Below are 144179 nucleotides of genomic sequence, written 5' to 3' on the forward strand. Positions count from 1 at the left end.
GGGAAGATACGGACAAACTGACAGAATTGGCGTATATACAGTATGTGCCAATTCTGGGTCACCTGTTTTTTAGGCTGGGAAGGGATTAATAATCATGGACCCGCCCAACCTGATAACAGGCCGTGGGGTCTGCTTTACATTTGCCGGTCATCAAAAATGGAGTGGACCCAATGTTTGTTGGTTTTTTTTGTAATTATTTGGTTAATAGCTGTAAAATCTATCTTTGTACATCTTTAAACACACAAAAAAACCCCTCAATTTCAGTGTTGTGCCTTTTTTTTTCTGGTACGTGTCACACAGAACACATACCTACAGTGCTGGCCAAAAGTATTGGCACCCCTGCAATTCTGTCAGATAATTCTCAGTTTCTTCTTGAAAATGATTACAATCACAAATTCTTTGGTATTATTATCTTCATTTATTTTGCTTGCAATGAAAAAACACAAAAGAGAATGAAACAAAAATCAAATCATTGATCATTTCACACAAAACTCCAAAAATGGGCCAGACAAAAGTATTGGCACCCTTAGCCCAATACTTGGTTGCACAACCTTTAGCCAAAATAACTGCGAACAATCGCTTCCGGTAACCATCAGTTTCTTACAATGCTCTGCAGGAATTTTAGACCATTCGTCTTTGGCAAATTGCTCCAGGTCCCTAAGATTTGAAGGGTGCCTTCTCCAAACTGCCATTTTGAGATCTCTCCACAGGTGTTCTATGGGATTCAGGTCTGGACTCATTGCTGGCCACTTTAGTAGTCCCCAGTGCTTTCTCTAAAACAATTTTCTAGTGCTTTTTGAAGTGTGTTGAAGACCCAGCTTTCTTACACTAGGCCCTACATTATGCTGCAAAATTTGTTGGTAGTCTTCAGACTTCATAATGCCATGCACACGGTCAAGCATTCCAGTGCCAGAGGCAGCAAAGCAACCCCAAAACATCAGGGAACCTCCGCCATGTTTGACTGTAGGGACTGTGTTCTTTTCTTTGAATGCCTCATTTTTATTTTTTTTTTCCCCTGTAAACTCTGTTGATGGCTTTTCCCAAAAAGCTCTACTTTTGTCTCATCTGACCAGAGAACATTCTTCCAAAACATTTTAGGCTTTCTCGGGTAAGTTTTGGCAAACTCCAGCCTGGCTTTTTTATGTCTCGGGGTAAGCAGTGGGGTCTTCCTGGATATCCTACCATACAGTCCCTTTTCATTCAGATGCCGACGGATAGTACGGGTTGACACTGTTGTACCCTCGGACTGTAGGGCAGCTTGAACTTGTTTGGATGTTAGTCGAGGTTCTATTTCCACCATCCGCACAATCTTGCGTTGAAATCTCTCGTCAATTTTTCTCTTTTTTTTTTTTTTGTTTTTTTCTTTTCCTTCCACATCTAGGGAGGTTAGCCACAGTGCCATGGGCTTTAAACTTCTTGATGACACTGCGCACCGTAGGCACAGGAACTTTCAGGTCTTTGAAGATTGACTTGTGGCCTTGAGATTGCTCATGCTTCCTCACAATTTGGATTTTCAAGTCCTCAGACAGTTCTTTGATCTTCTTTCTTTTCTCCATGCTCAATGTGGTACACACAAGGACACAGGACAGAGGTTGAGTCAACTTTAATCCATGTCAACTGGCTGCAAGTGTGATTTAGTTATTGCCACAGGTCAGTTACAGGTGCTGTTAATTACACGAATTAGAGAAGCATCACATGATTTTTCAAACAGTGCCAATACTTTTGTCCACCCCCTTTTTTTGTTTGGTGTGGAATTATATCCAATTTGGCTTTATGACAATTTTTTAATACCAAAGAATTTGTGATAATACTCAGTTTCTTCTTGAAAATGATCGCAATCTGACAGAATTGCAGGGGTGCCAATACTTTTGGCCAGCACTGTATATATGAATAGTCAACACAGAATACGCCACTCATGCATTTTTTTTAAGACATGGGAGAATTCCGTAGAGTAAGCATCAGCGCTTAAATCTATATGAAAGTATGTACTAGTCCTTCTTGTATGGCTATGTGCCCACGTTGCGTATTTGCATGCAGTTACGCTGCGTATTGCACTGCAGCGTAACTGTGCAGGGGACGTAGGAGGCATGCAATCTATGAAGATTGTGCATAATCCATGCATGCTGCCAAATCGCTGCGTTCTAAAAAGCAACATGTCACTTCTTTTGTGCGCTTTTCATGTGGTCTCCATTCTGTCTATAGGGAGAGGCAGCATCCAGAGCGCACAAATTCTGCAGTCACCAAAGTTTCAGAACGGAGCTTTTCAGCTGCGCTCTGAAGCGGACATGCAATGACTTTTACGCTGCGGTGCAGAGCGCACACACGTGGGCACATAGTCTAAGACTTAATTTTAAAAATTTGCTTGGGCGATTTGAAGACAATAAGCAACTAACCCAGCACTCTCAAGGCAGTCTGGATGGTGCAGAGTGAGCAGGTAAAACAGCGGAAGAAAAGTTCTCTGGTCCACAGGGTCTGGCCTATGGTGCTCAAAATGTTACTTGTTGGGGCATTACTCTAAGTAAAATGAAAAACATGATGTTCATAATGTCTCCAAAGATCTAATTTGTCCTAATATTAGGAGCTATGAAGCTAGTTAAAAAGGTCTAGAATTAAATGGAAATGATCTTATAAAGATCCTGGTGGTAATGTATACAGTGCTTTAAGCGGCTTTTTTCTTTCTTTCTTTGAAGAATTTAACGACTCCTCAAACTGTTCGGAATTTAAGAATAAAAAAACCCCCACTAATATTTAGAAGTTTAGTGTAAATACAGTGCCTTTCAACCTTTTCCCACATTTCAGCTTTCAAACAAAAGAAAAAAATGTAACGTTCTGGTGAAGAATCAACAAGTGGGACACAATTGTGAAGTTGAACGAAATTTATTGCTTATTTTAAACTTTTATAAAAAATAAACTGAAAATTAGGGCGTGCAATATGATTCGGCCCCTTTAAGTTAATACCTTATAGCGCCACCTTTTGCTGCGATTACAGCTGCAGTCGCTTGGGGTATGTCTCTATCAGTTTTGCACATCAAGAGACTGAAATGGTCTCCAGGCCAACAGGTGTAGATGTTCTATGGTCTGATGCACCACTGGTCCCTGGTGTAGAAGATTTTCCTTCAAGGGCAGAAAAATGGGTCCCTCTATGGACAACCTTTTCAGCTGAGAGAACCAGCTTCGTTTGGGCCAAATGGGGGCTAACATTACTTGACTCCCATCCCCCTGAGCAATTCATATTCCATTTTTGACACTGCATCCACTGCCATGAGATTGTCACGTGGGTTCAAGGAAAATAATCTGTTTTCCTGTTCGTCTTTGAGGCAAACTGGTCCACTTGTAGTAGGCCCCATTTTCTGAACATTTCCTGAAATGCGTCTTTAAGCTCCCACTCCGATGGATCTATCTTTTGCCTGCTGAGGTAATCTGCCACTGTGCTCCCTGTTCCCTTTAAGTGAACTGCTGTGATGGCTAGAATCAATCTTTCTGCCCAACGAAAAATCATCTTGGCTAGACCTTGCAGTGTGGGATGCCTCGACCCTCCTTAGTGGCAGATGAAGGACATTGCTGTGACGTTGTCTGAGTATCCTAACGAGGCAGTCCTCAAACAGTTCCTGGTTCTCTCTGAGGACTTTCCAAATGGCATTCAATTCCCTGAAGTTTGAGGACCTGTTCTGCACTTTTTCTGGCCAAGACCCCTGGAAGTATCTGGATCCCATGTGAGCACCCCAACCTGACTAAAGGGGGCTTTACACGCTGCGACATCGCTAACGATATATCGTCGGGGTCACTGTTTGTGACGCACATCCGGCGTCGTTAGCGACATCGCAGCATGTAACACCTCTGAGCGACCTAAAATTATTGCAAAAGAGGTAAAAATCGTTGGTATTGGAGAGGTCACTCCAAAACCAAAAATCGTTGACAGGTGAGTAGCGAGGTTGTTTGTCGTTCCTACAGCAGCACATATCGATATGTGTGACACCGCAGGAACGAGGAAACTCACCGTATCTGTGTCCCGCCGGCAATGAGGAAGGAAAGAGGTGGGCGGGATCTTCCGCCTGCTCATCTCCGCCCCTCCTGCTATTGGGCGGCGGCTTAGTGACGTCACTATGACGTCAAACGCACCTCCCCTTTGACGGAGGGATTGTTCAGCAGTCACAGTGACGTCGCTGAACAGGTATGTGCGTGTGACGCTGCCGTAGCGATAATGTTCGCTACGGCAGCGATCACCACATATCGCACACACGACGGGGGTGGGTGTTATCGCGCACGATATCGCTAGCGATGTCGCAGCGTGTAAAGCAGCCTTAACTTGTGTCGGTAGTAAGAGTGACACAAGGCAAGCACTCCCAATGGACTTGAACATGTCTGAAGAACTTCCAGGTCTAACACAGTAAGGATTTCCTGAGGGGTTGAGGTAGAGAGATCTTGCTGCTCAAAAACGAACGGAAATCCATTGTAGCCGACAGGACCAAACTCTGGAGGTCTCTGAAATGAAGCTGGCGCCATCTGATGCTGGAGATGCAAGATATCATTAAGCCTAGGATGCTCATGGCCTCCCTGCTCGTGCTCTTCTGTCTTCCTCTGAAGACACAGACCCTGCTTCTGATGGTTACGGCTTTCTTTTCCGGCAGAAAGGACAATCTTGCCTCAGAGTCCAGTAGGACTTATAAGAAGATCTTCCTGGTGTCTGGATGGAAGTCAGATTTCTGGTTGTTTATCACTCAACCCAGGGACTGAAGACTCTTCAAGGTAAAGTCTAGGTTGTAGTTAATTCCTGCTAAGTCTGCTGCCAACAGAAGGTCTTCCAGATAATACCCTATCGTCACATTTTTTCTTCTGAGAGGATACTGTCTCTGCCATTAGCTTCATAAATGCCCGACAAGCAGGACAGACCGAAGGGGAGGAACTGGAAGTGAAACCTCTGAAATTTTTGACAGGAAAATGGATGGCTATATGATAGTATGCCTCCTTTAAACCTATGGTTGCAATGACCACGTTCTTGTTCAGCAGAGGGATCATGGATTTTATGAAATCCCTTTGTATCTTACCCACTGGTTCAGTGGTTTTAAATTTATAACACGGTAGGAAATTCCCCTGACTGCTTCCTTATAGAGAAGAGGGTGGAATAATGGCCTTTGCCCTGCTGTGTCAACGGGACAGGGACGTGATTTTATCAATTTTCCACATCCATTCAAAGTCTGGGGTAGGTGTCTGGGAATCGGGGTTTTGTTATAACAAACCTCTAGTGAGGGTCTGTGGGAGAACTATTTTGAGGCCTTCTGCTCCTATCTAATACCCATGGATTGGAGGATATCTGCCACCATCCACCAAGTAAGCTTCAAACTCTCACCTATGCTTTTGGCATCATTGCCACTCTGGTCCTCTCTTTGAATCAAAATAGGGATTCCTATTCTTCCCCCCTTTTCGGTAGCGCCATCTACTCTTCTTCCCCCTTACACTCTAGACCTTTATATGGACAAAATCTACAGGAGGGCAGGGATATTTCCTCTGAGGGACCTTTTTTGTTCTGACGCCTTCTCTAGGATATCATCCAAAACAGGACCAAACACCCGAAGGCTTGAGAAGGGAATGGAGCAGAGCTTGTTCTTTGAGACACTAGCTCCTGACACGGCTTTGAGCCATACGAGTCTGAAAGATTAGTGCACTTGTGGTTAAAAAAAAAAAAACCCTGCACCAATAACTGCATGTGTTTTTACTGCAGATTGGTCCCTGCGTTGTTTTTTTTTTTACCATTATCTATGGCAAAAACCGCAGGTACCTGCAGAAAAGAAGTGACATGCACGTTTTTCTCAAGAAATTCTGCAGAAAGAATGTTCTTGAGAAAACAAAAAAAAGTGCACACAGCTATTTTTTTCCATAGGTTTTGCTGGGGAATGGCTGCAGAAAGGTTACCACCATTTTCTAAAGAAATTACTGCAGCAAAAACACCCCCCAAAAAAACGCAGGTAAAAAACAGTGTGAAGGGCGTTGTTTCTTGCTCAGAATCTTACAGATTCCGCAGAAGCGGCTGCCATGAACCCTGTAGCCATCTTCAAAAGGGAAAGGAAATCCAGGATGGTTTCTCTTTGAACTTTACCACTAATCTGGCTCTCTAGCTCTAACCATATAATCATAGATCTAGCTACTGATGTGGCCGCTATATTTGCTCTAATTATGGCCGCCGTAGATTCCCATGCATTTTTCAGGCCTCCATCTGCCTTCCTGTCCATAGGCAAAACAAGAATGCCGCGGAGACACCATCACGTTTCTCAACGCTGGCAGGAAACTAGCCAGGACTTTCACCGGGAAGGAACAACCACGGGAAGGGCAGCCTCCAGTCAAGGAGACGGCCTATGCCAAACATGGTATCCATCCACAGACAGCTGTTTTGGGGTATTTGCCCCTCATCAGTGTGGAGTAGGAAACTGTGGCTAGTGGGAGCAATGCCTAGTAGAAGATTACATAAGCAAGGATGGTTGACCTCTGGAAAATCAACATCCAACACCAGACGGACACCATCACGCGATTCTCCATGGTTGTTCCTTCCCGCTGAAAGACCTGGCTAGTTTCCTGCCAGCGTTGAGAAACATGTGATTGTGTCAGCGCGGCATTCTTGTTTTGCATATTTTCCCAGGGGGCTTGTTCTAGTGTCACAGCGTTGAGAAACACGTGATTGTGTCTCCACGGTGTTGGATGTTGATTTTCACGAGGTCAACCATCCTTACCTATGTATTCCTGTCCATAGGCCAGACGAGTCCTGAAAGGGCATCTATGTCTTCCGAGCCACAGGGTCAAATCAATCTCTAGAACATCCTCCCATGTTTTCATGTCATCATGTTCAAAAGGGGGAGGAGATGTGCTCTAAAGTCACCCATTTTCTCTCTGCATCTTCACACTCCTCCAGAATCATGGCTCATACGTGTCTGTTCACCGGGAAGACTGTCTTTGGGACCTGAGTCACCACAAACATTTCATCTTCAATTGATTGGGATTTTTCGGTCTCCTCCACGTTCATGGCCTTTCAGACCGCTCTCAGGAGCTTGTTTGTTGTCCGACGACACGAGGTATCTCTTGCTTTCCTCTGGTGATTCTTTCAGGACTTCATCCTTGCATTTAGACTCCGAATCAATGGACTGGTCATCCTCTTCAGAGGATTCTTCCCTCTCTCATCTCTGCACATTGCAGGGAATGGCCTTTGATTCTTGGGGAGGGATTACACTAGAGATCGTGGCTTGTACCTCCTCCCTAATGGACTGCATATTGGTCAGGAAGGAGAACTGCTCCTCCAGCACTATTTGTGCTACACAGGGGGTCGCAGGCTTTTTTTTTTTTTTTTTTTTTTTTTAGACATGCCTCTGGTACTTTTCCGCTGCACACCATGCATCTTGATTTCCCTGACATCTTCTTAGGGATGGTGCCGGACCCTGTCGAGGAACCTCTACCCTAAGGAAAACGTACAAGGAGCTCAGACATAGCCTCACTTTGGGAGGGCTGCTTACAAGCCACTGGCACTCACATGGACCTGGGGCAAATAGCTTCCTCCATCTGCACTCCGTTCATCAGGGATCACTGCACCTAAGCATGCACAAGAATACTGACAACTGCTTCCTCCACCTCACAGGTTCATATTACCTGTCCTTGGGGATGCCTGGTCCAGATCCTGCCCTTCTGAACACACGCCACTCTGGTGCGTCCTCATGACCCGGAAACAGAGGTTCAGCACCAGGTCCTCTGCGCATGCTTCGCAGTGAGTTACAGGGTGGAACACACGACCAGAAATATCATGCGGTCCGATGGCAGGACGCTGAGAGCCCTTCTGCAGAGGGAAGCTGCAAGCACCAGGAGCCTCCACTGCCCTACTGGCAGGACTGAGAGACCTCTCCTCGAGAGGAGTTGGCTCTAGGCCACTTAACAGGCAGGAAGGAGAGCAAAGGCCCCAGCTCTGAGGTTTGGGTGGGAGGGGCTTTAAACCTCGTGTGTTTTTTCTGTCCCTACAGAGGGTCAGAGGCCAACTCCTGTGGGGCTGTCATGAGGGTGACCTGGAAAGCAGCATCATTATCTGCTGGCTTGTGTCAAGATCATAAACTTCACTCAGATATCATAGAAAAGCTGTTTAATTGAAACTGTGTGGCATCAAAATTATCAGCACCACAAAAGAATATGACCACTAAATGCAATATGTCCAATCACATTTTAATTTATCAACCCTGCTCTGCAATGAAATACTTATATTAATAATGCAGCACAAGTCATCTTAACCTCACAGCCTGGAGAGAGTTACAGCAGCATGATCAATGAAGCAAGAAACAAAACTGTCAATAAATATCAGGTTTTATGACGATACCATGCAAGAACTGTAACAGCATGGCAGCTCCTGCAATAAGAAAACATCAAAAACAGATTTTTTTTTAATAGACTGGATAAGGAAACTTAAGTGCTATTCATTTGAGTGTGACACATTGTTATGGTTAATCATTCTGAGAATGATCAGTCTGTAAGTGGCAACGAAAAGTTTGGGTTAAAAGTGCTTCTACTTCTGGAGTTCTTTCATGCGATTGAGCGCGCTGCCAGCCTGGAACCACTCAATCTGTGTCTCATTGAACGTGTGGTTCAGCACAATAGTTTCCTGGCTACCGTTCTGATGTGTGATGATACATTTTACAGGCTGTAATATATAAAAAGAAAACACAAAAACAGATCAATCATTTTATTTTTATAGTGCTAAAATATTCCACATCACTTTACAATTCAGTAGAGATGAGTGAACCTGACAAATTATAAAAATTTTAGAATTAAGATAGTGAATGAAATCCAAGTGTTTATTAACCTCTTTTCTACCATGTGATGCAATATATTTGTTACTTGGTGCAGGTGTATGGACTTAGTGCGCTATAGACACCAAGTGGGGTTACAGCTGGCACCTGACGGCAGCAAGCTGTACTAGCTTTGATTGTTGTCACTTACATGCAACTATCAATCTATAGAAATATATAGTGCAAGAGTTTGCAGTTTCAGGCTGTGTCCACGTTGCCTTTTACCCGCTTTTTCAACTGCAGCGTTTAATGCCGAAATGAATGTGTTCTGCTTTTCAAGCAAAGTCTATGGGAATTTGGGTTTCCTGTGCCCACTATGCAGTTCAAACTGCAGCCTTTTTGTGGCAGAAATTTGGACAAAAACTCAGCTTTGCAGTGCAAAACCCAAATGGCAAAAACAATTGACATGTCAATTGTTTTTGCCATTTGCGTTTTGAACTGCAAAGCAGAGTTTTTGCCCAAATTTCTGCCAGAAAAGGGAATTTTGTTTACTTACCGTAAATTCCTTTTCTTCTAGCTCCTATTGGGAGACCCAGACAATTGGGTGTATAGCTTCTGCCTCCGGAGGCCACACAAAGTATTACACTTAAAAGTGTAAAGCCCCTCCCCTTCTGCCTATACACCCTCCCGTGCATCACGGGCTCCTCAGTTTTGGTGCAAAAGCAAGAAGGAGGAAAACTTGGTTTAAAATAAATTCAATCCGAAGAAATTTCGGAGAACTGAAACCAACATGAACAACATGTGTACACAAAGAACAACAGCCCGAAGGGAACAGGGGCGGGTGCTGGGTCTCCCAATTGGAGCTAGAAGAAAAGGAATTTACGGTAAGTAAACAAAATTCCCTTCTTCTTTGTCGCTCCATTGGGAGACCCAGACAATTGGGACGTCCAAAAGCAGTCCCTGGGTGGGTAAAATAAAACCTCGTAATAGAGCCGTAAAACGGCCCCTTCCTACAGGTGGGCAACCGCCGCCTGAAGGACTCGCCTACCTAGGGTGGCATCTGCCGAAGCATAGGTATGCACCTGATAGTGTTTCGTGAAAGTGTGCAGGCTCGACCAGGTAGCTGCCTGACACACCTGCTGAGCCGTAGCCTGGTGCCGCAAAGCCCAGGACGCACCCACGGCTCTGGTAGAATGGGCCTTCAGCCCTGAAGGAACCGGAAGCCCAGAGGATCGGTAAGCATCAAGAATTGGTTCCTTGATCCACCGAGCCAGGGTTGATTTGGAAGCCTGTGACCCTTTACGCTGGCCAGCGATAAGGTCAAAGAGTGCATCCGAGCGGCGCAGGGGCGCCGTACGAGAAATGTAGAGTCTGAGTGCTCTCACCAGATCTAACAAGTGCAAATCCCTTTCACATTGGTGAACTGGATGAGGACAAAGAAGGGAATTTTGTTACTTACCGTAAATTCCTTTTCTTCTAGCTCTTATTGGGAGACCCAGACGATTGGGGTATAGCTACTGCCCTCTGGAGGCCACACAAAGCACTACATTAAAAGTGCAAGGCCCCTCCCCCTCTGGCTATACCCCCCCGTGGTATCACGGGTTCTCCAGTTTTAGTGCCAAAGCAAGAAGGAGGAAGCCAATAACTGGTTTAAACAAATTAACTCCGAATAACATCGGAGAACTGAAAAACCGTTCAACATGAACAACATGTGTACCCGCAAACAACAAAAAAACATCCCGAAGGACAACAGGGCGGGTGCTGGGTCTCCCAATAAGAGCTAGAAGAAAAGGAATTTACGGTAAGTAACAAAATTCCCTTCTTCTTCAGCGCTCTATTGGGAGACCCAGACGATTGGGACGTCCAAAAGCTGTCCCTGGGTGGGTAAATAAATACCTCATGTTAGAGCTGCAAAACAGCCCTCCCCTACGGGGGTGTCACTGCCGCCTGCAGGACTCTTCTACCTAAGCTGGCATCCGCCGAAGCATAGGTATGCACCTGATAATGCTTGGTGAAAGTGTGCAGACTGGACCAGGTAGCTGCCTGGCACACCTGTTGAGCCGAAGCCTGGTGACGTAATGCCCAGGACGCACCCACGGCTCTGGTGGAGTGGGCTTTTAGCCCTGAAGGAACCGGAAGCCCAGCAGAACGGTAGGCCTCTAGAATTGGTTCTTTGATCCATCGAGCCAGGGTGGCTTTAGAAGCCTGCAACCCCTTGCGCGGACCAGCGACAAGGACGAAAAGTGCATCGGCACGGCGTATGGGCGCCGTGCGGGAAATGTAGATTCTGAGTGCTCTCACCAGATCTAGCAAACGTAAGGCCTTTTCATACCGGTGAACCGGATGAGGGCAAAAAGAAGGCAAGGAAATATCCTGATTAAGATGAAAAGAGGATACGACCTTAGGGAGAAACTCCGGAATGGGGCGCAGCACTACCTTGTCCTGGTGGAACACCAGGAAGGGAGCCTTAGATGACAGAGCTGCCAGCTCAGACACTCGCCGAAGCGATGTGATTGCAACAAGAAACGCCACTTTCTGCGACAGCCGAGAAAAGGAAACTTCCTTCAGAGGCTCGAAGGGCGGCTTCTGGAGAGCAACCAGTACCCTGTTCAGATCCCATGGATCTAACGGTCGCTTGTACGGGGGCACAATATGACAGACCCCCTGCAGGAACGTGCGCACCTTAGGAAGACGTGCTAGACGCTTCTGAAAAAACACGGATAGTGCCGAAACTTGCCCTTTAAGGGAACTGAGCGACAAGCCCTTTTCTAACCCCGATTGCAGGAAGGAAAGAAACTTGGGCAATGCAAATGGCCAGGGAGACACTCCCTGAGCAGAGCACCAGGACAAGAAAATCTTCCACGTTCTGTGGTAGATCTTAGCCGAATTCGACTTTCTAGCTTGTCTCATTGTGGCAATGACTCCCTGAGATAATCCAGCAGATGCTAGGATCCAGGACTCAATGGCCACACAGTCAGGTTCAGGGCCGCAGAATTCTGATGGAAAAACGGCCCTTGGGACAGTAAGTCTGGTCGGTCTGGCAGTGACCACGGTCGACCGATCGTGAGATGCCACAGATCCGGATACCACGACCTCCTCGGCCAGTCTGGAGCGACGAGTATGACGCGGCTGCACTCGGATCTGATCTTGCGTAGCACTCTGGGCAAGAGCGCCAGAGGCGGAAACACGTATGGGAGCTGAAACTGCGACCAATCTTGAACCAAGGCGTCTGCCGCCAGAGCTCTTTGATCGCGCGACCTCGCCATGAATGCCGGGACCTTGTTGTTGTGCCGGGATGCCATTAGGTCGACGTCCGGCACTCCCCAGCGGCGACAGATTTCCTGAAACACGTCCGGGTGAAGGGACCATTCCCCTGCGTCCATGCCCTGGCGACTGAGGAAGTCTGCTTCCCAGTTTTCTACGCCTGGGATGTGAACCGCGGATATGGTGGATGCTCTGTCCTCCACCCACATTAGAATGCGCCGGACTTCTTGGAAGGCTTGCCGACTGCGCGTCCCTCCTTGGTGGTTGATGTATGCCACCGCTGTGGAGTTGTCCGATTGGATTCGGATCTGCTTTCCTTCCAGCCACTGTTGGAAGGCCAGTAGAGCAAGATACACTGCTCTGATCTCCAGAACATTGATCTGAAGGGTGGACTCCTGCGGAGTCCACGTCCCCTGAGCCCTGTGGTGGAGAAATACTGCTCCCCACCCTGACAGACTCGCATCTGTCGTGACTACTGCCCAGGATGGGGGCAGGAAGGATCTTCCCTGAGACAATGATGTGGGAAGGAGCCACCATTGTAGAGAGTCTTTGGCCGTCTGGGAAAGCGAGACTTTCCTGTCCAGGGACGTTGACTTCCCGTCCCATTGGCGGAGAATGTCCCATTGAAGTGGGCGCAGATGAAACTGCGCAAAGGGAACTGCTTCCATGGCTGCCACCATCTTCCCTAGGAAATGCATGAGGCGCCGCAAGGGATGCAACTGGCCCTGCAGGAGAGATTGCACCCCTGTCTGTAGTGACCGCTGCTTGTCCAGCGGAAGCTTCACTATCGCTGCTAGAGTATGAAACTCCATGCCAAGATACGTTAGTGACTGAGTCGGTGATAGAATCGACTTTGGAAAGTTGATGATCCATCCGAAAGACTGTAGAGTCTCCAGCGTAGCATTCAGACTGAGTTGGCATGCCTCCTGAGAGGGAGCTTTGACCAATAAGTCGTCTAGGTAAGGAATCACCGAGTGACCCTGAGAGTGCAAGACTGCTACCACCGCCGCCATGACCTTGGTGAAGACCCGTGGGGCTGTCGCCAGACCAAATGGAAGAGCTACGAACTGAAAATGGTCGTCTCCTATCACAAAACGTAGAAAACGTTGATGTTCTGTAGCAATTGGCACGTGGAGATAAGCATTCTTGATGTCTTTTGAGGCAAGGAAGTCTCCTCTGGACATTGAGGCAATGACAGAGCGGAAGGTTTCCATCCGGAACCTCCTGGCGTGCACATGTTTGTTGAGCCGTTTTAGGTCCAGAACAGGACGGAACGAGCCGTCCTTTTTTGGAACCACAAAGAGATTGGAGTAAAACCCTTGCCCTTGTTCCTGAGGAGGGACTGGGATAACCACTCCTTCCGCTTTTAGGGAATCCACCGCCTGCAGCAGAGCATCTGCTCGGTCTGGCCGTGGGGCGGTTCTGAAGAACCGAGCTGGAGGACGAGAATTGAACTCGATTCTGTACCCGCGAGACAAAATGTCCGTCACCCACCGGTCTTTGACCTGTGACATCCAAATGCCGGAAAAGCGGGAGAGCCTGCCCCCGACCGGCGATGCGGAGGGGGGGGGCTGGAAGTCATGAGGTAGCCGCTTTGGAAGCGGTACCTCCATTTGCTTTCTTGGGGCGTGTGTGAGTCCGCCACGAATCTGAGTTTCTTTGCGTCCTCTGAGTCCCTTTGGACGAGGTAAATGGTGTCTTGCCCGAACCTCGAAAGGACTGAAACCTCTGCTGCCACTTTTTCTGCTGAGGTTTGGGTGTTCTGGGTTGTGGTAAAGAGGAGTCTTTACCCTTGGACTGTTTAATGATGTCAGCCAATGGCTCGCCAAACAGTCTCTCTCTAGACAAAGGCAAACTGGTTAAACATTTTTTGGAACCAGCATCTGCCTTCCAGTCCTTTAACCACAAGGCTCTGCGCAAAACAACCGAATTGGCGGACGCCATTGAGGTGCGACTGGTAGATTCTAGGACCGCATTGATAGCGTAAGACGCAAACGCCGACATCTGCGTGGTAAGGTGCGCCACTTGCGGCACTGCTGGATGCATGATAGCATCCACTTTTGCTAAGCCAGCTGAAATAGCCTGGAGTGCCCATACGGCTGCGAATGCCGGAGCAAACGACGCGCCTATAGCTTCATAGACAGATTTTAACCAAAGGTCCATCTGTCTGTCATTGGCATCTTTAAGTGAAGCGCCATCCTCCACTGCAACTATGGATCTAGCTGCAAGTTTGGAAATCGGGGGGTCTACCTTTGGACACTGTGTCCAGCGCTTGACCACCTCAGGGGGGAAAGGGAAACGCGTATCTTTAGATCGTTTAGAGAAACGCCTTTCTGGGTGAGCGTCGTGCTTCTGGATTGATTCTCTGAAGTCAGAGTGATCTAACAAAGCACTCAATTTACGCTTGGGATAAAGGAAACGAAACTTTTCCTGCTCCGCAGCCGCCTCTTCTGCTGAAGGGGCTGGGGGAGAAATATCCAACAGCCTATTGATGGCTGAGATAAGGTCGTCTACCATGGCATCCCCATCCGGGGTATCCAGGTTGAGAGGGGTTCCAGGAGTGGATTCCTGATCACTCTCATCAGACACATCACAGGGAGACTGATTGCGCTGAGACCCTGAGCAGTGTGAAGACGTCGAGGGTCTTTCCCAGCGAGCTCGCTTAGGGTGGCTGGGGCCATCATCTGAGTCATAATCCTCGGCCTGTGAAGCCGGGGACCCCCTTGTGGGCTGGATACATTCCAAGTAAGGGGGACCTGAGGACAGAGGCCTCGCCGTGCCCAGAGACTGAGCCCCATGCATAGATTGCAAGGTCTCAAGGATTTTTGCCATAGATACAGACATATCATCTGCAAAAACTGCAAAGTCCGTCCCTGTCACCGGGGCAGAACTTACAAGCGTCTCAGCCTGGGTCGCTACCTCTCCTGACTCCAGCTGGCGAAGCAGCACCGGGTCGGAGCATTGCACACAATGGGGGTCATCAGAGCCTGCTGGTAGATTAGCCCCACATGCAGCACACGCAGTATACACAGCCCTTTTTGCCTTGGCCGCCTTGCGTTTTGAGGATGACATGTTGCTGCTTCCACAGAGCGATCTGGGATATGCAGCCAGAAGCGCACCTCACAGTGCAAGAAATACAATATCTATATAACTGTATCCAGTACACTGATACACAGTGAGGCACTAGAGGGACCAGCACAGAAAAATCGCTTACCGCCCGCTTAAAAAGCGGGTGTGTGGTCGCCAGATAGCCCCTAGTCCAGGTCTCCCAGAGCCTTGCGTCCTTCCTCCAGCCAGGCATGCATGTAATGGCTGCCGGCGTCTCGAGAGAGGAAGGGGGGCGGGCCCTGGGCGTTCCTGGCCAAGAGCGGGAAGCCTGCTTCCCTCTGTGCATAGTGTGAGGGCTGGAGCATGTAAATCAGGCTCCAGCCCTCGTCGCTGCTTGCGAACAGCGTCTCTCCCCTACCCTGAATGACAGGGTGGGGGCGGGAACGAAACGGAGCTGCCGGCGTCCTAGGCCCAAAAAGCCGGGGACTAAAGTTATAACCGCCGCCGCCGTAAAAGCGCGGACGGCGGATCCCCGGCGCACCACAAGTCACAGCAGCGCCGCCCGGTCCAGAGGGGGTCGGCGCTGCGTTCCCAAACACAAACAATCCCCCAGTAATCTGTAGGGACACCAACTCCACGTTGCGGTCCCCGGCGCACTATAACACCCAGCCAGCCCGGAGTGTGTCTGTGCCTGCCGGGGACACAGAGTACCTGTAAGATGCAGGGCCCTGTCCCTGATCGTACTCCTGCTCCGAATCCATCAGGTTCTAATGGGTCTGTGGATGGAGCCCGGCATCAGAGCTGAGAGGCCGGCAGGATCCCACTTCCACAGAGCCCTACCAGGGGATGTGGAAGGAAAACAGCATGTCAGGCTCCAGCCCTGTACCAGCAATAGGTACCTCAACCTTACAACACCATCCAGGGGTGAGAAGGGAGCATGCTGGGAACACTATATGTGTCCTCTTTTCTTCCATCCGAAACAGTCAGCAGCTACTGCTGACTAAAATCTGTGGAGCTATGCATGGAATGTCTGACCTCCTTCGCACACAAAGCTAAAACTGGAGAACCCGTGATACCACGGGGGGGTATAGCCAGAGGGGGAGGGGCCTTGCACTTTTAATGTAGTGCTTTGTGTGGCCTCCAGAGGGCAGTAGCTATACCCCAATCGTCTGGGTCTCCCAATAGAGCGCTGAAGAAAAGAGGGTAAGGAGATATCCTGATTGAGATGAAAGGGGGATACCACCTTAGGGAGAAATTCCGGAACCGGACGCAGAACCACCTTGTCCTGGTGAAACACCAGGAAAGGGGCTTTGCATGACAGCGCTGCCAGCTCAGACACTCTCCGAAGTGATGTGACTGCTACTAGGAAGACCACTTTCTGCGAAAGGCGTGAGAGAGAAATATCCTTCATTGGCTCGAAAGGTGGCTTCTGAAGAGCCATCAGCACCCTGTTCAGATCCCAGGGTTCTAACGGCCGCTTGTAAGGAGGGACTATGTGACAAACCCCCTGCAGGAACGTGCGTACCTGTGGAAGTCTGGCTAGGCGCTTCTGAAAAAACACAGAGAGCGCAGAGACTTGTCCCTTAAGGGAGCCGAGCGACAAACCTTTTTCCAATCCGGATTGAAGGAAGGAAAGAAAAGTGGGCAAGGCAAATGGCCAGGGAGAAAACCCCTGATCAGAGCACCAAGATAAGAATATCCTCCACGTCCTGTGGTAGATCTTGGCGGACGTTGGTTTCCTAGCCTGTCTCATAGTGGCAATGACCTCTTGAGATAACCCTGAAGACGCTAGGATCCAGGACTCAATGGCCACACAGTCAGGTTGAGGGCCGCAGAATTCAGATGGAAAAACGGCCCTTGAGACAGCAAGTCTGGTCGGTCTGGTAGTGCCCACGGTTGGCCCACCGTGAGATGCCACAGATCCGGGTACCACGACCTCCTCGGCCAGTCTGGAGCGACGAGGATGGCGCGGCGGCAGTCGGACTTGATCTTGCGTAACACTCTGGGCAACAGTGCCAGAGGGGGAAACACATAAGGGAGTTGAAACTGCGACCAATCCTGAACTAAGGCGTCTGCCGCCAGAGCTCTGTGATCTTGAGACCGTGCCATGAATGTCGCACACAATGAGGGTCGGTGGAACCCGCCGGTAGTATAGCCGCACATGAGGTACAGGTTGCAAAGTAAGCCTGTGCTTTGGCACCCTTGCTTTTTGCGGACGACATGCTGTTGTCTCCTCTGAGTACAATCCAGGAGGGTATATAGTCAAAAATCAACAGTGCGACCGTCCAGTGTAAATGTATAGCATATAAGCATATGTATATATATACGTATATATATATATGTATATATATATATATGTATATATATATATATGTATATATATATATATGTATATATATATATATGTATATATATATATATGTATATATATATATATGTATATATATATATATGTATATATATATATATATGTATATATATATATATATGTATATATATATATATATATATATATATATATATATATATATATATATATATATATATATATATATATATATATATATATATATATATATATATATATATATATATATATATATATATGTATATATATATATATGTATATATATATATATATATATATATATATATATATATATATGTATATATATATATATGTATATATATATATATGTATATATATATATATGTATATATATATATATATATATATATATATATATATATATATATATATATATATATATATATATATATATATATATATATATATATATATATATATATATATATATATATATATATATATATATATATATATATATATATATATATATATATATATATATATATATATATATATATATATATATATATATATATATATATATATATATATATATATATATATATATATATATATATATATATATATATATATATATATATATATATATATATATATACACACTTCGGCACTCAGTGGGGCCAGCACCTCAGGTGCTGCTTACCAGCCGCTCAAAGCGGTTGTGTGATCACCAGATTCCCTGCCTGGGCCTCCCAGAGCCGTGTTGTCTCTCCTCTCCAGCATCAGAAGTGCTGACAGGAATGGCTGCCGGCGTTCTGTGGGGAGGAGGGGGCCGTGGGCGTGCCCTAGAAAGTGCGGGAATCTGGTGCCCCACGGTGCTCAGTGAGGGGGGAGGAGGATACAAAGTATGCTCCAGCCCTCAGCGCTGACGTCCTGTGCAGCGTCCCGCCCTTACCCTGACTGGCAGGCCTGGGGGCGGGAATATGCGATACTAGGCCGCAAAAGCCGGGGACTAAAGTTATAAGCGCGGCCGGCAAATAAGCGCGGTCGGCGCGGTAGTCCCCGGCGCACTAACACACCCAGCAGCGCTGCAGTGTGTAATGGCACAAGCGCTCCATGCGCGGTCCCCAAGGGGACACAGAGTACCTCACAGTAGCAGGGCCTTGTCCCCGACGATACCCGGCTCCTGTCCAGCAGATTCCCCAGGGGCTGCGGAGGGAGCACGGTCCCAGTGCCTGGAGACAGATTAGGATCCCACTTCACCCAGAGCCCTTAAGGGATGGGGAAGGAAAACAGCATGTGGCTCCTGCCTATGTACCCGCAATGGGTACCTCAACCTTAAACACCGCCGACCAGAGTGGGGTGAGAAGGGAGCATGCTGGGGGCCCTGTTATGGGCCCTCTTTTCTTCCATCCGACCTAGTCAGCAGCTGCTGCTGACTAAGATGTGGAGCTATGCGTGGATGTCAGCCTCCTTCGCACAAAGCATAAAAACTGAGGAGCCCGTGATGCACGGGAGGGTGTATAGGCAGAGGGGAGGGGTTACACTTTTTGAAGTGTAATACTTAGTGTGGCCTCCGGAGGCAGAAGCTATACACCCAATTGTCTGGGTCTCCCAATGGAGCGACAAAGAAATTCCCTTCTTTGTCGCTCCATTGGGAGACCCAGACAATTGGGACGTCCAAAAGCAGTCCCTGGATGGGTAAAAGAATACCCCAATAAAAAGAGCCGACAACGGCTCCCTCTTACAGGTGGGCAACCGCCACCTGAAGGACTCGCCTACCTAGGCTGGCATCTGCCGAAGCATAAGCATGCACCTGATAGTGTTTCGTGAAGGTGTGCAGACTCGACCAGGTAGCCGCCTGACACACCTGCTGAGCCGTAGCCTGGTGCCGCAATGCCCAGGATACACCCACGACTCTGGTAGAATGGGCTTTCAGCCCTGCAGGAATCGGAAGCCCAGAAGAACGGTAGGCTTCAAGAATCGGTTCCTTGATCCACCGAGCCAAGGTTGACTTGGAAGCCTGCGACCCCTTACGCTGGCCAGCGATAAGGACAAAGAGCGCATCAGAACGGCGCAGGGGCGCCGTGCGAGAAATGTAGAGCCGGAGTGCTCTCACTAGATCTAACAAATGCAACTCCTTTTCACATTGGTGAACTGGATGAGGATAAAAAGAAGGTAAGGAGATATCCTGATTGAGATGAAAAGGGGATACCACCTTAGGGAGAAATTCCGGGACCGGACGCAGAACCACCTTATCCTGGTGAAAAACCAGGAAGGGGGCTTTGCATGACAGCGCTGCCAACTCCGACACTCTACGGAGCGATGTGACTGCCACTAGAAAGACCACCTTCTGCGAAAGGCGTGAAAGGGAGACATCCCGCAGTGGCTCGAAAGGTGGTTTCTGAAGAGCCTTTAGCACTCTGTTAAGATCCCATGGTTCCAGCGGCCTCTTGTAAGGTGGGACTATGTGGCAAACTCCCTGCAGGAACGTGCGGACCTGCGGAAGCCTGGCTAGACGCTTTTGAAAAAATACGGATAGCGCCGATACTTGTCCCTTGAGAGAGCCGAGAGACAACCCCTTGTCCATTCCGGATTGAAGGAAAGAAAGAAAAGTGGGTAAGGCAAACGGCCAGGGGGTAAAACCCTGATCAGAGCACCAGGATAAGAAGATCCTCCAAGTCCTATGATAGATCTTGGCGGACGTTGGTTTCCTGGCCTGTCTCATAGTGGCAATGACATCTTGAGATAAGCCTGAGGACGCTAGGAGCCAGGACTCCATGGCCACACAGTCAGGTTGAGGGCCGCAGAATTCAGATGGAAAAATGGCCCTTGAGACAGCAAGTCTGGTCGGTCTGGGAGTGCCCACGGTTGACCCACCGTGAGGTGCCACAGATCCAGGTACCACGACCTCCTCGGCCAGTCTGGAGCGACGAGGATGGCGCGGCGGCAGTCGGACTTGATCTTGCGTAACACTCTGGGCAGCATTGCCAGAGGAGGAAATACATAAGGCAGTCGAAACTGCGACCAATCCTGAACTAATGCGTCCGCCGCCAGAGCTCTGTGATCTGAAGGGAGGACTCTGTCGGAGTCCAGGTTCCCTGAGCCCTGTGGTGGAGCAAAAACCGCTCCCCACCCTGACAGACTCGCGTCCGTCGTGACCACAGCCCAGGATGGGGGCAGGAAGGATTTTCCCTTCGACAGAGAAGTGGGAAGAAGCCACCACTGAAGAGAGGTTTAGGCTGCCAGAGAAAGGGAGACGTTCCTGTCTAGGGACGTCGACCTCCTGTCCCATTTGCGGAGAATGTCCCATTGGAGTGGACGCAGATGAAACTGCGCGAAGGGGACTGCCTCCATCGCTGCCACCATCTTCCCCAGGAAGTGCATGAGGCGCCTCAAGGGGTGTGACTGGGCCCGAAGGAGAGAGTGCACCCCAGCTTGCAGCGAACGCTGTTTGTCCAGCGGAAGCTTGACTATCGCTGAGAGAGTATGAAACTCCATCCCGAGGTAAGTCAGTGATTGGGCCGGAGTCAATTTTGACTTTGGGAAATTGATGATCCACCCGAACCTCTGGAGAGTCTCCAGAGCTACGGCCAGGCTGTGTTGACATGCCACCCGGGAGGGTGCCTTGACCAGGAGATCGTCTAAGTAAGGGATCACCGAGTGGCCCTGAGAGTGCAGGACTGCCACAACGGATGCCATGACCTTGGTGAAGACCCGTGGGTCTGTCGCCAGGCCGAAAGGCAGTGCCACAAACTGAAGGTGTTCGTCCCGAATGGCGAAACGCAGGAAGCGTTGATGCTCTGGTGCGATCGGCACATGGAGAAAGGCATCCCTGATGTCGATTGATGCTAGGAAGTCTCCTTGTGACATCGAAGCGATGACAGAGCGGAGGGATTCCATGCGAAACCGTCTGGTTCTCACATGTCTGTTGAGCAATTTTAGGTCCAAAACGGGACGGAATGATCCGTCCTTGTTTGGCACCACGAACAGGTTGGAGTAAAAACCGCGACCACGTTCCTGAAGGGGAACGGGGATCACAACTCCTTCTGTCTTCAGAGTGTTCACCGCCTGAGCAAGTGCATCGGCTCGCTCGGGGGGGGGGGCGGAGATGTTCTGAAGAAACGAGTCGGAGGACGAGAGCAAAACTCTATCCTGTAACCGTGAGACAGAATGTCTCTCACCCATCGGTCTTGGACATGTGGCCACCAGGCGTCGCCAAAGCGGGAGAGCCTGCCACCGACCGAGGATGCGGTTTGTGGAGGCTGAAAGTCATGAGGAGGCCGCCTTGGAGACGGTGCCTCCGGCGGTCTTTGGAGGACGTGACTTAGACCGCCATGCATAAGAGTTCCTCTGGCTCTTCTGTGGCCTGTTGGACGAGGATGATTGGGATCTGGCTGAGGTCCGAAAGGACCGAAACCTCGCCCGAATTTTCCGTTGTTGAGGTCTTTTTGGCTTGGATTGGGGTAAGGACGAGTCCTTTCCCTTAGATTGCTTAATAATTTCATCCAATTGCTCGCCAAACAATCGGTCGCCCGAAAAAGGCAAACCGGTCAAGAACTTCTTGGAAGCAGAGTCTGCCTTCCATTCGCGTAGCCACATGGCCCTGCGGACTGCCACCGAATTGGCGGATGCTACCGCTGTACGGCTAGCAGAGTCCAGGACGGCGTTCATGGCGTAGGACGAAAAAGCCGACGCCTGAGAAGTCAAGGACGCTACTTGCGGAGCAGAGGTACGTGTGACCGTATTAATCTCAGACAGACAAGCTGAGATAGCTTGGAGTGCCCACACGGCTGCAAAGGCCGGGGCAAAAGACGCGCCTGTGGCTTCAAAGATGGATTTCATCAGGAGCTCTATCTGCCTGTCAGTGGCATCCTTGAGCGATGAACCGTCAGCCACTGCTACTACGGATCTAGCCGCCAGTCTAGAGACTGGAGGATCCACCTTGGGACATTGAGCCCAACCATTGACTACGTCAGAGGGGGAAGGGGTAACGTGTGTCATTAAGGCGCTTAGAAAAGCGCTTGTCCGGAAAAGCTCTGTGCTTCTGGACAGCATCTCTGAAGTTAGAGTGATCGAAAAAAGCACTCCGTGTACGTTTGGGAAACCTAAACTGGTGTTTCTCCTGATGTGAAGCAGACTCCTCCACAGGTAGAGGCGGGGGAAATAGATCTAGCACCTGGTTGATTGACGCTATAAGGTCATTTACTATGGCGTCCCCTTCAGGTGTATCAAGATTGAGAGCAACGTCAGGGTCAGAGCCCTGGGCTGCGACCTCTGCCTCATCCTCCAGAGAGTCCTCAAGCTGAGACCCCGAACAGCGTGATGAAGTCGGGGAAGATTCCCAGCGAGCCCGCTTAGCCGGTCTGGGACTGCGGTCCGTGCCGGAGTCCTCCACGTGATACCTAGGGGCCACCCCAGGAGCATGCTGCGGCGCAGACCGAGATGGGCCTGGGGGCGATGACCCCGCAGTGCCCGGGGCCTGTGTAAGGGCCGGTCTGGACTGTAAGGCTTCTAGTATCTTAGCAGACCATTTGTCCATAGACTGAGCCATGGATTGTGAAAGTGACTCAGAGTTTCTCAGCTAAAACTGCAAACTCTGTCCCTGCCGCCTGGACAGGGGAGGCCGGCGGTTCTACCTGGGCCGAGGGTCCCACCCGTGCCCGAGGCTCCGGCTGAGCGACTGCCACAGGGCCCGAGCATTGCTCACAGTGAGGGTAGGTGGAACCTGCAGGTAGCATAGCTGCACAAGAGGTACAGGTTGCAAAATAACCCTGTGTCTTGGTACCCTTGCTCCTTGTGACCGACATGCTGTTCTCTCCTAGGAGAGTAATCACTGAGGGTATATAGCCAAGGGCTAAACACTGCGGCCGAACCTAGAAAATGTATACAAATATAATATACAGTTCGGCACCCTAGGGGGACCAGCACCGGGTGACCGGTGTGGCTTACCAACCGCTCAGAGCGGTGTGTGTCCACCAGATTCCCTGCCTTGGGTCTCCCAGAGCTGCAGCCAGAAGTCCTCCACCGGCAGAATGTGTTTAAAACATGGCTGCCGGCGTTCTAAGGGGAGGAGGGAGCCGTGGGCGTGATCAATAAAGTGCGGGAATCTGGTGCCCCAGAGTGATGAGTGAGGGGGGGGGGGGGGAGGAGGACACTAAAGTATGCTCCAGCCCTCACAGTCGCCGTCAGGCCGACCGTCCCGCCCTTACCCCTGACTGGCAGGCCCGGGGGCGGGAGTTTAATGCACTAGGCCGCAAAAGCCGGGGACTAAATTTAATACCGCGGCCGGCAAGCAGGCGCGGTCGGCGCGGTAGTCCCGGTCGTCACACAAAAACAGCAGCCGCTGCAGCGTCTGAGACCAAGTGCTCCATGCACCGTCCCCAAGGGGACACAGAGTACCTTTATGATGCAGGGCCTGTCCCTGATGATACTCAGTCTCCTGTCCGTCAGAATCCCACAGGGGCTGCGGAGGGAGCCCGGTCCCAGTGCCTGGATGACCGGTTAGGATCCCACTTCTCCCAGAGCCTCTAAGGGATGGGGAAGGAAAACGGCATGTGGCTCCAGCCTTTGTACCCGCAATGGGTACCTCAACCTTAGCAGCACCGCCGACTTAGTGGGGTGAGAAGGGAGCATGCCGGGGGCCCTGGGGCCCTCTTTTCTTCCATCCGATATAATCAGCAGCTGCTGCTGACTAAAATGTGGAGCTTGAGTGAATGTGTGCCTCCTTCAACACAAAGCACAAAACTGAGGAGCCCGTGATGCACGGGAGGGTGTATAGGCAGAGGGGAGGGGTTACACTTTTTAAAGTGTAATACTTTGTGTGGCCTCCGGAGGCAGAAGCTATACACCCAATTGTCTGGGTCTCCCAATGGAGCGACAAAGAAAGGCTGCAGTTGGAACAGCATAGTGGGCAAAAGAAACCCAAATTCCCATAGACTTTGCTTGAAAAGCAGAACACATTCATTTTGGCATTAAACGCTGCAGTTGAAAAAGCAGCAAAAAAGCAGGTAAAAAGCAACGTGGACACATAGCCTCAAGCCCACAAGTGATCGTGAGAATTTCCCCCCCTTTTAATTAACAACTCTTTGTCAGTCTACTTAAAAAAAAAAAAAATAGAAATCTATAACTAGGTTATAAAAAGGTTCTTGGAAAGGGAGGAGAAAACAAAAGTGTAAAACAGCTACAGGAGCGGATTATAACAGGACGGTGCCAGCAAATGTTAATGGATTAATTACCTTTCCAGGTGCCAAGTCCTTCAGCCCTGCTAGTGTGATCTTGTCCTCAGGGTGAATTTTATCATAATCAGCTGGGTCAGAGAAAGTAAGAGGCAGGAGTCCTTGCTTTTTAAGGTTGGTTTCTGAAATGCAGTTCTAGGATTAGTGTACCGTTAAACAACAAAAAAAAAACCCGCAACACTCATCCACGCACTAACTGGACTCCATATTTACCATGAATTCGTGCAAAGCTCTTAGTAATTATGGCTCTTCCTCCCAAATGCCTTGGTTCTAGGGCTGCATGCTCTCTACTAGATCCTTCTCCATAGTTTTCATCACCGATCACAACCCATTTAATTCCATGTGCCTGAAAAAGGGAAGAAAAAAAAATAAAGAAAAACATATTTATAGACTAGACTAAACTCAAGTTATAAGCACCAAGCTATAATGAACGCAATACCTGTGAATACCGAGGCGCCCCAGTATACACAGGTATTGCGTTCATTATATCTTGGTGCTTGTAACTTGAGTTTAGTATTGTTGAGAATTACTCTGACAGATTGCATCACAGGAGAGGATATTTAATAGTACTACCACTGTATGGTTTTTGTAGCCTGATCACTATCGTTCGTATACAACTACAGGACTTTCTGTACTTTATGGATAACATTGATCAATTGATTGCACTACATGACATTGTATTCAATAGCAGTATTACCACCTTTTGGGTCCCTGCAGCCAGTCAAGTGTAGTTCAATACTTATTACGTGGTTTCCACATTGTCTGAGGGATCTGCACAACTATAATTTTTAATTGAACCATGTTGTCAAATTTTGATTATATCCATGTATCGTGAGATTACGTTATCTTACACTGTAAGGGCTTATGTGATCTCATTTGTGATAATATAATCACCATTTGATATATTTTAGGTTTTGGCATTTTAACCTGTATTTTATATATGAAATAAAGGTTTGGGTTTTTTTTTTTTAATTTATAGCCTTTAGTAACAATTCTTGTAGGAGCTGCTGTATTTTCCAGATAAAAACGCACCTTTTCCCCCCCAAAACTGGGGGGGGGGGGGGGGGTTGCATCTTATTTGGATATGTTTAACAGAGGCGGCAGAGCGGGATCACAGGAGGCAGGGTTGGCGATACTGAGGGCTCAGGAGGGGGTGTCACTGCAGTAGAGTGGCTCAAGAGGGCCACAGGACAGAGGGTGTTGCGGCAGTGGGCGTCATTGATCTGCCGGCAGGCTGCAGGCTACATTGAACTGCGGCGGACCCCATTGAACTGCCAGCAGTGTGCAATGGACTTGAAGAAAATGGCCGTGAAAGCTATTCTGCGCACGCGCCACTTCCGCGGCCATTTTATTGAAGTCCATTGTGTCAATCATTGGCAGTTCAATGGAGCCCGTCGGCAGATAAAATGGTGGCCGCTGCATCGCCAACCCTCCTGAGCCACGACATCCCCTCCTCCGAGCCTGCAGCATAGCCAACCCTACCTCCTGTGACCCTCCTGAGCCGCTTACCACCGCTCCCCCCCCCCCCCCCGGTGAGATTATAAGACACACTAGGATTAAAAGACGGACTCTCATTTTAACATTGGAAATTTTTTCCTATTTTCCTCCTCTAAATTTGGGGGGAGTTTTATAATTCAGTGCGTCTTATAAAACGAAAAATACGGTATATCACTTGTGCCATATAGATTAGTTTGCTATCTGAGCAGCAAACATCAAGGGCATGGACTCAACTATTTCATTAGCAAAAAAAAAAAAAAAAGGCTCTACAATATTACAATATGTGTTCTACATACAATAGCTAGAAACTTTGTTTTGTTGGGAAGGGGGGGGGTTGGGGGAGAGAATATGTGCGAGTGACTTTTTTGTCCCACATTTTATCTGGAACTACGAAAACATTACCTTGTAGTAGCGAGCAGTGTCAGGAATTGGTCCATATTCCTGAGTTACAGTATTTTTCACACTATTTGCCTTGTTATTCTCTATGTTGATGGCACCGATCAGTAAGTTATTAGAAATGTTGTCCAAGTGACCTCTAAATTTCAACCAGGGTCCAGCTGCAGAAATATGATCTGTTGTACACTTGCCTTTTACCTGCCACAAAAAAAAAAAAAAAAATTACAGTTGCTAACTTTAAATTAAAAACTTTACAAAAAGTTAACCAAAACACAAGCAAATGTTTTTTTTTCCTTTTACAAAATTGTACTGCATTGAGGAACATAATTTACTGTTTGCAGGAGGGGGTTAGTACTGAAATTTTTTTGTCTGATACAAGTCAATGCTGCATATTGTTACAATAGTCTAATATATTGTTACGCTCAGTGATTCTGGACCCAAGACTCATCCAACAGAACTTCAAAAGGGTTTTTACAGTACTGGACTATTCAATGCAGGACAAAAAAAATTAAAATATACCCTCCCCCTGCTGCGGTGCCATTTCTAAAACCTAGGCAAAGGGGTCCCAAAAGAGCGATGCGACTTGTGTTATGTGCAGGCCACAATGAGCGGCTCTTCAGCCTTTACTATTTCATGGTGGACTCTTTCCTGACAGAACAATGATGGGCTGTAGCCATAAAGTGGCCGCACATTGACTGCAGCTAGCATGTAAAACGTCATATCACTCTCCAGGCAAAATCAGTGCCGCAGGAGGAGAGTGCAATTGTTCTTATTGTAATTAAGGTCTGAAATTGAATTGACTAATGTAATTTAGTGGACAACCCCTCTAAGACAAGGTATATGAAAGAAAGTAACCACTATACTAACCCCATACATGTGCCCATTATGAAAAAGGTGGTGCGGGGCGGGGGGGGGGGGGGGGGTTACCTCATTAACATGATTTACCTTTATAAGAATCTGCATGTTTTCATGATCTTTTCTGTCCCACTTATCAAAAGGCTCAAGAAGTTGCAATCGCTGGCTTGTGCTGCTCACATCTACACGCTCACCACTTCCATCTTTCGGTGGGTACTGGTAGGTGTCCTGACCTGGATCAAAACTCTATAGTACAAAAAAACAGATTTAGTGAAAAATATCTTTCATGCAGCATATTATCTGAGAGAAAAGGACCAAATATGCGAGTCCACTAAATAAATTAGGTATAACTATAGACCTGTAAAACCGAGAACAAATCAAATATACTCAAGTGAAAGTGAATGGTATTTAACCCCTTTCACGCGAGAGCCGGTTTTTGCCTTTGTGACCAGGCCATTTTTCTTCATTTCTAACCAGTGTCAATTTGACAGGTTATAACTTTGGAAGTCTTCAATGGATCCCAGTGATTCCGTGTCTCGATCCCCTCCTGACTGCTGACCATTGAAACATGTTGGCTCTACACAAAGCCCGGAAGAAGTCGACATATTTACCTTTGGCGGTCCTGAAGCGGTTAAGAGTAATTACTGTTCTTATACTTTGTAGTGAGGCAATTATTTATTTCAGGCCAAAATTGGCTTTTGGCCACTAGGAAAGGGGGTTAAAACAGCAAGTAAAGAAAGATTTGCTGTAGGGCAAAGTTTTAAGAATGTAAGATATGCTCAAAAGGGAAATTTCACTATAGCCCACATAATGGCCGTTAATCTTCAGTACTTAGTGAAGCAAATAATACTCACAGATTTTGGAAGCTCATCTGCGTCTGGTGCTTCCAGTTTGAATTTCTTTCCATCAGCGCCCGTGAGAAAGTCTTTTTCTGGGTCAAACTTTAGGGTTCCCGCAATTGACAAAGCTGTGACTATCTAAATGAAAAATTATCCCAAACTTTTAAATTCATTGACATTTAGAGTTCAGCCGTAATGTCAAGTAACTTCTCAGAATAAACAGGTGAAAGATTCAGCATACAGGCAAGATGTGGCATTATTACTTATCTGCACAATCTTACAACACACACTGACAGTGCGCTCTCTTGCTGGCTCAATACTTGTGATCAGAGCCGGTGAGTGCACTGTCACTGAACATTGCCTAGGGATCAGAATCTATTGAGCACGTTGGAGTTGACAGACAGTAGATCAAAGACTTGACCAGCCCCTGAATTGGGAGTCACTGATGACACCTCATTTCAGGGAGAGGACAGATGGTTCCCCCCCCCCCCCAAAATCACTTTTCATTTGAGTAGCACAGCATGCACTGGGATTCTCAAACTTCACATAGAATAGTGACAGAGCAGTAGGGATTTTGTTAAAGTATCGGAAAACATTAAATAGGCATTTAGGATTACAATTTTAGTGTCAAACTACCCCTTTAAAAAAAAGGTATGTGCCAACGTAGCAGATCTGTGTACAGATTTTCATCACACAAAACTGCATGTTTTAGTAGGAAAAACAAAAAAACGACTCCCTCCCACCCCATCACGCTTTTGCGGACTTCTCTAATGCGTATTTTTGTTTGTTTTTTTTCCCACACACGTCATGGCAATCACATGAGTTTAGGTGCTGTACCTCTGAGATCGTTGCTGTGTTGGGTTGCCGGGACCCGGCTCTCATTGCCAGAAGCTGGCACTCTGCATACTAATCCCCTAAATGCTGCGATCAATCGTCCGGATTCTCAGACTTTGCTGGGATATGTTCTTCCTTGCAGTATTAATTAAAACACTAACACTTCTCACTACTTAACTAAGTGCACTAACATTAAAGCGGGGGCTACATGCAGACAGCAAGTCTCAAATCATCTGACCAAGCACACTAGTGCAAACGAGCGCCAAAAAAAACAAACCAAAACAAAAACATTAAAACTATATGGGGGCAAAGCGGCTCGTGGCTTGCAAGATTTTTGGCATTGCAGTAATTCAAGGTCACAATGCCAAATTAAATAACGTGTCACTGCATTTACACTGGAGAAAATCAAGACCGCCATTCTGGTAATTGATAGGAGTCCCAATGGCTGGACCCACAGCAATTGTACATCCCTCTCCTGTCCCCCACACGCCATCAGGGTGGATTGATTTAAATCACGCCGATTTAAATCATGATTTAAATCACGATTTAAATCAAAAGATTTTTTTCTATTTAAATCGGATCGATTTAAATCATGATTTTAATCATGATTTAAATCACTGATTTAAATCAAAAGGTTTTTTTTTAATATAAATCACGATTAAAATGAGAAGCGAGAGCAGTGTGCATGTGCGCCCATAGTTACACGGACGAAACTAGGGGCAACGATCTAACGCCAGGGTGAGGGGGGGACCCCAAAGTAAGTAAAAATCTTTTCTTTTTCGCTCCTAATTGGGAGACCCAGACAGTGGGTGTATAGCTACTGCCTCTGGAGGCCGCACAAAGAACTACACTTAAAAGTGTAAGGCCCTCCCCTTCTGGCTATACACCCTCCCGTAGGAGTACGGATTCCTCAGTTTTAGCTTTGTGCGCAGGAGGTCAGACACGCACGCATAGCTCCATTGTTTTTAGTCAGCAGCAGCTGCTGACTATGTCGGATGGAAGAAAAGAGGGCCCATACAGGGCTCCCAGCATGCTCCCTTCTCACCCCACTGTATGTCGGAGGTGTTTGTAAGGTTGAGGTACCCATTGCGGGTACGGCGGCAGGAGCCCACATGCTGATTCCTTCCCCATCCCTTTTTACAGGGCTCTGGGTGAAGTGGGATTTACTGGTCTCCAGGCACTGAGACCGTGCTCCATCTACAGCCCCTGGAGAAGATGCTGGATGGAGCGGAGTACATCAGGGACATGGCCCTGCTTCCTCAAGGTACTCTGTGTCCCCGTGCATTTGGCGCTCACACCGCAGCATGCTGGGTGTTGTAGTGCGCCGGGGACATCAGCGCTGCGGCGCTTGTGCCATGGCCTCATTCAGCTTCGCTGAAGCAGGCACACTTCTGGGAATCGGTCGCGCCGGCCGCTGGGACTGCGGCGCGGCTGGCACTTGTGGTGCGCCGGGGACTTCAGCGCGGGCCGCGCTTTTACGGCGGCCGCGCTGATAACTCGAGTCCCCGGCTTTTGCGGCCTGCTTCCGTTCGTTCCCGCCCCCAGACCTGCCAGTCAGGAGAGGGGCGGGACGCTGGTCAGTGCATCAGCGCCGAGGGCTGGAGTCGTTTTTACATACTCCAGCCCTCACAATCGGCACAGAGGGGACACTGTTTCCCGCACTTTTGTTTAGGAACTCCCACGGACCGCCCCTCTCCACAGACGCCGGCAGCCATTCCTGCTGACACGCTGAGCTGCAGAGGGGAGCCGGGGAGACCCAGACAAGGAATTCTGCGCCTCTTACCCGCTATTCAGCGGGCGGTAAGCAGCCCTCAGGGCTCACCCCCTCTTGTGCCAGTAGTATTCTTAGTATTTTGTTTCTACAAATACTTTGTATTGCATAGCGCTGGTCGCCCTTTGGCTATAGACTCTCTCACATTGCAGAGAGCCAGCAGCATGTCGTCCGTAAAACGCAAGGGTGCCAAGGCACAGACATTATATGCTTCCTGCACCGCATGTGGGACTTTTCTACCGGCAGGCTCCACGGACCCCCATTGTGTGCAGTGCTCGGCCCCTGCGGCGCTTGCACAGTCGGGACCTCTGCTGGACGTGACCCAGGGTGTACCACCTGTGAATGCTGTCCAGGTGACAGGAACTGAGTTTGCAGCTTTTGCTGACAGAATGTCTCTCACTATGTCACAAATTCTTGACACATTGCGAGCTAGGCCTGTACTTCAGGCCACGGACACTGTGCAATCATTGCCCCCTGGTCCCCCTCAGCTGAGTTACCTCCAAGCTCCGGGACGGGCACATACACCTCAGGGTGAAGACTCTGACTCGGACGATGGCCCCGGGCAGCCTAAGCGGGCTCGCTATGACGGGCCTTCACATTCATCTCAATGGTCAGGATCCCAGCGAGATGAATCTATGGGTGATGAGGCGGACGTAACTGATCAGGATTCTGATCCTGGGACCGCTCTCAATCTAGATACACCAGATGGTGACGCCATAGTTAATGATCTTATATTTAACATCAATAAGATGTTAAATATTTCCCCACCAGCTCCTCTTGTAGAGGAGTCAGCTTCGCAGCACGAGAGAATCCATTTCAGATACCCTAAGCGTACATTAAGCACTTTTCTGGACCACGCTGACTTTAGAGACGCAATCCAGAAACCCCACGCTTATCCTGAAAGGCGTTTTTCTAAACGGCTTAAAGATACACGCTATCCTTTTCCCCCTGAGGTGGTCAAGGGTTGGACCCAGTGTCCAAAAGCGGATCCTCCAATTTCCAGGCTTGCAGCTAGATCCTTGGTTGCAGTTGAAGATGGAGCGGCACTTAAAGATGCCACTGACAGGCAGATGGAGCTCTGGCTGAAATCCATCTATGAAGCGATTGGAGCGTCATTAGCGCCATCTTTTGCGGCCGTATGGGCACTCCAAGCTATCTCAGCCGGGCTTGCGCAAGTCGACTCAGTCACACGTGCATTTGCCCCGCAGGTAGCACCATTGACCTCGCAAATGGCGGCATTCGCGTCGTACGCGATTAATGCTGTTCTTGACGCTACAAGCCGCACGGCAGTGGCGTCAGCCAACTCCGTTGTTTTGCGTAGGGCCCTGTGGTTGAGACATTGGAAAGCAGATTCTCATTCCAAGAAGTGCTTAACCAATTTGCCTTTTTCTCGTGACCGATTGTTTGGAGAGCGTTTGGATGAAATCATCAAACACTCCAAGGGTAAGGACTCATCCTTACCGCAACACAGACAAAACAAACCCCAACAGAGGAAGGGTCAGTCTGGTTATCGGTCCTTTCGAGGACCGGGCAGGTCCCAATTCGCCTCGTCAAAAAAGACTCAAAAAGACCAGAGACGCTCAGATTCTTGGAGGTCTCAGTCACGCCCAAAAAGGACAGCCGGAGGAACCGTTGCCAAGACGGCGTCCTCCTGACTTGCAGTCTCCGATTCCCACACCCGCGGTCGGTGGGAGGCTTTCCCACTTTGGCGACATTTGGCTGTCACGCGTCAAAGACCGTTGGGTGAGGGATATTCTGTCTCACGGGTACAGGATAGAGTTCAGTTCTCGTCCGCCAACTCGTTTCTTCAGAACTTCTCCACCACCAGACCGAGCCGATGCTCTGTTGCAGGCGGTGGCCGCTCTAAAGGCGGAAGGAGTGGTGACCTCCGTCCCTCTTCAGGAACAAGGTCACGGTTTTTACTCCAATCTGTTTGTGGTCCCAAAAAAGGACGGATCGTATCGACCCGTCCTGGATCTAAAGTTGCTCAACAGACACGTAAAAGTCAGGAGGTTCCGGATGGAATCCCTACGCTCCGTCATAGCCTCAATGTCTCAAGGAGATTTTCTAGCATCAATAGATATCAAAGATGCGTATCTCCACGTGCCGATTGCACCAGAGCATCAGCGTTTCCTACGCTTCGTCATACACGACGAACACCTGCAGTTCGTAGCGTTACCTTTCGGTCTGGCAACAGCCCCCCGGGTCTTCACCAAAGTCATGGCAGCAGTAGTAGCTGTTCTGCACTCGCAGGGTCACTCGGTCATCCCGTATCTAGACGACCTGCTTATAAAGGCACCCTCTCAAGAGGCATGCCAGCACAGTCTGAAGGTGGCACTAGACACTCTCCAGAGTTTCGGGTGGATTATCAACTTTCCAAAGTCTCATCTAACCCCGACCCAATCTCTGACTTATCTTGGCATGGAGTTTCATACTCTCTCAGCGATAGTGAAGCTTCCACTGGACAAGCAGTGCTCGCTACGGACTGGAGTGCAATCTCTCCTTCAGAGCCAGTCGCACTCACTGAGGCGCCTCATGCATTTCCTAGGAAAGATGGTAGCAGCAATGGAGGCAGTCCCGTTCGCGCAGTTTCATCTGCGCCCTCTACAATGGGACATTCTACGCCAATGGGATGGGAAATCGACGTCCCTCGACAGGACTGTCTCCCTCTCTCAGATTGCCAAGGACTCTCTGCGTTGGTGGCTTCTCCCCACCTCATTGTCACAGGGAAAGTCGTTCCTTCCCCCGTCCTGGGCAGTGGTCACGACGGATGCGAGCCTATCAGGGTGGGGAGCGGTGTTTCTCCACCACAGGGCTCAGGGGACGTGGACTCAGGAAGAGTCCACCCTGCAGATCAATGTTCTGGAAATCAGAGCAATCTATCTTACCCTGCGGGCCTTCCAACAATGGCTGGAAGGCAAGCAGATTCGGATTCAGTCGGACAATTCCACGGCGGTGGCGTACATCAACCACCAAGGGGGAACACGCAGTCGCCAAGCTTTTCAAGAAGTCCAGCGGATTTTGACGTGGGTGGAAAGCAGAGCGTCCACCATATCCGCAGTTCACATCCCAGGCGTGGAAAACTGGGAAGCAGACTTTCTCAGTCGCCAGGGCATGGACGCAGGAGAATGGTCCCTTCACCCGGACGTGTTTCAGCAGATCTGTTGCCGCTGGGGGACGCCGGACGTCGATCTGATGGCGTCACGGCACAACAACAAGGTCCCAGTTTTCATGGCACGGTCTCACGATCACCGAGCACTGGCGGCAGACGCCTTGGTTCAGGATTGGTCGCAATTCCGACTCCCCTTTGTGTTCCCACCTCTAGCATTGTTACCCAGAGTTCTCCGGAAAATCAGGTCCGACTGCCATCGAGCCATACTCGTCGCTCCAGATTGGCCAAGAAGGTCGTGGTAACCGGATCTGTGGCATCTCACGGTAGGCCAACCGTGGACACTACCAGACCGTCCAGATTTGCTGTCTCAAGGGCCGTTTTTCCATCTGAATTCTGCGGCTCTGAACCTGACTGTGTGGCCATTGAGTCCTGGATCCTAGCGGCCTCAGGTTTATCTCATGAAGTTGTTGCCACAATGAGACAGGCTAGAAAACCATCCTCAGCTAAGATCTATCACAGGACGTGGAAGATATTCTTAGCGTGGTGCTTGGCTCAAGGGTTTTCTCCCTGGCCATTTGCATTGCCAGTTTTTCTTTCCTTCCTGCAGTCTGGGTTGGAAAAAAGGTTTGTCGCTTAGCTCTCTTAAGGGTCAAGTCTCCGCGCTATCCGTATTCTTTCAGAAGCGCTTGGCACGGCTTTCTAAAGTACGCACGTTTCTCCAAGGAGTTTGTCATATCGTTCCTCCTTACAGACGGCCATTGGAACCCTGGGATCTGAACAAGGTTCTCATTGCTCTCCAGAAGCCGCCTTTCGAGCCTTTGAAAGAGGTTTCCCTTTCTCGGCTTTCACAAAAGGTAGTTTTTCTTGTGGCGGTCACGTCTCTTCGAAGAGTGTCCGAGCTAGCGGCGTTATCTTGCAAATCTCCCTTCCTGGTGTTTCACCAAGACAAGGTAGTACTGCGTCCAATTCCAGAGTTTTCTCCCAAGGTGGTTTCTTCCTTTCATCTCAATCAGGATATCACTTTGCCATCTTTGTGTCCGCATCCAGTTCACCAATTTGAAAAGTGTTTACATCTGTTGGACCTGGTGAGAGCACTCAGGATTTACATTTCTCGCACGGCGTCTCTACGCCGTTCTGATGCGCTCTTTGTCCTAGTCGCTGGTCAGCATAAGGGATCGCAAGCTTCCAAATCCACCCTGGCGCGGTGGATCAAGGAACCAATTCTTCACACATACCGTTCTGCTGGGCTTTCCGATTCCATCTGGACTGAAGGCCCATTCTACCAGAGCCGTGGGTGCGTCCTGGGCATTGCGGCATCAGGCTACGGCTCAGCAAGTGTGCCAGGCGGCTACCTGGTCGAGTCTGCACACGTTTACCAAACACTATCAAGTGCATACCTACGCTTCGGCAGATGCCAGCCTAGGTAGACAGGTCCTTCAGGCGGCGGTGGCCCACCTGTAGGAAGAGGCTGTCTGACAGCCCGTTCATGTGGTATCTTTTTTACCCACCCAGGGACTGCTTTTGGACGTCCCACTGTCTGGGTCTCCCAATTAGGGAGCGAAAAAGAAGAAGGGAATTTTGTTTACTTACCGTAAATTCCTTTTCTTCTAGCTCCAATTGGGAGACCCAGCACCCGCCCTATTTGTTCTTAGGGTTTCGTTTTTCGGGTGCACATGTTGTTCATGTTGTTTCTTAAGTTCTCCGATCTTGTTATCTCGGATTGAATTTGTTTTTGAAACTGTTATTGGCTTTCCTCCTTCTTGCTTTGGTACTAAAACTGAGGAATCCGTACTCCTACGGGAGGGTGTATAGCCAGAAGGGGAGGGGCCTTACACTTTTAAGTGTAGTTCTTTGTGCGGCCTCCAGAGGCAGTAGCTATACACCCACTGTCTGGGTCTCCCAATTGGAGCTAGAAGAAAAGGAATTTACGGTAAGTAAACAAAATTCCCTTCTTTTGTTTTACTATATGGCAATAGGTAGGTGTTTAAAAGCAGCATGTCTTAATTGTATAAACTATTAATTGCCTCCACATTTTGTTCATACTGCCCCTTTAATTCCACACTTCTAGCTTGGTTTTCAGTTTTGGTTTAGTTTCTTTTTCCCTGCATTCAGTTGACATGCCCAAACTTGTTGATAATAAATCTAGCTACTCAGCTACTGACTGCATCGGCTTCATCCGCAGGAGTAGAGAGATTGTTTTCTTCATTTGGTTTTGTGCACACAACAGTCCGAAACCGCTTAAGGTCCAGTCACACTAAGCAACTTACCAGCGATCCCAACAACGATAGGGATCGCTGGTAAGTTGCTAGGAGGTTGCTGGTGAGCTGTCACACTGCGACGCTCCAGCGATCCCACCAGCAACCTGACCTGGTAGGGATCGCTGGAGCGTGGCTACACGAGTTGCTGGTGAGCTCACCAGCAACCAGTGTCCAGCCCCCAGTCTCCTAGTTACAGCACACATCAGGTTAATTAACCCGATGTGTGCTGCAGCTAAATGTGCACAGAGCAGGGAGCAGCGCACAATGCTTAGTGCTGGCTCCTTGCTCTTCTAGTTACAGCACACATCGGGTTAATTACCTGATGTGTGCTGCAGCTACATGTGCACAGAGCAGGAGCCGGCACTGACAGTGAGAGCGGAGGAGGCTGGTATCAAAGGTAAATATCGGGTAACCAAGGACAGGGCTTCTTGGTTACCCGATGTTTACATTGGTTACCAGCCTCCGCAGAAGCTGGCTCCCTGCTCACTGCACATTAGTTGTTGCTGTCTCGCTGTCACACACAGCGATCTGTGCTTCACAGCGGGACAGCAACAACTAAAAAATGGCCCAGGACATTCAGCAACAACCAACGACCTCACAGCAGGGGCCAGGTTGTTGCTGGATGTCACACACAGCAACATCGCTAGCAACGTCACAAAAGTTGTTCGTTACCAGCGATGTTGCTAGCGATGTTGCTTAGTGTGACGGGGCCTTTAGGAACTGCTAAAGCAGGACAACTGGTTTTCCTATTAAAAGTCCTAAATAAACAGTAGGCTTAAAGGACTGATGTATTCACTGAAGATGTTTGCTTACTTCAAACGTAAGAGATAGGCTATTGTTAAAAAGTACTTAAGCTGGTGTCACACATAACGACGACGACGACAACGACGTCGCTGCTACGTCACCATTTTCTGTGACGTTTGCAGCGACGTCCCGTCGCTGTCGCTGTGTGTGACATCCAGCAACGACCTGGCCCCTGCTGTGAGGTCGCCCGGTCGTTGCTGAATGTCCAGCTTCATTTTTTGGTCGTCACTCTCCCGCTGTGACACACACATCGCTGTGTGTGACAGCGAGAGAGCGACGAAATGAAGCGATCAGGAGCCGGCACTGGCAGCTGCGGTAAGCTGTAACCAGCGTAAACATCGGGTAACCAAGGGAAGACCTTTCCCTGGTTACCCGATGTTTACGCTGGTTACCAGCCTCCGCTCTTGCTGCCAGTGCCGGCTCCTGCACTGTGACATGTGGCTGCAGTATGCATCGGGTAATTAACCCGATGCATACTGTAGCAAGGAGAGCAAGGAGCCAGCGCTAAGCAGTGCGCGCGGCTCCCTGCTCTCTGCACTGTGACATGTAGATGCAGCACACATCGGGTTAATTAACCCGATGTGTGCTGCAGGAGAGCAAGGAGCCAGCGCTAAGCGCGGCTCCCTGCTCTCTGAACTGTGACATGTAGCTGCAGCACACATCGGGTTAATTAACCCGATGTGTGCTGCAGGAGAGCAAGGAGCCAGCGCTAAGCGCGGCTCCCTGCTCTCTGCACATGTAGCACAGCGACCTTATGATCGCTGCTTCTGCTGTGTTTGACAGCTAAGCAGCGATCATAACAGCGACTTACAAGGTCGCTGTTACGTCACCGAAAATGGTGACGTAACAGCGACGTCGTTGTCGCTGTCGTTTAGTGTGACACCAGCTTTACTCTCTGTAGTTCAATTCTGAGTGTTTAATAGTGCAAATAAAAATTATTAGGTTTCATAATCAACTGTTTTAATATTTTTATTTGTGTAAAACAATTAGATTTGCAAAAAGACAAAGTTTTGCTTGTGTACAACTTGATTAAAAAATCTGATTTAAATCAAATGATTTAAATCAAAAAAAATCTGATTTTTTTTGATTTTTTTAAAAAAAAAAATCAAGATTTTTATCCACCCTGCACGCCATTTGCGTGGATTGCTGATATACCTGCTTTAGGAGGTAAACCCTTTCACTAGCATCACATTCTGCAGAACATCGCCTTTAATTCCTCAGTTTTTTGCAAAATAAATACCTCTGGGGATGTGACAAATGCATGAGTCTCAGGATTCGCATCATTCCTTCCAGTGAAGTTTCTGTTGTAGGATGTGACAATTGTGTTCTTTTCTCCCTTTTTAATATCCTTCCTGCAGAAAAGTCAGATACTGCTCTTTATATAGACAAAGTTATAAGAAACTGCCAGGAATGGTCTGAAATAACATACCTGTCCCACTGACCAATACAGGGTCCGCAGGCATTGGCCAGTACCACGCCGCCCACATCACGAAGAATGGCAGACTGGAAATACAAAGACACCAGCAGCCATAAGTCTCACATGAATGAGAAAGTAAGTGTAACCCCTGCACTACACTTTAGTTTTCTTCATCTTTTCCTTGGAAAGTTAAAATTAACATTTGGTTTTGATATTTTTATTTATATCATTAGCTGCTTTTATGAACACAATTGGTAATTACAACTATGAATACTAGAAGATACATCATTACAATAATTCTATAGAAATAGATGAGCCAATACTCACATAGCCGTCTCGCTCAATGGTGGCTCGGATTTGTTCGGAGCCTGGAGTGATCGTAAACTGAGATTTGCATTTCAGCCCGTGTGCCAAGGCTTGCTTTGCTACAGCAGCTGCACGGCCCATATCCTCATAGCTTGAGTTTGTACAGCTGCCAATAAGGCCTAGCAGAAGCAGAGAACGAGGTTACACAATTGCAGTTCCATTAAAAGATTTCAGTCTTCCGGCACAACCTACCAACTCTGATATCCAAAGGCCATCCTTTCTGTTCTGCAACAGCTCCTACCTCAGATACCGGGTTTGCCAGGTCAGGGGTAAAAGGTCCATTGATGTGTGGTTTTAACTATGGAAGACAAAAAGTTATATTTCTTTTAATGTGCACAAGAAAAACGAATACTACCAATACAACAGGAAACAATTCAGAAGGAAGTCAGTCTGTGCTCTCCCAATCTCCAAGTGATTGGCTAGCTGCCATGTACCTAGTCTGGTATCAGAAACAAGGAGGGGGGGGGGGGGGAATTTAAATGTAAAAATACCAATTAGTCAAAGTGCACAATATGTAGGGTTTTGTTTTGCTTCACTTTGGCTACATGATCTGTCCCCATGCTTTGCTGTCCTTACCACTAGTTTTGGGGGTTCCTGAACAAGCCGCATTTTTTCAAGTCTGAAAGTGACACTATGTCCTAATACAACTATATCAGAAAACTGACCAGCAGCTTCAACAAATGTGAACAGGCGCTACCGGGGAAAAAAAAAAAAAAAAAAAAAAAAAAAAGGGAATTTTGTTTACTTACCGTAAATTCCTTTTCTTCTAGCTCCTATTGGGAGACCCAGACAATTGGGTATATAGCTACTGCCTCCGGAGGCCACACAAAGTATTACACTTTAAAAAGTGTAACCCCTCCCCTCTGCCTATACACCCTCCCGTGCCTCACGGGCTCCTCAGTTTTGGTGCAAAAGCAGGAAGGAGGAAACTTATAAATTGGTCTAAGGTAAATTCAAGCCGAAGGATGTTCGGAGAACTGAAACCATGGACCAAAAGGAACAATTCAACATGAACAACATGTGTACACAAAAAAACAAACAGCCCGAAGGGAACAGGGGCGGGTGCTGGGTCTCCCAATAGGAGCTAGAAGAAAAGGAATTTACGGTAAGTAAACAAAATTCCCTTCTTTGTCGCTCCATTGGGAGACCCAGACAATTGGGACGTCCAAAAGCAGTCCCTGGGTGGGTAAAAGAATACCCCGATAAAAAGCCGAAAACGGCCCCCTCTTACAGGTGGGCAACCGCCGCCTGAAGGACTCGCCTACCTAGACTGGAATCTGCCGAAGCATAGGTATGCACCTGATAGTGTTTTGTGAAAGTGTGCAGACTAGACCAGGTAGCCGCCTGACACACCTGCTGAGCCGTAGCCCGGTGCCGCAATGCCCAGGACGCACCCACGGCTCTGGTAGAATGGGCTTTCAGCCCTGAAGGAATCGGAAGCCCAGAAGAACGGTAGGCTTCAAAAATCGGTTCCTTGATCCACCGAGCCAAGGTTGACCTGGAAGTCTGCGACCCCTTACGCTGGCCAGCAACAAGGACAAAGAGCGCATCAGAATGGCGCAGTGGCGCCGTGCGAGACACGTAGATCCGGAGTGCTCTCACTAGATCTAGCAAGTGCAAATCCTTTTCACATTGGTGAACTGGATGAGGGCAAAATGAAGGTAAGGAGATATCCTGATTGAGATGAAAAGGGGATACCACCTTAGGGAGGAATTCCGGGACCGGACGCAGAACCACCTTATCCTGGTGAAAAACCAGGAAGGGGGCTTTGCATGACAGCGCTGCAAGCTCCGACACTCTACGGAGCGATGTAACTGCCACTAGAAAAGCCACCTTCTGCGAAAGACGTGATGGAGAGACATCCCGCAGCGGCTCGAAAGGTGGTTTCTGAAGAGCCCTTAGAACCCTGTTAAGATCCCAGGGTTCCAGCGGCCGCTTGTAAGGTGGGACTATGTGGCAAACTCCCTGCAGGAACGTGCGGACCTGCGGAAGCCTGGCTAGACGCTTTTGAAAAAACACGGAAAAGCGCCGATACTTGTCCCTTGAGAGAGCCGAGAGACAAACCCTTGTCCATTCCGGATTGAAGGAAGGAAAGAAAAGTGGGTAAGGCAAACGGCCAGGGGGTAAAACCCTGATCAGAGCACCAGGATAAGAAGATCCTCCAAGCCCTGTGATAGATCTTGGCGGACGTTGGTTTCCTGGCCTGTCTCATAGTGGCAATGACATCTTGAGATAAGCCTGAGGACGCTAGGAGCCAGGACTCCATGGCCACACAGTCAGGTTGAGGGCCGCAGAATTCAGATGGAAAAATGGCCCTTGAGACAGCAAGTCTGGTCGGTCTGGGAGTGCCCACGGTTGACCCACCGTGAGGTGCCACAGATCCGGGTACCACGACCTCCTCGGCCAGTCTGGAGCGAAGAGGATGGCGCGGCGGCAGTCGGACCTGATCTTGCGTAACACTCTGGGCAGCATTGCCAGATGAGGAAATACATAAGGCAGTCGAAACTGCAACCAATCCTGAACTAATGCGTCCGCCGCCAGAGCTCTGTGATCTTGAGACCGTGCCATGAATGCCGGGACTTTGTTGTTGTGCCGTGACGCCATGAGATCGACGTCCGGCGTTCCCCAGCGGCAACAGATCTCTTGAAACACGTCCGGGTGAAGAGACCATTCCCCTGCGTCCATGCCCTGGCGACTGAGAAAGTCCGCTTCCCAGTTTTCTACGCCCAGGATGTGAACTGCGGAGATGGTGGAGGCTGTGGCCTCCGCCCACAGCAGAATCCGCCGAACTTCTTGGAAGGCTTGACGGCTGCGCGTGCCGCCCTGGTGGTTGATGTACGCGACCGCCGTGGCGTTGTCCGACTGTATGCGGATCTGCCTGCCCTCCAGCCACAGATGGAACGCCTTTAGGGCTAGATACACTGCCCTTATCTCCAGAACATTGATCTGAAGGGAGGACTCTGTCGGAGTCCAGGTTCCCTGAGCCCTGTGGTGGAGAAAAACCGCTCCCCACCCTGACAGACTCGCGTCCGTCGTGACCACAGCCCAGGATGGGGGCAGGAAGGATTTTCCCTTCGACAGAGAAGTGGGAAGAAGCCACCACTGAAGAGAGGTTTAGGCTGCCAGAGAAAGGGAGACGTTCCTGTCTAGGGACGTCGACCTCCTGTCCCATTTGCGGAGAATGTCCCATTGGAGTGGACGCAGATGAAACTGCGCAAAGGGGACTGCCTCCATTGCTGCCACCATCTTCCCCAGGAAGTGCATGAGGCGCCTCAAGGGGTGTGGCTGGGTCCGAAGAAGAGAGTGCACCCCTGTCTGCAGCGAACGCTGTTTGTCCAGCGGTAGCTTGACTATCGCTGAGAGAGTATGAAACTCCATCCCGAGGTAAGTCAGTGATTGGGTCGGAGTCAATTTTGACTTTGGGAAATTGATGATCCACCCGAACCTCTGGAGAGTCTCCAGAGCAACGGTCAGGCTGTGTTGACATGCCACCCGGGAGGGTGCTTTGACTAGGAGATCGTCTAAGTAAGGGATCACCGAGTGGCCCTGAGAGTGTAGGACCGCCACAACGGATGCCATGACCTTGGTGAAGACCCGTGGGGCTGTCGCCAGGCCGAAAGGCAGTGCCACAAACTGAAGGTGTTCGTCCCCGATGGCGAAACGCAGGAAGCGTTGATGCTCTGGTGCGATCGGCACATGGAGATAAGCATCCCTGATGTCGATTGATGCTAGGAAGTCTCCTTGGGACATCGAAGCGATGACAGAGCGGAGAGATTCCATGCGAAACCGTCTGGTTCTCACGTGTCTGTTGAGCAGTTTGAGGTCCAAAACGGGACGGAATGATCAGTCCTTTTTTGGCACCACGAACAAGTTAGAGTAAAAACCGCGACCACGTTCCTGAAGGGGAACGGGGATCACAACTCCTTCTGTCTTCAGAGTGTTCACCGCCTGAAAAAGTGCATCGGCTCGCTCGGGGGGCGGAGATGTTCTGAAGAAACGAGTCGGAGGACGAGAGCAAAACTCTATCCTGTAACCGTGAGACAGAATGTCTCTCACCCATCGGTCTTGGACATGTGGCCACCTGGCGCCGCAAAAGCGGGAGAGCCTGCCACCGACCGAGGATGCGGTTTGGGGAGGCCGAAAGTCATGAGGAGGCCGCCTTGGAGACGGTGCCTCCGGCGGTCTTTGGAGGACGTGACTTAGACCGCCATGCATAAGAGTTCCTTTGATCCTTCTGTGGCCTGTTGGACGAGGAGGATTGGGACCTGGCTGAGGGCCGAAAGGACCGAAACCTCGCTTGAATTTTCCGTTGCTGAGGTCTGTTTGGTTTGGACTGGGGTAAGGACGAGTCCTTTCCCTTGGATTGCTTAATAATTTCATTCAATCGCTCGCCAAACAGTCGGTTGCCAGAAAATGGCAAACCGGTTAAGAACTTCTTGGACGCAGAGTCTGCCTTCCATTTGCGTAGCCACATGGCCCTGCGGACTGCCACCGAATTGGCGGATGCTACCGCTGTACGGCTAGCCGAGTCCAGGACGGCATTCATGGCGTAGGATGAAAATACCGACGCCTGAGAAGTCAAAGACGCAACCTGCGGAGCAGAGGTACGTGTGACCGCATTAATCTCAGACAGACAAGCTGAGATAGCCTGGAGTGCCCACACGGCTGCAAAGGCCGGGGCAAAAGATGCGCCTGTGGCTTCATAGATGGATTTCATTAGGAGCTCTGCCTGTCAGTGGCATCCTTGAGCGATGAACCGTCTGCTACTGATACTACGGATCTAGCCGCCAGTCTAGAGACTGGAGGATCCACCTTGGGACATTGAGCCCAACCATTGACTACGTCAGAGGGGGAAGGGGTAACGTGTGTCATTAAGGCGCTTAGTAAAGCGCTTGTCCGGAAATGCTCTGTGCTTCTGGACAGCATCTCTGAAGTTAGAGTGATCGAAAAAAGCACTCCGTGTACGTTTGGGAAACCTAAACTGGTGTTTCTCCTGCTGTGAAGCAGACTCCTCAATAGGTGGAGTTGGGGGGAGAAAGATCTAGCACCTGGTTGATGGACGCTATAAAGGTCATTTACTATGGCGTCCCCTTCAGGTGTATCAAGATTGAGAGCAACGTCAGGGTCAGAGCCCTGAGCTGCGACCTCCGCTTCATCCTCCAGAGAGTCCTCAAGCTGAGACCCCGAACAGCGTGATGAAGTCGGGGAAGATTCCCAGCGAGCCCGCTTAGCCGGTCTGGGACTGCGGTCCGTGCCGGAGTCCTCCCCGTGAGACCTAGGTGCCACCCCATGAGCACGCTGCGGCGCAGACCGAGAGGGGCCTGGGGGCGATGATCCCGCAGTGCCCGGGGCCTGTGTAAGGGCCAATCTGGACTGCAAGGCTTCTAGTATCTTAGCAGACCATTTGTCCATAGACTGAGCCATGGATTGTGAAAGCGACTCAGAGTTTCTCAGCTAAAACTGCAAACTCTGTCCCTGTCACCTGTACAGGGGAAGCCGGCGGTTCTACCTGAGCCGAGGGCCCCGGCTGAGCGAGTGCAACAGGGCCCGAGCATTGCTCACAGTGAGGGTAGGTGGAACCTGCAGGTAGCATAGCCGCACAAGAGGTACAGGTTGCAAAATAACCCTGTGTCTTGGCACCCTTGCTCCTTGTGAACGACATGCTGTTGTCTCTTAGGAGAGTGATCACTGAGGGTATATAGCCAAAAGCAAAACAATGCGGGCCGAACAGAGAAAATGTATGTGTGTATATATATATATATAATATATATATATATATATATATATATATATATATATAATATATATATATATATATATATATATATATATATATATATATATATATATACACACATACATATACACACACACATACATACACTTCGGCACCCTAGGGGGACCAGCACCGGGAGACCGGTGTGGCTTACCGACCGCCCAAAGCGGTGTGTGTCCACCAGATTCCCTGCCTTGGATCTCCCAGAGCTGCAGAGCTCGTTCCAGAAGTCCTCCACCGGCAGAATGTGTTTAAAAAATGGCTGCCGGAGTTCTCAGGGGAGGAGGGAGCCGTGGGCGGCGACTAATAAAGTTCGGGAATCTGGTGCCCCACAGTGATCAGTGAGGGGGGGGGGGGGTCCTGCCCTTACCCCTGACTGGCAGGCCCGGGGGCGGGAGTTATGGAACTAGGCCGCATGAAGCCGGGGACTAAAGTTAATACCGCGGCCGGCAAACAGGCGCGGTCGGCGCGGTAGTCCCGGTCGTCATAAAAATACAGCAGCCGCTGCAGCGTCTGTGACAAAACCGCTCCATGCACCGTCCCCAAGGGGACACAGAGTACCTTTAGATGCAGGGCCCTGTCCCTGATGATACCAAGTCTCCTGTCCGTCAGAATCCCATAGGGGCTGCGGAGGGAGCCCGGTCCCAGTGAATGGATGACCGGTTAGGATCCCACTTCTCCCAGAGCCTCTAAGGGATGGGGAAGGAAAACGGCATGTGGCTCCAGCCTTTGTACCCGCAATGGGTACCTCAACCTTAGCAGCACTGCCGACTTAGTGGGGTGAGAAGGGAGCATGCCGGGGGCCCTGTGGGGGCCCTCTTTTCTTCCATCCGATACAATCAGCAGCTGCTGCTGACTAAAATGTGGAGCTTGAGTGAATGTGTGCCTCCTTCAACACAAAGCAAAAAACTGAGGAGCCCGTGAGGCACGGGAGGGTGTATAGGCAGAGGGGAGGGGTTACACTTTTTAAAGTGTAATACTTTGTGTGGCCTCCGGAGGCAGAAGCTATACACTCAATTGTCTGGGTCTCCCAATGGAGCGACAAAGAAAAACAAAACAAAAAAACCACACACACCACTATAAAAGCATATCCAGTGGCACTCTAATATAAGGATGCTTTGGCACCTTGTCGAGGGTCATCGGGCTCACATGGATTGGCAAATACATAAGCTAAGAATCTTTTTGTCAATATTTCCAAAACAGTAAGTAATGCCCATGTCTTTACTAATTTTTCCACATTAGCTATGTATTTTTCTCCTTTCTCCTATATTCTTATAGCAGTAATGCCAAGGTATCCTTATATTATTGCGTGCCACTGGATATACTTTTGTACTTATGTGGTAATGCTTCTGTAGTGGTTCAGACACTTCAGCGCACATCAAGCTGAATGCACTATAATTATGCCATAACTAGCAAGGGTGGCAGATATAGAGGAATCCTCACCACCCCCTCCCCCCCCCCCCCTCACACACAGACACACCAGGATCCATTTATCAAGACTGGCATTGTGTATGGCAGTCTTCAGGACTTCCTGGCACATCGTACTCCAGCGAGACCTTCATTAAGAGGCGCACACCACAATGAATTCAGAGCAACTCCTCTGTGGCATGCGTCTTGCCAAACAATGTTACTACAGGAAGAAACGCCAGCACTTTTAATGCATTTGTTGGGCAGGTGTAGCCATGCCCCATATGGCTCTTGCCCAGCTTCATCCATTTTTTTTTTCTTTTAACTGCTTCAAACTGGTGTGAAAAACGCAAACATTTTAAAATTTTAGACTGTCTACTCTATCATAAAACACTGGTAAATGACACCAGTGCTAGCTCAAAGAAAAAAAAAAAAAATAAATAAAATCAATTTCAAGCTTGTTCTCATGCCATCTGCTGTGAGCTTTTCTCTTAGTGTACAGCTCATTTCCCATGAAGTTTGACCACTAGTACCCAGCAGAGTATGTGCAGTATGTATATTCTAAGGGAAGCGTTAACTCATAAATCCCCATAAGCCCAATACTTTCTCTAAAATAGGTAGCTGCTCACCTTGTTGGCTCCAGAATAAGCTCCTTTTATCAGTCCTGCATAATCACAACCCGTCCCCCACGATCTAATTCCAGAGCAGTTCTCCTAATTACAGCTCACACTTTCCTGAGTTGTGTGCTTGTTCAAATCATCTGTTACCTCTATATGCAAAAAGTGGCAGTGTACACTTCATGACAATGACAGTAGTAAAAAGGGAAATGAACAGAACTGTCACCTAAGGTGAAGTGTCTGCCTCTCCAACAACTAGGAAATAAGGGAGACTGTAGAGCCATCAGCTACTCAAGAGTCAACTTGAGAATATTCCTTTAACCCCTTCAGCCCCAAGCCTATTTTGACCCTAAAGACCAGGCCATTTTTTGCAATTCTGACCAGTGTCACTTTATGAGGTTATAACTCTGGAACGCTTCAGCGGATCCCGGTGATTCTGAGATTGTTTTTTCGTGACATATTGGGCTTCATGTTAGTGGTAAATTTAGGCCGATATTTTTTGCATTTCTTTGTGAAAAAAACGGAAATTTCGCGAAAATTTTGAAAATTTTGTAATTTTCAAACTTTGAATTTTTATGCTCTAAAACCAACGAGACATATGACACAAAATAATTAATAAATAACATTTCCCACATGTCTATTTTACATCAGAACAATTTTGGGAAAAAAAAAAAAAAAATTTAAGGAAGTTATAGGGGTTCAAAGTTTATGAGCAATTTCTCATTTTTACAACAAAATTTACAAAGCCACTTTTTTTAGGGACCACATCACATTTGAAGCAATTTTGAAAGGTCTACATGACACAGAACACCCAAAAGTGACACCATTCCAAAAACTGCACCCCTCAGGCTACTCAAAACCACATTCAAGAAGGTTATTAACCCTTCAGGTGCTTCACAGTAACTAAAGCAATGTGGAAGGAAAAAAATGAACATTTTACTTTTTGCAACAAAAATGTTAATTTAGCCTCAAATATTGCATATTCACAAGGGTAGCAGGATTAAATGAACCCCCAAAATTTGTTGGGCAATTTCTACTGAACACGCAGATACCTCATATGTGGCGAAAAACCACTGTTTGGGCGCACGGCAGGACTCGGAAGGGAAGGAGCGCCATTTGACTTTTTTGAACAGAAAATTAGCTGGAATCGTTAGCCGCACCATGTTGCGTTTGGAGAGCCCCTGAGGTGCCGAAACAGTGGAGCTCCCCCACATGTGACCCCATTTTGGAAACTAGACCCCTCATGGAATTTATCTAGATGTTTATTGAGCACTTTGAGCCTCTGGGGGCTTCACAAAAGTGAATAGAGTTGAGCCGTGAAAATAAAAAAAAAAAAAAAAAAAAAAACTTTACCACAAAAAATTGTTACTTCAACCAGGTAGCTTTTTTTTTCACAAGGGTATCAGGAAAAATTGCACCATAAAATGTATTGTGCAATTTCTCCTGAGTACACAGACACCTCATATGTGGTGGAAATAAAATGTTTGGGCGCACAGCAGGGCTCGGAAGGCAAGGAGCGTCATTTGACGTTTCAAACGCAAAATTGTCTGGGATAATTAGCGTATTCCATGCTGTTTGGAGACCCCCTGAGGTGCCGAAACAGTGGAGCTCCCCCACATGTGACCCCATTTTGGAAACTAGACCCCCATGGCATAGAAAAAAAAAAAAAAAAAACAGCGGAAGATGGGGGGGGGGGGCGGCAGCGGCATATAAAGGGAGCATCTGTGATTGTGAGACGACGGCTGGGATAGGGTGGGGCGGATGGGGGAGGGGGCGGTGAGATTGGGGATAGTTACCCTACAGGATGGATCTAGGCAGCTGGATCACGGCGGCGACAGGGGAGGGGAGCGCACATCACGGCGGCGACAGGGGAGGGGAGCGCACATCACGGCGGCGACAGGGGAGGGGAGCGCACATCACGGGGGTGAGAGGTGGGGGCGAGCGTGCAGGACATCACGGAGGGGAGGGGAGGGGGCGAGCGTGCAGCACATCACGGAGGGGAGGGGAGGGGGCGAGCGTGCAGCACATCACGGAGGGGAGGGGAGGGGGGCGAGCGAGCAGCACATCACGGAGGGGAGGGGAGGGGGCGAGCAGCACATCACGGAGGGGAGGGGAGGGGGCGAGCAGCACATCACGGAGGGGAGGGGAGGGGGCGAGCAGCACATCACGGAGGGGAGGGGAGGGGGCGAGCAGCACATCACGGAGGGGAGGGGAGGGGGCGAGCAGCACATCACGGAGGGGAGGGGAGGGGGCGAGCAGCACATCACGGAGGGGAGGGGAGGGGGCGAGCAGCACATCACGGAGGGGAGGGGAGGGGGCGAGCAGCACATCACGGAGGGGAGGGGAGGGGGCGAGCAGCACATCACGGAGGGGAGGGGAGGGGGCGAGCAGCACATCACGGAGGGGAGGGGAGGGGGCGAGCAGCACATCACGGAGGGGAGGGGAGGGGGCGAGCAGCACATCACGGAGGGGAGGGGAGGGGGCGAGCAGCACATCACGGAGGGGAGGGGAGGGGGCGAGCAGCACATCACGGAGGGGGGGGGAGGGGGCGAGCAGCACATCACGGAGGGGGGGGAGGGGGCGAGCAGCACATCACGGAGGGGGGGGGAGGGGGCGAGCAGCACATCAAGGAGGGGGGGGGGGAGGGGGCGAGCAGCACATCACGGAGGGGGGGGGGGGGAGGGGGCGAGCAGCACATCACGGAGGGGAGGGGGCGAGCAGCACATCACGGAGGGGAGGGGAGGGGGCGAGCAGCACATCACGGAGGGGAGGGGAGGGGGCGAGCAGCACATCACGGAGGGGAGGGGAGGGGGCGAGCAGCACATCACGGAGGGGAGGGGAGGGGGCGAGCAGCACATCACGGAGGGGAGGGGAGGGGGCGAGCAGCACATCACGGAGGGGAGGGGAGGGGGGCGAGCAGCACATCACGGAGGGGAGGGGGCGAGCAGCACATCACGGAGGGGAGGGGGCGAGCAGCACATCACGGAGGGGAGGGGGCGAGCAGCACATCACGGAGGGGAGGGGGCGAGCAGCACATCACGGAGGGGAGGGGGCGAGCAGCACATCACGGAGGGGAGGGGGCGAGCACCGATCACGAGGGGGAGGGGCCGGGCGAGCACCGATCACGAGGGGGAGGGGCCGGGCAGCACATCACGGAGGGGAGGGGGCGAGCACCGATCACGAGGGGGAGGGGCCGGGCAGCAGATCGGAGGGAGCGGTGGCACTATGACAGATGGAGGAGGACAGGGTGCACGATCCCTGTCCTCCTCCATCTGTCATAGTGCCACCACTCCCTCCGATCTGCTGCACGGAGGTGAGGGGCCGGGCAGCAGATTGGGGGGAGCGGTGGCACTGTGGCAGATGGAGGGCGGCTCCGGATCGGGAGGTGTGGGGGTGAGGGTGCGGGCAGGAGATCGGGGAGACAGGTGGCAGATCGCGGAGGGCAGCGGCGGCGGATCGGGACGCTTTTCATGCAGTGCAATGGCAGCGCGGCAACTTCCGGGTCCCATGCCCCGGTCTCATAACAGCATGGGACCGGATCTTGTCGCCCTGCCATTGCACTGTGTACACTCACTGTGCTCAGCGTGCTGCAGGGACAAGGGAAGCTGATGGGGGCGGTCACCGGCAACAGGTCCACTGTGATTGGAGAAATCGGTCACAAGGCCGATCTCTCCAATCAGAGCAGTGGAGCTGGGGGAGGGTGATCCAGTGAGGTCACCCAGCTCCAGCCAATGGCCAGTGCTACAGCTGCACTGGCCAGGGCTGGATTTCAATGTTTCAGTCATTTTAAATGGCTGGAACATTACAGTGGCTGTGATTGGTTGAGCGGCGTTCGTCAGCCAATCACAGCCTCCGTAGGTCCGGGGAGGAGGCACCACCCCTCCTGAGGTCAGGTACAGGCCCCCTCCTCCCCGAATCTGCGGTTTATGTTAACCGATCGCAGTCACCGGAGGCTCCGGTGCCGCGATTCCGCCATGACAGAAAGATCAGTCCTTGGTCGTTAAGGCCCAGGGCACAAGGACGGATCTTTCCGTCCATGGTCGTGAAGGGGTTAAGACTGTCTGGTTTACACTATCAAATTTAAAGATGCACAATACTTTTTGGTTAAAGTGCCAAATTTGGTGATTATACCACACTCCGAGGCTGTATAAAATTTAAGGTGTATTTTCATTAAAGATATATTATTGATAGTGCAAAGCCATAATCCATTATGTAGGGGCTAGATTTCTGAACCTCCTGCTATTCTACACAAAGAGGGTCCTCTGCCCCCCAATTTAGCACATTTAACGTGACTGTACAATGAGTGCAGCTATCCCCATAGTTTGAGAGTTGCTAACAGTCAGATGGCCTGGGGAGGGGTCCCATATAGAAAGTCATTGCGAGTCTCACAAATACTTTGCGGTTTAAGTTAGTGGTAAACATTTAGGTCAATAAGACTTGCATTTATTTTATGGAAATATCTGAAATTTGATGAAAATTAAGCAAATTTTATGACTTTTATTCTTCATGCCTTAAAACAGATCGGTAGAGAGGGCCTTGTGACATCAATTATGTCTCTGTGGGTGTGAAAATGATCGAGCCTGTGAAGAGACGAGTGCACGCCACTTGGACTAGTCCAAGTAATATTTTGTCTCACAATATTAAGTAGCAAATCTTACAAAACTGCCAGGAATCTACACTGGAAATGATCAGGGAAAATAAACCAACACTTCAAACATGAAAGCCGTGCCCACCTCATCCAAGTTTAGTTCGATCAATTGATCATATTCGGCTCCCTGATCCGGTACCAAATCACTCTTGAACTCTTCTGCTAGAGATGCGATTTCTGAAATACAAAAATGTTAAAACATCGGCAAAGGTAATCCCTGCAAGTAGTAACTTCATCATCAGACTTCTATTTACAACCCATGCAATTTTAATAGCCTCAAATTGGCCCAGGACAACACGCAAAAATCAGATCTCCAACATTTGCATGAATGTTTCCACCTCTTATATTCTGCATCATAATGAGCAAGGATACTTAAAGGGATTTTGACGCGAGCAACTTTCAATATATCTTGGAATAATGAAGGGAATTTTGTTACTTACCGTAAATTCCTTTTCTTCTAGCTCTTATTGGGAGACCCAGACGATTGGGTGTATAGCACTGCCTCCGGAGGCCACACAAAGCAATTACACTAAAAAGTGTAAGGCCCCTCCCCTTCTGGCTATACACCCCCAGTGGGATCACTGGCTCACCAGTTTTAGTGCAAAAGCAAGAAGGAGGAAAGCCAATAACTGGTTTAAACAAATTCACTCCGAGTAACATCGGAGAACTGAAAACCGTTCAACATGAACAACATGTGTACCCGCAAACAAACCAAAAATCCCGAAGGACAACAGGGCGGGTGCTGGGTCTCCCAATAAGAGCTAGAAGAAAAGGAATTTACGGTAAGTAACAAAATTCCCTTCTTCTTCGGCGCTCTATTGGGAGACCCAGACGATTGGGACGTCCAAAAGCTGTCCCTGGGTGGGTAAAGAAATACCTCATGTTAGAGCTGCAAGACAGCCCTCCCCTACGGGGAGGCAACTGCCGCCTGCAGGACTCTTCTACCTAGGCTGGCGTCCGCCGAAGCATAGGTATGCACCTGATAATGTTTGGTGAAAGTGTGCAGACTCGACCAGGTAGCTGCCTGGCACACCTGTTGAGCCGTAGCCTGGTGTCGTAATGCCCAGGATGCACCCACGGCTCTGGTAGAATGGGCCTTCAGCCCTGATGGAACCGGAAGCCCAGCAGAACGGTAGGCTTCAAGAATTGGTTCTTTGATCCATCGAGCCAGGGTGGCCTTAGAAGCCTGCGACCCTTTGCGCTTACCAGCGACAAGGACAAAGAGTGCATCCGAACGGCGCAAGGGCGCAGTGCGGGAAATGTAGATTCTGAGTGCTCTCACCAGATCTAACAAATGTAAATCCTTCTCATACCGATGAACTGCATGAGGACAAAACGAAGGCAAAGAGATATCCTGATTAAGATGAAAAGAGGATACCACCTTCGGGAGAAACTCCTGAATAGGGCGCAGCACAACCTTGTCCTGGTGGAAGACCAGGAAGGGAGCCTTGGATGATAGTGCTGCCAGCTCAGACACTCTCCGAAGAGATGTGATCGCTACCAGAAAAGCCACTTTCTGTGATAGTCTAGAAAGTGAAACCTCCTTCAGAGGCTCGAAGGGCGGCTTCTGGAGGGCAACTAGTACCCTGTTCAGATCCCATGGATCTAACGGCCGCTTGTACGGGGGTACAATATGGCAAACCCCCTGTAGGAACGTGCGCACCTTAGGAAGGCGTGCCAAACGCCTCTGAAAAAAGACGGATAGCGCCGAGACCTGACCTTTAAGGGAGCCGAGCGACAAACCTTTTTCTAACCCAGATTGCAGGAAAGAAAGAAAGGTAGGCAATGCAAATGGCCAGGGAGACACTCCCTGAGCAGAGCACCAGGATAAAAATATCCTCCACGTTCTGTGGTAGATCTTAGCGGACGTGGGCTTCCTAGCCTGTCTCATGGTGGCAACGACCCCTTGGGACAATCCTGAAGACGTTAGGATCCAGGACTCAATGGCCACACAGTCAGGTTCAGGGCCGCAGAATTCCGATGGAAAAACGGCCCTTGGGATAGTAAGTCTGGTCGGTCTGGGAGTGCCCACGGTTGGCCGACCGTGAGCTGCCACAGATCCGGATACCACGCCCTCCTCGGCCAGTCTGGGGCGACAAGTATGACGCGGCTGCAATCGGATCTGATCTTGCGTAGCACTCTGGGCAAGAGTGCCAGAGGTGGAAACACATAAGGGAGCCGGAACTGCGACCAATCTTGCACTAGGGCGTCTGCCGCCAGCGCTCTTTGATCGCGAGACCGTGCCATGAAGGTTGGGACCTTGTTGTTGTGCCGTGACGCCATTAAGTCGACGTCCGGCATCCCCCAGCGGCGACAGATTTCCTGAAACACGTCTGGGTGAAGGGACCATTCCCCTGCGTCCATGCCCTGGCGACTGAGGAAGTCTGCTTCCCAGTTTTCTATGCCGGGGATGTGAACCGCGGATATGGTGGAGGCTGTGGCTTCCACCCACATCAGAATCCGCCGGACTTCCTGGAAGGCTTGCCGACTGCGTGTCCCCCTTGGTGGTTGATGTATGCCACCGCTGTGGAGTTGTCCGACTGAATTCGGATCTGCCTTCCTTCCAGCCACTGCTGGAAGGCTAGTAGGGCAAGATACACTGCTCTGATTTCCAGAACATTGATCTGAAGGGTGGACTCCTGCTGAGACCACGTACCCTGAGCCCTGTGGTGGAGAAAGACTGCTCCCCACCCTGACAGACTCGCGTCTGTCGTGACCACCGCCCAAGACGGTGGTAGGAAGGATCTTCCCTGTGATAATGAGGTGGGAAGAAGCCACCACTGCAGAGAGTCTTTGGCCGTCTGGGAAAGGGAGACTTTCCTGTCCAGGGATGTTGACTTCCCGTCCCATTGGCGGAGAATGTCCCATTGAAGTGGACGCAGATGAAACTGCGCAAACGGAACCGCCTCTATTGCCGCCACCATCTTCCCGAGGAAGTGCATGAGGCGTCTTAAGGAGTGCGGCTGACTTTGAAGGAGAGCCTGCACCCCAGTCTGTAGAGACCGCTGCTTGTCCAGCGGAAGCTTCACTATCGCTGAGAGTATGAAACTCCATGCCAAGATACGTTAGTGATTGGGTCGGTGACAGATTTGACTTTGGGAAGTTGATGATCCACCCGAACGCCTGGAGAGTCTCCAGTGCAACATTCAGGCTGAATTGGCATGCCTCTTGAGAGGGTGCCTTGACCAGTAGATCGTCCAAGTAAGGGATCACAGAGTGTCCGTGAGAGTGCAAGACTGCTACCACTGCCGCCATGATCTTGGTGAACACCCGAGGGGCTGTTGCCAGACCAAATGGCAGAGCTACGAACTGAAGATGGTCGTCTCCTATCACGAAGCGTAGAAAGCATTGGTGCTCTGTAGCAATCGGCACGTGGAGATAAGCATCTTTGATGTCTATTGATGCTAGGAAATCTCCTTGAGACATTGAGGCAATGACTGAGCGGAGGGATTCCATCCGGAACCGCCTGGCGTTCACATGCTTGTTGAGCAGTTTTAGGTCCAGAACAGGACGGAAGGAGCCGTCCTTTTTTGGAACCACAAAGAGATTGGAGTAAAATCCTCGCCCCCGTTCCTGAGGGGGGACAGGGATCACGACTCCTTCTGCTCTTAGAGAGTCCACCGCCTGCAGCAGGGCATCTGCTCGGTTGGGGTGTGGGGAGGTTCTGAAGAACCGAAGTGGAGGCCGAGAATTGAACTCGATTCTGTACCCGCGAGACAGAATGTCTGTTACCCACCGGTCTTTGACCTGTGACAGCCAAATGTCGCAAAAGCGGGAGAGCCTGCCACCGACCGAGGATGCGGAGGGAGGAGGCCGAAAGTCATGAGGTAGCCGCTTTGGAAGCGGTTCCTCCATTTGCTTTCCTGGGGCGTGAGTGAGCCCGCCAGGAATCTGAGCTCCCTTGTTCTTTCTGAGTCCTTTTGGACGAGGAGAATTGGGCCTTGCCCGAGCCTCGAAAGGACCGAAACCTCGACTGCCACTTTTTCTGTTGAGGTTTACTTGCTCTGGGCTGTGGTAAGGAAGAGTCCTTACCCTTGGACTGTTTTATGATTTCAGCCAATGGCTCACCAAACAGTGTCTCTAGATAATGGCAAGCTGGTTAAGCATTTTTTTGGAACCAGCATCTGCTTTCCAGTCCTTTAACCACAAGGCTCTGCGCAAAACCACAGAATTGGCGGACGCCATAGCGGTACGGCTCGTAGATTCTAGGACAGCATTGATAGCATAGGTCGCAAACGCAGACATTTGCGAAGTTAGGGACGCCACTTGCGGCACTGCTGGATGTATGAAAGCATCCACCTGTGCTAAACCAGCTGAAATAGCTTGGAGTGCCCACACGGCCGCGAATGCTGGAGCAAACGACGCGCCGATAGATTCATAGACAGATTTCAACCAAAGGTCCATCTGTCTGTCGTTGGCATCTTTAAGTGAAGCGCCATCCTCTACTGCGACTATGGATCTAGCCGCAAGCTTGGAAATTGGGGGATCCACCTTTGGACACTGGGTCCAGCGTTTGGCCACCTCAGAGGGAAAAGGATAACGGGTATCTTTAGAACGTTTAGAGAAACGCTTGTCTGGATGAGCGTCGTGTTTCTGGATCGATTCTCTGAAGTCAGAGTGGTCCAAAAAAGCACTTAATTTACGCTTGGGATATAGGAAATGGAACTTCTCCTGCTGTGCAGCTGCCTCCTCTGCAGAAGGGGCTGGGGGAGAAATATCCAACAGCCTATTAATTGCCGATATAAGGTCATTAACCATGGCGTCACCATCAGGGGCATCCAGATTGAGAGGGGCCTCAGGATTAGAATCCTGATCACCGTCCTCAGTCTCATCACAGAGAGACTCTTGTCGCTGAGACCCTGAGCAGTGTGAAGACGTGGAGGGTCTTTCCCAGCGAGCTCGCTTAGGCTGCCTGGGACTGTCATCTGAGTCAGAGACTTCAGCCTGTGATGCTTGAGACCCCCCTGAAGTACGGATTAGTTCCAACTGAGGGGGACCGGAGAGCATAGACACAGCAGTGTCCATGGTCTGAGCAACTGGCCTGGACTGCAAGGTCTCCAGGATTTTTGCCATAGTCACAGACATTTTATCAGCAAAAACTGCAAAGTCTGTCCCCGTCACCGGGGCAGGGTTCACAGGCGTCTCTGCCTGGGCTACCACCACAATAGGCTCTGGCTGACGAAGTGCCACTGGGACTGAACATTGCACACAATGAGAGTCGTTGGAGCCTGCTGGTAGATTAGCCCCACATGCAGTACAAACAGTGTACACAGCCTGTGCCTTGGCACCCTTGCGTTTTGCGGATGACATGTTGCTGCCTCCTCAGAGCAGTACAGGGTGTCCAGCCAAGAAGCGACCTTACAGTGCAAATATATATATATATATATATATATGGTACCAAGAAAAAAGTACACTAATATAACACTGAGGCACTAGTGGGGCCAGCACTAAAGTGCTGCTTACCGCCCGCTTAGGAGCGGGTGTGTGGTCGCCGAAATCCCTTTAGTCTGGGTCTCCCAGAGCCTGCTGCCTTTCCCCAGCCAGACCGCATGTGTAATGGCTGCCGGCGTCCTTGTGGAGAGGGGGGGCGGGCCCTGGGCGTATACAGACGAAGAGCGGGAAGCCTGCTTCCCACTGTGCCTAGTGAGAGGGCTGGAGCATGTAAATAAAGCTCCAGCCCTCGGCGCTGCCTATTGAGCAGCGTCTCTCCCCTACCCTGATTGACAGGGTGGGGGCGGGAACGAAGCGGCGCAAGGCCGCAGAAGCCGGGGGCTAAAGTTAGAAGCGCCGCCGCCGTAAAAGCGCGGTCGGCGCAAAGTCCCCGGCGCACCACAAGTCGCAGCTGCGCCGCCGCTCCAGTAGCGGTCGGCGCAGTAGTTTCCAACATGTAACGTCACTCAGCAAAGCTGCAGTGACCTAACCCCAGCGCACAGCGCTACTGTCCCCGGCGCACTATAACGCTCAGCAAGCCTTGAGAGTGTCCGTGCCTGCCGGGGACACAGAGTACCTGAAAGTTGCAGGGCCTTGTCCCTGAACGGCACTCCCGCTCCAAATCCAGCAGGTTCTCTGGGTCTGTGGATGGAGCCCGGCCCCAGGGCTTGGGGGCCGGCAAGATCCCACTTCCACAGAGCCCTCCAGGGGATGTGGAAGGAAAACAGCATGTGGGCTCCCGCCTCTGTACCAGCAATAGGTACCTCAACCTTACAAGCACCACCGCGGGTGAGAAGGGAGCATGCTGGGGGCCCCATATGGGCCCTCTTTTCTTCCATCCGATAGAGCCAGCAGCTACTGCTGACTACAAACAGTGGAGCTATGCGTGGATGTCTGACCTCCTTCGCACAAAGCAGAAAACTGGTGAGCCAGTGATCCCACTGGGGGTGTATAGCCAGAAGGGGAGGGGCCTTACACTTTTTAGTGTAATTGCTTTGTGTGGCCTCCGGAGGCAGTGCTATACACCCAATCGTCTGGGTCTCCCAATAGAGCGCCGAAGAAAAATAAAATTGAACTTTTGGCCAAGCCATGGGTACAATGCAGCCCCTCATCTAAATAATAAGACTGTTTACTTAGAACGAAAGAAGGGAATTTTGTTTACTTACCGTAAGAAGGGAATTTTGTTACTTACCGTAAATTCCTTTTCTTCTAGCTCTTATTGGGAGACCCAGACGATTGGGGTATAGCTACTGCCCTCTGGAGGCCACACAAAGCACTACACTAAAAGTGCAAGGCCCCTCCCTCTCTGGCTATACCCCCCCGTGGTATCACGGGTACTCCAGTTTTAGTGCCAAAGCAAGAAGGAGGAAGCCAACAACTGGTTTAAACAAATTAACTCCGAGTAACATCGGAGAACTGAAAAACCGTTCAACATGAACAACATGTGTACCCGCAAACAGCAAAAAACAATCCCGAAGGACAACAGGGCGGGTGCTGGGTCTCCCAATAAGAGCTAGAAGAAAAGGAATTTACGGTAAGTAACAAAATTCCCTTCTTCTTCAGCGCTCTATTGGGAGACCCAGACGATTGGGACGTCCAAAAGCTGTCCCTGGGTGGGTAAAGAAATACCTCATGTTAGAGCTGCAAAACAGCCCCCCCCTACGGGGATGTCACTGCCGCCTGCAGGACTCTTCTACCTAAGCTGGCATCCGCCGAAGCATAGGTATGCACCTGATAATGCTTGGTGAACGTGTGCAGACTCGACCAGGTAGCTGCCTGACACACTTGTTGAGCCGAAGCCTGGTGCCGTAATGCCCAGGACGCACCTACGGCTCTGGTTGAGTGGGCTTTTAGCCCTGAAGGAACCGGAAGCCCAGCAGAACGGTAGGCCTCTATAATTGGTTCTTTGATCCATCGAGCCAAGGTGGCTTTAGAAGCCTGCAACCCCTTGCGCGGACCGGCGACAAGGACAAAAAGTGCATCGGAACGGCGCATGGGCGCCGTGCGGGAAATGTAGATCCTGAGTGCTCTCACCAGATCTAGCAAACGCAAGTCCCTTTCATACCGGTGAACCGGATGAGGATAAAAGGAAGGCAATGATATATCCTGATTAAGATGAAACGAGGATACGACCTTAGGGAGAAACTCCGGAATGGGGCGCAGCACAACCTTGTCCTGGTGGAACACCAAGAAGGGAGCCTTGGATGACAGAGCAGCCAGCTCAGACACTCGCCGAAGCGATGTGATCGCAACAAGAAACGCCACTTTCTGTGACAGGCGAGAAAAAGAAACTTCTTTGAGAGGCTCGAAGGGCGGCTTCTGGAGAGCCACTAGTACCCTGTTCAGATCCCATGGATCCAACGGCCGCTTGTACGGGGGCACAATATGACAGACCCCCTGCAGGAACGTGCGCACCTTAGGAAGACGTGCTAGACGCTTCTGAAAAAACACGGATAGTGCCGAGACTTGCCCTTTAAGGGAGCCGAGCGACAAGCCCTTTTCCAACCCTGATTGCAGGAAAGATAGAAAAATGGGCAATGCAAATGGCCAGGGAGACACTCCCTGAGCAGAGCACCAGGTTAAGAAAATCTTCCACGTTCTGTGGTAGATCTTAGCAGAAGTTGACTTCCTAGCTTGTCTCATTGTGGCTACCACTCCCTGGGATAATCCTGTTGACGATAGGATCCAGGACTCAATGGCCACACAGTCAGGTTCAGGGCCGCAGAATTCTGATGGAAAAACGGCCCTTGAGACAGCAGGTCTGGACGGTCTGGAAGCGACCACGGTCGGCCGACCGTGAGATGCCACAGATCCGGATACCACGATCTCCTCGGCCAGTCTGGGGCGACGAGTATGATGCGGCTGCAATCGGATCTGATCTTGCGTAGTACTCTGGGCAAGAGTGCCAGAGGCGGGAATACATATGGGAGGCGGAAGTGCGACCAATCTTGCACCAAGGCGTCTGCCGCCAGCGCTCTTTGATCTCGCGACCGCGCCATGAATGCCGGGACCTTGTTGTTGTGCCGAGACGCCATTAGGTCGACGTCCGGCACTCCCCATCGGCGACAGATTTCCTGAAACACGTCCGGGTGAAGGGACCATTCCCCTGCGTCCATGCCCTGGCGACTGAGGAAGTCTGCTTCCCAGTTTTCTACGCCCGGGATGTGAACCGCGGATATGGTGGATGCTGTGTCCTCCACCCAATTCAGAATGCGCCGGACTTCCTGAAAGGCTTGCCGGCTGCGCGTCCCTCCTTGGTGGTTGATGTATGCCACCGCTGTGGAGTTGTCCGATTGGATTCGGATCTGCTTTCCTTCCAGCCACTGTTGGAAGGCCAGTAGGGCAAGATACACTGCCCTGATTTCCAGAACATTGATCTGAAGGGTGGACTCCTGCTGAGTCCACGTCCCCTGAGCCCTGTGGTGTAGAAACACTGCTCCCCACCCCGACAGACTCGCATCTGTCGTGACTACTGCCCAGGATGGGGGCAGGAAGGATCTTCCCTGAGACAATGAGGTGGGAAGGAGCCACCATTGCAGAGAGTCCTTGGCCGTCTGGGAAAGAGAGACTTTCCTGTCTAGGGAAGTCGTCTTCCCGTCCCATTGGCGGAGAATGTCCCATTGAAGTGGACGCAGATGAAACTGCGCAAAGGGAACTGCTTCCATGGCTGCCACCATCTTCCCTAGGAAGTGCATGAGGCGCCGTAAGGGGTGCGACTGGCCCTGAAGGAGCGATTGCACCCCTGTCTGTAGGGACCGCTGCTTGTTTAGCGGAAGCTTCACTCTCGCTGCTCGAGTATGAAACTCCATGCCAAGATACGTTAGTGACTGTGTCGGTGACAGATTTGACTTTGGAAAGTTGATGATCCATCCAAAAGTCTGGAGAGTCTCCAGCGTAGCCTGTAGACTGAGTTGGCATGCCTCGAGAGGGTGCCTTGACAAGTAGATCGTCTAGGTAAGGGATCACCGAGTGTCCCTGAGAGTGCAAGACTGCTACCACCGCCGCCATGACCTTGGTGAAGACCCGTGGGGCTGTCGCCAGACCAAATGGCAGAGCTACGAACTGAAAATGGTCGTCTCCTATCACAAAACGTAGAAAACGTTGATGTTCTGTAGCAATTGGCACGTGGAGATAAGCATCCTTGATGTCTATTGAGGCAAGGAAGTCTCCTTGAGACATTGAGGCAATGACAGAACGGAGGGTTTCCATCCGGAACCTCCTGGCGTGCACATGTTTGTTGAGCAGTTTTAGGTCCAGAACAGGACGGAATGAGCCGTCCTTTTTTGGCACCACAAAGAGATTGGAGTAAAACCCTCTCCCTTGTTCCTGAAACGGTACAGGAACCACTACTCCCTCCGCTCTTAGGGAGTCCACCGCCTGCCGCAGGACATCTACACGGTCTGGGTGTGGGGAGGTTCTGAAGAACCGAGCTGGAGGACGAGAACTGAACTCGATTCTGTACCCGCGCGACAAAATGTCCGTCACCCACCGGTCTTTGACCTGTGACATCCAAATGCCGGAAAAGCGGGAGAGCCTGCCCCCGACCGGAGATGCGGAGGGAGGGGACTGGAAGTCATGAGGTAGCCGCTTTGGAAGCGGTTCCTCCATTTGCTTTCTTGGGGCGTGAATGAGCCCTCCAGGAATCTGAGTTTCTTTGCGTCCTCTGAGTCCCTTTGGACGAGGAGAATTGTGTTTTGCCCGAACCTCGAAAGGACTGAAACTTCTGCTGCCACTTTCTCTGCTGAGGTTTGCTTGATCTGGGCTGGGGTAAAGAGGAGTCTTTACCCTTGGACTGTTTAATGATGTCAGCCAGTGGCTCGCCAAACAGTCTTTCTCTAGACAAAGGCAAGCTGGTTAAACATTTTTTGGAACCAGCATCTGCTTTCCAGTCCTTTAACCACAGTGCCCTGCGCAAAACTACCGAATTGGCAGACGCCATTGAGGTGCGGCTGGTAGATTCTAGGACCGCATTGATAGCGTAAGACGCAAACGCGGACATCTGCGAGGTAAGGGACGCCACTTGCGGCACCGCTGGATGTAAGATAGCATCCACTTTCGCTAAACCAGCTGAAATAGCTTGTAGCGCCCATACGGCTGCGAATGCTGGAGCAAACGACGCGCCGATAGCTTCATAGACAGATTTTAACCAAAGGTCCATCTGTCTGTCATTGGCATCTTTAAGTGAAGCGCCATCTTCCACTGCAACTATGGATCTAGCTGCAAGTTTGGAAATCGGGGGATCCACCTTTGGACACTGGGTCCAGCGCTTGACCACCTCAGGGGGGAAAGGATAACGTGTATCCTTAGAACGTTTAGAGAAACGCTTTTCTGGATGAGCATCGTGTTTCTGGATTGATTCTCTGAAGTCAGAGTGATCCAACAGAGCACTTAATTTACGCTTGGGATAGAGGAAACGAAATTTCTCCTGCTCTGCCGCTGCCTCTTCTGCTGAAGGGGTTGGGGGAGAAATATCTAACAGCCTATTGATGGCTGAGATAAGATCGTTTACCATGGCGTCCCCATCCGGGGTATCCAGATTGAGAGGGGTTCCAGGATTAGACTCCTGATCACTCTCTTCAGACACATCACAGGGAGACTGATTGCGCTGAGACCCTGAGCAGTGTGATGACGTTGAGGGTCTTTCCCAGCGAGCCCGCTTGGGGTGGCTGGGGCAATCATCTGAGTCATCATACTCATCCTGAGAGGCCGGGGACCCCCTTGCAGTCTGGATTAAATCCAACTGCGGAGGGTTAGAGGACATAGACCTCGCCGTGTCCATAGACTGAGCCCCAGGCATGGATTGCAAAGTTTCCAGGATTTTTGCCATAGTCACCGACATATTAACCGCAAAAACTGCAAAGTCTGACCCTGACACCGGGGCAGGACTTACAGGCGTCTCAGCCTGGGTCACTATCTCTCCTGACTCCGGCTGGCGAAGCAGCACCGGATCTGAGCATTGCACACAATGGGGGTCTTTGGAACCTGCTGGTAGAGCAGTCCCACAAGCAGCACACACAGTGCACACAGCCCTAGCCTTGGCAGCTTTGCGTCTTGTGGATGACATGCTGCTGCTTCCTCAGAGCGATCTGGGGTATTCAGCCAGGAAGCGACCTCACAGTGCAAGAAATCAATAAATCTCTATGTCCAGTGACACAATACACTAACATACACTGAGGCACTAGAGGGGCCAGCTGAAAAGCCGCTTACCGCCCGCTAAAGAGCGGGTGTGTGGTCTTCCAAAGCCCCTCAGTCTAGGTCTCCCAGAGCCTTGCGTCCTTCTTCCAGCCAGCCATGCATGTAATGGCTGCCGGCGTCCTGAGGGAAGAAGGGGGGCGGGCCCTGGGCGTTCCTGACCAAGAGCGGGAAGCCTGCTCCCTCTGTGCCTAGTGAGAGGGCTGGAGCATGTAAATCAGGCTCCAGCCCTCGTCGCTGCCGTGAAACAGCGTCTCTCCCCTACCCTGATTGACAGGGTGGGGGCGGGAACGATCGGAGCTGCCGGCGTCCTAGGCCCAAAAGCCGGGGACTAGAGTTATAAACGCCGCCGCCGTAAAAGCGCGGTCGGCGTATCCCCGGCGCACCACAAGTCACAGCAGCGCCGCCCGGTCCAGTGAGGGTCGGCGCTGCGTTCCCAGAACACAAAGTCCCCCAGATGACTGTAGGAACACCAGCTCAGTGTACGGTCCCCGGCGCACTACAACACCCAGCCAGCCCGGAGTGTGTCTGTGCCTGCCGGGGACACAGAGTACCTGTATGATGCAGGGCCCGGTCCCTGATGGTACTCCTGCTCCGTATCCATCAGGTTCTGATGGGTCTGTGGATGGAGCCCGGCGACAGAGCTTTGAGGCCGGCAGGATCCCACTTCCACAGAACCCCCAAGGGGATGTGGAAGGAAAAACAGCATGTCAGGCTCCAGCCCTGTACCAGCAATAGGTACCTCAACCTTACAACACCATCCAGGGGTGAGAAGGGAGCATGCTGGGAACACTATATGTGTCCTCTTTTCTTCCATCCGAACTAGTCAGCAGCTACTGCTGACTAAAATCTGTGGAGCTATGCATGGAATGTCTGACCTCCTTCGCACACAAAGCTAAAACTGGAGTACCCGTGATACCACGGGGGGGTATAGCCAGAGAGGGAGGGGCCTTGCACTTTTAGTGTAGTGCTTTGTGTGGCCTCCAGAGGGCAGTAGCTATACCCCAATCGTCTGGGTCTCCCAATAGAGCGCTGAAGAAATTCCTTTTCTTCTAGCTCCAATTGGGAGACCCAGACAATTGGGTGTATAGGCTATGCCTCCGGAGGCCGCACAAAGTATTACACTTAAAAGTGTTAAGCCCCTCCCCTTCTGCCTATACACCCCCCGTGCTCCCACGGGCTCCTCAGTTTTGGTGCAAAAGCAAGAAGGAGGAAAAAGAATTATAAACTGGTTTAAAGTAACTTCAATCCGAAGGAATATCGGAGAACTGAAACCATTCAACATGAACAACATGTGTACACAAAAAAACAGGGGCGGGCGCTGGGTCTCCCAATTGGAGCTAGAAGAAAAGGAATTTACGGTAAGTAAACAAAATTCCCTTCTTCTTTGTCGCTCCATTGGGAGACCCAGACAATTGGGACGTCCAAAAGCAGTCCCTGGGTGGGTAAAATACCTCGTAAGAGAGCCGTAAAACGGCCTCTTCCTACAGGTGGGCAACCGCCGCCTGAAGGACTCTTCTACCTAGGCTGGCATCCGCCGAAGCATAGGTATGCACCTGATAGTGTTTCGTGAAAGTGTGCAGGCTCGACCAGGTAGCCGCCTGACACACCTGCTGAGCCGTAGCCTGGTGCCTCAAAGCCCAGGACGCGCCCACGGCTCTGGTAGAATGGGCCTTCAGCCCTGAGGGAACCGGAAGCCCAGCCGAACGGTAGGCTTCGAGAATTGGCTCCTTGATCCACCGAGCCAAGGTTGATTTGGAAGCCTGTGACCCTTTACGCTGGCCAGCGACAAGGACAAAGAGTGCATCCGAGCGGCGCAGGGGCGCCGTACGAGAAATGTAGAGTCTGAGTGCTCTCACCAGATCTAACAAGTGCAAATCCTTTTCACATTGGTGAACTGGATGAGGACAAAAAGAAGGTAAGGAGATATCCTGATTGAGATGAAAGGGGGATACCACCTTAGGGAGAAATTCCAGAACCGGACGCAGAACCACCTTGTCCTGGTGAAACACCAGGAAAGGGGCTTTGCATGACAGCGCTGCTAGCTCAGACACTCTCCGAAGTGAAGTGACTGCTACTAGAAAAACCACTTTCTGCGAAAGGCGTGAGAGAGAAATATCTCTCATTGGCTCGAATGGTGGTTTCTGAAGAACCAGCAGCACCCTGTTCAGATCCCAGGGTTCTAACGGCCGCTTGTAAGGAGGAACGATGTGACAAACCCCCTGCAGGAACGTGCGTACCTGTGGAAGTCTGGCTAGGCGCTTCTGGAAAAACACAGAGAGCGCTGAGACTTGTCCCTTAAGGGAGCCGAGCGACAAACCCTTTTCCAGTCCAGATTGAAGGAAGGACAGAAAAGTGGGCAAGGCAAAAGGCCAGGGAGAAAAACCCTGAGCAGAGCACCACGACAGGAAAATTTTCCACGTCCTGTGGTAGATCTTGGCGGACGTTGGTTTCCTAGCCTGTCTCATAGTGGCAATGACGTCTTGAGATAACCCTGAAGACGCTAGGATCCAGGACTCAATGGCCACACAGTCAGGTTGAGGGCCGCAGAATTCAGATGGAAAAACGGCCCTTGAGATAGCAAGTCTGGTCGGTCTGGTAGTGCCCACGGTTGGCCGACCGTGAGATGCCACAGATCCGGGTACCACGACCGCCTCAGCCAGTCTGGAGCGACGAGGATGACGCGGCGGCAGTCGGCCCTGATCTTGCGTAACACTCTGGGCAACAGTGCCAGCGGAGGAAACACATAAGGGAGCTGAAACTGCGACCAATCCTGAACTAAGGCGTCTGCCGCCAGAGCTCTGGGATCTTGAGACCGTGCCATGAACGTCGGTACCTTGTTGTTGTGCCGGGACGCCATGAGGTCGACGTCCGGCACCCCCCAGCGGCAACAGATCTCCTGAAACACGTCCGGGTGAAGGGACCATTCCCCTGCGTCCATGCCCTGGCGACTGAGGAAGTCTGCTTCCCAGTTTACCACGCCTGGAATGTGAACTGCAGAGATGGTGGAGGCCGTGGCTTCCACCCACATCAAAATCCGCCGGACTTCCTGGAAGGCTTGCCGACTGCGTGTGCCGCCTTGGTGGTTGATGTATGCCACCGCTGTGGAATTGTCCGACTGAATTCTGATCTGCTTGCCTTCCAGCCACTGCTGGAACGCTTTCAGGGCAAGATACACTGCCCGTATTTCCAGAACATTGATCTGAAGCGAGGACTCTTGCTGGGTCCACGTACCCTGAGCCCTGTGGTGGAGAAAAACCGCTCTCCACCCTGACAGACTCGCGTCCGTCGTGACCACCTCCCAGGATGGGGGTAGGAAGGATTTCCCCTTCGATAATGAAGTGGGAAGAAGCCACCACCGAAGGGAAGCTTTGGTCGCCTGAGAGAGGGAGACGTTCCTGTCGAGGGACGTCGGCTTCCTGTCCCATTTGCGTAGGATGTCCCATTGAAGAGGACGCAGGTGAAACTGCGCGAAAGGAACTGCCTCCATTGCTGCCACCATCTTCCCCAGGAAGTGCATGAGGCGCCTCAAGGGGTGTGACTGGCCTTGAAGGAGAGATTGTACCCCTGTCTGTAGTGACCGCTGCTTGATCAGCGGAAGCTTCACTATCGCTGAGAGGGTATGAAACTCCATGCCAAGGTATGTGAGCGATTGGGCCGGTATCAGATTTGACTTTGGAAAATTGATGATCCACCCGAAACTCTGGAGAGTCTCCAGGGTAGCGTCGAGGCTGTGTTGGCATGCCTCTTGAGAGGGTGCCTTGATCAGGAGATCGTCCAAGTAAGGGATCACCGAGTGACCCTGAGAGTGGAGGACCGCTACTACAGTAGCCATAACCTTGGTGAAAACCCGTGGGGCTGTTGCCAGGCCGAACGGCAGTGCCACGAACTGCAGGTGTTCGTTTTCTATGGCGAAGCGCAAGAAGCGCTGGTGCTCTGGAGCAATCGGTACGTGGAGATAAGCATCTTTGATATCGATCGATGCAAGGAAATCTCCTTGGGACATTGAGGCGATGACGGAGCGGAGGGATTCCATCCGGAACCGCCTGGTCGTTACGTGTTTGTTGAGAAGTTTCAGGTCCAGGACAGGACGGAAAGACCCGTCCTTCTTTGGGACCACAAACAAGTTGGAGTAAAAACCGTGGCCCTGTTGCTGAAGAGGAACAGGGACCACCACTCCTTCTGCCTTCAGAGTGCCCAGCGCCTGCAGAAGAGCCTCGGCTCGCTCGGGAGGCGGGGATGACCTGAAGAATCGAGTCGGGGGACGAGAGGTGAACTCTATCTTGTAACCGTGAGACAGAATGTCTCTCACCCAACGGTCTTTTACCCGTGGCAGCCAGGCGTCGCAAAAGCGGGAGAGCCTGCCACCGACCGAAGATGCGGAGTGAGGAGGCCGAAAGTCATGAGGAAGCCGCTTTGGTAGCGGCACCTCCGGTGGCCTTTTTAGGACGTGACTTAGACCGCCATGCGTCAGAGTTCCTTTGATCTTTCTGAGGCCTTTTGGACGAGGAGAACTGGGATTTGCCCGCGCCCCGAAAGGACCGAAACCTCGACTGCCCCTTCCTCTGTTGGGGTATGTTCGGTTTGGGCTGGGGTAAGGATGTATCCTTTCCCTTGGATTGTTTGATGATTTCATCCAAACGCTCGCCAAACAATCGGTCGCCAGAAATTGGCAAACTGGTTAAGCGCTTTTTGGAAACAGAATCTGCCTTCCATTCCCGTAGCCACAAGGCCCTGCGGAGTACCACCGAATTGGCGGCTGCAACCGCCGTACGGCTCGCAGAGTCCAGGACAGCATTAATAACGTAAGACGCAAATGCCGACGTCTGAGTGGTTATGGACGCCACCTGTGGCGCAGACGTGCGTGTGGCTGCGTCAATTTGCGCTTGACCTGCTGAGATAGCTTGTAGCGCCCATACGGCTGCGAACGCTGGGGCAAAAGAAACGCCGATAGCTTCATAGATGGATTTCAACCAGAGCTCCATCTGCCTGTCAGTGGCATCTTTGAGTGAAGCCCCATCTTCCACTGCAAGTATGGATCTAGCTGCCAGTCTGGAGATTGGAGGATCCACCTTGGGACACTGAGTCCAACCCTTGACCACGTCAGGGGGAAAAGGATAACGTGTATCCTTAAGGCGCTTAGAAAAACGCTTATCTGGACAAGCATGGTGATTCTGGACTGCCTCTCTGAAATCAGAGTGGTCCAGAAACATACTCTGTGTACGCTTGGGAAACCTGAAACGGAATTTCTCCTGCTGAGAAGCTGACTCCTCCACCGGAGGAGCTGAAGGAGAAATATCCAACATACGATTGATGGACGCAATAAGGTCGTTCACTATGGCGTCCCCGTCCGGAGTATCAAGATTGAGAGCGGCCTCAGGATCAGAATCCTGATCAGCTGTCTCCGCATCATCAACCAGAGATTCCCCCCTCTGAGACCCTGCACAATATGATGATGTCGAGGGAAAATCTAAGCGAGCTCGCTTAGTCGGTCTGGGGCTGAGGTCTGTGTCAGAACCCTCAGCCTGGGATCCATGAGATACCCCGGGAGGACATTGTTGGTCCAGCTGAGGTGGGCCAGGGAACAAAGATTCAACAGAGTCCCTGTGCTGAGATACCGGCCTGGACTGCAAGGCTTCTAGTATCTTAGCCATAGTCTCAGAGAGTTTTGCAAACTCCGTCCCCGTCACCTGAACAGTGTTAGCAGGTGGCTCCCCCTGGGCCCCTCTTAGCAGAGGCTCCGGCTGAGTAAGTGCCACAGGGGCCGAACAGTGCACACAATGAGGGTCAGTGGAACCTGCCGGTAGCGGGGTCGTGCATGCGGCGCAGGCAACATAATAAGCCTGTGTTTTGGCACCCCTGCCTTTCATGAGCGCCATGCTATTATCTTCCCTGAGTAACACAATAGGGTATATAGCCAGAAATCAACTGTGCACCATACAGTGTAAAACATATATACCATAAACATATAATGTTACACTACTGCACAATGGGGCTAGCACCACAGGTGCTGCTTACCACCCGCCTAAAGCGGTTGTGAGGCCACCAGAGTCCCTGCCTGGGTCTCCCAGAGCTTGTCTCCCCTCTGCAGCGTCCGAGGAGCTGACAGGAATGGCTGCCGGCGTCCTGAGGAGAGGAGGGAGCCGTGGGCGTGACCCAGAAAGAGCGGGAACTGGTGCCCGCACTGTGCACAGTGAGAGGGGTGGAGTATGCAAAGCATGCTCCAGCCCTCAGTGCTGCTCGTTCTGTGCAGCGTCCCGCCCTTCCCCTGCCTGTCAGGGCTGTGGGCGGGAGGAAAGGAAACTAGGCCGCAAAAAGCCGGGGACTCTAGTAATAAACGCGGCCGCCGTAAAAGCGCGGCCGGCGTGAAAGTCCCCGGCGCACTACAAGTCCCAGCCGCGCCGCAGTGTTTCCATGGCCGCGGCGGTCAGTGCGGCAGTCCCTATACATAAACACACTCAGCAACGCTGAGTGTGTAATGGCACATATTAACCCGGTCAGCGCCGTGGTCCCCGGTGCACTAGCACACCCAGCAAAGCTGGAGTGTTGCTGTGCGCTGTCCCCACAGGGATACAGAGTACCTCCAAGTAGCAGGGCCATGTCCCTGAACGATACCCGGCTCCTATCCAGCAGGCTCCACAGGAGTTGTGGATGAAGCACGGTCTCAGTGCCTGGAGACCGATAGGATCCCACTTCACCCAGAGCCCTGAGGGGGATGGGGAAGGAAAACAGCATGTAGGCTCCAGCCTCCGTACCCGCAATGGATACCTCAACCTTACAACACCACCGACAAGAGTGGGGTGAGAAGGGAGCATGCTGGGGGCTCTATATGGGCCCACTTTTCTTCCATCCGACATGGTCAGCAGCTGCTGCTGACCAATCTGTGGAGCTGTGCGTGCGTGTCTGACCTCCTTCGCACAAAGCAAAAAAACTGAGGAGCCCGTGGGAGCACGGGGGGTGTATAGGCAGAAGGGGAGGGGCTTAACACTTTTAAGTATAATACTTTGTGCGGCCTCCGGAGGCATAGCCTATACACCCAATTGTCTGGGTCTCCCAATGGAGCGACAAAGAAACACTAATATCTACAATGCAAGGATGATTTTTTTTTTTTATATAGCAGCCAAGTTCCCTCTATGAATGTCAAAACCGATCAATTTTACTTTTGGCGGAGACACCCTTTAATTTCCACATCTTAAGTTATTACCATTATGGCCAATGTGCAACGATACATGCCTTTTACAGCTTTCAGGACATAACGTACCTGAACGCCCAGTTTTTTCCAAGTATTTTTTCATACGATGATTGTAGGGAAACACAGATGTAGTAGCTCCAATCTCAGCTCCCATATTGCAGATCGTAGCCATTCCAGTACATGAAATGGAGTCCACCCCTGGTCCGTGATATTCTACAATGGCCCCAGTGCCACCCTTCACAGTCAAGATACCCGCTACTTTAAGAATGACATCTTTTGGGGACGTCCAGCCAGACAGCTTTCCGGTCAGTTTTACACCAATAACCTAGAATTACGAAAGGTTAGTTAAACACAGTTTTGTTATTTTTTTCTATAATTCAATAGTATATATGAAAATGGCTCCATCAATGGTTCCATCCTCTGGTGAATTCAGATTTTCACATTATGGAAATAGGGAGGGGTACCCATACAAATATGGGGAGAACGTACAAACTCTCTGCAGAGATTGGCCTTGGTGGGAATTAAACTAGTGTGAACCCCTGAGCCGCCCCATAAAGAAAAGCAACCCACTCACCTTCGGGCATTTGAGTTCCCAAGGAATCCCAGCCATAACGTCTACAGCATCAGCACCACCTACGCCAATGCAGATCCCTCCGAGCCCACCACCATTAGGAGTGTGAGAATCAGTACCAATAAGGAGCACACCGGGATATGCGTAGTTTTCCAAGATAATCTAAGGAATATAAAATTACAATAATTTGAGCATAAGGTTATCAAATTCATAACAATGTGACCACAACTCTTTCTCTATGCAACAATCGAGAAAAATGAGGGCCCATGTGTCACTAAATGCACATACTGTATGTCCAATATCTAACAATACATAATTACCAATCAAACTTACGTTGCATGGTATATTTTTTTGGAGTGGCCCTCTGTATAGGAAAGCAAAATTTGCTATACAGTGAAGAAAAGCATGGTATGTAGAGGACATTTTGGCCTTATGTGAACAGTAAAGTATACATAAGGAATAGCTCAACATATACTGTATGCAGAGAGCACAGAAGCAGTGTGTACTGGGTCTGATACCCATCAGGGTATAACTAAAATCTTATGGAAAGATCCAATACAGATCCACAGGCTTGGTGATCCATTTATTTTTTTTCTACCAATCTTACGCCTGAGCTTGTTACGATGAAATATGTCCCATTATAACCCACAGGCCCAAGATTCCTACAAGCCCACTTAGTGTAATTTGAACTACAAACAAAATTAAGTGATCCCAGTTTTCCTGACACTACAACAAACTCTGCAATTAATACATTAGTCATTTTTACCAATGTGGATTCACATAGGTTGGAAACCTACCTGATGGATGATGCCGGACCCTGGTTTCCAGAAGCCAACACCATATTTAGCTCCAGCAGTTGCTAAGAAATTATACACTTCTTGGTTAACATCCTAAAACAAAAGTGATAAAAATAGTGTTAATCCCCATACAGCAAAGTACATAGTATGGAAGCTTCAGTCATGAAATAAGAGCCCATAGAGGGTCTTTTACATCACGAGCCATACCTTTGCCCTTTTGAGATCCTGATCTCCACCAAGCTGGGCTTCAATTAAGTGATCACAGTGGATAGTTGAAGGCACAGCAACCCGGGGCAGCCCACTGCTAATGAACTGAAGCATCGCCATCTGGGCGGTGGCATCCTGCATGGCCACCCTGTCTGGTCGTAGCCGGAGGTAAGTCTTTCCACGCACTATATCCTGTTTAACTGGGTCATCAAGATGGCCATATACAATCTTCTCTGATAGGGTAAGGGGTCGGTCCAAGCTTAAAAGTATAAAAGGAAGACATTTAGTGCTTGTTTCATGGAAAAAGAAAAACTCAAAAACTTTGCAAATTACCCAAGTAAAAAAAAAAAAGTTATATACAATATTAATTCCCCAATATTGTATCTGATCTGGACCCATGCTATACACTTACCGTTTGCGAACAATGTCAATATTTTTCCCCACTTTTTCATAGTTGATATATTCATTGTTCTCAAAATGGCTCATCGCCACTTTGGCCCTCTGGCACAGGACAGCAGAAATGTGATACCTGCGTGCTCCATGGCCCAAGGCTTGCTGTGGGATAAGACGGGCGAGAAAGTTAAAATCCATTGAAAATATAACCTTGTGCTAATATTTTACTACGTTTCAAAAAAAAAAAAAAAAAAAAAAAAAAAAGGGGTTCAATAATAAATTGATTGACCATCCTTATGGCGCATGCACACGACCACGTGTCCTGTTTTAACCCCTTCAGCCCCCGGGCACTTTCCGTTTTTGTTTTTAGCTCCCCTTCTTCCGAGAGGCGTGACTTTTTTATTTTTCCGTCAATCTTGCCATATGAGGGCTTGTTTTTTGCGGGACGAGTTGTACTTTTAAATGAAACCATAAGTTTTACCATATAGTGTACTGGAAAACGGAAAAAAATTCCAAGTGTGGAAAAATTGCAAAAAAAGTGGGATTGTACAATAGTTTTTGGGATATTTTATTCACCGTGTTCACTATATGGTAAAACTGATGTGTGGGTATGATGCCTCAGGTCGGTGCGAGTTTATAGACACCAAACATGTATAGGTTTACTTGTATCTAAGGGGTTAAAAAAAATTCACAAGCTTGTCCGAAAAACGTGGCGCACGTTTTGCGCCATTTTCCAAAACCCGTAGCGTTCTCATTTTTCAAGATCTGAGGCTCAGTGATGGCTTATTTTTTGCGTCTCGACCTGACGTTCTTAACGGTACCATTTTTGCACAGATGCTACATTTTAATCGCCTGTTATTGCATTTTGCGGCGACCAAAAAACGTAATTTTGGCGTTTGGAATTTTTTTGCCGCTACGCCGTTTACTGATCAGATTCATTGATTTTATATTTTGATAGATCGGGCATTTCTGAACGTGGCGATACCAAATATGTGTGTATTTTTTATTTTTTTAACCCTTTAATTTTCAATGGGGTGAAAGGGGGGTGATTTGAACTTTTAGGTTTTTTTAAAACTTTTTTTTTTACTTTTTTTTTTATTTTACTAGTCCCCCTAGGGGGCTATTGCGATCAGCAATCCGATCGCTCTGCACTATATGCAGATCTCAGCTACAGAGCTGAGAACTGCAGATTTGCTGCTTTACTTTCAATGCCGGCTGTATTCCGGCATTGAGAGGAAGTGACTCATGTTAGCCACAGGCGTCATCACATGACCCTGTGCTACCATGGCAACCGCCGAAAGTCACGTGATCATGTCATGTGACTTCCGGCGGGGGCGGGGTAAGTCACTGTCATGGCGGCGCCCATATACATATCGCTGCCAAGACTTTGGCAGCGAAATGTAAGGGGTTAATGGCCGCGGGTGGAAGCGATTCCACCCGCGGCTAGCAGGCACACATATCAGCTGTTGATAACAGCTGATATGTGCGCGTCTCGCCGCCGCCGACCGGCGGCAGGGGCGGGGCTTACCGGCACACGATCCATGACGTATCTAGTACGTCATGGGTCGTTAAGGGGTTAATAATTATGGTAAATATAAAGTCACTTGGTATCCTGGCATTTTTCATACAGGCGATATTCAGGGATGGGCAGCAGAGGGTCCGCACATGTAAGGTGGCTCCACACAAAGTCCAGACAAGGAGGATCCAATAAAAGGCCGCCACCTCTGAAAGCCATTTATTCTAAATGGTAGCGATATGTCGGTCGCAAAGAATCTGACACAAAGGTACGGCTCCCTGCTGTGACTGATGGGATCCGGAACCCCAGTGACAGCCACTGAATTCTCATAACGGCTCTCACAGGGCGTAAAATTTGGGTGATTGGTGGTTGAAACCATGACCACCCGAACAAAACCCTGCCCACCCAGCAATTTGGCCCGTTATGAGTGGGCAGGGGGATTTAACAGGATGGTGGGCGGAGTTTTGGCAATATTAGCATAAGCTTAAATATGTGCTTACCTGGGGTGAAAACATTTTATACGGATCCATTTAGGATCCAAAAGAGCCAGCTCTTTTTGGTGAGCAGAGAACCGGGACAACAAAAAGAACCGGACTGTCCAACACTACTAAGTGGTGTCCACTAGTGTGTGGGTGATGCAAGAAGAAAGGTGGGATTTCTACTCTAAGAGAACCTTTAAAGAGTTGACCAGCGCAACAGGCAGGAGTAAAAGCCTCAATCTTAGTGGTCGCTCACACGGTGTATAAAAATAAATTGGATGGCAAGCAGAGCCACAGTATAGGCACGTCACTCAGGTGATTTGCTGCCATGTGGAGGCTGTGGCCACGGCTAACCTGAGTTCACTTCACTTCAGTTGCGGCCTGAACTTCACAGTGGGGCAGTCATGTTCTATGGCGCTTGCTGTGAGTGTCAGATGTAGCAGTGCTGGAAGCATCGTGGGACCTCAAGTGGATTACACTGGACCTGGATGGGGGGGGGGTTAATGAAGTGGTGAACGAGGGTGCTTTTTTTGTCTTTTATTCTAAATAAAGCATTATTTCGGTGTTTGTGTTAATTTAATTTCACTTACAGATTAGTGATGAGGGGGTGTCTCGAGTAGATTCCTGCCATCACTGATCTAAGACTTAGTGGCAGCTATGGGCTATCAACTTTTTATTACCCCAACTGCCACGGCATCAGAGTAAACGAGATGATCTGGGTAAAGTCCTGGGACTGTCGAATCTAACAGATGCGACAATTCTGAGCGGCTGCTAGCTGATATTTTTAGGCTGGGGGGCTCCCAATAACATGGGTCTCCCCAGCCTGAGAATACCAGCCCTTAGCTGTGAGTCTATCTTGGCTGGGTATCAAAATTGGGGGGGGGGGAGGGGGGGGGGGAGGAAACCGCACGCCGTTTTTTACATTAGGTATTTATAGTGCTGTACGATATAAACCCGCCCACCGGCGGCTGTGATTGGTTGCAGTCAGACAGCTGTCACTCAGCATGGGGGCGTGTCTGACTGCAATCAATCACAGCCAACGGTGGGCTGGAGAAACAGTGCATATTCAATGAAGGTAATAAGAGCCCCGGGAAGTGAACGACTGGCCGCAGGCGCAGTGTGACAGCCGCATTGGTGATTTGGTAAGTATGAAGCGCTTGCTTCTACTCCTTTGCTCAAGATTCTGGTCCCCATTGACATTATGGGAAGCGGCATCTAGCCAGATACCAAGGATCAATCCCCCACTGACCTAGAGTCAGCGGGGGGATTGATCTGCCAGTCCTCTGAAACGCACGGACAAGACACAAAGAATTCACATGCTGAGCCTTCAAAAATGCAGCCAATATGCAGCCAAAAAAAGATGCACTGGGAAGACAGCAAAACAGAAATCTCAGACTTTGCTGCGAGAAGGAAAAGCATGCATTTTAGGACATCTTTGTGATGTTAAAAATGCAGCAAAAGATGCAACGTATGAACACAGTCTTAAGGTCCAGTCACACTAAACTTACCAGCGATCCCAACAACGATAGGGATCGCTGGTAAGTTGCTAGGAGGTTGCTGGTGAGATGTCACACTGCGACGCTCCAGCGATCCCACCAGCAACCTGACCTGGCAGGGATCGCTGAAGCGTCGCTACACGAGTTGCTGGTGAGCTCACCAGCAACCAGTGACCAGCCCCCAGCGCCGCGTGGAAGATGCTGCGCTTGGTAACTAAGGTAAATATCGGGTAACCAACCCGATATTTACCTTGGTTACCAGCGCACGCAGCTACACGTGCAGGGAGCAGCGCACACTGAGCGCTGGCTCCCTGCTCTCCTAGTTACAGCACACATCGGGTTAATTAACCCGATGTGTCCTGCAGCTACATGTGCACAGAGCAGGAGCCGGCACTGACAGTGAGAGCGGCGGAGGCTAGTAACGAAGGTAAATATCGGGTAACCAAGGACAGGGCTTCTTGGTTACCCGATGTTTACTGTGGTTACCAGCCTCCGCAGAAGCCGGCTCCTGCTGCCTGCACATTTAGTTGTTGCTGTCTCGCTGTCACACACAGCGATCTGTGCTTCACAGCGGGACAGCAACAACTAAAAAATGGCCCAGGACATTCAGCAACAACCAACGACCTCACAGCAGGGGCCAGGTTGTTGCTGGATGTCACACACAGCAACATCGCTAGCAACGTCACAAAAGTTGTTCGTTAGCAGCGATGTTGCTTAGTGTGACGGGGCCTTTATACTGCAGAAAAACCTCTATTGCCAGAAAAGAAAAAAAAAGCTGCATTTTTCGCTTGTCATTTGTCTACAGTACATATTTAATCCCTTCACCCCCTGGAGATTTTTCACTTTTTCAAACTCCCCTTCTTCCAAAAGTCATAGCTTTATTTTTCCGTCAATCTTACCATATGAGGGCTTTATTTTTGCAGGAGGAGTTATACTTTTGAATGAAACCATTAGATTTACCATATAGTGTACTGGAAAATGTGAAAAAATTTCAAGTGTGGAAAAACTGTGATGGCTCATGCCGGCATGAGTTTGTAGATATCGAACATGTATATTCTGGGGGTGGGGGGTGGGAACAAAATGCAGAAGTCTGTCCAAAAAAAAAAAAAAAAAAAAAAAAAAAAAAAATTGCGCTTTTGTCGCCATTTTCCAAGACCCGTAGCGTCTTCATTTTTCGGGGCCTGGGGCTCATTGATGGGTTATTTATTGCATCTTGATTTGACGTGTTTAATACCATTTTTGCGTACATGCCACATTTTCATCACCTGTTCTTGTATTTTAATACAATGTTGCGACAAAAAAAAACAAAAAAACCCCGTAATTTTGCAGTTTGGAACGTTTTCTTGCTATGCTGTGTACTGATCAGATTAATTGATTTTATATTTTGATAGATTGGGCATTTGTGATCGTGGAGATACCAAATGTGTAATTGTTTTATTTTCAATGGGGTGAAAAGGGAGGTGATATGAACTTTTAGGTTTTTTAATTTTTTCACATTTTTTATTGATCTTACTAGTCCCCCTAGGAGACTTTATGCCTGCAGTGTCCGATTGCTTGTGCTGATCAGAGTGATGTTTCAGCACTGCTCTGATCAGCAGAAATGCTGTGTTCCTGTGAGTGCCAGCACTGTCAGCTCTCACAGGATGTGAGTTATGGTAGCATCAAGGGTCATCAGCTGACCCCATGCTACCATGGCAACAACATGGCACCCCTGTAATGACGTCACAGGGCCACTGATGGCTGTGGGGAATGGTGTGATCCCCCGCCACAACCATTTAAATCACGCTGTCAGATTTTGGGGTTAACAGGCACGATCGGATCAGCAGACACGTGTGGGGATTACTGTAGACTTGCTGTTGGAGCCCATGGTAATCGGGAGGGACACAATCTTGGACGTGTATATATATACGTCCAAGGTCATGAAGGGGTTAAATAGTTTCTTTCACACAACACCCAGCAGCAATTTTTTACTCTCCTGTTGCTTTCAATGGTGAAAAAAAAAAAAAAAAAAAAAAAAAAAAAGAAAGATTTGACATGCAGTGTCTTACAAAAACAACGCAGCAGTCTGCTTTTCAGTCAGGAAAAAAGAAAAAACAAAGCATTAAGTATGATCTTTGGAATCTCATCGGTTTTGCTGGTGCTGTAAAAAGCAGGATTAGCATAAAAACCGTGAGGGAGGAAGGGAAACGCATTGTGTGAACACATCCTGAGAAGGAGTCGCTCTATGTATGGCTCTGCTCTCCAGCCCTTCCTGTGCCCTTGTGTCCTCCGATGTCAGCCGCTCCTGTCTGCGCCCCCGGACTGTCCACAGCCTGCAGTCCTCTGATGGCAGCACCGCCACCACAAGTAGGAGGGGAGCGGGGTGGTCGCACAGCTGCCGTGTGTAGCCGGTGTGTAGCACAGCTGCCGTGTGTAGCCGGTGTGCAGCCCGGCTGCTCCAGGGCCCCGGTCACCTTGGGGTCACCTTGAGCGCTGCTCTATGGAGACACCTCGGCTCCCCCCAACTGCGCCGCAACAAGCAAACTAGCGCAGACCACAGCCTGACAGCGCGAGGCAACCGTCACCATGGAAACAGCGCGGGGTCACCTACTGGCACAGAATAGCGGCACCGCATGGCAGCCGCGTTATCGCTCCGGCACCGCATACCAGAACACAGGTGACACAGGAGACGGCCCCGAGCGCTCAATATGTCGCAAGCTCCGCCATTCCCAGCCACTGTCCGCTCACCTGTAACCGGCCAGCTAAGACGCAGTAGGACGCCATTTTGTTCACTGACAAAGATGAAGTCACGTGGACGATGACGTCACGGCTAGGTTTCTTATAAGCCGTGGAATGGGCGTGGTCTGGAGTGGAAAGGCGTGCCCTGTGATAGGACAAAACTTTTCCATGAATTCAAGGTTGAGCTGCAGGAGACGAAACTTTATTTAAACTCTCATCATGTGTTCAGCAAATCCGTAATATATTCATAGCGGCGGTTTAGCTTGATGTGATTGAAGTCGATGACTAACGTAGAAAGAAGTGACATGCTGCAGATTATTTTCTGCTGCATCCCCCCAACCTCGCCAGAATGCTCTTATATTCTATGTGTCACTATATGACATTGCTTATTTGTGCCTATAAGGCCGTGTTCACACGCAGCATAAATTGTGTTTCTTTTTTTCAGCCGCTGTCTGCGCTATACTACACAATAACAATCTTCTCTGATTTTTCCATTTTTGCTGCATTTTTTCTGCCTTTTCTCCATTATTTCATGCGTTTTTGGTTCAGATGTGAATCTGCGTTTTTACGTGTTTATATATTATAGAAAAGTTTTTTTACTGCGGTTTTTTTAAGCTCCACATAGAAACCTCCAGAGAAAAAAACAAAACCGCAGAGTTCAGCGATATTATTTCATGGAATTTCATCCACTTTGCTTGGATAATTATACACAGCGGAATAAACATACCTCCCAACATTTAAAGATGAGAAAGAGGGACAAAGTATGCGGCGCGCGTAGCGGCAATTTTAGGCCACGCCCCTAACCACACCCATTTTGCAATCTGTCACGCCCACATCCAATCCTTTTCATCACTGCTGATCACATTGTTTAAGGCTAGCGCCACACATCCGTGCTGCCGGCACGTGTTTGTCATTTTTTACACGTACCGGCGGCACGGAGACACGTTAACCAATGCTACCCTATGGTAGCAGGCACACACACGTAAAACCACACGGAACGTGTGTCCGTGTGCGTTTGTACGTGTGTGCGATTTTCAAAGCGCTGACATGTCAGTGTTTTCTCCGGCAGCACGGGTGTCACACGGCCCGCACCCGTACCACACGGGTGTAGTGTGGATGCGGTCCCGTGTGACACGCGCCGGAGTAAACACACATGTCAGTGAAAAAAAAAAAAAACATTAACTCACCTTCTCCAGCCCTCCTGTCTCTGCCGCTGCTGCCTCTTGCTGCCGACCGCCGCTCATTATTCTCATTGAATATTCACTTCACTGCCTGGCAGCAGCAGCAGCGGGGAGACGGGAGGGCTGGAGACCGAGGATCAGCACCACGGACAGCAGCGCGGACATCAGGAAGGAACAGGTGAGTATAATAATTACCGATTCTACGTGTGCTATCGCGGATAGCACACGTAGAACACACGTGTCACGCACGTACCAGAGACACGTACTTACCTGCACGCAACACGCAGGGAAAATACGTGTCTCTCGGCACGTGCGTGAATTTCACGTGAGTGTGGCAGAAGCCTAAGGCTGCGTGCCCACGATCAGTATTTGCAGCATTTTGGATGTAGCGTGTTTTTGCTGTGTCTAAAACGCCGCATTGTACAGTTCAAGCACAGTGGAGGGATTTCTAGAAATCTCCTGCCGATTGTGCTTGTTGTTTCTGCAGCAAACACTGACCTGCGGAGCGTCTTTCCAGACTGCAGCATATCAATTGTTTGCTGCAGTTACATGCGTCCTCCGTAGGGAGAACACAGCAGGAGACCGCAGCGCACTGAACCCTGATCGTGGGCACAGGCAGCTGCGTTCTCCTGCAGAGGAAACTTACAGCCCCGCAGGTCAGGACCCGCTGCCTCCAGGACACAGTGAGTCCTGATCATGGGCACAGGCAGCTGCGATCTCCTGCGTTCTCCTGCGGAGGAGACGTGCAGCCCCGCAGGTCAGGACCCGCTGCCTCCAGGACACAGCGAGTCCTGATTGTGGGCACAGGCAGCTGCGTTCTCCTGCATAGGAGACGTGCAGCCCCGCAGGTCAGGACCCGCTGCCTCCAGGACACAGCGAGTCCTGATTGTGGGCACAGGCAGCTGCGTTCTCCTGCATAGGAGACGTGCAGCCCCGCAGGTCAGGACCCGCTGCCTCCAGGACACAGCGAGTCCTGATCGTGGGCACAGGCAGAGGAGACGTGCAGCCCCGCAGGTCAGGACCCGCTGCCTCCAGGACACAGCGAGTCCTGATCATGGGCACAGGCAGCTGCGATCTCCTGCGTTCTCCTGCGGAGGAGACGTGCAGCCCCACAGGTCAGGACGCGCTGCCTCCAGGACACAGCGAGTCCTGATCATGGGCACAGGCAGCTGCGATCTCCTGTGGAGGAGACGTGCAGCCCTGCAGGTCAGGACCCGCTGCCTCCAGGACACAGTGAGTCCTGATCGTGGGCATAGGCATACGCACATATACGGTACATATTTGAAGACAAATTCCCTAAAATACATATAAACAGACAAATCTATACACAGTCACCTGCACTGACATACATAGATATATACATCACACATATACACACATTGGAGGTAATAATATGGGGAAGCCGGCAGTAGCCGCACTCACCTACCCCGCTTGTCTCTATCCAGCTCCTCCTCGGCATGTGATCACTTGGCATCACTTTAACAGACCTAGCCACGCACAGTGCACACTGACACCGCTGTGTATGTATCACAAGGGAGGATGGGGGTTTTATATACTCTCTCTCTCTCTCTCTCTCTCTCTCTCTATATATATATATATATATATATATATATATATACAGTTAGGTCCAGAAATATTTGGACAGTGACACAATTTTCGCGAGTTGGGCTCTGCATGCCACCACATTGGATTTGAAATGAAATCTCGACAACAGAATTCAAGTGCAGATTGTAACGTTTAATTTGAAGGTTTGAACAAAAATATCTGATAGAAATTGTAGGAATTGTCACACATTTCTTTACAAACACTCCACATTTTAGGAGGTCAAAAGTAATTGGACAAATAAACCAAACCCAAACAAAATATTTTTATTTTCAATATTTTGTTGCGAATCCTTTGGAGGCAATCACTGCCTTAAGTCTGGAACCCATGGACATCACCAAACGCTGGGTTTCCTCCTTCTTAATGCTTTGCCAGGCCTTTACAGCTGCAGCCTTCAGGTCTTGCTTGTTTGTGGGTCTTTCTGGATTTGAGCAAGTGAAATGCATGCTCAATTGGGTTAAGATCTGGTGATTGACTTGGCCATTGCAGAAGGTTCCACTTTTTTGCACTCATGAACTCCTGGGTAGCTTTGGCTGTATGCTTGGGGTCATTGTCCATCTGTACTATGAAGCGCCGTCCGATCAACTTTGCGGCATTTGGCTGAATTTGGGCTGAAAGTATATCCCGGTACACTTCAGAATTCATCCGGCTACTCTTGTCTGCTGTTATGTCATCAATAAACACAAGTGACCCAGTGCCATTGAAAGCCATGCATGCCCATGCCATCACGTTGCCTCCACCATGTTTTACAGAGGATGTGGTGTGCCTTGGATCATGTGCCGTTCCCTTTCTTCTCCAAACTTTTTTCTTCCCATCATTCTGGTACAGGTTGATCTTTGTCTCATCTGTCCGTAGAATACTTTTCCAGAACTGAGCTGGCTTCATGAGGTGTTTTTCAGCAAATTTAACTCTGGCCTGTCTATTTTTGGAATTGATGAATGGTTTGCATCTAGATGTGAACCCTTTGTATTTACTTTCATGGAGTCTTCTCTTTACTGTTGACTTAGAGACAGATACACCTACTTCACTGAGAGTGTTCTGGACTTCAGTTGATGTTGTTAATGGGTTCTTCTTCACCAAAGAAAGTATGCGGCGATCATCCACCACTGTTGTCATCCGTGGACGCCCAGGCCTTTTTGAGTTCCCAAGCTCACCAGTCAATTCCTTTTTTCTCAGAATGTACCCGACTGTTGATTTTGCTACTCCAAGCATGTCTGCTATCTCTCTGATGGATTTTGTCTTTTTTTTCAGCCTCAGGATGTTCTGCTTCACCTCAATTGAGAGTTCCTTAGACCGCATGTTGTCTGGTCACAGCAACAGCTTCCAAATGCAAAACCACACACCTGTAATCAACCCCAGACCTTTTAACTACTTCATTGATTACAGGTTAACGAGGGAGACGCCTTCAGAGTTAATTGCAGCCCTTAGAGTCCCTTGTCCAATTACTTTTGGTCCCTTGAAAAAGAGGAGGCTATGCATTACAGAGCTATGATTCCTAAACCCTTTCTCCGATTTGGATGTGAAAACTCTCATATTGCAGCTGGGAGTGTGCACTTTCAGCCCATATTATATATATAATTGTATTTCTGAACATGTTTTTGTAAACAGCTAAAATAACAAAACTTGTGTCACTGTCCAAATATTTCTGGACCTAACTGTATATACAGTATATACAGCACAGGAGGGGCTGGGGGCTATAGTATATACAGCAGAGGAGGGGCTGGGGGCTACAGTATACACAGCACAGGAGGGGCTGGGGGCTACAGTATATACAGCACAGGAGGGGCTGGGGGCTACAGTATATACAGCACAGGAGGGGCTGGGGGCTACAGTATATACAGCCCAGGAGGGGCTGGGGGCTACAGTATACACAGCACAGGAGGGGCTGGGGGCTACAGTATATTCAGCACAGGAGGGGCTGGGGGCATAGACAGTACTTGAGGGGCATACATATTAGGCCTGTTTCAGATGTCAGTGATTCTGGTATGTATGTGCTAGTTTTTATACGTACCAGAATCACTGACCTATGCGGACCCATCATAATCAATGGGTCTGCCCACACATCAGTGATTTTTCACTGACCGTGTCTCCGTGCGGCGTACATGCGTATCCGTGATTGCCGCACAGAAACATCTCTGTTTTTTTCTGGCATCACTGATGTCCCACAGACCACACTATGGTGTGATCCGTGAAACACGTACCAGAAAAACACGGACATTTAAAATAAAAAGCTTTTTCAACTCACCTTCTCCAGCGATGCTGAGTTCAGCAGCTGCCCTCTGCTTCTTCCTGCCTGGCTCATTATGGCATGCATATTCATTTATGCAGCCACATTATAGCATGCATATTCATTTATGCAGCCATAGCCGACCCGGAAGCAGCTGCAGAGGTGAGAGAGCGGTGGCTGGATGCTGAATCGCGGGACTCTTCAGCACCACGGAGAGCAGGAGCGGGGGCAGGTGAGTATATGTCCATGTGCAATCACAGAGTACGGATCACGTATCACGGATTGCATATGGACAACCACTGTGTGCCGTGAACCACGGAGTGTGAAGGGACATATGCGTGTTTAACACGTCAGTGAAGAACGTCTGTGTTTTTCACTGAGGGGCATACATGTTACTAAGGGGTACACACATTACTGGGGGAAATAGACTTTACTGTGGGGCATATAAATAACTGGTAGCATAGATATTACTAAGGGGGATACATATCTGGTGGGAGGGGGCTGGAGGCATACAGAGCTGGGGGGTATATAGATCTGGTGGGGGGGCATACAGATTTGGTGAGGGGGCCATACAGATGTGGTGAGGGGGTGACTGGAGGCATATAGCTCTGGTGAGGAGGGGGTTGGGGCATACAGCTTTGGGTAGGTGGGGGGTCACATACAGCGTTCCTTGGTGTTCAGCTCCTCTTCCTGCAGTCTCTTTATCTGTGGACAGAGCTCAGCATGTTGCTCGGTAGCTCCGCCCACAGATGCACTTCCGTACACAAACAGCCCAGCAGTGAGCAGTGAGTGCACGCTGAGCTGCAGATTTAAAGTGCCAGCAGCCAGAGAGCTGCTGCCGCCCACCCATAACAGCGGCAGCACAGAGCCAGAGCAGTGAAGCAGCGCTCGGCTCTGCTTTGCTCATGTGCATTAGGAGGGGGAGAAAGTCAGACGGGGAGAGAACGGGTGGGTGGAGCCACAGGACAAAAGCCTCACGATCGTGACACCGGGACACCCGCTGAAATCCGGTACAGTCCCGCTGTATCCGGGATGGTTGGGAGGTATGGAATAAATGTGCAAAAACAGCAGAAAAAAATGCAGCATTTACACTGCATGTGAACACGGACTAATGTCCAAGCAAAGTGGATGAGACGTCATGAAATCTCCGCCCCTGGTGCGTGGAAAGACGCCGCTGAACTGTGCGGATTTGGTGTTTTTTTCTTTATAAGCTTCAGGATTCACATCTGCACCAAACGTATCAAATAAGGGGACAATGCATAAAAAATACTGCAAACACGCAATAATCAGAGAAGATTGTTATTGCGCTCGGTGTGCGAACACCTGCAGACAAAATGCAGCATTTACACTATGTGTGAACACAGCCTCAGTGATACATTTTTATTACATTTTGCATGGATTTTAATAAAGAAAAATTATAAATTGCGCCATTTTTTACGCCATTTACCGATCCCCAAAAATAATCTGATCGCTGTATTAGGCCATGTGCGCACTGGAAAACGGAATTTTCTTAAGAAAATTCCGCAGGGTCTGAAAGATTACCACACCCGTGGTAAAAAAATGCGGCAAAACGCATCCAAAAAGCGCATGCAGTTTGCTGTGGTTTGCCACAGTTTTACCGCAGTATTGTTTGCGGTATTGCTGCGGTTTTGCCCCGTGTGGGTGGTACATGTGTTTTAATGCATTCAATGCAATAAAGCACATTGAAAAAAAAAAAGTCATTTCTTTCTGAGATAGATAGTAGATAGATAAATAGTTAGAAGAATAGATAGAGGGATAGATAGATAGAGTCCCTGTGAGCACACCTGTGGGAAATGACCTGTGGTTACCTCTGCTGTCTCGTTGCGAGGCTGCATTCAGCGCTGTGTGTCAGTCGCGGTTGGATGCAAGCATCGCAGGACGTGGATTACGCTGGAGCTGTGTGTTTGGGAGAGGTTAATAAAGGGGTGAAACAGGAGCTTTTTTGTGTTTTATTTAAAACTAGCTGTACTACCCGGCTTCGCCCGAGTTAATAACTGTTGTTAACAAAATAGAATGTATTAACATTCCCGGGATAGAATGTATAAATAGAATATATTAACGCCCGGGATAGTAACTGTCTCTCTGTTTCTCTCCCATTCTCTGTCTGTCTCCCCCTCTGTAAATATCTCTCTGTCTCTCTGTCTGTCTGTCTCTTTCCCTGTCTGTCTGACTGTCTGTCTCTTTCTCTGTCTGTTTCAATCTCTTTCCCTGTCTGTCTATCTATCTCTTTCCCTGTCTGTCTATTTATCTCTGTCACTTTCCCTGTCTGTCTCTTTCCCTGTCTATCTCTTTCCCTCTCTTTCCCTGTCTGTCTCTTTCCCTGTCAGTCTGTCTCTTTGTCTATGTTTGTCTCTTTGTGTCTGTCTCTTACCCTGTCTATGTCTGTTTCTTACCCTGTCTGTGTCTGCCTCTTTCCCTGTCTGTGTCTGTCTCTTTCCCTCTCTTTCCCTTCTCTGTCTCTTTCCCTCTCTTTCCCTGTCTGTCTCTTTCCCTCTCTTTCCCTGTCAGTCTGTCGTTTTGTCTGTGTCTGTCCCTGTGTGTCTGTCTCTTACCCTGTCTATGTCTGTTTCTTACCCTGTCTGTGTCTGTCTCTTTCCCTGGCTGCATTGTGACAAGCCAACATTCCATATAAGTGCGTGGCTGCGCATTCTTCTGAAGTTCTGGCTGCACTGTGGCTCCCAGCTCCATTCGCTTTAATGGAGGCAGGTTTTTTGGTGAATAACTGTAAAGAGCGGGTTTAAAATCTCCCCTCAAAACATAACCTAAGACGCTCTCGGGGTCCAGAAGTGTAAGTGTGCAAAATTTTGTGGCCCAATCCCGGACATATACACACACACACACAGCTTTATATATTAGACTAGCTGTACTACCCGGCTTCGCCCGGGTTAATAACTGCTGTTAACAAAATAGAATGTATCAACAAAAATGTATTCTGCACACAAACACCATAAAACAAACAGATAGAAATGTAATTATTAAATTGTTGCCTATATTAACCAATCAGAGCTCAGATTAATTAACTGTAGCAAAATCGAAGCTAAGCTGTGATTGGTTGCTATTGGCAGCCTGATAAATCTCCAGGCAACAGAAAGCCCTCCCCCTGACAGTATATATTAGCTCACACATACACATATAGACAGGTCATGTGACTGACAGCTGCCGTATTTCCTATGTGGTACATTTGTTGTTCTTGTAGTTTGGCTGCTTATTAATCAGATTTTTATTTTTGAAGGATAATACCAGACTTGTGTGTGTTTAGGGCGATTATGTGGCGAGGTTGGTGTATGTGTGGTGAGATGTGTGCTGAGGGTGGTATATGTGTTCAAGCACGTGGTAGTGTGTGGCGCATTTTGTGTGTGTGTGTTCATATCCCCGAGTGTGGTGAGTATCCCATGTCGGGATACCTTAGCAACTGTACGGTATATACTGTTGGCGCCATCGCCTCATTTTTTAAGTCCCCCTTGTTCACATCTGGCAGCTGTCAATTTGCCCCCAACACTTTTCGTTTCACTTTTTCCCCATTATATAGATAGGGGCAAAATTGATTGGTAAATTGGAACGCGCGGGGTTAAAATTTCGCCTCACAACATAGCACCCGGCGCTGCCCGGGATAGTAACTGTCTCTCTGTTTCTCTCCCATTCTCTGTCTGTCTCCCCCTCTGTATATATCTCTCTGTCTATCTCTTTGTCTGTCTGTCTATCTATCTCTGCCACTTTCCCTGTCTGTCTCTTCCCCTATCTGTCTCTTTCCCTCTCTTTCCCTGTCAGTCTGTCTCTTTGTCTGTCTGTCTCTTTGTGTCTGCTTCTTTCCCAGGTGTGCCTTAGGCTGGCCCTATAAAAGGCCACTCTTAGGCTATGCGCGCACGCTGCGGATTTACTGCGGATTTTACCGCGGATTTGCTGCAGATAATATTTTTAACATTTCTGCGGTCATTCCCCAGCAAAATCTATGTGTATAAAAAAAATGCTGTGCGTAAACTGCGTTTTTTTATACCTATGGATTTACCCGCGGAATTTCCGCTGAGGAATTAATGTGCATGTCACTTCTTTTCCGCAGGTACCTTCGGTTTTTACCATAGATAATGGTAAAAATCTGCAGGGACCAACCTGCGGAAAGACCATGGCAAATCTTTGGCAAATCGGCACCAAAACCGCATCAAACTGTCGCAAAACTGTCTGCAGCTGTCATGAACTGAACCGCAATCACCGGGGAAGCAATCACTCGGCGCTCGCGGCTCAGTCTAGGCTGCACGTCGGAGCTCAGGTGAGAGCTCCGGAGTGCAATGCAGATACCCGAATCCAGGACTGGCTTTACTGGAGATTCCTCCGGTAGCCAGTCTGATGCTGTATCTATCTATATATACACACACACACACACACACACACACACACACACACACCACTTATAAAAAGTTAGGGATATTCGGCTTTCTGGTGAAATTCATGTAAAATGTAAAAAGTTCACGGTACAGTGATATTTTACCATGAAAGTAGGGCATTTAAGTAGAAGAATGCAATGGTGATTTCCTCATCTCAAACAATTTATTGAAACAAAAGCCAACAACAGTGATGGATATACCCCACAAAAATATCAATATCTCAATAACTTGTCATGTGACCTTGAGCATCAATTACAGCTGACAACAACATTCACGCTGTTCACAAGTGCAGTTATTGTCTCCGGAGGCTGGTATTCCACTCTTCTTCAAGGGCGGCTGTCAGGTTCTGGGGTAAAGAGTTACGACCCCTTACACAGCGACTCAGCCGATCCCATAGGGTTTCTATGCATGGCTTCCCTGTGGTCCTTTATGTTGGTGTTTCCTGCTTCTCTCTCCTGAGAACTGTTCAAGCCACACAGGCACTCCAGGAGTCGTCCTAGGGTGTGTGTGTGTGCACCGCTGCCCTTCTCTTAAAGATCCAGCACGTCATTCCTTGGAAGTGCCTCTCAGTCTATCGCTGAGAGACACTGGGTACTTAAGGCACTCTCTCACTAGGGGAGGTGTCTGATAAACGTGATTAGTTAGTTAGTGGTTTGTCAGCTCCCCTTGTACACTATGCTTCCCATTACAGTGCACTTGCCTGTCTCCCGTTCCCGTCTGTACCTCTGTATCCCTCCACCATGGCCATGCTATCTGCTTCGGCTATTCTGGTGGTTACAGCTTTACTAGTCACTGTGTCCATGCACCCCAGCTGTGCCATCTGCCTCGGATTTGCCGGTTGTCCTTGCTGCACTAGAGATTCTGCCTGTTTGTCCTCGTGTCTAACCTTGCCCTGGGGGGTCAGGTGCCACAGGCCTGGTCACTGCTGGGAGTGGCACCCGGCGTCTGCCTCACGGTGGGCCCTTAGTCAAGCCCCTCCCACTAAAGGGTAAGCCCGGGGTCCCCCTGTGGTCCAGTTGGTCCACTCCTCCTCGTCGCTTTACCATTTGCAGCGGTGAGCGTTACATGCCCACTGGTCCCTCATACAAAGTAGATGATGCCTGTGCCTGGTGGTGTGGTCAGGTCCCTTTGCAGGTCGTCTACAACGCAGACCATGCTGATCTCAATAGTTTTGAATGATCTGACATGACACTTGGGTACCTTCCACCTCCCGTAAATGTGCCTGGAGTTGAGTGGCATTCATCATCCGGCTCTGATGGGCATTGTTCACAATGAAGTGATCATCAGTGTGGGATGTGGCCTTTCTGTGACTCTCCCAGTCTCTCTGTTGCAACCTGCTGATAACACTCTGTGACACTCTAAGCTCAGGGGCCACATCTGTCTGAGACCATCCTGTTTGAAGCCTCACAATGGCGAGATACTGCTGATTAATTGTTAGCTGTCGTCTTGATCTCATGATGTCAAAATGTAAACAGCAAGATGAGGACTGTTTAAATACCAATTCTAATTGAACACGAAATGTATTTTCATGGGTCAAAAACCAGTTGCGAATATTGCCATTAAGCTGCTTATTAGATTGATTGTTCTCAGTGAGAGAAACAGAATGATAATCTTGTAGTTGTGCTAACTTTTAATGGCTAGCAAAAATAAAATAAATGATGTTACAAAGCAAGCTTTCCAGATTTCTCAGTCTCTTCTCCAAAGTCTTGAAAGCTTGCTTTGTAACATTATTTATTTTATTTTTGTTAGCCATTAAAAGTTAGCACAACTACAAGATTATCATTTTTTTTTTCTCCCTCTGAGATTCATCACTTCTCTTTTTCAACTGGCTAACACGGTACCAAAACGTTTTTCATTAAGTCTCTGTTAGAGAATAGCAAGTTGTGTAAAAAGTACTGAAACACTGAGCAGTTGGACAATTGCATTCAAGAGCTTAGAGAAGGTCACATTAAGGTCACCTGAAAAGGTTAGAGGGCATTTTGAGATCATTCTGAAATTTCACCCAAAAGCCAAATATTCCTAAGCTGGTGTGTATGTATGTATGTATGTATGTATGTATGCATGCATGCATGCATGCATGCATGTATGTATGTATGTATGTATGTATATATATATATATATATATATATATATATATTGTGAGGTAGCGTGGTCGGCTGCGCAGCAGAAGACACGGGATCCAGGCATTAAGGTTCACAGCACACGGTTTAATGTCCAAACAAAAATCCACAACAATATACATGTGCCTCTCCAGCAGAGAACTCAGGGAGTTCTGTTCACTCCCTCACACCCGGCACACCTGCCCTCGTTCCTGTTTCCATTTAACCCTTCCTTCAGCCTGTAGGGAAACAGCATTAACCCTAGAGTGGATTTACTTTCTATCATGGAGTGAGCACAACCGGGGCGAGACGTACCGGCCGTCATAGATAACCCCGGTCACAGTCTCACAATATATATATATATATATATATATATATATATATACATATACTGGCTGTACTACCCGGCTTCGCCCGGGTTAATAACTGCTGTTAACAAAATAGAATATATTAACAAAAATGTATTCTGCACACAAAAAACACAAAACAAATAGATAGAAATGTAATTATTAAATTGTTGCCTATATTAACCAATCAGAGCTCAGATTAATTAACTGTAGCAAAATAGAAGCTAAGCTGTGATTGGTTGCTATTGGCAGACTGATAAATCTCCAGGCAACAGAAAGCCCTCCCCCTGACAGTATATATTAGCTCACACATAATAGACAGGTCATGTGACAGACAGCTGCCGGATTTTCTATATGGTACATTTGTTGTTCTTGTAGTTTGGCTGCTTATTAATCAGATTTTTATTTTTGAAGGATAATACCAGACTCTTCACTTTTTCCCCATTATGTAGATAGGGGCAAAATTGATTGGTAAATTGGAACGCGCGGGGTTAAAATTTCACCTCACAACATAGCACCCAGCGCTGCCCGGGATAGTAACTGTCTCTCTGTTTCTCTCCCATTCTCTGTCTGTCTCCCCCTCTGTATATATCTCTCTGTCTCTCTATCTCTTTGTCTGTCTGTCTCTTTCCCTGTCTGTCTCTTTCTCCATCTGTCTCAATCTCTTTCCCTGTCTGTCTATCTATCTCTGTCACTTTCCCTGTCTGTTTCTTTCCCTGTCTGTCTCTTTCCCTCTCTTTCCCTGTCAGTCTGTTTCTTTGTCTGTGTCTGTCTCTTACCCTGTCTGTTTCTTTCGCTGTCTGTGTCTGCCTCTTTCCCTGTCTGCGTCTGTCTCTTTCCCTGGCTGCATTGTGACACGCCAACATTCCATATAAGGGCGTGGCTGCGCATTCTTCTGAACTTCTGGCTGCACTGTGGCTCCCAGCTCCATTCGCTTTAATGGAGGCAGGTTTTTTGGCGAATTACTGTAAAGAGCGGGGTTAAAATTTCCCTTCGAAACATAGCCTATGACGCTCTCGGGGTCCAGAAGTGTGAGTGTGGAAAATTTTGTGGCTGTAGCTGCGACGGTGCGGATGCCAATCCCAGACATACATACATACATACATACACATTCAGCTTTATATATTAGATAAAGGATTTTTCGGTGTGTGTGTTTTTCACTTTACTTACGGGTTGATCATGAAAGCTGTCTCATAGACGCTGTCATAATCAACTGTATCACACAAAGTACCTGTCACGCTCCCCGGGTCCTCTGCTCCGCTCCCCGGGTCCTCTGCTCCGCTCCCCGGCTCACCTGCCACGCTCCCCGCTCCCCAGCCTCCAGTACCCGCGCTTCCCAGGCCTCCTGGTCCCCGCTCCCGTCGGCTTCCCAGTCCCTGGCCGGCTCTGCTGCGTCCTCCTCTCAGCTTCCTGCCCTGGCTTCTGGCACCCGGGCCGCGTGCATGCGCATTAGGGCGCGCGCGCGCGGTCACTGACCCTTTCTTAAAGGGCCAGTGTCCACTGACAGGAAATGATGCATACAGGTACAGGGTATAAAGGGGGTTAATGTCCAAGGGAGCGGGGCCTGTTCTTCGTGTTCTCCCAAGCTAGGAGTCAGGTCTCCTTATGTTCTGTGAGATACTTACCTCTCTGTCTTCTAGAGCCGATCCTGCATCGCCATCCGGTCCTGCTGTATCTCAAACCCCGAACGCTGCCCATCTGCCATCCTGACAGTCCGTACCATCTCGGTTCCCTGCGGTGACCCGTCATCTCGCTCCAACGTTTCCGGACCCCGCCTGACATCATCACGGCTTCCGAACCTGAGCTCCGTCACCCGGACCACCATCAGTGACCTCGTGGTCCCAGGGACTTCTCCATTGTGTTCCAGTGCACGGACTGTCCTGCTACCTAAAGTGCTCCGGCTACCGGACTCCTTTCCCTCATCGGGGAGTTCGGCCCAGTGGATCCACCTCCCGGGTCTGCCCGTCCATCTGGCCCTAACAGTACCCTAAGGTAAACTACCTGGGTATTTTGAAGCAACGCTAAAAAATAATACAAATATTATAGAGTAAATTCAAATATTTTTATTTTATCATTTTTTATTCAAACATGAACCACACCACAAAGGACATCATATTACATCCACAGCTGCCTCAGGTTAGAAAAGTTCGATAAGGCACAATCCTAGTGAACAATAGTATTAGTTATATATTTTTTTATATCAATTCATACAGTGCAAAAGCTCATCATAATGTCCAAAATACACTAAAGCATATAACAGTATAATAGTACAGTACTATATTGGTCTAATAGATACTATTCATCCTCGAGCATTGATTTCTTTTATATAGCTTTCTGATAGTACCTCACCACCTTATTAATTTTTATTAGATGTGAAAAATCGGAAAATGAAGTACAGAAATAATATGAGTACAGTACATTACTCCTATCTGCAGGTGGACAAGCAGAGCTTCCTAATTTTGTGACATCGATATCTACCCATCAATCAGCTGGTAAATCTTTAAGCACCAGAATTTCAACTATAAAGCAGTGAAATGGGGGCATGAAGTATTGACATTATGTTCAAGACATGTGCCTGGCAAAAAACCGGACCGCTGAAAAAAAAGAGTTCCAATAAAATATACCTGGTGTTATATGTAGGACATTTTTCCAGCAAAAATACTACTAGCCGATAGACAGACAGTGTCTGTAATTTTTCACCTAAAATAAGGCATATAGAGCATATAACACGTCTCTACCTGTCGATCGGATAGTGAGTCCTTGCACAGCCAGGAGCCACATACACGGCAGGGAATATGACCGTAAAAAATAAACATCTATACTCCCAATATATGACCGGCAATACTGCACATCCCTGCAGAACTCAAATGCTCAACACTGTATCAATGCAAAGTGTAACGTTATTATAATACTGGACATTTTCCGAACATCAATGTGGCAATTAGTAAGTAACATTGATATCTACCCATCAATCAGCTGGTAAATCTTTAAGCACCAGAATTTCAACTATAAAGCAGTGAAATGGGGGCATGAAGTATTGACATCTATGTTCAAGACATGTGCCTGGCAAAAAACCGGACCGCTGAAAAAAAGGGGTTTCAATACAAAATATACTTAGTGTTATATGTAGGACATTTTTCCAGCAAAAAATACTACTACTGCTCAGGTATTCATTGATGTAGAGAGAATGAATAGAATTCCAAAAGTGCAGATCAGACTAACACAAGGAGAGAGAATGAATAGAATCTGAGAGGCGCAGTGCAGACTGACACAGGGAGAGAGAATGAATAGAATCTGAGAGGCGCAGTGCAGACTGACACAGGGAGAGGGAATGAATAGAATCTGAGAGGCGCAGTGCAGACTGACACAGGGAGAGAGAATGAATAGAATCTGAGAGGCGCAGATCAGACTGACACAGGGAGAGAGAATGAATAGAATCTGAGAGGCGCAGATCAGACTGACACAGGGAGAGAGAATGAATAGAATCTGAGAGGCGCAGTGCAGACTGACTCAGGGAGAGAGAATGAATAGAATCTGAGAGGCGCAGTGCAGACTGACACAAGGAGAGAGAATGAATAGAATCTGAGAGGCGCAATGCAGACTGACACAGAGAGAGAGAATGAATAGAATCTGAGAGGCGCAGTGCAGACTGACACAAGGAGAGAGAATGAATAGAATCTGAGAGGCGCAGTGCAGACTGACACAGGGAGAGAGAATGAATAGAATCTGAGAGGCGCAGTGCAGACTGACTCAGGGAGAGAGAATGAATAGAATCTGAGAGGCGCAGTGCAGACTGACACAAGGAGAGAGAATGAATAGAATCTGAGAGGCGCAATGCAGACTGACACAGAGAGAGAGAATGAATAGAATCTGAGAGGCGCAATGCAGACTGACACAGAGAGAGAGAATGAATAGAATCTGAGAGGCGCAGTGCAGACTGACACAAGGAGAGAGAATGAATAGAATCTGAGAGGCGCAGTGCAGACTGACACAGGGAGAGAGAATGAATAGAATCTGAGAGGCGCAGTGCAGACTGACTCAGGGAGAGAGAATGAATAGAATCTGAGAGGCGCAGTGCAGACTGACACAAGGAGAGAGAATGAATAGAATCTGAGAGGCGCAATGCAGACTGACACAGAGAGAGAGAATGAATAGAATCTGAGAGGCGCAGTGCAGACTGACACAAGGAGAGAGAATGAATAGAATCTGAGAGGCGCAGTGCAGACTGACACAGGGAGAGAGAATGAATAGAATCTGAGAGGCGCAGTGCAGACTGACACAAGGAGAGAGAATGAATAGAATCTGAGAGGCGCAGTGCAGACTGACACAAGGAGAGAGAATGAATAGAATCTGAGAGGCGCAGTGCAGACTGACACAAGGAGAGAGAATGAATAGAATCTGAGAGGCGCAGTGCAGACTGACACAGGGAGAGAGAATGAATAGAATCTGAGAGGCGCAGTGCAGACTGACACAGGGAGAGAGAATGAATAGAATCTGAGAGGCGCAGTGCAGACTGACACAGGGAGAGAGAATGAATAGAATCTGAGAGGCGCAGTGCAGACTGACACAGGGAGAGAGAATGAATAGAATCTGAGAGGCGCAGTGCAGACTGACACAGGGAGAGAGAATGAATAGAATCTGAGAGGCGCAGTGCAGACTGACACAGGGAGAGAGAATGAATAGAATCTGAGAGGCGCAGTGCAGACTGACACAGGGAGAGAGAATGAATAGAATCTGAGAGGCGCAGTGCAGACTGACTCAGGGAGAGAGAATGAATAGAATCTGAGAGGCGCAGTGCAGACTGACTCAGGGAGAGAGAATGAATAGAATCTGAGAGGCGCAGTGCAGACTGACTCAGGGAGAGAGAATGAATAGAATCTGAGAGGCGCAGTGCAGACTGACACAAGGAGAGAGAATGAATAGAATCTGAGAGGCGCAGTGCAGACTGACACAGGGAGAGAGAGAGATAATGAATAGAATCTCAGAGAGAGAGAGATTTTACCAGAAAGGAATTTACACATCTGACCATGCTCAGTTGGTAAAAGATGGATCAGTCACAGGAATCCGTCATTTGACGGATTCCGCCCCCATAGCTTCCATTATAACTAACACGGACGCCGATGGAATCCAGCACATTGCGTTTTTTCAACGCTTCAAAAAACGTTGCAGTGTCAGTTGCTTCCGCTGGCCGCTCAGTCATTCCACGACTGATTAGTTGCTCGGCGGATGCAACTGTCGCGCCCAGGGATATGGGGTACTCGGTCCCGAGCGGTATATGTCTGGGAAAGTCACTGTGGTGGCCATTGCCCGGTTCCATGCTCTGGGCCCTTTTTGTAATGAGGTGTATTTACAGGGGATTTAGGTTAGTGTTCATACGTGACGCCACTTGCGGTATTGCGACTGTATATATGGAGCCGCCGCTGCAGAATGTCACTACTGGGGCTGGTGGTAATTGCAGCCTGGAGGGTAGGCCCTCCGCAAGCAGGGCCGGGCCCCAGAGGATGAGTATTGTGACGGGCGTCGGAAGAAGGTTGTCCACACAGAGGTATAGTGCAACTGGTTTTTACTCACTGCTGGTAGGTGGTAACAGGTTACCCGAGGCCGGCTGGTTTCACCTTCAGGTTCCCTTCGTAGCAGTGCCAGTTCAGTACTCTGGTACCTTCTTCCCCTGCACATGTCTCTGGTAAGTGGGTCCCCGTGGCATAGCGCAACTGTGGACTGGTTTGGCTTCACCTCTAGGTGGCCATCCATTGGTCCGACCCTAGCTAAGAACCATTGTATGGGGGATTGTTGGGGAAAAACTGGGATTCCCTGGGTTTTTGGTGTTACCGGCACTGGTCTGCCAGGGCCCTAGGGTGTTGGCCCTGCATCCTTGTGGGGATGCAGAACCTTGTAGCACCCTGATGGCTTCAGGGGCGCTACACAACGCAGGGCCATCAGTGGCGATACGTCAGTAATGCAAGTCTATGGGGAAACAACTAATTCAGTTGCAGGATTCAGTTGTTTACAAAAGCAACGGATTGTGACTGAGGCAAATTAACAGAAGTGTGAAAGCAGCCTAAAGTGTCACCGAGGACAGCTGCATAGTGCTCCACTGTATCCCTATCACCGCTGCTGACTGTCTCCCTCCCTATCCCCGCTGCTGACTGTCTCCCTCCCTATGCCCCGCTGCTGACTGTCTCCCTCCCTATGCCCCGCTGCTGGCTGTCTCCCTCCCTATGCCCCGCTGCTGGCTGTCTCCCTCCCTATGCCCCGCTGCTGGCTGTCTCCCTCCCTATGCCCCGCTGCTGGCTGTCTCCCTCCCTATGCCCCGCTGCTGGCTGTCTCACTCCCTATGCCCCGCTGCTGGCTGTCTCCCTCCCTATGCCCCGCTGCTGGCTGTCTCCCTCCCTATGCCCCGCTGCTGGCTGTCTCCCTCCCTATGCCCCGCTGCTGGCTGTCTCCCTCTCTATGCCCCGCTGCTGGCTGTCTCCCTCTCTATGCCCCGCTGCTGGCTGTCTCCCTCTCTATGTCCCATTACTGACTGGCTCACTCTCTATGCTCCGCTGCTGGCTGTCTCCCTCCCTATGCCCCGCTGCTGACTGTCTTCCTCCCTATGCTCCACTGCTGACTTTCTCCCTCTCTATGCCCCGCTGCTCGCTGTCTCCCTCAATATGCCCCGCTGCTGGCTGTCTTCCTCCCTATGCCCCGCTGATGGCTGTCTCCCTCCCTATGCCCCGCTGCTGTCTCCCTCCCTATGCCCCGCTGCTGGCTGTCTCCCTCCCTATGTCCCACTGCTGTCTGTCTCCCTCCCTATGCCCCGATGCTGGCTGTCTCCCTCCCTATGCCCCATTGCTGGCTGTCTCCCTATGCCTCACTGTATCGCGTGCCCCCATATACTGTGCTGCTGGTCGGGATCGGAGGTCCGAGGTGACATGCGGTGAGGAGGAGTGATCCTTAGTGCAGTGCCGCTCAGGCTGCAGATCACCGCTTCCAGCCGCATGCACTCACCTGAGACCTACGCTCACGGCAGCCTGTCATGTCAGCGATCACAGTACCTACCAGCAGCGGACGGAGGCCCGAGATGAGCACACGTGGGGAGGGGGGTGAGCGGTGGTGGTGTAAGTGACTCGCCCACCCCAGGGCTATGGGACACCCGGTGCCGGGCTGGACTAGTCCGGTGGTAGTCAGTGGTGGCTGGGCCCGGCTCCGTGGCCCTGGTGGGTGTCAGTAGAATATGTGGCTTGCTTGTTAATGGTTGTGTTCGTGACGCCACCTGTGGTATGCGGCTAATAAGCCGCCGCTGCTGTGTGAGGCCTCCGGGATGATATTATGGCAGCTATGATGGTACTGCTCCCCACAGGTGGAGCAATGCCCGGGGCACAGTTGGTGCTTGTGAAAGTCTATGGTGCTGTGTGACTAACACGGTGCAGGGCCGACAGGCGAGGAAAGAACCAGGCACAAACAACAGTCTCTTTACCTTTTCCTCTTTTACTCTGGGAACAGTCCAGTCCTGGGAGACCGTTACAGGTGGTGATGGGGATCCGGTCGGCCTGGAAGTACTTGGGGTGATCTTTCTGGCCAGCTGAGTATGAGGCCTACTCCTGTACCTTTCTTGGTGATGATAGGACCCTGCTTCTCTGAATCCAGCAATGGCCCTCTTCGCTGCTGGGACCAATAGCACGTCCCTTCCCTCTGTAGGTGGCTGCGCAGGCCCACTCCCTGGTGCTTCTCCGCTGGGGTCCACACCGGGCCCTGATGCTGCAGCTGTACCTTGGATGTGTCTGGGCCAGGGGCTTGCAGCTCCCCTGCCCTTCGGATTCGGCTACCAGGGACGGATTTTATACCCTGGCAACCACAGACTCCGATGTCCGAGTCTTCTCTGCTGCCTCTCAGCTACTCCTGCTTCTCTGGGCCAATCTGCTCCAGCTCTAGGCCCCAGATTCACAGGACAGCTCACTCTGTGTCTGTTCACTTCTGCTGCTCCCTACAGACTAACTAACTCCTCCCCCAGGTCAGGCTTAAGGAAGCTCCCTGAAACTTCAGGTTCAGAGCTCCCCCTACTGGCCTGAGGGAGAAACTGCGGTGGATGTTAACTTACTGGCCAGTAGATTTCCCCATTACCTCCAGGCTCAGCATTAACCCTCAGGAGGGCAATGCCGTTGTGGCGACCAGGTCCTAGGGCGCCACACTCCCCCTTAGTTAAATTCAGTACTCCCGGACTGTAGAAACAAAACATAACATGTCATACATTTCATCCCAATATGGGAGGCACATTCTCTTTAACGTTACAATCTTAAACATTTCTATAAGAGTCCAGTGTGGCTCCCTGCCGGGTGTCCATTACACTGCTCCATGGGGGACCCGCCGCGATCAAACCCCCAACGTAGGCTCTGGGCGTGCGTCAGAGCATTGATGACCCCACTCTATGCACGCCGGACGGGTTTTTCTTCAGGGGTGTTTGAGCACACTGGTGCTAACTATGAACAATTTAGGTGTTGGCCACCCATAGTCCAGTGGCCCAATTGTCCATTTTCGCAATCAAAGAAAAAGAAAACATTTTGTGCACAACATGACAGACATTTTGCATAACTATTTACACTCTAATAAGTACTCTTTACTTTATACAGTAGACTCCCTATACCTTAGAGGGGGTTGTCCCCGAGTGCTGCGCTGGGACCTACGTAGCTCTGGTGTTTGCCCCTGACTACGTGGTACGTCTTCTATCTCAGCACTACAGGTGGGCCTAACCCCAATAGGTAAGCGTGATGGTTGCCTTTGTGGTCCAGGAGTCGCCAAGGGTATGACAGGTTCACCACTGACAGGGGGTTGATCCTCCTGTTCCACTGCTGGCGTGTCATCTCGTGCTGGAGCGGACGATTCTTTAGGTGGATCCGGAACCTTTTCTGTTTCTGGCTCGACCAACTGCGGAAACGCCAAAACTGGTACCACTATGGCATTGTTGATTCGGGTCCAAGTTTTGGGGAACTTCCCAAGGATGGTTTGAATCATCTCCCCTTCTTTCTCTTGACTTTGGGGACTTCCTTGTACTCCTTCTATTTCTCTTTGGATTCGGCACCGTTCAGGGCACGCTTTCAGGCGGTCTCGGGAAATTGCTTGACAGGTCTTGCCTTCATCTTTGCTTATGAGGCATACCTTACTATTGTCAAAGTTGGAGGGGATAATGGTGTAGGGCTCGTTTTCCCACTGATCATCCAACTTATGCGTCTTCCGCTTCTTCTTGAGGACTTGTTCTCCAGGTGCTAAGGGAGTTGCTGGGGCTGTTTGATTGTAATGCTGTTCTTGTCTCGTTCTTGCTTGAGACAGGCTCCTTTCCACGCACTCCTGGACCTTACGGTACCGCTGCTGCCGTTCTGCATCCCAATCCTCTATTTCTTGAACCGCCTCAGGCGACACAGTCCCCATCTCAAAGTCTACAGGCAACTTGCCTGGTCTGGCTCGCATCAGGTAAGCGGGGCTGCAGTTGGTCGAATTCACTGGGATGTGGTTGTACAAGTCTACCAGATCTGGCAACTTTTCTGGCCATTGGTTCCTCTCTTCCAGCGGTAGGGTCTTCAGCATATCAATAACCATATGGTTCATTTTCTCGCACAGTCCATTGGTCTGGGGGTGGTACGGTGTGGTTCGAATTTTCTTACAACCGTACATGTTACAGAACTCTTGGAACACTTCAGCCTCGAATGCAGGACCCTGATCCGTCAGTACCCTTTCCGGATAGCCGTGCGGTCGACAAAAGGATGCCTGGAACGCTCTAGCTGCCGTCCTGGCTGTCTGGTCCTTCACAGGCACTACTACCAGGAAACGAGAGTAATGGTCCACAATGGTGAGGGCGTACACATAGCCTGACCGGCTTGGTGTTAACTTCACGTGGTCCAGGGCCACCAACTCCAGGGGCTGCTTCGTGACAATTGGCTGTAGGGGAGACCTTTGGCTGGCATCATCCTTCCGCCTCAAGTTACACGGGCCACAGTCTCGGCACCATTTCTCGATCATCTTTCTCATGTGCACCCAGTAGAACCGATCACGGAGTAAGGCCTCCAACTTCTTCCACCCGAAGTGCCCGGCGTTATCATGATACGCTGCTAGGACCATTGGAGCATCCCTCTGCGGAACCACTATCTGCCAGACAAGTTCATTTGTTCGATAGTTGACATATCTCTTGCAGAGCTTGCCCTGGTAGGTGAACAGTCGTCCCCTCTCCTTCCACAGCTGCTGGGCTTCCTCTGGAGCGTCTGGGCCAAGATGGGTCTCAGCTTGCGCTAGCTTCTCTTTGACCAATCGCACGGCCGGGTCACCATTCTGTGTTTCTTCCCAATTATGGTGGAGTAATGGATTGACCGAGACCTCGTGCTGGTTTAAGCGCTTCACTCCCACAGCATGCTCACACTGTGAAACACCCTGGTGATGGAAAGCCGGTAACTCTATCTCTTCGAGTTCATCCAGGTCTTCTCCAGACTCGGGTAAGTGAGGCATTCTGGACAGCGCATCAGCATTGTTATTCTTCTTGCCAGCCCGATACTTGATGGTAAAGTCAAAGTTAGACAGCCGGGCCATCCATCGCTGTTCCATCGCACCTAACTTGGCTGTTGCCAGGTGTGTCAACGGATTGTTGTCCGTGAAGATGGTAAACTTGGCCGATGCCAGATAGTGCTTGAAGCGTTCAGTCACTGCCCACACAATAGCGAGGAACTCCAGCTTGAAGGAACTGTAGTTTTCTGGATTCCTTTCCGTGGGCCGAAGCTTCCTACTGGCGTACGCTATTACCCTCTCTCTGCCTCCCTGTACCTGGGACAGAACTGCTCCCAGTCCCACGTTGCTGGCGTCTGTGTACAGTATAAACGGTTGGATGTAGTCAGGGTAGGCCAGAATTTCTTCTCCCGTGAGAGCCCCTTTCAGCCGGACAAAGGATGTTTCCAGTTGGCTGCCCCATTCAAATGGAGGGCTCTGCTTCTTAGCCTGCTTCGGCTGGCCCACCAGGAGATCTTGAAGGGGCGCTGCTATCTTGGTGAACCCATCAATGAACCTTCGGTAGTAGCCCACCAGTCCAAGGAACTGCCGCACCTCCTTCACCGTGGTGGGTCTTGGCCAGTCCTTAATTACCGTGACTTTCTCCGGATCAGGTGCCACGCCTTCTGCGCTGACCACATGACCCAGGTACTGTACCTTTGGCTTCAAGAGGTGACATTTGGACGGCTTGATCTTCAGGCCATATTTCGACAAGGACTCAAACACTTCTGCTAAGTGCTTCAGGTGGTCCTCATAAGTCTTGGAGTAGACTATTACGTCATCCAGGTACAGCAGCACGGTTTCGAAGTTGTGGTGGCCCAAGCAGCACTCCATCAACCGTTGGAATGTCCCTGGGGCGTTGCAGAGCCCGAATGGCATACAATTGAACTCACAGAGACCCATTGGTGTCGTGAAGGCAGTCTTCTCCTTGTCCGCCTCTGCCACGGGAACCTGCCAATACCCACTGGTGAGATCCAAGGTGGAGAAATAGTTAGCTGACTTTAAGGCTGTTAGTGACTCCTCTATTCTGGGTAGTGGATAGGCATCTTTATGTGTAATGCGGTTAATTTGCCTGTAATCTACACACATTCTCATTGTACCATCTTTTTTCTTTACGAGCACTAGTGGAGCTGCCCAGGGGCTACAACTATCTCTGATAACCCCAGCCTCCTCATCAGTGCTCTGATCTCCCTCTGTAGGACACGCTGCTGCCCGGAGCTGGCAGTTTCAGACGCCTGCTGTAACAAAATTATCACTTCGGCAATACAATTTTCTATCACATTTGTACCAAGAGTTAGCAGTGGGTCAGATTCTTTGCGATCAATATCTACAATTATCATCCCCTGACATGGCAATTCCACCCGCCCCACTTTAATGGTTACTTCTTTGTACCCAATCTGAGGTAAGGGCTGACCATTACTGGCCACAATTGTTAAATCATCATCTGGGCCATGGTCAATGTCTGAATCGGCCCAATATCTTTTGTACAGTGGGGGATGGTTGTTACCTGGGACCCCGTATCCAGGAGGGCATTCAAAGGGATTCCATCCAGCACAATAGGAAGGACCGGTCGTCCTCCCACATACTTGCTGCGGCTGGGGGTTGAGCCGGGCTTCCTTACACCTGGGGGTCGGCTCCTGGCCCCAGGCTCGGCCCATTTAAAGGACAGCGTCGTGCAATGTGGCCCGCCTGGTTGCAGTTGCGGCAGATCGGTTGTCCTGTTGAATCGTACCGGTCTGTGTCTCTGCCTCGGGTCGGCGGAATCCTTCTCTGTCGCATCCATGGGACGTCCTCTGGGCTGGAGGCCAACTCGATTTTCGCAGGCGAGGGGTTCATTTGTAGAGACTGCACGGTCTTGGCAAGGGCAGCCACAGTCTTGGTCAGCTCCTGGACCTGTTGTCTGAGCTCCGCAGTGGGATCCTTATCCAGGGACTGCGCCTCAGCCCCTGCAGTGGCTCGTGTTGCAGGCACCACCCCGGGGTACGTGATAGCAGGAGGCCGGAGGGGTACTGGGTCATTTGGCGTAGATTCTCTCAGTACCCTGATGGCCTGGTCCTTAAACTTGGCAAAGTCCAGAGCAGGGTTCTGCAGGACCAGGATACGCAGCTGGGTCCTGTGGGCATCTGACAGGAGCCCCTCTATGAACTGCTCAGTTAGGAGTTTGTCTTCTTCACGTACACTCTCTGGGTCCACCTGTTTAACTGCTTTCAGGGCCTCTTGCAGGTTTAGGGCATAGTCCCTTATGCTGTCTGTGGCCCGCTGCTTGCACCCAAAGAATCTCATCTTTATCTCTGCTGCGGTGCGAGTGTCAAACGTACTCTTTAGCTTGGCCAGTATCTGGGCTGCTGTCCCTTTATCTGTATCAGGCCATGACTTCGCTTCACGCTGGGCTGCGCCGGCTAGCTGTCCCATTAATATGCCCACGTTCTGGCTCTCAGTCAGCGGATACACCCGGAATAAGCTGTGCAGGCTTTCTCTGAAGTCACTCAAGGTATGGGACTCCCCGGAGTATTGCGGCAGCCATTCTGCTCCCGGTATGTATGGCATGGTGATCGGCATTACCGGCGCTACAGTGGGGGCCGGGGCGACGGCGACTGGGATTGCTTCTGCTGGTGCTGCGGCGTCTCGGGCTATGGCAGCCACCTGCCCTCCCTCTGAGTCGGACATCTTCCTCCCCCTTAGTGAACCTTACCAGGCTCCGTTCACTTTTCAAATTTTCTTCCGGGTCGCGCGGGGTTAACAGCGCTCTGCTCTGATGGCGCGCTCCCTTCGCGCTCTTTGTCAGGCACGCCCCCCTTCTTCCTGCGCTCGGCGAGGCTAATGGCGGCGGTGGTCTGCAGCCAGTACACAATCTTTTAAGCACAATTCCGGCAGGCGCACAGTACCCGGTGGGACCGGGCACGAAATCCTGTTCGTGACGCCAAAAGTTGACTCGCCCACCCCAGGGCTATGGGACACCCGGTGCCGGGCTGGACTAGTCCGGTGGTAGTCAGTGGTGGCTGGGCCCGGCTCCGTGGCCCTGGTGGGTGTCAGTAGAATATGTGGCTTGCTTGTTAATGGTTGTGTTCGTGACGCCACCTGTGGTATGCGGCTAATAAGCCGCCGCTGCTGTGTGAGGCCTCCGGGATGATATTATGGCAGCTATGATGGTACTGCTCCCCACAGGTGGAGCAATGCCCGGGGCACAGTTGGTGCTTGTGAAAGTCTATGGTGCTGTGTGACTAACACGGTGCAGGGCCGACAGGCGAGGAAAGAACCAGGCACAAACAACAGTCTCTTTACCTTTTCCTCTTTTACTCTGGGAACAGTCCAGTCCTGGGAGACCGTTACAGGTGGTGATGGGGATCCGGTCGGCCTGGAAGTACTTGGGGTGATCTTTCTGGCCAGCTGAGTATGAGGCCTACTCCTGTACCTTTCTTGGTGATGATAGGACCCTGCTTCTCTGAATCCAGCAATGGCCCTCTTCGCTGCTGGGACCAATAGCACGTCCCTTCCCTCTGTAGGTGGCTGCGCAGGCCCACTCCCTGGTGCTTCTCCGCTGGGGTCCACACCGGGCCCTGATGCTGCAGCTGTACCTTGGATGTGTCTGGGCCAGGGGCTTGCAGCTCCCCTGCCCTTCGGATTCGGCTACCAGGGACGGATTTTATACCCTGGCAACCACAGACTCCGATGTCCGAGTCTTCTCTGCTGCCTCTCAGCTACTCCTGCTTCTCTGGGCCAACCTGCTCCAGCTCTAGGCCCCAGATTCACAGGACAGCTCACTCTGTGTCTGTTCACTTCTGCTGCTCCCTACAGACTAACTAACTCCTCCCCCAGGTCAGGCTTAAGGAAGCTCCCTGAAACTTCAGGTTCAGAGCTCCCCCTACTGGCCTGAGGGAGAAACTGCGGTGGATGTTAACTTACTGGCCAGTAGATTTCCCCATTACCTCCAGGCTCAGCATTAACCCTCAGGAGGGCAATGCCGTTGTGGCGACCAGGTCCTAGGGCGCCACATAAGCGGCAGAGCAAAAGGGGGGCTGAATGGCAGAGTGGGACAGGGGCTGAACGGCATAGTGGGGGAAAGGTGCATGGCAGATTGGGGAGCAGCACGCCAGGATCAGTAACGGTGCAATAACCGGTGTCCGGCATCGGTACTCACCCCATCCATCCTGGTGGGGGACAGGGGGAAAGTGCAGTACACAGCTTACGCTCTGTGATCTACAAAGATGGCGCTGATCTCCTCCTTCTGCTGTGATCGGGGAGAGACACTGCAGCCGGCTGCGGGACCCGTCGATCCAGCAGTTTGGTTTACCGAGGACTTTGTGCATCTCTTACAGAGTGAGTACACCCGTGCCATCCGGCACCGCGCCGCGCTGTCCCTGCAACCCTGCACCTCACCAACCCTGCCTCCCCGTCACACCACCGGGCCCCAGGACCACCGACCCCTACCCACGGAGGGGGAAAACAACATCCCAGCTGCTCCCTACCATCGCTCCCGGGATCCCCGTCACCAGCAGCGGTGGTGCCTACCTTCACCACAACCCGTGGGTGGCGTCACGGACTAAATCCCCCAAACCAACCACCCGTTTCACTCACGGGCGAGGAGCGCCGCTCGAGTCCCCGGATCCGGCCCACCGCTCGAGTCACCGAGCAGCCGCAGCAGCGCCGGACCCGAGCGTTAGTGAGAGCGCAGCGGCGGCGTCCTCCCCGCCCGCGACACATGTAGCAGAGCCGGATGTCTCTGTGGGATGTGTGGATTACGCCGGAGCTGGAGGGGTGAGTTGTGGTAATAAAGTGGTGAATGAGGACGAGTTTGTACTTTATTCTAAATAAAGGATTTTTCTCTGTGTGTGTTTATTTACATTCATGGTAACAGGTTTGTGATGCGGGTATCTCACAGACGCCCGTGCGATCACAAACCTATTACCTCGACTGGCACCGCATCACGCCTCCAGGAAGAGCCGGTAATGTACCGAGATTGCCACACCAAATAGATGCGGCAATACCGGGCGGCTGTGGGCTGAAAATATACCAGCCCCCAGCCGGCATTATCATGGCTGGGGATGAAAATTAGGGGGGACCGCACGTCGGGTTTTTTAATTATTTATTTAAATAAAATTAAAAAACACGCCGGAGTCACACTTGCGACGGATACACTGCTTTCCCCGCCCACCGGCCGTCCTGCCGCCTGTGATTGGTTGCAGTCAGCTGACAAGCTGCCACTCAGGGTGGGGGCGTGTCTAACTGCAACCAATGACACGTGCCGGTGGGCGGGCAAAACAATGAATATTGAATTGTTGGCTCCGGAAGAGAAAAACATGACCCGGAAGAAGTGTGCCGCCATGTCAGTGAGTACACCGCGCGCGCGCCTACCCCCCATCCCCTCCACAAAAGTTTTTAATCTCCGGATTCCGGTCCCCATTGACTTATATGGGCACCGGATTCTGGAGCGGATCTGTTAAGGTGTTAACCAGAGATCACTAGTTGCCTACTGCCTGGTCTAATTGGTGTGGGTCGAGTGCATGCTTGAAAAATGAGATCAGACACAGTCGGATATTCATCTCTCCTCGACAGAAGTCAGCCCATGCTCTGCTTTATTACAACTGAGCTTGCTCTGATATAACCTTGCAAAGGGGCATGTCCGGATGTGTTCATTGGTCAGTGGGTCGAACAATGTATTAGTCCATGAGCAGATTGGTAGGCGTCATTGTAGGCGGGTCTATGACATCATTGGATGGATCCATGGTGATGGTGATGGGAGGGACGTCATCTGGTGGATCCATGCTGGATGGTCTGGTCTGTAATGTCATCTGATCTTTGGTTTGGTCTTCTCTTATATGGTATCTTCTTACACCTGGACATTCCTTGCATTCCAGGCAAGGTGTGGAGAAACAGGCAATGACAGCCACCTTTATATCTGTGTCATGTATATGATCTGAAACCTGAATTATGTAAGGCAAATCGACATATTTCCCACAATGCTATATGTCCAGAGGTTAATTAAGTATTTCATTTTATGGCTCTCCTCAACAGATCGGACTTATTTTTAAGTCTGTCAGTGATCCGCCGGCCCCGCTTTTTTCGGGCGTTCGATCAGCTCTAGTTAAGAACTATCAAAGGGGCACATACAGGGAAGCATTATACCTTTCTAAGTGGCAAAATGTGGTCACGATTTTCTAAGACACTTGCACAGGCCATTAATATATTCTAGAGGTTTGTTTTACCATCTTGAGGGCACAAAGGAGGCATTATTACTATGTAAGGAGCACATTATTAAGTGCAGTAGCAAGAAGAGCACTGTTTTGTACCACACATTAGGTGAGGTAAAAGGGGCACATGTGGGAGCAGCGGCTCAGTATTGGGGTGACAGCAGGATGAGGAGTTTGTGCAGTTTAGGAATAGATGGGTCGGTACTGATAATGTGAGAAGTCAAATGTGTCTTTGTTGTAAACTCTTCAGATGAGTCCTGGCTGGAGAAGTTGTCATGTTGGTCTGGACCAAATGGAAAAAAACAAGACAAATTAACAACTCCATCAGAAAGATCGTCAGCTGTAAGTCACCTAATATAACTGTACTGTAACCGATTAATATATTTTACAGCACGGGTATCTACTACTACATGCTCACCATATGGGGGTAGTATCAGTGTGGGTCTTTGTATAGGGATTTTTTTTCAGTACCAGCGCTGTCATCTGCTGAGGTTCTCCTATACCCACTATTAGGGCTCATGCACATGTACCTGCTGAATATTCTGCAGCGATTTGACAGCACATGTACGCGACAAATCGCTGCAGAAACACTGCATAATGGATCGATTTCATGTGCTATGGCTGCTGCCCCCACCACAGACAGAGTGGGAGCTGCATCCAAAGCGCACGAATAATTGACATGCTCATTTTATGAACACACTGATTTGGGTCAAAATTTTAGCACCCAAATCGCTGCGTTCATAAAAGTAACATGCGCACGTATCATGCACAATCTTCATAGATTGTGCAGTGGACGCAGGATGCATGCATTTACGCAACGTGCGCATGAGCCCTTAGGCTGAGTGAGGATCACATTGCACTGCCAGGAACGGCCGCCGGCTCTCCTGACAGGAGTGTGTCAGCTGCATAGAAATACATGAAGTTGACTAACTCCTGTCAGGAGATCCATCTGCCGGTCTGGGCAGTGCGATGCGATCCTGACGCAAGTCACACTCAAGCCTGACTCCAGCCTTAAGCCTGCTTTACACGGTACGACCGATTGTGCAATTTCACAATCGATCGTACCCGCCCCCGTCCTTTTTGCGTCACGGGCAAATCGCTGCCCGTGTCGCACAAAGTTAGTAACCCCCGTCACACATACTTACCTCTCGTGCGACCTCGCTGTGGGCGGCGAACGTCCACTTCCTGGAGTGGGAGGGACGTTCGGCGTCACAGCGACATCACACGGCCGCCGGCCAATAGAAGCGGAGGGGCGGAGATGAGCGGGACGTAAACATCCCGCCCACCTCCTTCCTTCCACATAGAGCCGGCGGCGGCCGCGGGAGGCAGGTGAGCTGCTCATCGTTCCCGTGGTGTCACACGGAGCGGCGTGTGCTACCACGGAAACGATGGTCAACTAAATCAAACGATATTATGGAACCTAGCGAGCAGTACCCGACTCACGATTTGTGAGCGATACTGCGTCGCTAGGAGGTGTCACACAGGCCGGCATCGCCAGCGATTCCGGATGTGCGTCACAAAAACCGTGACCCCGACGATCTATCGCACGATAGATTGTCTGGTGTAAAGCAGCCTTTAGGCTAGGGTCACACAATCATAGTTTTTACGAAAAATAAACGGTCCAATTATCCTAATTAGAGACTGATTACACTCTAGTCCAAGTTTGATCAGAATGGGATCTGTTTTTCTCGGATGTAGAGAATAAAAGTAAAAAAAACCCTCCATTTTCTCCATTCTGTCAGTCCGTGAAAATCAATTTTTATTTTGTTTTAATGGACCCATAGATTTGAATAGCCGAGTGCAATCCCATTTATGGAGGCAAGTCGTGCATGCTGCTATTTTTTCCTTCATGGCATGGTCTTAGCAAAAATTCGGACAAGTGCACTCCCTCATTGGATAACATTCGTCAGCGTGAAATCTGATAATTGTCGGATTGCACTAAGACCCAAAATATGGTCGTCTGCATGAGCCCTTATGGTGCAACACCATAGTTGTAAACATGGCTAGGGGCCCACTCAGAAGTGTGGCCTTTCCATGAGTCAAACCCCTAGCTACGCCTCTGTTGCTATGGTTACTGGAGAGGAGACCTAAGGATGACCTCCAGTTCTGTCATGGATCAAAGCCTAATAGACCGTGCCTGAGGCTATTAGGCAGCCTACCAGTGTAAGGACTCCAACACACATCCGTGAAAATGCACGCACGTGTGTTACGGTCCATTTTTCGGGTCCGTGTCCCGTTTTTGTGTCCATTTTTATGGTCCGTGTGGCATCTGTGTGACCGGCGTATGCTAGCCGTTTGTGCGTGTGTAATGCCCGTGTGTGCGTGAGATTTGAAACTGACATGTGAATGTGTTTTCCGTGTGAAATGTTCCGTGTTTAATGTAAAATGTCGTTGATGCATGCCCGCAGACAGAGTCGTGCGCTGAGAATGAACTCGGGGGAACTTCACCCGACTTCATTGTCATACCGCGGCTCTGTCTGTGTCACGTACTGATTAGTGGTCACCCGTGCAGGACTCACCGGTGACCGCTAATCCCCTGAGTGACTGCAGTGAGCAGCGCAATTAGCGCTGCCGTCACTCAGGTTACCCGCGGCTAGCTGGATCCTCCACCCGTGACCGCAACTCACCTGTGACTTCATCGCTGTCACTCGGGCGACTTGCTGTCACCGGTGGAGGATCCAGCGGTGGCCGCGAGTAAACTGAGTGACAGCACAGCTGATCGCGATACTTACATCAGTTGCTGCATGGAGCTGCCAGGAGCGGCGCTGTCTTCTGCAGCTCCTGTCACCTTCATGTTGCAGAGCTGGAAGCGACGCGGGACCTCCGTGGATTACGCCGGGCATGGATGGGTATTTAGGGCTTAATAAATTGGTGAACAAGGGTATTTGTTAGTGTTATATAATGTAAATAAAGGATTTTTCGTTATGTGTGTTTATTTACTGTAACATACAGATTAATCATGGAAGGTATCTCGGGGAGACGCCGGACATGATTAATCTTCGACTTAGTGGCAGCTATGGGCTGCCATTAACTCTTTATTACCCCAATTGCCAACGCACCAGAGCAATTCGGGAAGAGCCGGGTAGAGTCCCAGAACTGTCGCATTTCTGGCTGATATTGTTAGGCTGGGGGGCTCCCCATAACGTGGAGCTCCCCATCCTGAGAATACCAGTTCAGCCGTGTGACTTTACCCTGGCTGGTATCAAAATGGGGGGGAACCGCACGTCGTTTTTTTTTTTAAATTATTTATTTATTTATTTATTTATTGTACTGCACAGTATAGACCTGCCCACCGGCAGCTGTGATTGGTTGCAGTGAGACAGCTGTCACTCAGCGTGGGGGAGTGTATCACTGCAACCAATCATAGACGCCGCTGGGCGGGGAAAGCAGGGAATACGAGATTGATTAATGAGCGGCTTTTTCAAAATAGTAAAAGCCGCTGGAGCAGTGTGAACACCGTGCAGCGCCGCGCCGGTGATCGGGGATCGGTAAGTATGATAGAGGGGGGAGACTGACCGACAGACAGAGAGAGGGACAGACAAGACAGAGAGAGGGACCGACCAACAAAGAGAGACCGACCGACGGACTGAGGGAGATTGACTGACATAGACAGAAAAAGAAAGAATAGCCGACATCACTACAAAAAAGCACAAAACGTACACGGAGCATACAGGGATGCATCCGTGTCACGTACTTGTGCACACCAAACCATTGACTTTCATGGTGTCCGTGTGTGCGTGTTCCGTGCAGGAAACGGACATGCTGCCGTGCAAAACGGAAACACATACGGATCACGGACACATGGACATGATGAAAAACGCAAGTTTGACCACAAACATAGATTAGCTGAGATATAATTCTATATATACTGCAGTATATAATGAATTATATCTCAGTGCAGAACCAACTAATTTAGGATAAAAAGTGCTGCCTTTAGGGATCTTAACTGTAGGACCCTTAACTATTGGACTGTTTAGGGATCTATTTTTATATTGCGCCTTACTGACATTTGTTCTTGCTCCTAAATAGGGGTAACGCATAGGACTATAAAAATAAGGGGGATATATGTTTGAAATTTTTGTATGGCACCAATGAATATTTTCTATATAATGTGAAAGTATGTTTAATTGCTTCTGTTAATAAAATTGATAATTTTTAAATTAAGGAGTTTTTAGTCTGTGAACCACTTAGGCTGGGTTCTCATGACTGTATTTTCTCCATTTGAGAAAAAACGCTCTGATCATGGTAATCAAACACCAATTCGAGTCTGATCACAGTTTGAATAGAGTGGAATCCGATTTTCTCGGAGGTGGAGAATAAAAAAAAAAACAACAACTTTCTCCATCTTCTCCATTCTGTCAGTCTGTGAAAATCAGAGAGCACACGTATGTCATTCAAATTCAGTCCATTTTTTTCCATGGACCCATAGACTAGAATGGTTGAGTGTCATTAGATGCAAGTTGTGTATTCTGCAATTCTTTTCCTCGGACCACTCGGTCGGAGCATAAAAATCGTACACGTGCACAGCCTCATTGAATAATATTGGTCCAAGTGCGATCCAACTTTTTGACGAATGGCACTCAGACCAAAAATACGGTAGTCTTCATCAGCCCAAACAGTGAGAGGCAGGGTCATGCTCTGTACTGCATATGTAGTACAGAATATTACCAATGTAACACCACTGTTTTTTTGGGGGGGTTAAGGCACTGGAGTCCCCTGCAACCTGTCATATACGTTTTAATTCTTTTGTCGATGCTGCTCTGATCCCGCAGCGCCATCTTGTGACCGTAACTTCTGACTGGCCGGAAGTCAGAAGTTACATCACAATCTCTCAATGCAAGCCAGAACGAGGGGCGTACAAGGCTCCTATAGACTTGTATTGATTTGTAACCTCTGGCGCATCATGAAACACATCAGAGCTGCCAGCAGGTCACAAATCGCTGGAGACCAACCGGAGTTGTAGCAACAACAGATGAAGACCTAGACAGGGGACAGGAGTCTTACTTTTGAAGCACCACATGAGATATGAAATGAAAAAAAAAAATAAAAAAAAATGCTGGAATGGTGCTTTAAGTGTTGAAGAAAAAAACAAAACTATTTTTTTAGAATCAAACGTTATATAGTGTCATAAAAAAAGATACTATCTGGTATCACTGCCTCTGTAATGACCAGTACAAAAAAAAGAATTAATTGTTTTTATTCTGCACAGTGAACGCGACAATAAAAAAAAATATGAAAAACTAAAGCAGAATTGACATTTTGGAGCATTCTGCCTCCCATATAATGAAAACGAATGTAAAGACATATGTACTCCAAAATAGTACCAATAAAAATAAAGCTTATTATTATGCAAAAAAACAAGCCCCGATTGAACGCTGTAAAATGAGAAAAATATGGCTGTCAGGATAATGATGCAAAAAAAAAAAAAAAAAAAAAGGATTTTCTTTTTAAATGTAATTTTCTTGAGCAAAAGTAATAAAACATGAACAGAAATGGTATACATTGGGCATCACTGTGATCTTATAAACCCGTAATGTAAAGATATGTCTCTTATCTATCCCATATGGAGAATACAAAAAAGAAAGAATACAAAACCCAATGCCATAAAATAGAAAAATGTTATGGCTCCTGGAATGTGACAATGAAAAAAATGTGTGGACATTAAGGCCAAATTAGGTCTGGTCCTTAAGGGGTTTACAATAATGGGCAGGGCCGTATTTGCCACTAGGCACCCGTGGTCCCGTGCCTAGGGCGGCACGTTGCGGGGGGCGGCACTTTCTGGCAGCAAAAAAAAAAAAAAAAAAAAAAAATTTTATAATTTTTTTTTTTTTTTTTTTTTACATCCCCGCCCCCCTCCCTCCCTCCGTTACACTCGGCTGTGTTGTGTTGTACATTGCGGGCACCAGGCATAGTGAGCTGACTAACCCCGGAAGTTCCATGGCCTGCACTTCCGGGGTCAGAGGCGCGCGGGCGCGACATTCAGCTCACTGCCCCGTGCTGCAGCGTCCAATGCTGCAGATGACACACGCCGTGGAGGAGGACGCGTCTGAAGCTGGAGCCAGGCAGAAGAGGAGCCAGCCAGAGCAGGGCGGCGGGCACCGGAGCAGGTAAGGCAGAGGCAGAGCCTAGAATGTATGGGCTCCTTACAGGTTAGTTGATGATCGTTGCAAATTGCGATGCCTCTTTTTGTCCACTGTAATCATGCAAGGGGAGGCTGGGGGGAGAGAGGCTGAGGCTGGGGGAGGCTGGGAAGAGAGGGAGGCTGGGGGGAGGCTGGGAAGAGAGAGAGGCTGGGGTGAGGCTGGGAAGAGAGAGAGGCTGGGGGGAGGCTGGGAAGAGAGAGAGAGAGGCTGAGGCTGGGAAGAGAGAGAGGCTGGGAAGAGAGAGGCTGAGGGCAGGCTGGGAAGAGAGAGAGAGGCTGAGGCTGGGAAGAGAGAGAGACTGAGACTGGGGGGAGGCTGGGAAGAGAGAGAGGCTGAGGGAGGCTGGGAAGAGAGAGAGGCTGGGAAGAGAAAGAGGCTGAGGCTGGGGGGAGTCTGGGAAGAGAGAGAGAGGCTGAGGCTGGGAAGACAGAGAGGCTTAGGCTGGGGGGAGGCTGGGAAGAGAGAGAGGCTGAGGCTGGGGAGAGAGAGGCTGAGGCTGGGGAGAGAGAGGCTGAGGCTGGGGGGAGAGAGGCTGAGGCTGGGGGGGAGGCTGGGGGGAGAGAGAGGCTAAGGCTGGGGGGGAGAGAGGCTGGGGGGAGAGAGGCTGAGGCGAGAGAGAGGCTGAAGCTGGGGGGGAGGCTGGGAGAAGAGAGGCTGATTCTGGGGGAGTCTGGGAGGGGGAGGCTGATGCTGAGGGAGGCTGATGCTGAGGGAGGCTGGGAGGGGGAGGGTGAGGCTTGGAGGAGGGAAGCTGATGCTGAAGGAGACTTGGAGGAGGGAGGGAGGAGGGAGGCTGATGCTGGGGGAGGCTGGGAGGAGGGAGGCTGAGGCTGGGGAAGGCTGAGGCTGGGGGAGGCTGAGGCTGGGGGAGGCTGAGGCTGGGAGGAGGGAGGAGGGAGGCTGGGAGGGGGAAGGTGAGGCTTGGAGGAGGGAGGCTGATGCTGGGGGAGGCTGGGAGGAGGGAGGCTGATGCTGGGAGAAGGGAGGCTGATGCTGGGAGCAGGGAGGCTGATGCTGGGGGATGCTGGGAGGAGAGAGGCTGATTCTGGGGGAGTCTGGGAGGGGGAGGCTGATGCTGAGGGAGGCTGGGAGGGGGAGGGTGAGGCTTGGAGGAGGGAAGCTGATGCTGAGGGAGACTTGGAGGAGGGAGGCTGATGCTGAGGGAGGCTGATGCTGAGGGAGGCTGATGCTGGGGGAGGCTGGGAGGAGGGAGGCTGATGCTGGGGGAGGTTGGGAGGAGGGAGGCTGATGCTGAGGGAGGCTGAGGCTAGGGGAGGCTGGGAGGAGGGAGGCTGAAGCTGGGGAAGGCTGGGAGGAGGGAGGCTGAGGCTGGGGGAGGCTGAGGCTGGGGGAGGCTGGGAGGCTGAGGCTGGGGGAGGCTGGGAGGAGGGAGGCTGGGAGGAGGGAGGCTGGGAGGGGGAAGGTGAGGCTTGGAGGAGGGAGGCTGATGCTGGGGGAGGCTGGGAGGGGGAGGGTGAGGCTTGGAGGAGGGAAGCTGATGCTGAAGGAGACTTGGAGGAGGCTGGGAGGAGGGAGGCTGATGCTGGGGGAGGCTGGGAGGAGGGAGGCTGATGCTGGGGGAGGCTGGGAGGAGGGAGGCTGATGCTAGGGGAGGCTGGGAGGAGGGAGGCTGATGCTGGGGGAGGTTGGGAGGAGGGAGGCTGAGGCTAGGGGAGGCTGGGAGGAGGGAGGCTGAAGCTGGGGAAGGCTGAGGCTGGGGGAGGCTGAGGCTGGGGGAGGCTGAGGCTGGGGGAGGCTGAGGCTGGGAGGAGGGAGGAGGGAGGCTGGGAGGGGGAAGGTGAGGCTTGGAGGAGGGAGGCTGATGCTGGGGGAGGCTGGGAGGAGGGAGGCTGATGCTGGGAGAAGGGAGGCTGATGCTGGGAGCAGGGAGGCTGATGCTGGGGGATGCTGGGAGGAGAGAGGCTGATTCTGGGGGAGTCTGGGAGGGGGAGGCTGATGCTGAGGGAGGCTGGGAGGGGGAGGGTGAGGCTTGGAGGAGGGAAGCTGATGCTGAGGGAGACTTGGAGGAGGGAGGCTGATGCTGAGGGAGGCTGATGCTGAGGGAGGCTGATGCTGGGGGAGGCTGGGAGGAGGGAGGCTGATGCTGGGGGAGGTTGGGAGGAGGGAGGCTGATGCTGAGGGAGGCTGAGGCTAGGGGAGGCTGGGAGGAGGGAGGCTGAAGTTGGGGAAGGCTGGGAGGAGGGAGGCTGAGGCTGGGGGAGGCTGAGGCTGGGGGAGGCTGGGAGGCTGAGGCTGGGGGAGGCTGGGAGGAGGGAGGCTGGGAGGAGGGAGGCTGGGAGGGGGAAGGTGAGGCTTGGAGGAGGGAGGCTGATGCTGGGGGAGGCTGGGAGGAGGGAGGCTGATGCTGGGAGGAGGGAGGCTGATGCTGGGAGCAGGGAGGCTGATGCTGGGGGAGGCTGGGAGGAGAGAGGCTGATTCTGGGGGAGTCTGGGAGGGGGAGGCTGATGCTGAGGGAGGCTGATGCTGAGGGAGGCTGGGAGGGGGAGGGTGAGGCTTGGAGGAGGGAAGCTGATGCTGAGGGAGACTTGGAGGAGGGAGGCTGAGGCTGGGGGAGGCTGGGAGGAGGGAGGCTGGGGGAGGCTGATGCTGGGGGAGGCTGAGAGGAGAGAGGCTGATGCTGGGGGAGGCTGGGAGGGGGAAGGTGAGGCTTGGAGGAGGGAGGCTGATGCTGGGGGAGGCTGGGAGGAGGGAGGCTGATGCTGGGGGAGGCTGGGAGGAGGGAGGCTGATGTTGGGGGAGGCTGGGAGGAGGGAGGCTGATGTCGGGGGAGGCTGGGAGGAGGGAGGCTGATGCTGGGGGAGGCTGGGAGGAGGGAGGCTGATGCTGGGGGAGGCTGGGAGGGGGAAGGTGAGGCTTGGAGGAGGGAGGCTGATGCTGGGGGAGGCTGGGAGGAGGGAGGCTGATGCTGGGGGAGGCTGGGAGGAGGGAGGCTGATGTTGGGGGAGGCTGGGAGGAGGGAGGCTGATGTCGGGGGAGGCTGGGAGGAGGGAGGCTGATGCTGGGGGAGGCTGGGAGGAGGGAGGCTGATGCTGGGGGAGGCTGGGAGGAGGGAGGCTGATGCTGGGGGAGGCTGGGAGGAGGGAGGCTGATGCTGGGGGAGGCTGGGAGGAGGGAGGCTGATGCTGGGGGAGGCTGGGAGGAGGGAGGCTGATGCTGGGGGAGGCTGGGAGGAGGGAGGCTGATGCTGGGGGAGGCTGGGAGGAGGGAGGCTGATGCTTGGGGAGGTTGGGAGGAGGGAGGCTGAGGCTGGGGGAGGCTGGGAGGAGGGAGGCTGAGGCTGGGGGAGGCTGGGAGGAGGGAGGCTGGGAGGAGAGAGGCTGATGCTGGGAGGGGGAAGGTGAGGCTTGGAGGAGGGAGGCTGATGCTGGGGGAGGCTGGGAGGAGGAAGGCTGATGCTGGGGGAGGCTGGGAGGAGGAAGGCTGAGGCTGGGAGGAGGAAGGCTGATGCTGGGGGAGGCTGGGAGGAGGAAGGCTGATGCTGGGGCAGGCTGGGAGGAGGAAGGCTGATGCTGGGGGAGGCTGGGAGGAGGGAGGCTGATGCTGGGGGAGGCTGGGAGGAGGGAGGCTGATGCTGGGGGAGGCTGGGAGGAGGGAGGCTGATGCTTGGGGAGGTTGGGAGGAGGGAGGCTGAGGCTAGGGGAGGCTGGGAGGAGGGAGGCTGAGGCTAGGGGAGGCTGGGAGGAGGGAGGCTGAAGCTGGGGAAGGCTGGGAGGAGGGAGGCTGAAGCTGGGGAAGGCTGGGAGGAGGGAGGCTGAGGCTGGGGGAGGCTGGGAGGAGGGAGGCTGAGGCTGGGAGGAGGGAGGCTGGGAGGGGGAAGGTGAGGCTGGGAGGAGGGAGGCTGATGCTGGGGGAGGCTGGGAGGAGGGAGGCTGATGCTGGGGGAGGCTGGGAGGAGAGAGGCTGATGCTGGAGGAGGCTCATGCTGGGGGAGGCTGGGAGGAGAGAGGCTGATGCTGGAGGAGGCTCATGCTGGGGGAGACTGGGAGGAGAGAGGCTGATGCTGGAGGAGGCTCATGCTGGGGGAGGCTGGGAGGAGAGAGGCTGATGCTGGGGGAAGCTGGGGGAGAGAGGCTGAAGCTGGGGGAGAGAGGCTGATGCTGGGGGAGGCTGGGGAGAGAGAGGCTGATGCTGGGGGAGAGGCTGCTGGTGAAGGCGGGAGAGAGCGGCTGCTGCTGGGGGAATGGGAGAGAGGGGCCAATGCTAGAGACAGAGGACAAGGGTTGAGGGATAGAGCAATGACAATATCGATGGGGGGAGTGTAAGGGCTCAGAATAAGAGGGGGCCAGCATTGGGAGCTCATTATGGAGAAGGGGCAGCATGTCTGGGCTCAGTATGGAGTGGAACAATATAGGGAAGTCAATATCAAGAGTGGGGTAGTGTGTGGGGGGGGGTCTCAGCATAAGCGTTAGTGTGGTGGTCTTAGGATGAATGGGGCAGCATGGAGGTGACATTATGGAAAAGAGGAAGGCAGCATTAGGAGCTCATGGAGAGGGGCAGCATGCACGGGACACTGAGGAGGGGGCAGCATGCATGGGACACTGTCAGGAGGGGGCAGCATGCATGGGACACTGTCAGGAGGGGGCAGCATGCATGGGACACTGTGAGGAGGGGGCAGCATGCATGGGACACTGTGAGGAGGGGGCAGCATGCATGGGACACTCTGAGGAGGGGGCAGCATGCATGGGACATTGTGAGGAGGGGGCAGCATGCATGGGACACTGTGAGGAGGGGGCAGCATGCATGGGACATTGTGAGGAGGGGGCAGCATGCATGGGACATTGTGAGGAGGGGGCAGCATGCATGGGACACTGAGAGGAGGGGGCAGCATGCATGGGATGCTGTGAGGAGGGGGCAGCATGCATGGGACACTGTGAGGAGGGGGCAGCATGCATGGGACACTGTGAGGAGGGGGCAGCATGATGTGAGGTCAATGTGCAGATCATATTTCATAATTGAGGAAGGTGTGGTGGGTATAATTTATAAGGGAGGGCAGTGTGTCGTTTATTAGGGGCAGTGTGACAGTCACAGTATATAAGTGGGGACGGTGGGAATATTTTATACTCATGCTATGTTTTGATGTGCCTGTGGTGATCCCCATTGGGGGGGGGGGGGTTAGTGCCCTTCGTTTCTCATTGATACTTTTTCAAGTGTTTTACAGAGTAGATCTGCCTTAAACAGATGTCGTGTGCGAAAACTCAGTTTTACGTTGTCAATAAGGGGCGCGACCACTTTAAGTGCCTAGGGCAGCACGAAGGCAAAATACAGCCCTGATAATGGGGGCCATTTGGTTTCATTTAAGGTGTCCGGCATTTGACAATTACCTAAATGGAAACCAAACTGTCTCCATTATAGTTAAAGGATAACGTCTGATGGTGTTTGCGTCCATCATGATCTGTTTTTATTTGCATGAAAACTGGTCATAGTTCTTGTGCAGTATTCTGGTACTGAGAGTGGTTCTGGTGATGTAGGCATGTACTGATGGTGGTTCTGGTTCTGTATTTATGTACTACTGATGTCTCTAGTGATGTATTCATAACCAGAGCCATCATCAGTACATGAATACAATACCAGAGCCATCAACAGTACATGAATACGGCACCAGAACCATCATCAGTACAGAAATACATCACGAGAACCACCATCAGTATAAGAATACAGCAACAGACCACCATCAGTGCATGACTAAATCACCAGAACCAGCATTAGTACAGGAATTAAGTACCTGAAGAAAAATGTTTTGCACAGTAATCAATTGTAATGTCAGTTCAGACCCCTATACATTTGTATTGGATGAACCTACAACTCCCAGTATGTCCTTAACAATGGTAACAAGATTGTGAAAGTTTTTGTTACCACCAGCCATCGTCAGACTGCAGTCTATACAGGAACCACAATACTAATGAGACATAGTCAGTATCACAAATTAAATTACATCCAGATACCTTATAGATTACATCTTCTCTGATTGGAGGCATTTTCATCCCTTTTCTCTCCATATAGCCCAGATACCACTATGATTTTGGACATTCACATCTCGTCTCTGCAGTCTTCCATGTTCTCTGGTCTTGTTCAGCACATCCTGACACAGTGCGCTTAAATATAACGAGTGTGATTATAGTGTCCTTTACACAAAAAAAAATATCTGTTCGTATTCTGCCCTAAATAAGCCTTTATGAGTTTTAACACCATCTGCCCTTATGAACCATGGCCTATACTATGGCGATCCCCTCTCTAGTTTTTCCTTTTGCTCTCTATATCTCCACACAGTTCCCCACTATGCTAACACTTCTTTTTACTGTGCCTCCATTTTGCTCTGTGCACTCTTCTTAATACTGTGCCCCCTCTTCACGCTATGCCCTTGTACTACCCACCAAGCTTTCCTCTCCAAACTGTGCTCCCTGCTCACACTGCCCCCATGCACTATGGTGTCCACCACAGCCCAGCATACAAAATGGTTACCACAGCCCCTAATATACAATATGATGTCCACCACAGCCCCCTATATAAAAGTATAACCACCACAGCATCCTATACATTATGGTCACCTCAGCGCCCCCCCCCCCCCCCAGTATTATGTCTCCCACAACCCCCTATACAGTATGGTTATCACAACTCCCTGTAAAATGTACCCCACAGCTCCCTATACAGTATGCTCAACACAGCACTCAGGTAACTTCCCCCATGGGCCCCTATACAGTATCGTCACCATAGTGCACAGTATAATATCCTCCACAACGCACTATACAGTATGGTCACCACAGCCTCCCAGTATAATATCCCCCACAGCTCCCTATACAGTATGGTCACCATAGTAAAAAAGTATATCACACCCCACAGTCCCCCATACAGTGTAGTCACCACAGCCCATGTATAATATGGAGGCTGCGATCCTCCCTGTGTTCTGTCTTCATCCATGCTTTTAACAAAAATGAAATAAATGCACTTTTAATTTAATATGTCCACAGACGTGTTGCTGGATCCTCAGTTTCTGTCACTACAGTATAATATTCCCCACAGCCCCTATACTGTATAGTCACCACAGCTCCCAGTATAATGCACCCCACAGCTCCCTATACAGTATGGTCAACACAACCCCAGTATAATGCCCCCCCACAGGTCCCCATACAATATGGTCAATATAGTCCACAGTATAATATCCCCCACAGAGGCTCAAGAAGTAAGGGGGGCCTTACCTCCAAAAGAGGGATTGTGCATTATAGTGAGTTATTGGACTGCCATGTACTGTTCTTGCACAGGGGCCCTTTTTTGTCTGTGTACAAAAGTGATATCACCCATGTAATATGATGTCCCCACAGCCCCTAGTATAATATCTACCACAGACCCCCAAATAATATGATGTCCCCACAGCCCCTAGTATAATATCCCCCACAGACCCCCGAATAATATGATGTCCCCACAGCCCAATTATAATATCCCCCACAGACCCCAGTATAATATGATGTCCCCACAGCCCCCAGTATAATATCCCCCACAGATCGCCATATAATATGATGTCCACACACCGCGTCGGACTGGGGTGTCTGTGGCCCACCAGAGGAATTAACCCCAGGGGCCCACCCTACAGTGATATGCAAATACTTGTTAGCCGTTATCCCCGTTATAGTGGAGCACTGACTGTGAAGCATAGGCGGCCCCTGCACATCTCCTGTGCGCACACCATAACTGATGTACAATTACAGTAGTTTGCAGTAAGGGAGATCTTTGGTAACAAGTGGTCACCGATCCACAGGTTGGGTAGGTGATCACTTATTGAATGAATGGCTCAGGGGACGAGTCGGACATCAGCTCCACTTTCAGGCTGGACTCACACTAGCGTATGGCATCCGATGCGAGAGCTAATGACCCCCGGCTCCGGCTCTGCTGCGAGCGTGAACCGAGTGTAATGCGACTGTGACCCGATCTTGCGATCGGGTCACAGCTCTGAAGCTGAGTGCGGGCGCTGCGGAGGAGAGGGAGGGGTTAATCCTCGCATCTCCTCCATTGTCAACCTGTGCGTATATCGCACTGCACTGGGATAACATCCGAGTGCAGTCCGATGTATCTCTCGCATCCATTCACTTGAATGGGTGCGAGTGATACGGCTGTAGCAAAAAATCGCAGCATGCTGCCGCTTTTCTCGCATCCAGAATCTGGATGCGATAAAAGCTGCCCAACTGCACGCCCTCATTGACTAATATTGGTCAGAGTGCAATGCGAGATTTTCTCACATTGCACTCATACGATTTTCATGCTCGAGGGGATAAAAGTTGCAGGATTGGCGCTGGTCCCAGCATTCGGTCCCCACAGATGAATAAGTTATCACTTATCCTTAGGCCACGTTCAGTATTTCGTCAGTTTGTTACATCAGTAGCCAAGACTAGGAGTGGGATAAAATGCAGAGGTGTTTCTATTAGACTTTTTCTCTGATTTTACAATTCCTGGTTTTGGCTGTAAATACTGAGGTAAAATACTGACCAAATACTCAACGTGTGTCCATGGCCTTATGCAGTGTAATAGTCACAGGACAGGGAGGGGTTAAACATTCAAGTATTTAATCTCTACTGGAAATAATCTTCCCTTTAGGGTACTTTCACACCTCCGGTTTTTCTTCTGCGGCAGAATCCGGCACTTTGCAGGAAAATCGCAACCGTTTTTTTTTGCTGCCGGTTGCGATTTTCCTGCATAGACTTTAATTAGTGCCGCATTGTGCCGCATGGCCTTGCGTTCCATCCGGTTTTTGCCGCATGCGGCAGATTTAGCCGATGCGGCGGCCGGATGGAACGTTGCCTGGCACGTTTTTTCGTGCGGCAAAAAAACCGCATCGCGCCGCATTCGGCCGATGCGGCGCATCTCTCAATGCATGCCTATGGCGGCCGGATGCGGCAAATACCGCATTCGGCCGCCGCATGCGGTTTTTGCCACTGCGCATGCTCAGTAGCATGCCGCAAGCGGCAAAAACCGGGCGGGCCGCATGGGAAAAACTTATGCAAAGGATGTGGTGTTTTCACCGCATCCGTTGCATAGCTTGCACAGCCGGATTGAGCCGCAGGGCTCAAGCCGGATGTGTGAAAGTAGCCTTATTGATAGAGAGAAAAACTGCCCTCCAGACACAACACAATCTACTATACCAAGACCAATAATACCACATACAAGGGAGAAATACTGCCACACCGTGACCAATAATATATTACCACCACATAGTAACTGAATACCACATACAAGAAATAAATACCACCACACCAAAATCAAAGCACATAGTGACCGAATATTACCACATACAAGGGAGAAATACTGCAACACTATGACCAGACCTCATAAATGACTAAATAATACCACATACAACAGAGAAATACTACCACACTGTAACCAGACCACATATTACCACCACACAGTGAACGAATAATACTACAGTAATGATCATGAATAAAAACCACAATGCTAATAACACTAATGTTACCATCAGTGCCATTATACACAGTAGCTCTGTATATAGTGTCAGTGTACAGGTAATACAGTGATCACTGGTGACTTTATAGACAGAAGATCTATATATAGTGCACAGGTGATACAGTGATCACCAGTGACATTAATTAGTGACATTATACACAGGAGCTCTGTATATAGTGTATAGTGTGTGTACATGTAATACACTGACTTACCAGTGACGTCTCTAGCTGACGTTATTCATCTTCGCTTTTCCTCTTCATCTGGCCCTGACCGCCATCACTTCTTCCTGCCATGACGCAACTCTGCAGAAAATAACGCAGTTACCTATAGCCGATCACTCCCACAGCACATTCCTCACTTTTCCCCCAATATCTACACCATGGGTGGCACAGCACTGGGTTGGTGGCACACAGTACTAGGGTGTACACAGCGGCAGGAGGCTCACAGCAGCGGGAGGCAGGAGGCTCACATCAGCGAGAGGCAGGAGGCTCACAGTAGCGGGAGGCAGGAGGCTCACAGTAGCGGGAGGCAGGAGGCTCACAGCAGCGGGAGGCAGGAGGCTCACAGCAGCGGGAGGCAGGAGGCTCACAGCAGCGGGAGGCAGGAGGCTCACAGCAGCGGGAGGCAGGAGGCTCACAGCAGCGGGAGGCAGGAGGCTCACAGCAGCGGGAGGCAGGAGGCTCACAGCAGCGGGAGGCAGGAGGCTCACAGCAGCGGGAGGCAGGAGGCTCACAGCAGGGGGAGGCAGGAGGCTCACAGCAGCGGGAGGCAGGAGGCTCACAGCAGGGGGAGGCAGGAGGCTCACAGCAGGGGGAGGCAGGAGGCTCACAGCAGGGGGAGGCAGGAGGCTCACAGCAGCGGGAGGCAGGAGGCTCACAGCAGCGGGAGGCAGGAGGCTCACAGCAGCGGGAGGCAGGAGGCTCACAGCAGGGGGAGGCAGGAGGCTCACAGCAGCGGGAGGCAGGAGGCTCACAGCAGGGGGAGGCAGGAGGCTCACAGCAGGGGGAGGCAGGAGGCTCACAGCAGCGGGAGGCAGGAGGCTCACAGCAGGGGGAGGCTCACTGCAAAGGGAGGCTCACAGCAGGGGGAGGCTCACTGTAGGAGGATCACAGCAAGGGGGAGGCTCACAGCAAGGGGGAGGCTCACAGCAAGGGGGAGCCCCCAGTATAATGTCCCCATAGCTATGAAGTCTCCCCTACAGCCCCCTATTCCGTGGCCAAATAATATAAGAACAATATAAAAAGCTTCCATTCACAATAATCCAGGCTCCTGTCCACCGCAGTCTCCATCTCCTCTTCTATATCACGTCTCACAGTGGACGCAGATTCGCGCGATGTAGACTCAGGGCCGCGCGTAGTGATGTCATCACGCTGTGCGACGTCCTCTGCATGGCACGAGCCCCCAACGGTCCTGCTGCAGTAACGGGAGGTCCCAGGAGCTCATACCGCTCCTCCGCTCCTGTCCCCGGCGGCCCGGAGCACTAGAGAGCGGTGACCGAGGCCGGGGGTAGGAGCCCGCGGGGGCGCAGCAGTCACACGGTACATGGAGGGTATGGCCTTGTGCAGTCAGCTCCCGTGCTCCCTCTGCTGGCGGCTGCAGGTAGTGTCGTGTCATCATCTATAGAGGATTCAAAGCTCTGAGCTAAGTCATCCGGTATAAAGAAATGACAGCACCGAATATTCCACCTGTGTGCTGCAGAATGTGCAACAAATAGAGCGTTCATAGCTTCAGGCTACAACTGGCCAAAATTAGGGATCATGTTTGTATCAGGATGGTCATATTTATGGATTTTATCATAGGCAGAATAGTAGAGATTGCGGGGTAAATACTGTTTTGTGTGAGCTGGGGGGAGGGGCGGTGGTTACAACAGAGAGAAACCTAATTAAATATTAAATAAATTAAATAAATATTAATTCCAGATTACAAAAAAGATACGGTACTCAAAATAATGAAATGTAGGAGATATTGCTGTCACTCCCAGTCCTGGGAGTCTCTATAAGGACAAGGGACATGGCTAAGGATGCTTCACATCTGAAACGCATTGTTTGGGTCAGAAGGGAAATTGTCGCGTGCAGTTTGTATCACCCTGTATGGCCTTGTGCGCACGCTGCTTTTTGTGATGCGCTTTTGGTGCAGTTTGTATTGTAAGGCCTTGTGCGCACTCTGCTTTTTGTGATGCGTTTTTAGTGCAGTTTGTATCACATTGTAAGGAACAAAGAAGTTTAACATTTGTAGAGCTGGATTCCAATATTTTTTTCACTTCTCTCTTTTTGATATCATCATTTTCTCCATTACGACATCATCACATTCTCCTTTATGACATCATCATCTCATCTCTGATGACGCAGCCGGATCCTCCACTCGCACCAGTTGCAGGCGATCACTCGAGCAGCGCAGTCTTCTTCCCAGCAGTTGCGTCCCCTTAGATGCCGAACAAGACCAGCGTTTCCTCCATGCTACAGATGTAAGGTTGCCATTTAATTAAATCAGACTCTGCAAGCAAAGCCCATCACTAAGTCATGGGAAAGTATTTATGTGTATGTATATATATATATATATATACTGTATGTGGTTTATGTATACTGTATATACTTTCATCGTCGCTTGTATGTGTAATGTGTGTATTTTAAAAGGAATCTGTCGCCAGGTTTTTCCTCCCCCAACTGAGAGCAGCATAATATAGAGACAGAGACCCTGATTCCAGCGATGTGTCACTTACTGAGTTGTTTGCTGGCATTTTGATAAAATCACTGCTTTCCCTGCTGCAGATCTAGCAGTTATACAGAGCTCAGGAATATGCTGGACCACCTGACACACGCCAAGTAGTCCTGTAATGATAATCTACTGCTGATTAAACAGTGATTTTATCAAAGCTACACTGAGCAGCCCAGTAATTGACACCTTGCTGGAATCAGGATCTCTGCCCCTATGTTATGCTGCTCTGATTAGGTGGCAAAACCCTTGTGACAGATTTCCTTTAAACATACATATATGTACTTACATATATGATGTGTTTGATTTTACTGTGTATTTACAGTGAGTAAATATGTGTGCAGTGTATATAAATATACAGTGGAACCTTGGTTAACGAGAACAATCCGTTCTGGGACTGTGCTTGTTAACCAAGTTACTCGTTCAGCAAAGCAAAATTTCCCATAGAAAATCATTGCAATGCAGACAATTCGTTCCACAACTTGTTAAATGTCCCATTCAGGTCCCCTATTGTGTCATTCCACACACGCACAAACACACACAAACACGTACAAACACACACAAGCACACACGCACATATTATGCTCACCTTACCTTCGGTTCCATCGCCGGTTTCCTGGGACTTGCTGTTCTCCGGTACGGGCTGTTTATCGGGTTACCATAACGATGAGGGAGGAACTTCTGCTGCCAGAGCGCCGACGTCAAAGGCAGGAGCGCTTGCCTCTGATTGGTCAGCGTGCTGCCTTTGAGTAGCGGTGACAGGAAGTTCCTGCTTCGTCGCTATGGTTGCCGATGCACAGCCTGGAGTGGAGCGGCGAACTACAGGACCCTGGAGGCCGGCGATGGAACTGAAGGTACACATATTATGCTCACCTTACCTTCCGTTCCATCTCCGGCCTTCTGGGTCTTGTAGTTCGCCGCGAGGACGTCACAATGAGCCGGCGGACTACAAGAACCATGAGGCCGGCGGTGGAACAGAAGGTAAGGCGAGCATAATACTGTATGTGTGTGCGTGCGTGTGTGTTTGTGTGTGTTTGTGCGTGCTTGTGTGGACTGCAAGAGCGGGTTAGAGTGCGGTGGATGTACGGAACCGGAAGTGTGTGCGGTGAGGATTTTGCTCGTACAGCAAAGCTTTCTCGTAAACCGAGTTACAAATTTACAGAAAGCTTTGCTTGTTAAGCGAAATTCTCGTTAAGTGGGTTACTCGTTAAGCGAGGTACCACTGTATATGTATGTATTCAGTATATGTAGCACTCATCTATATATAGCCACTGTATATATGTGCAGTGTATATAAGGTGGATGTGTGAATTTTCAGATATGTAAAGTATGGCGTCTATAAAGTCTATGTGTATCTGTATGTGGTGTATATATGGCAGGTTTGTGTAAATATAGTATATGTAGGTATAGAGTATACAGTATGCAGTGTGTGTGCATTTGTCTGTATAGTATATACAGTATATAGAGTATACACAGTACATGTAATGTATGGCTTTATTCTATTATCTTCTATGCTCCCTCTAGTGGTTGCAGCAGGTAGTCATCAATACCTGTCAGGTCACTATGCCCTCCACCCAGCAGCAGTCACATGTGGATGCCAAAATCCCCTTCCTAACCAGCCCTGTGTAATGCTATTTACTAAAATCAATGTTTAAAAAAAGCCGCTGTGATAACCTGATCTCCATCAGCAAGACTTTCAGGAGCTGCGGAGACGCAATGTGTGGAGATCATGTTATCACACCCACAGGGAAAGAGGGCGACTAATCTGAGGAACTGACGCTCCGTTTACTAGTCAGAGCTTTATTAGCACAGGAACAGCGCACTTTATACCGCTTTATTTTTTAGACATTGATGTTAGTAAATAGCATTACACAGGGCTGGTTAGGGGGGATTTGGCATACAGATATGCATGATACTTGGTTGGAGGGAAGAAGAGACCCGACAGGTTCCCTTTACACCAATTTCTATATCAAGGAGTCAGATCTGTGCATCAGATAAAATGAGCTTTGCTGTATATTAGTACCAGTATGACTCCTTTATATATTTACTAGAAGGTGGCCCGATTCTACGCATCGGGTATTCTAGAATTTACGTATTGTGTAGTTCATGTATGATTTTTGTTACATATATATATATAGATGTTGTTGTGTGTAGTTACCAAGTGTTTGTGTAGGGGCTGTACATGTTCTGGGTGTTGTCTGGGTGTGGCGGGGGGTGAGAGCGGTGTTGTATGTGTGTTGCGTTGTTCGTGGAGCGCTGTGTGTCTGTAGCGTTGTGTGTGTGTGTGTTGCGCGGTTTGTGTGGGTGTGGTGTGTTTTGGGGGAGGTATGTTTTGTGCAATGTGTGTGTTGTGCGGTATGTTCGTATATTTATGTATGCCGCGGTGTTTGTGTGTTGGGTGTTGTGTGTGTGCGGCGTTTGTGGTTCCCAGTGTGTGTGTGGTGTGTTGTGTGTGTGTGTGTTGGGGGGAGGTGTGCACCTCCCATCGTGCTCCATCCCCCATGCTGCGCACCCCCCATCGTGACCCATCCCCCATGCTGCGCACCCCCCATCGTGCTCCATCCCCTATGCTGCGCATTCCCCATCATGCTCCATCCCCGATGCTGCGCACCCCCCATCGTGCTCCATCCTCCATGCTGCGCACTCCCCATCGTGCTCCATCCCCCATGCTGCGCACCCCCAATCGTGCTCCATCCCCCATGCTGCGCACCCCCCATCGTGCTCCATCCCCCATGCTGCGCACCCCCCATCGTGCTCCATCCCCCATGCTGCGCACTCCCCATCGTGCTCCATCCCCCATGCTGCGCACTCCCCATCGTGCTACATCCCCCATGCTGCGCACCCCCCATCGTGCTACATCCCCCATGCTGCGCACTCCCCATTGTGCTCCATCCCCCATGCTGCGCACCCCATCGTGCTCCATCCCCCATGCTATAATAGTTCTCCTATTATACTCAGAGAGGAGTATAATAGGAGGACTATAATAGGAGGAGTAGTCCTGGGGGGAGAGGAGTATAATGCGTGTACTGGGAGCCGGTGTATGCTGGTAACTATGATACACATCGGGTAACTAAGGGACCTTAGTTACCCGATGTGTATAATGGTTACCAGCGTACACCGGCTCCGTCACGATCCCAGCAGCGCAAGGTTATGTCTGGCGATGCGTGCGGAGGGCCGAGGCGAGCGGCCAATCCATGTGGAGGGCGGGGCCGAGGCGAGGCGAGCGGCCAATCCGTGCGGGGGGCGGGGCCATGGCGAGCCCAGCGGCCAATCAGCTTTGTGTCACCGTAAGGACACAATTTTGGAGCAAGACGGATAGACAGACAGACAGAATAAGGCAATTATATATATAGATACATAAAACTTATTACTGCTTTCAATCTACTGCAAAAAATGAATTGTAGGAGATAGTGCTATGCTAGTTGTGGGCTTCTCTATGACATCATCACATTCTCCTTTATGACATCATCATCTTCTCTCTGATGACACAGCCGGATCCTCGCACCAGCTGCAGGCGATCTTCTTCCCAGCAGTTGTGACCCCTTAGATGCCGAACAAGAGCAGCGTTTCCTCCATGCCAGAGATGGAAGATTGTGATTTATTCATCTCAGACTCTGCAGGAAGAGCTCATCACAAAGTCACGGATAAGTATCGATAATGGAATTCTATATGTTTTTAAAAGTCATGGAGTGAAATTCAGCCTTTCTCTCTCCTGCCTGTGTCTCCCCTCCGCCGTGTTCCCTGTAGTGTAACTCTCCAGGACCCCAGTACAATGGCCGCAGTAGTGCAGGATAGAAGGATTGCAGCAGTGGTCACACCTCGCCCCTGTATCACATCTCTATTGAGCAGCTGAAGTTGCAGGAACTGTTGGAGAAATCCTAAAAAAACTATCCCATAATACTGCTGCCATCGTGACGATGCTGAAGTTGGTTTCTTATTCGTCCAGTTTCTTATTCGGGGCTGAAGTTGGTTTCTTATTCGTCAGTTTCTTATTCGGCAATTTAGTTTTTTCAGTTTTTTATGCATTTAACAACAAAAATAACACATGACAATAATAAAATACAATGCACTGATGAGCCCTAATATAAATACACTCAAAATCAGCTACAAAAATTATAAAACTGGCATAAAAATGGGCATCAAAGTGGGCACCAAAGTATGTTAAAGAAAGGGTTAAATGGCTTTGGGCCACTGATCTAACACCAGAATTGCATATCTAGTGATGCCTCTAATCAAACTGAAGTGACTCCAGCCTGGCCCAAAGGGGTTCTGGGCATCAGAACTGGCATCAAAGTGGGCACACAGCCAATTTTCACAGATTTGAATAAGTAACTGGTGTTATTGAGGGGTTAAATGGCTTTGGGCCACTGATCTCACACCACATTTACATACCTAGTGATGCCACACATCAAATTCAGATCACTCCAGCCTGGCCCAAACAGGTTCTGGGCATCAGAACTGGCATCAAAGTGGGCACACAGCCAATTTTCACAGATTTGAATAAGTAACTGGTGTTATTGAGGGGTTAAATGGCTTTGGGCCACTGATCTCACACCACATATACATACCTAGTGATGCCACACATCAAATTCAGATCACTCCAGCCTGGCCCAAACAGGTTCTGGGCATCAGAACTGGCATCAAAGTGGGCACACAGCCAATTTTCACAGATTTGAGAAAGTAACTGGTGTTTTTTAGGGGTTAAATGGCTTTGGGCCACTGATCTCACACCACATTTACATACCTAGTGATGCCACACATCAAATTCAGATCACTCCAGCCTGGCCCAAACAGGTTCTGGGTATCAGAACTGGCATCAAAGTGGGCACACAGCCAATTTTCACAGATTTGAATAAGTAACTGGTGTTTTTGAGGGGTTAAATGGCTTTGGGCCACTGATCTCACACCACAGTTCCATACCTAGTGATGCCACACATCAAATTCAGATCACTCCTGCCTGGCCCAAACAGGTTCTGGGCATCAGAACTGGCATCAAAGTGGGCAAAAACCCAGTTTTACATATTTGAATAAGTAACTGGTGTTTTTGAGGGGTTAAATGGCTTTGGGCCACTGATCTCACACCACATTTACATACCTAGTGATGCCACACATCAAATTCAGATCACTCCTGCCTGGCCCAAACAGGTTCTGGGCATCAGAACTGGCATCAAAGTGTGCAAAACCCCAGTTTTACAGATTTGAATAAGTAACTGAAGTTTTTGAGGGATTAAATGGCTTTGGGCCACTAATCTCACACCACATTTACATACCTAGTGATGCCACACATCAAATTCAGATCACTGCAGCCTGGCCCAAACAGGTTCTGGGCATCAGAACTGGCATCAAAGTGGGCACACAGCCAATTTTCACAGATTTGAATAAGTAACTGGTGTTTTTGAGGGGTTAAATGGCTTTAGGCCACTGATCTCACAAAACATTTACATACCTAGTGATGACACACATCAAATTCAGATCACTCCAGCCTGGCCCAAACAGGTTCTGGGCATCAGAACTGGCATCAAAGTGGGCAAAAACCCAGTTTTCACAGATTTGAATAAGTAACTGATGTTTTTGAGGGATTAAATGGCGTTGGGCCACTGATCTCACACCACATTTACATACCTAGTGATGCCACACATCAAATTCAGATCACTCCAGCCTGGCCCAAACATGTTCTGGGCATCAGAACTGGCATCAAAGTGTGCAAAACCCCAGTTTTCACAGATTTGAATAAGTAACTGGTGTTTTTGAGGTGTTAAATGGCTTTGGGCCACTGATCTCACATCACATTTACATACCTAGTGATGCCACACATCAAATTCAGATCACTCCAGCCTGGCCCAAACAGGTTCTGGGCATCAGAACTGGCATCAAAGTGTGCAAAACCCCAGTTTTCACAGATTTGAATAAGTAACTGGTGTTTTTGAGGTGTTAAATGGCTTTGGGCCACTGATCTCACATCACATTTACATACCTAGTGATGCCACACATCAAATTCAGATCACTCCATCTTTTTCCAGGTCTGTCTCTTTCCAGGTCTGTCTCTTTCCCCGTCTGTCTCTTTGCCCGTCTGTCTCTTTGCCCGTCTGTCTCTTTGCCCGTCTGTCTCTTTGCCCGTCTGTCTCTTTGCCCGTCTGTCTCTTTGCCCGTCTGTCTCTTTGCCCGTCTGTCTCTTTGCCCGTCTGTCTCTTTGCCCGGCTGTCTCTTTGGCCATCTGTCTCTTTGGCCGGCTGTCTCTTTTAAGGGCTGTCTCTTTTAAGGGCTATCTCTTTCCAGGGTTGTCTCTTTCCAGGTCTGTCTCTTTGCCCGTCTGTCTCTTTTCAGGTGTCTCTTTCCCCGTCTGCCTCTTTCCCCGTCTGCCTCTTTCCCCGTCTGCCTCTTTCCAGGTCTGTCTCTTTGCCCGTCTGTCTCTTTGCCCGTCTGTCTCTTTGCCCGTCTGTCTCTTTGCTCGTCTGTCTCTTTGCTGGTCTGTCTCTTTGCCCGTCTGTCTCTTTGCTGGTCTGTCTCTTTGCCCGTCTGTCTCTTTTCCAGGGCTGTCTCTTTTCCAGGGCTGTCTCTTTCCAGGGCTGTCTCTTTCCAGGGCTGTCTCTTTCCAGGTCTGTCTCTTTCCAGGTCTGTCTCTCTCCAGGTCTGTCTCTCTCCAGGTCTGTCTCTCTCCAGGTCTGTCTCTTTCCAGGGCTGTCTCTTTCCAGGTCTGTCTCTCTCCAGGTCTGTCTCTTTGCCCGTCTGTCTCTCTGGCCGTCTGTCTCTGTCTGTCACTTTCCACGTCTGTCTCTCTCTATCCGTCTCACCACCGACATCATATTACTTCACACATAAGCTTCTTATACTAACAGTTTATTTTGTTCCTATAGCAACCACTGACAGTTGCTATTAATAGCCAGTAGCTCCCACCTCCATTCAGTTAACTGTAAAGCACGGGGTTAAATTTTCCCATTAAAACATAGTCTACGACGTTCCCTGGGTCACATAAGGCATCTGTGCAAAATTTCGTGATTGTAAACGCGACGGTGCAGATTCCTTTAGCAGACATACACACACAAACACACACACACACACACACACACACACACATACACTCAGCTTTATACATTAGATTTAACCCCTTCACGACCATGGACGGAAAGATCCGTTATGGTGCCCTGTTACTTAAAGACCAATGACGGATCTTTCCGTCATGGCGAAATCGCGGCACCGGAGCCCCGGTAACTGCGATCAGTTCGCACAAACCGCAGATTCGGGGAGGAGGGGACCTGTACCTGACCTCAGGAGGGGTGGTGTCTCCTCCTCGGACCTATGGAAGCTGTGATTGGCTGACGAACGCCGCTCAACCAAGCACAGCCACTGTAATGTTCCAGCCATTGAAAGTGGATGAAACATTGAAATCCAGCCCTGACCAGTGCAGCTGTAGCACTGGCCATTGGCTGGAGCTGGGTGACCTCACTGGATCACCCTCCCCCAGCTCCAGCAGCTCTGATTGGAGAGATCGGCCTTGTGACCGATCTCTCCAATCACAGTGGACCTGTTGCCGGTGACCGCCCCCCTCTGCTTCACTTGTCGGTTCTGCAGCACGCCAGCACAGTGAGTGTATACAGTGCAATGGCAGGGTGACAAGCTCCGGTCCCATGCTGTTATGTGACCGGAGCATGGGACCCGAAAGTTGCCGCGCTGCCATTGTACTGTATCAAACCGGCGAAAAGCCTCCCGATCCGCCTCCGCCATCTGCCACCGCTCTCCCCGATCTGCTGCCCACACCCCCACCTCTCACCCCCGTTATAGGCTGCCCGTCCCCTTCCCCTCGTGATCGGCTGCCTGCCCCCTCGTGATCGGCTGTCTGCCCCCTCCCCCTTATGATCGGCTGCCCGCCTTTCCCCTCCGTTATTTGCTACCCGCCCCCTCCTCTCCGTTATGTGCTGCCCGCCACCTCCTCTCCGTTATGTGCTGCCCGCCCCCTCATCTCCGTTATGTGCTGCTCGCCCCCTCATCTCCGTTATGTGCTGCTTAGCGGTAATGCAGGTCCATGTTCACACATTCATGGTTTCCATACTTTAGCATTATCAGAGCGCAAAGTGTCTTTTTTTGTATTTTACGTCATGTTCAGTTTTGCGCCTGTTCACACGTCAGGTCGATGAGGCTGAGTGCAGGCAGTCTTTTTTGTCTAGCACAGTGAGCGTATACAGTGCAATGGCAGGGCGACAAGCTCCGGTCCCATGCTGTTATGTGACCGGAGCATGGGACCCGAAAGTTGCCGCGCTGCCATTGTACTGTATCAAACCGGCGAAAAGCCTCCCGATCCGCCTCCGCCATCTGCCACCGCTCTCCCCGATCTGCTGCCCGCACCCCCACCTCTCACCCCCGTTATAGGCTGCCCGCCCCCTTCCCCTCGTGATCGGCTGCCTGCCCCCTCGTGATCGGCTGTCCGCCCCCTCCCCCTCATGATCGGCTGCCCGCCTTTCCCCTCCGTTATTTGCTACCCGCCCCCTCACCTTCGTTATATGCTGCCCGTCCCCTCACCTCCGTTATGTGCTGCCCGCCCCCTCACCTCCGTTATGTGCTGCCCGCCCCCTCACCTCCGTTATGTGCTGCCCGGCCCCTCTCCTCCGTTATGTGCTGCCCGCCTCCTCTCTTCCGTTATGTGCTGCCCGCCCCCTCCTCTCCGTTATGTGCTGCCCGCCCCCTCACCTCCGTTATGTGCTGCCCGCCCCCTCACCTCCGTTATGTGCTGCCCGCCTCCTCTCTTCCGTTATGTGCTGCCCGCCCCCTCCTCTCCGTTATGTGCTGCCCGCCCCCTCACCTCCGTTATGTGCTGCCCGCCCCCTCACCTCCGTTATGTGCTGCCCGCCCCCTCACCTCCGTTATGTGCTGCCCGCCCCCTCCTCTCCGTTATGTGCTGCCCGCCCCCTCACCTCCGTTATGTGGTGCCCGCCCCCTCCTCTCCGTTATGTGCTGACCACCCCCACCTCTCCGTTATGTGCTGCCCGCCCCCTCCTCTCCGTTATGTGCTGCCCGCCCCCTCCTCTCCGTTATGTGCTGCCTGTCCCCGCCTCTCCGTTATGTGCTGCCCGCCCCCTCACCTCCGTTATGTGCTGCCCGCCCCCTCCTCTCCGTTATGTGCTGCCCGCCCCCTCCTCTCCGTTATGTGCTGCCCGCCCCCTCCTCTCCGTTATGTGCTGCCCGCCCCCTCACCTCCGTTATGTGGTGCCCGCCCCCTCACCTCCATTATGTGCTGCCCACCCCCTCCTCTCCGTTATGTGCTGCCCGCCCCCTCACCTCCGTTATGTGCTGCCCGCTCCCTCACCTCCGTTATGTGCTGCCCGCCCCCTCCTCTCCGTTATGTGCTGCCCGCCCCCTCCTCTCCGTTATGTGCTGCCCGCCCCCTCCTCTCCGTTATGTGCTGCCCGCCCCCTCCTCTCCGTTATGTGCTGCCCGCCCCCTCCTCTCCGTTATGTGCTGCCCGCCCCCTCCTCTCCGTTATGTGCTGCCCGCCCCCTCCTCTCCGTTATGTGCTGCCCGCCCCCTCCTCTCCGTTATGTGCTCCCCGCCCCCTCACCTCCGTTATGTGCTGCCCGCCCCCTCACCTCCATTATGTGCTGCCCGCCCCCTCCTCTCCATTATGTGCTGCCCGCCCCCTCATCTCCGTTATGTGCTGCTCGCCCCCTCCTCTCCGTTATGTGCTGCCCGCCCCCTCCTCTCCGTTATGTGCTGCCCGCCCCCTCCTCTCCGTTATGTGCTACCTGTCACCTCCTCTCCGTTATGTGATGCCCGCCCCCTCACCTCCGTTATGTGCTGCCCGCTCCCTCACCTCCGTTATGTGCTGCCCGCCCCCTCACCTCCGTTATGTGCTGCCCGCCCCCTCACCTACATTATGTGCTGCCCGCTCCCTCACCTCCGTTATGTGCTGCCCGCCCTCTCACCTCCGTTCTGTGCTGCCCGCCCCCTCACCTCCGTTATGTGCTGTCTGCTCCCTCACCTGTCACCCCCGTCATGTGCGCTCCCTCACCTGTCACCCCCGTCATGTGCGCTCCCTCACCTGTCACCCCCGTCATGTGCGCTCCCTCACCTGTCACCCCCGTCATGTGCGCTCCCTCACCTGTCACCCCCGTCATGTGCGCTCCCTCACCTATCACCCCTGTGATCTGTACTCCCTCACCTATCACCCCTCTGATCTGTGCTCCCTCACCTATCACCCCTGTGATCTGTGCTCCCTCACCTGTCACCCCCGTGATCTGCTGTCCGCTCTCCCCCCACCTCTCACCCCCGTGATCATTGCTCTGCTCACCTGTCACCCCGTGATCTGTGCTCCCTCACCTATCACCCCTGTGATCTGTGCTCCCTCACCTGTCACCCCCGTGATCTGCTGTCCGCTCTCCCCCACTTCTCACCCCCGTGATCTGTGCTCTGCTCACCTGTCACCCCCATGATCTGCTGCCCGCTCTCCGCTCACCTGTCTCACCCGTGATCTGCTCTCCCTTCCCACCTCTCACTCTCCCTGATCTGCTGCCCCTTTCATCTCCTGTGATGCTGCTGCCTAGATCCATCCTGTAAGTGTCGCGGGCGGAGGAGGGGACGCTGCGCTCACCCACTGCTCGGGTCCGGCTACTGCTGCTGCTCGGTGGTGGCTCGAGCGGTGGGCCGGATCCCGGGGACTCGAGCGGCGTTCCTCGCCCGTGAGTGAAAGGGGGTGTTTTGGGTTTAGGGATATTGTCCGTGACGCCACCCACGGTTGTGGTGAGATTGGTGACACCACCGCTGCTCTGGACGGGGATCCCGGGAGCGATGACAGGGAGCAGCTTGGATGTTGGTTCTCCCCTCCGTGGGTAGGGGGCTGGTTGTCCCGGGGCCCGGTGAGGGAGGTAGGGATGTATGGCAGGTGGCTTACGGGGCCTGGTGAGGTGCAGGGTCGCGGGGGCAGCGCTGTGCCGCACGGCACGGTGGTACTCACTCAGCCAATGACGAATGCAAAGTCTCCGGTAAAACAAACGGCTGGATGGACGGGTCCCACAGACGGCTGCGGTGTTTCTCCTCCCGGCAGGTTGATGGTGACTGCCTTTCCCTGCACCTGTGTTTTGTTACGGTTCCAATGGCTTCCCACTGGTAACCCGCTCCGCAGCTTGGATGAATGCTGAGGGAGCCCCTTTTGCCCGCAGGCTCTGGCCCTGGGAACTGTAGCCTTGGCGGTGACTGTGTTTTCCTCTACGGTTTGAGCGGTTGCCTTCAATCGGGTCTTGACTGCTGGGAAACCCCGGAGGTTCCCTTCGCTAACGGATTTGACGGCGACTCCTAGCCTTGTCGGGGTCCGTAAGCCCTGCCGGATGGTGCTGGCTTCTCTTTACTCTCCGATCCGGTACCGCCGGGCCACCACACGTCCACGGTCCATACGGTTTGCTCCAATTAGCCTCTCCTGCAGACGGTCACCACCGTCCGCCAACCTTGCTGATCCGTCCAGGCCACACACCCGGACCGACTTCAGACTGCTCCTCTACCACTTTACTTCCTCTCACTTCCACTTCCAACTCTCTCTCTCCTCTCCTTTTCCCGCCTCCAGGACTGTGAACTCCTCGGTGGTCGGGACCAACCGCCTGGCCCACCCCCTGGTGTGGACATCAGCCCCTGGAGGGAGGCAACAAGGATTTTGTGTTTGGCTTCGGTGTGCCTAACCGGGGTGTGGGGTGTGTTGGTGTAGTTCTGTGACGACCTGGCTTGTCCAGGGCGCCACATTCCCCCTTAGTAAAATGCAGACCGTCCGCGGGCTGCCCGTCCATCACCGGTTTTATTTTAACTGTAAAAAGATAAAAACCGGTAAACATGTAAACAAGCAATTTTCAATCTTCCCACATCGGGAGGCACATTTCTTAAACGTTACCAACATTTTTAATAAATACGGTTACGGCTTCCGCTCTTCTCCCACCCAAGCAACCTGGCCCTGATGCTGCCCCTAAGCAAATGGGCAGTACCCCTTGACCCCAGTCCAGCACCAAGTTGCCCGAGCTGGTTCTGTCCCTTTCAGGGGACACGCGTCCATGGGGACCCCTGAACCCCCCGGAGGATCACCACCGGTTACGGTAGTGGCGGGCCTGGGCCATCTCTTTCCTCCAGGCCCATCCTCCAAAATCAGCCTCTCCGGAGGCGGTCACGGTTTCAAGCCAACAACATTTTTATTTACATTCCATTAGTTCGTGGTTGCCCTGCAAGTTCTCGGGCTTGTCCGTAAGCAGTTCCTTACGCAAGGATCAAAGACAGTCCCCATGGAGACAACAGTTGCCGGCAACGACCGGTTCAATCACGGTTGTAAATCAGATGAACTTCTTCGGTTGATCATTCTTATTTATCATTCTCAAACTTTTAAACTGTACTCTCAACACACAATGCCCCCCTCTAAAGAGTAGTTTCCCTGTACCTAAGTGGGGGTCTACCTAGGTTGGGACGAGTGGACCTTCGGGGCCCGGTATCAGTGGTAACAGGCGATGGGGCAGGGGGAACAACCAGTTCCTCCTCCCTGCTATCATATGGGACAGGTGGAGGCGTAGGGGAGCTGGGTAAAGGTTCATCCCTGAGCACTGGCTCATGGTTGATCACTTCCATTACTTCCTCATCCACGGGTTGTGGGAACAGTATCACTGGAAGAATCACCGCGCCGTTCTGCGTAGGCCAGTCTGCCGGAAAATCACCCATCATAGGATGGATCACCTCCTTTTCTTTCTCCGCCGGTCGGGGAACTGGAGTTTCAGCCGCTACTCTCAATGCGGGGGGCACCTCTTTAGATGGTCCCGGGAAACCGTGGCCAGAGTTCCTCCTTGGTCACGGCTGATCTGATAAGCCTTCCCATTCTCCCATCCTGTGGGCTGTATTACATACGGGGTTTGTTCCCATTGATCATCCAGCTTGTGGGTCCTTCTTTTTCGCTTCAGCACTACATTTCCAGGCTGGAAGGGACCAGCAGACGCCTTCTTGTTGAAGCGCTGCTCCTGTTGTCTCCGACTCCGACACAAGTTCTTTTCAACATATTCCTGGATCTGTCGGTACTTCACCCTCTGCCGAGTGTCCCATTCAGCTGTCGAAGGGAGCGCTTTCGGGGCTTCCAACCCCATTTCTAAATCCACTGGTAGCCTGCCGGGGCGAGCCCTCATCAGGTATGCTGGAGTGCATTTCGTCGAGCTGGAAGGGATGTTGTTATACATATCGACCAAGTCAGGTAGCTTCTCCGGCCACAGGTTCCGCTCTTCCAGCGGCAACGTCTTAAGGAGGCCCTGGACCAGGTGGTTCATCTTTTCACACATGCCGTTGGTTTGGGCATGGTAAGCTGTGGTCCGGATTTTCTTGCAGCCGTACAACTGGCAGAATTCCTGGAATACCTCCGCTTCAAAGGCCGGACCTTGATCAGTAAGCACCTTCTCAGGGTACCCATGTGGTTGGCAGAAATAAGCCTGGAACGCTCTAGCGGCGGTACGGCCGGTTAGGTCTTTGACTGGGACAACCACCATGAACCTTGAGTAGTGGTCCACAATGGTTAGAGCGTAGGTGTACCCACTTCGGCTGGGGGTGAGCTTTACATGGTCCAGGGCATCCAGCTCCAGCGGTTGATACGTAATGATCGGGTGTAGGGGTGCCTTCTGGCTGGCCTCGTCTTTCCTTCTCAGCGCGCAAGGGCCACATTCTCGGCACCAGGCCTCCACAGATTCCCGCATTCCACCCCAATAGAACCGCTCTCTTAACAACATCTCCAGTTTCTTCCACCCGAAGTGCCCAGCACCATCATGGTACGCTTGCAGGACGGTGGGCACGTTAGCTTGGGGAATCACCAGCTGGCGGATCATCTCATGGGTCTTCGGATTAATCAGCTCACGATACAACTTCCCCTGGTGTAGATACAGCCGGGTCCGTTCTCGCCACAGGCGTTGGGCTTCGGCAGGGGCGGCAGGGTCTATCCCAGCAGTGCCCTGTTCCACCAGGGTCTTGACCAGGCGGACAGCGGGTGACTGGTCCTGAGCTTCCTGCCACTCCTGACTGGGCAGCGGGTCCAGGTTCACCCATTGTTGATGGACATGCATCTTCTCGGTGGACGGCCAGTGAAATGCAGGTAACTCAATCTCTTCGAGGTCATCATCCTCGGGCCCTTCTTCCGACAGGTGGGGCATCCGAGAGAGTGCATCGGCATTAACGTTGGCACGGCCGGCCCTGTACTTGATGGTGAAATCGTAGTTGGCTAGCCTGGCCACCCACCGCTGCTCCAACGCGCCCAGCTTGGCTGTGTCCAGGTGGGTCAGCGGGTTATTGTACGTGAAAGCAGTGAATTTAGCCGCTGCCAAGTAATGGCGAAACCGCTCGGTGATAGCCCACACCAGTGCCAGGAACTCAAGCTTGAAAGAGCTGTAGTTCTCAGGGTTCCTCTCAGCCGGTCGTAGCTTTCGGCTAGCATAAGCAATCACCTTCTCCTTCCCGTCTTGGACCTGGGATAGGAGTGCCCCCAAGCACACATTGCTGGCATCGGTGTAGAGGATGAATGGGTGGCTGTAATCAGGGTATGCTAGGATTTCCTCTCCGGTCAGGGCTGCTCTCAGCTGGCGGAAGGATTCCTCATGCCTTTCTTCCCACACCAGTGGGGCTCCTAGGGGTCTACCACCTTTGGTCTGTCCCACGAGGAGGTCTTGCATAGGGGCAGCCATCTTCGTGTACCCTTTGATGAAGCGGTGGTAGTACCCCACCAGGCCCAGGAACTGCCTCACTTCCCTCACCGTGGTCGGCCTCGGCCAGTCCTGGATGGCGGTGATTTTCTCTGGGTCGGGGGCGACACCCTCCGCACCCACCACATGTCCAAGGTACTGCACTTTGGGCTTCAGCAGATGATACTTGGAGGGCTTCAGCTTCATCCCATACTTAGCAAGGGACGCAAACACCTCGGCTAGGTGCTCCAGGTGAGCTTCATATGTTTGTGAGTACACAATCACATCATCCAAGTACAGCAAGACGGTCTCGAAATTTAGGTGTCCCAGACAGCATTCAATCAGCCGTTGGAAGGTCCCGGGGGCATTGCACAGCCCGAACGGCATGCTGTTGAACTCGCAGAGTTCCATAGGAGTGGCAAATGCAGTCTTCTCTCGGTCTTATGGGGCCACAGCCACCTGCCAGTACCCGCTGGTGAGGTCGAGGGTGGAAAAGTAATTAGCGGTTCTCAACGCAGCCAGGGACTCTTCAATGCGGGGCAGAGGGTAAGCATCCTTATGCGTTATCTGGTTAATCTTCCGGTAATCCACACACATCCGCATGGTGCGGCCCTTCTTCTTAACCAGCACCAACGGGGCGGCCCAGGGACTACAACTGTCCCTAATAACCCTCGCCTCCTTCATATTCCTCAACATGTCCTTGGCACATTGGTAGTGTGCAGGGGGAATAGACCTGTACCTCTCTTTGATAGGGGGGTGTTCACCGGTGGGGATGTGGTGTTGGACCCCTTTAATCTGCCCAAAATCTAGAGGATGTTTGCTAAAAACTCGCTCATACTCCTGTACCACCTGGTATACCCCTTCTTTGTGATGTGTAGGGGTATCGTCAGTGCCCACGTGTAGCTCTCGGCACCACTCGTCTAACTTCCCCTGGGCTGGGTGAGTGCTGGCAGTAGGCGGTGAGATTGGGGGAACGGCCTCGTGGATGGTGTGGGGATCTAGAGTGAGCAACTTGGCAATGGTAACGTACCGGGGAAGCCTGACCTCTTCTTCCCCGCAGTTCAGCACCCTCACGGGCACTCTCCCCTTCTTTACGTCTACCACCCCTCGGGCGGCCATTACTGTGGGCCAATGTTCGGAGGGCATGGGCTCTATCATGGCGGGGTAGTCACGCCCCTGGGGCCCTACCGCTGCCCTACACCAAATCATCATCTCACTCCTGGGAGGCACAATCAAAGGGGCTGCATCCATCACTCTCACTCCTCCAATCTCCCCTCCTGTCGAGTTCACATGCTGGCGATACATCAGGGCCCGGATCTCACGCTGCACAGCTCTCTGTCGGCTCCACGCCGCTGTGGCGGCCAGCTGCTGCAATAAGGTCAGCACGTCACTCATACAGTGCTCCATCACATTAGTCCCTAGCACTACCTTCGGGTTATGATCACTGGATTCATTCATTATCACAATCATTCCCTGGTGCTGCAGTTCAGCTTGTCCCACGGTCATGGCCACTTGTTTGTACCCTACCTGGGTTAATGGGAGTCCGTCAGCGGCAATCAGTGTCATGCTGGCGTCTGGGGGGGCTAGTTCGTCTTTTCCCCAATACCGTTGATACAGTGTGTATGGTATGGTGGTTACCTGTGATCCAGTGTCCAGGAGAGCCATCAGCGGGATACCGTCCACTGCCACGGGGATGATGGGTCGGGCTCCGATGTACTGGTCCCGCCAGTCTGGGGGGCCATGGGGTTCTACTCCTGAGGATTGGCCCGTGGCCCCAGGGGTTGCTCGTTTAACGGACACCATCGAGAGTAGTGGCCGGGCTTGCTGCACCTGTAACAAATCGGGGGTCCATACCGTGGGTCATTCGCCCTTCACCGCTGCATCCAGGGGACATCCTCGGGGCTGTCGGCGAGCTGCATCTTCGCCGGGTTCTGGGACCTGGTCGGAGGCTGGAGTGCGGCAAGGATCTTGGCAAGGTCCCCATCCATGCGGCGGACATGGGCAGCCAGTTCCTCCATCATGCCGCTTGGGGTTGCAGGTATCGGAGGTGTTGGGAGGACAGGGGCCACCACGACGGGAGCCGTCTCAGCCGGCCATGGGGCTGCCTCCGGGACTTCCGACGCTGGAGGCTGCAGAGCTTTAATGGCCCGTTCCTTTAACACGGCAAAGCCCACATCAGGGTGTTCCAGGGCCCAGAGCCGAAGTTGTTTGCGGTCCTCCGAGGACCTCATCCCCTGTACAAACTGTTCCACTAGCATTTTGTTGCTGTCCGCATCGTTGATGGGCTCTACCCGCTTCAGTGTGCGGAGGGCGGTTTGCAGACGCAAGGCGTAGTCCCGAATCCTATCCGCGGGCCGTTGCATTGGTAAAACTGCATCCACAACTCGGCTTCGGTACGGGTCTCAAAGGCAGTTTGTAGCTTTTCAAAGATGGTGGCTACAGAGGACCGGTCCCCCTCGGCCCAGGTCTCCGCCTCCTGCTCAGCCTCGCCAGTTAGCTGCCCTAGCACTACCGCTGCACGTTGCTTATCAGTTAGGGGGTACAATTCCAGCAGCGGGCTAAGCTTCTTCCGGAAGACCTGCAACGCATCAGGTTTCCCATCGTACTGCGGCAGCCAGGTAGCTCCGTGCACATAGGGCAAGGAGAACGGCATCACCTGAGCGAGAGCTGGGGCCACGGCGCCTCCCGCTAGTGCGGCCGGGACCTGGGCGGGCCCATTCCCGTCCGCGGGTGCCACTGTGACTGCGACCGCCGCTCCTCCAGCGGCTTCATCGGGCGCAGACATCTTGTTTCCGTCCCCCTTAGTCTTTTTCCGGCTCCTCCTCTACAGGGGCGGAGTTTTGATTTTCACGCCTCCACTGCTCGAGGAGACACTCGAGCGGGGACTTTTCGCGCCCAAAATGGCGGCTTCTCCAAATTTTCGGCCGGACACCTCCGACGGTCACAAGGCGCACCTCTACCAGAAGGCAGAGCGGTAAGATCCTGTTCGTGACGCCAAGTTGTCGCGGGCGGAGGAGGGGACGCTGCGCTCACCCACTGCTCGGGTCCGGCTACTGCTGCTGCTGCTGCTCGGTGGCGGCTCGAGCGGTGGGCCGGATCCCGGGGACTTGAGCGGCGTTCCTCGCCCGTGAGTGAAAGAGGGTGGTTTGGGTTTAGGGATATTGTCCGTGACGCCACCCACGGTTGTGGTGAGATTGGTAAAACCACCGCTGCTCTGGACGGGGATCCCGGGAGCGATGATAGGGAGCAGCTTGGATGTTGGTTCTCCCCTCCGTGGGTAGGGGGCTGGTTGTCCCGGGGCCCGGTGAGGGAGGTAGGGATGTATGGCAGGCGGGTTACGGGGCCTGGTGAGGTGCAGGGTTGCGGGGGCAGCGCTGTGCCGCACGGCACGATGGTACTCACTCAGCCAATGACGAATGCAAAGTCTCCGGTAAAACAAACGGCTGGATGGACGGGTCCCACAGACGGCTGCGGTGTTTCTCCTCCCGGCAGGTTGATGGTGACTGCCTTTCCCTGCACCTGTGTTGTGTTACGGTTCCAATGGCTTCCCACTGGTAACCCGCTCCCCAGCTTGGATGGATGCTGAGGGAGCCCCTTTTGCCCGCAGGCTCTGGCCCTGGGAACTGTAGCCTTGGCGGTGACTGTGTTTCCCTCTACGGTTTGAGCGGTTGCCTTCAATCGGGTCTTGACTGCTGGGAAACCCCGGAGGTTCCCTTCGCTAACGGATTTGACGGCGACTCCTAGCCTTGTTGGGGTCCGTAAGCCCTGCCGGATGGTGCTGGCTTCTCTTTACTCTCCGATCCGGTACCGCCGGGTCACCGCCCGTCCACGGTCCATACGGTTTGCTCCAATTAGCCTCTCCTGCAGACGGTCACCACCGTCCGCCAACCTTGCTGTTCCGTCCGGGCCACACACCCGGACCGACTTCAGACTGCTCCTCTACCACTTTACTTCCTCTCACTTCCACTTCCAACTTTCTCTCTCCTCTCCTTTTCCCGCCTCCAGGACTGTGAACTCCTCGGTGGTCGGGACCAACCGCCTGGCCCACCCCCTGGTGTGGACATCAGCCCCTGGAGGGAGGCAACAAGGATTTTGTGTTTGGCTTCGGTGTGCCTAACCGGGGTGTGGGGTGTGTTGGTGTAGTTCTTTGACGACCTGGCTTGTCCAGGGCGCCACATAAGGTAACTATCGCCAATCTCACCTCCCACTCCCACTCCCCTTCCCCCCATCCCCCCCTTCCCCCCATCTTCCGCCGCTCCTGCATCCACTGCGCCCTCTCCCATCCACCGCCACCCAATCCCAGCTGCTGCCGTTTCACATTCACAGATGCTCCCTTTATATGCCGCTGTTCCCCCATCTGCTGCCCCCCCAACTGCCGCTGTTCTGATCCATCCTGTAAGTATTGTTCGTGGCTCTTTTCTAACTAT

The 144179-nt window shown here is 50.9% G+C and overlaps 1 protein-coding gene across 1 annotated transcript; it reads right to left on the reverse strand.

The window, feature by feature from the left end:
• Positions 1-8095: 8095 nt before the first annotated feature.
• On the reverse strand, positions 8096-78324 carry ACO2 (aconitase 2). The gene is made up of 17 exons (XM_075321873.1): positions 78230-78324; positions 72031-72173; positions 71619-71877; positions 71412-71504; positions 70618-70776; positions 70113-70368; positions 51315-51406; positions 38974-39079; positions 38743-38900; positions 38428-38501; positions 38239-38350; positions 28235-28357; positions 27471-27626; positions 26532-26723; positions 24846-24978; positions 24633-24754; positions 8096-8662 (listed from the first exon to the last, which is right to left on the reverse strand). The coding sequence occupies exons 1-17, from the start codon at positions 78263-78265 to the stop codon at positions 8528-8530; spliced, it is 2349 nt and encodes a 782-aa protein (XP_075177988.1). The 5' UTR covers positions 78266-78324; the 3' UTR covers positions 8096-8527.
• Between the last annotated feature and the right edge of the window lie 65855 nt (positions 78325-144179).

Source organism: Anomaloglossus baeobatrachus, chromosome 8, assembly GCF_048569485.1.
Source record: "Anomaloglossus baeobatrachus isolate aAnoBae1 chromosome 8, aAnoBae1.hap1, whole genome shotgun sequence".
NCBI classification, from domain to species: domain Eukaryota; kingdom Metazoa; phylum Chordata; class Amphibia; order Anura; family Aromobatidae; genus Anomaloglossus; species Anomaloglossus baeobatrachus.

Bases quoted from the DNA above. Each gene is read 5' to 3' on its own strand.
- ACO2 (XM_075321873.1), bottom strand. From the start codon at position 78,265: ATGGCGTCCTACTGCGTCTTAGCTGGCCGGTTACAG. The intron at 70,369-70,617 runs GTGAGTGGGTTG...TCGTAATTCTAG, and splicing joins GGGAACTCAAATGCCCGAAG to GTTATTGGTGTAAAACTGAC. The intron at 24,755-24,845 runs GTAAATATGGAG...ACTGCATTTCAG, and splicing joins GAGCTTTGCACGAATTCATG to AAACCAACCTTAAAAAGCAA.